This window comes from Ictidomys tridecemlineatus, chromosome 11 (assembly GCF_052094955.1).
Source record: "Ictidomys tridecemlineatus isolate mIctTri1 chromosome 11, mIctTri1.hap1, whole genome shotgun sequence".
Taxonomy (NCBI): domain Eukaryota; kingdom Metazoa; phylum Chordata; class Mammalia; order Rodentia; family Sciuridae; genus Ictidomys; species Ictidomys tridecemlineatus.
Genome location: NC_135487.1, coordinates 127,362,984 through 127,494,405, shown reverse-complemented (window position 1 = coordinate 127,494,405; position 131,422 = coordinate 127,362,984). Strand labels below are relative to the sequence as shown.

Here is a 131,422-nt window from a genome sequence, read left to right as displayed (position 1 = left end):
CTGGGTTCAATCCCCAGTATGGGGGAAAAAGCAGAGAGGAGCTCCACTCCACTTTCTCCCCTTCTCTGCCCTCCTAGCCCAGTCCTCAGCAAAAATGCCCGACAGAATATCTTGCTCCAAGAAAAAACAATGAGCGAAGGCTAAAGGCATTATTATTATTTGGGGGAAGTGGTGAGCTAAAACTGAAATAACTCAGTCCCTGGAGTCAATAAAACTGAATTTGAATCCTGGATTCGCCACTTAATTTGCAACCCCAGCAAATTTTGTTTTTAACTTTTCAGAGCCTCCCTTGCTTCATCTGTGAAGTGGAGAGGCAAATAACACTACACGGTACCTACCAAAGGTTATGATGATTAAATAAATTAATACAGGTACAGTGCCTGGCATATAATAAAAACTTATTGAATCCCTACTATTAGGGGTCCTTGTCCTCAATGAACAAAGATTGCCTTTGGAACCAGACACATACTGGGTATGTTTTTAAAGAAATCCCTTATCTGTGCGTCAATTTCTTTATTTATAAATTACCTCACAGCACTGTCATGAGAATAGGAAAAGTATACAGAAGGTGCCTTGGTAGTCACTGTTTCATTGGTGACTCTTGGAGAGACAGTCCTACAGCTAAGGGCTTTGCAGAAGTGGTCGCCTGTCTTTGGAGTGGGCGTGTGCAGACGGCTGTCTTAAGTGACGGTGGCAATCCTGCATCTTCTCCTGCTCCTCCTGCCCGGCCACCAGAGAAGCTGGGGTCCGAAGCCCACTCCAGCAGACCCACACGCTCCCCTGGGTCGCCGGACGCAGTGAGCTCCCTCTCCTCCTCCTCCCCTCCCCACAGACACCTGCTCTGCAGCGCCTCGGTCACGAAGTCCTTCCCGGATTTTCTCTTCCCGCTAAACAGCAGCACCAGTCGGGGGGCGCCTCCCTGCGGGGCCATGAGGCCACTCGGCTTTCCTATCCCTAACGCGGACCCATCGTACCCCTGAAATCGGGCCACTCCGCGCGAAATGGACGTGGCCACTGGGAGAGGCAAGGAGGAGGGATCCCCTCCCTCTCCATAGCTGTAAAGAGGACTGAGGTCCCTCCATCTTCCATATGTTTTAATCCATGACTAAACAAGTACGGAGAGAAGAAAAAAAGGAGAAAAATGTACATACACAAAAGAGGCTTATTTCCAGGGCAGCCTTCTCCCCTAAAGAAGCTCCCCCTCTAGAGCGCACTTGAGCCAGTCCAGCTCCGCCCAGAACCATACGTCACGGCCGCGCCTCCGAAACCGCCGGGCGGGGAGGAGTCGGACGCAACTACTTTTCTCAGAGGGGGGACAACAGCTTAAAATTTCAAGAGGTGGACCTCATCTTCCCCCCAGATAGCCTAAAACATGATGAAAAAAAATATTTTACCTAATAATGTGGAAGGATTTTTCTTGAATGCTTTTTTACTTGTGTTTTATGACCCATGTGATTAAACAAACTTGTATTTGCCCCACAGTGGAAATGGGTCTTTCTGGAGATGTAAAACACGGTAATGACCTGATAGGGCTGTGTCTCGTGACGTCATCCCGAGGGTGGCGCTTAGCCTCGCCGACGCTCTCTTATTGTGAAACCGGTTTTGTAAGTGTGGAGGCCGGTGGGATTTGACCCTTTTGACCCAACAAGAAATGGATCCCTTTTCTAGCCGCATCCTCCTCTCCAAAGGTTTTGGGAAGCTGGAAAGCTTGGAATGACGTGGCTTTGGATGAGATTAACCGGTTTTATCCGGAGACCATCTCCCGGCCAGGAGTTGAGAATTAGTGGTAGTTAAGTGTCCCTTCCTCCAGTGTCCAGTTCTGCCTCAGCCCGCTCCAGGACACCTCCTCCCAGTTAAGTAGGCACAGTTGTCTTTAGTCCTGAGTCTCTGTCTTGCATTTTTTCCGAGCTTGTCAAAACAGAGCCTGCAAACAGTTACTGCCTCCATATGATGGGTTATCAAATCATGTGAGAAGAGACTAAGTGAAGTGAGGAGACGTCCTTGAGATAAGCCCTGAATATTGAAAAAGTGGCACAAAAGAATGATAAGATACAAAGAGAATAGATTTCAGGAGGATTTTTTTAAAGCAACTCAAAATTTTAACTGTGCTCATCAAGGCACTTCAGACAGGGCAGAGTGGAAAGAGTTTTAATCCTAGTTTTGACACTTCATGGGAATGTGACCTTCATAACTTTTACCATCGACGATGCCCACCTCACAGGGTTGCAATAAGAGGGAAATAAAGAAAATATATGCTAAAATGCAATAAAACACCTCATAAATTCTAAAGTATCATCCAAATGTAAGGGATTGTTATTTGCTCTTAGCCCTCTGTGTTTTTATTATGGTTTATAATTCAACCCAGGATCGGATTTTCCAGTTCACCTTCTGTAAACATTTACGTGGGCCTCCACTGAAAGACCAGATCTCAGCTAGACCAGCAGAAGCTACAAGGAATAACTCCCTTCTCACTTTCCTGCTTTCTAATTACTAGAAAAAAGTCAGAATTTCCCCCAAGTGTCTCTTCCCTCACCAGACCCAATCTGCCCCTACTTCCCTCGAATGCTCTGAAATCAGACTCCCCTGAAATTTCCAGTCCCTCATCAGAAAACTTCCTGCATCCTACCCTCTCCTCCAGCTTCTCTGTCCCTGCCGGCTGCCCTCTCCCCAAGCCTTCAGTCTCAGCAAGGCCTCCCTCTCCCTCCGCTTCAGGTTCCAGTTCTTCACCAGCCTCTGGGAAAACTCCAGCTCCTCTAAGGTTCCTGCCACCTGGCTGGGCTACCCTTACCCTCCTCAGGACTAACTGCCACCCTTCACGGTGGCTCCTTTTTGTTCCCTGAGACTTAATCAATGGCTTCTGGGTTTTGGGGTTTTTTTTTGTTTTGTTTTCATTTTTGTTTTTATTTGTACCAGGGTTTGAACCCAAGGGCACTTACCCACTGAGCCACACTCCAGCCCTTTTTTATATTTTATTTAGAGACAGGGTCTCACTGAGTTGCTTAGGACCTCGCTGAATGGCTGAGGCTGGCTTTCAACTTGCAATCCTCCTGCCTCAGCCTCCTGAGCCACTGGGATCACACTCATGCCCCACCACACCCTGTGGCCCTGTCTCCTTTTCCTCCCAGTTCCTGTCATCATTCTCAGGGACTTCAGTCTCACTGACTACCCCTTCTGGCCAGTCCATTCAACAAGGAACTGCTGCTCAATTCCTTGGCCCGGGATGATCAAAGTTTTTTTTTCCATTTTTCCTCCAACATCTGCCCCTATGGACACACCCCCGACCTTGTCACCACCAGAAAGCCTCAATCTGCCAGTGCACACACTTATCCACCCAGCTCTTCAAGAATAGCCACTCAGCCAGGGCAGTGGCACACGCTTATAATCCTAGGTACTTGGGAGTTTGAGGCAGAAGGATCACAACTTGGAGACCAGCCGGGGAAACTTAGCAAGACTCTATCTCAAAATAAAAAATAATAAGAGACCCAGAATAGCCAAAGCAACCCTTAGCAAGAAGAATGAAGCAGGAGGCATCACAATACCAGACCTTAAACTATACTACAGAGCAATAGTAACAAAACAGCATGGTATTGGCACCAAAATAGGCTTGTAGCCCAATGGTACATAATAGAGGACACAGAGACCAACCCATATAAATACAGTTATCTCATACTAGACAAAGGCACCAAAAACATATATTGGAGAAAAGATAGCCTCTTCAACAAATGGTGCTGGGAAAACTGGAAATCCATATGCAACAAAATAAAATTAAATCTCTATCTCTTATGATGCACAAAACAACTCAAAGTGGATCAAGGAGCACGAGGAATTAGACCAGAGACCCTGCAACTAATAGAAGAAAAAATAGGCCCAAATCTTCATCGTGTTGGATTAGGCCCCAACTTCCTTAACAAGAGTACTAATCTCTAGAATATATAAGAACTCAAAAAACTTAACACACACACACACACACACACAAAAATAGATAACCCAATCAATAAATGGGCCAAGGAACTGAACTGAATAGACATTTCTCAGAAAATGATATACAATCAACCACCAAATATATGAAAAAATGTTCAACGTCTCTAACAGAGAAATGCAAATCAAAACTCCTCTAACATTTCATCTGACTCCAGTCAGAAAGGCAGCTATTAAGAATACAAACAGGGCTGGGGATGTGGCTCAAGCGGTAGCGCGCTCACCTGGCATGCGTGCGGCCCGGGTTCGATCCTCAGCACCACATACCAACAAAGATGTTGTGTCCGCCGAGAACTAAAAAAAAAATAAATATTAAAAATTCTCTCTATCTCTCTCTCTCCTCTCTCACTCTCTCTTTAAAAAAAAAAAAAGAATACAAACAATAAGCATTGGCAAGGATGTGGGGAAAAGGCACACTCATACAAGGCTGGTGGGAATGCAAATTGATGCAACCAATATGGAAATCCATGTGGAGATTCCCTGGAAAACTGGGAATGGGGCTGGGGATGTGGCTCAAGCGGTGACGCGGACGCCTGGCATGTGTGGGGCGCTGGGTTCGATCCTCAGCACCACATAAAAATAAATAAAGATGTTGTGTCCACCAAAAACTGAAAAATGAATATTAAAAAATTTTCTTTCTCTCTCTCTTAAAAAAAAAAAAAAAAAAAACTAGGAATGGAACCACCATTTGACCCAGCTTTCCCACTTCTTGGTTTATACCCAAAGGACTTTAAAAAACAGCATAGAACAGGGACACAGCCACATCAATGTTTATAGCAGCACAATTCACAATAGCTAAACTGTGGAAGCAAGCTAGATGTCCTTCAGTAGATGAATGGATAAAGAAACTGTGGTGTATATACACAATGGAACATTACTCAGCATTAAAAGAGAATAAATCATGGCATTTGCAGGTAAATGGATGGAGTTGGAGAAGATAATGCTAAGTGAAGTTAGCCAATCCCAAAAAACCAAAGGCCCAATGTTTTCTCTGATGTGTGAATGCTGATCCATTATGGGTGTGAGGGGGAGCATGGGAGGAATGGAGTGGCTTTATACAGAGCAAAGGGGAGGGGGGAAGGGAGGGGGCATGGGAGTAGGAAAGATGGTGGAATGAGATGGACATCATTACCCTAAGTACATGTATGAAGACACGAATGGTGTGACTCTACTTTGTGACAACCAGAGATATGTAAAGTTGTGCTCTACAAGTGTGCTATGAATTGAAGTGCATTCTGCAATCACGTACGACAAATTAGAATAAATAAATAAATTTTTAAAAATGGCTGGGGATGTAGCTCAGTGGTGGAGTGCCCACTGGCTCAAATACTCCCCAAGCCAGAACTTGCCTCCCAAGCCCCCCCCAGCCCATGAAATTCTCTGCTGTATAACATCTGCCTTTCCTTCCTTCCACAACCCAGAAGAATGTCGAGGTACCCCGTGCAAAGCCTTGGTGAGCTCAAGGGTTGCGCCTAGGGGCACTGCTCAGAGGCAGGTGCTGGTGAGTGGGGGCAGCCCCTGGGTAGAGCCTGCTGGGGAAGGGGTCGGCCAGAGTCCTTGACCACTCAGAGGGGAAGCCAGGTATGTCTGCCACCACTGCCCCATGGAGGTGAGGAGGAGGAGGCCTAGAGAGCACAGAGAGGTGTCTCCCCAGCTCAGGAACCTCTTCCCCCAGAAAGCCGACCACTTAAGGAGAGGTTTGAAACCAGGCGGGTGAGGTGGTGCGAGTCTGGAATCCCCGTCGCTCAAGAGTCTGGGGCAGGAGGACCCAGTTCCAGGTCAGCCTGGGAAACTCCGTGAGACCCTATCTCAAGAAAAAAATAAATAAAAAGGGATGGGATGTGGCTCAGTGGTAGACCACCCCTGGGGTCAATTCCCAGTGCCAAAGAAAAGAGAGAGATTTGCCTCACAGGCCAAAAGGACAGCCTGGACATCAACCGCAGGCCTGCCTTCTGTAGTCACCCGCCTAAAAACAGTGTGAGCCTGGGGGACCCGCCCACCCAGCACTGCAGAGCCTGGAAGAGGGTCGGCGCCCACACAGGCAAGCCTGTCCATCACAGGACGAGATGCCCTCTATCTGTGGCTCAGGGACATCCACTGTCCCTGCTGAACGTCATGCTTCTGATTCTGGTTTCTCCTCCCACGGCTGTTCCCAACTGACCCAGCCAATCCTCCACCCTGGCCAGTTCTTTCTTTTCTTTTTTAGTTGTAGGTGGACACAATACCTTTATTTTATTTATTTATTTTTATGTGATGCTGAGGATCAAACCCAAGGCCTTGCACTTGCTAGGTGAGCGCCCTACCACTGAGCCACAGCCCCAGCACCTCCCACCCCGCCCCGGCCAGTTCTTGTAACTGTAGATGTGGGCTGTGGACCAGCCCTTACGTGTGACATGACCATAGCTCTCCCTGAATCCCCCAGCCCATCCATCCATTCGTGTGTGTGTGTGTGTGTGTGTGTGTGTGTGTGTGTGTGTGTGTGTATGTTTCCAGGGATTGAGCTAAGGGGCACTTGTCAACCACTGAGCCACATCCTCAGCCCTATTTTGTATTTTATTTAGAAACAGGGTCTCATGATTGTTCAGTGCCTCACTTTTGCTGAGGCTGGCTTTGAACTGGCCATCCTCCTGCCTCAGCCTCCTGAGCTGCTGGGATTACATGCGTGCACCACTGTGTCCGGCTTTATTTTCTCTCTAACTTGCCTGGAACTTGAGATCTCCCTGCCTCAGCCTCCCAAGTTTCTGAGTTGCAGGCATGTGCCACCACACCCGCCTAGACACCCATTTTCTGTCTCTGATGCCCCCTGTATTTACCCACCTACGTGGTATAAATTTACTCTCATGTCTCTCCCCCAGAGTTAATACTTCTCATTTACTGAGCATTTACTAGGTGTCAGACCTTTTCTTACTCAATCAAAAGAGAGATTAGGAGACTGGTTTCCCAATCAGGAGCTCTAAAGAAAGAAACCAGATCTGTCCAGCTCCAAAGCCAGATGTTTTCTGGGCCAGGCAGGGCATCCTCCTGGGCATGCAAGCCAGCCTCTGCAGACAGCTAGCTCCTTCCCTCTTTTCCTCCAACAACAGCTGCTGGAAAATGTCTCAAACAGCACCAGCCCAGGGCCAGGCACAGGGTAAGAGCCCACAGACGACTAATGAACCAACAAGTGAAACAAGTGGATGAGTGCGGGTGGTCTTTGAAGGGGTAATTGGGAACCACACTCCCCGCTCCATGAGCCTATAGGAGCCCTTTGTGGGTGTCCCCAAGGCTGAGACCTCACACCCCCATACCCAGTTGCCCAGGTTTCCCTCCCTCCCTTCCCTCCCAGTCCTCTGCAGGCCCAACCTCCTGTCCCTCCCCCTGCTGCCCCCTTGTGGCGACGACCAGACATCTCTGCAGAGAGACCCTGGCGGGAGGTGGCTGCTGGGGACAAGATCAGGGAAACCCCACTGGTGGCGAGCAGCTCTGAATTCCTCGCCTCAGCCTGAATTCCATGCTCAGGAGGAAGGGAGGAGACCAGGAGAAGGGGCAGGGGGACCGTCAGCCGGAGGTCAGCAGCCCCGGGCTCCAGCCTTCGCTCCGTCCCTAGCAAGCTCTGTGAGCCCAGAGAAGTGGCTTCCCTCTTTGGTCCTCCTTTCCCACCTCTGAACAAGGCTCGTCCAGGGCTAGTCTTCTGCCCACAAGCTGGGGCCACCAAGGTGGCATCGGTGGCCAGAAAGGAAATGTCGCAGGGGCCTTGGGCCCAGGTAGCTGAAGCAGGTGGCAGGTGGCACACACAGGCTGGGGAGAGGAACCAGCCAGAGAAACGGACATGTTTCACAGGCCGCCTAGGGCCTTTGTCTTCCCGTGTCTAGTGACGATGGGACCTTGGGTAAGTCACCTGATCTCTCCCTCTCAGCAGCTTCCTCCTTCAAAGCCTGCGTTTCAGGGAGGCAGGGACGTTTGACTTGGAGCAGAAAGGTGCTCGGCTCCATGGCGGACCTACCCTAGGCCCCTATTCAGCAAAACCGGGCCAAGCACCTCCCCAAACCTGCCATCCCACAAAACCAGGCTTTGGCCTTTCCAAACTTGGGTGAGGGTGGAGTCATCCAACCTGTCCCAGCTGGGAGGCAGGGTGTGTCCCTGTCCCCTGACTCCTTCCTCTCTCCACCCAAGGCAGCTCTGTTTTTTGAGCTTCAACACTGAGACACTGAGCCATGCCTCAGCCCTCCCCTGCTGTTTTTTGAGTCAGGTCTGATGCCCAGGCTGGCCTCAAACTTGCAACCCCCTTGCCTCAGCCTCCCAGGCAGCTGGGAGTACAGGTGTGTGCCCCTGCTCCCAGACAGGGCCTGCCCATTCCAATTCACCATCCCTATTTCCCATAGCAAAGATCGTCTCCACAGGCAGGACTGTGGGAGAATTCGTACCTCAAAACCATCAGATCCCAGGCCACCCACACTTCCTTCATCTCACCCTCCCGCCTGAAAGCCCTTCTCCCATCACTGAACCCTTATTATCCTCCAAGATCCAGCTCAAAGGCCACCCCGCCTTCCTCTACATCCACTCTGCAGACTCCAGGCAGCACTAAGAGAGTGTGTTAGCCCAGGATATGGGTGCACGTCTGCAATCCCAGCACCTCAGGAGGCTGAGGCAGGAGGGTTGCAAGTTCAAGTCTAGCCTAGGCAACTTAGTGAGACCCTGTCTCAAAAAATAAAACAACTGGGGATGTGCCACCACAGTGGTACAGCACCCCTGGTACTGGAAAAAATAAAAAATCTGCTTTGTATTAAACTAATCCTGTTAACGTCACGGACAAGGATTGGGGCCCCAAATCTAGCCCCGGGTTGGAACTTGAATGTTAGTTACCCTCTTTCCCCTGCCAGCTCCTGTAACCTGATTTGGGAACAAGCATTCTCTTGTCCTACAGCAATAACCCTCAGTTTCCTCCTTAGACATGAAGTAAAATTAAAATATACCTCTACCGTACAGTTGGCCCTCTGTATCTGCAGATCCCACATCCCTGGATTCCATCAGCTGCAGATTGGAAATATCTGGGGGAAAGAATACATCCATTCTGAACATGTGCAGGCTTTTTTCTTAACATTAGTCCCTAAACAATGCAGTACAACAACTATTTACATAGCATTTCCGTTGTATTAGGTCCTATAAGTCCGCTAGAGATTATTTAAATAAAGTACATGGGAAGCCAGGCAACGTGGAGCATGCTTATAGTGACAGCTGGCTGGGAAGCTGAGGCAGGAGGATCACAAGTTGGAGGCCGGCCTTGGCAACTTCGCAAGACTCTGTCTAAAAATAAAAAATAAATAAAAAGGCTGAAGATGTAGCTCAGAGGTAGAAAGCTCCTGGGCTCAATCCCCATGAGCAGAAAAATAAATTAATAAGTAATAAAGTACAGGGGAGTCTGTGCTGTGCACAGGTAATATGCAAATTGAACCGGGAGGCGGGCCAGCGAGAAATGAGAGACGGAGACCAGGCAGAGATACACAGGAGACTTTATTTGTCAGAGGGGACAAAGGCTATCTCTCCATAGACAGAGAGAGGCAGAACAGGCTTGGGGTTCAAGACTTATGGGAGATGCTCAGGGTGAAACTGGGTAGGGCGGGTCCTAATGTGGGCAGTGAAGGGTGGGTTGATACCACCCAGGAGGCTAGGGGCGGGGCTGGTATGGGGGGTGCTGAGCCTTTCCCTTGGGCAGGAGAGCAAAATCTTTCTTAAAATTGCTTCTATGACTTAAGATGGCCCTCCAGATGCTTAGCAAGGACCTTACACAATACGATGTCATTTTATATAAGGGTCTGGAGCAGCCACGGGTTTCGGTACCCATAGGAGGTCCTGGAAGCAATGTCCCATGGAAACCAAAGGGCAGCGGGACTCGGCAGCTTGCAGACGCCTTTTCATGATCTTAAGGGGAATGTTTAACCCCAAAGCCGCCTGCGAGGGGGCCACTGCGGAGTCTGCTCAAATGAAGAGGCCGAGCTATAAGCCACAGGGGCATCTGGCCAGGCCCCGGGTGGGCACAGTGGGGACCTAACTCTGGCTTTTCTGACCCCAATCTTGCTCAGGCCAAATCTCTAATGAGAAGAGGCCCAGCTGGGCCGCAGCTGGCCTGGGATACAGCCGCAAGGTGAGTGGGAAGGGTCACTCCATGGGGGAGCGAGCAGGCAGCTAATCTGGAAGCCAAAGGCCACCAAAGAGTGGTGACCTTGAGAAAGGCCTGTGAGAAAAGGGACAGGAAACTCCGATAAGAGCCTGAGTGGGTGACAAGAGGCTTCTATGAATCAGGCAGTTTGGGGGGAAGAACCAGAGGAGAGATCCATGGCCCCACCCCACCCCACCCCACACTGTCCCTCCCAGACCCCTGCTGGGAACATGGGAAGGGCCTTTGCTCATCTGTGGACCAGAACAAGGCCAGATGAGGAGCTGTCCCTGGATCTGGGTGGCCCTGGGAGGTTCCCATGGCAACCGCCAGCCAGTCCCTGGTCAGTCCCGGGGTCCAGCAGAGAAGACTGGAAGCTTCTCTTGAAGAGAGTACACGCCCTGGTCCTCGAGGAGATACGGGGTGGTCAGGCATGGAGGACAGGCGGGAGGCTAAGGCCCTGGGGCAGGGACCAGGGGATCCCCAGAGGAGGGGACAGGAGGGGACAGACCAGAGGGGCCTGGGTGAGAGGAGCGGAGCTGGGAGCATGAAGGCCAAGGACAGGAGGAGCCTGGGAAAGAAGTGGGCCCAGGGGAGAGAGGTGAGGGCTGAGAAGGACGGCGGGGTGGAGAGGAGGGGCTCGGTTGGGACCCCCGGGGAGAACGGGGTTTGTTTGGTTTGACTGGGAACCAGGGACTGAACCAGGGCGCGTGACCGCCGACCATCATCCCCAGCCCTTCTCCTGTTTGAAGCTGGGTCTCACCTAGTTGTGAGGCTGGCTTTGAACTCACAATCCGCCTGCCTGCGCCTCCCAAGCTGCTGAGATGACTGTGCGCCTCCTGGCCTGGCTGGAAAAGTCGTTTGGGGGACTGGCAGACGACCCAGCAGGCTACCTTCCCTCCAGCGATGCCCCCAGGTACCCCAGAGCGATGCCCTTAGGGCAGAGGGCCTCTGCTTGAAAGAGCGAGTCAGTCAAGCACTGCCAACAGCAGGGGCGCACACTGCCAGGGCCCAGCCAAACCTGGCACACACAGCACTGTGCCCCCAGTGGCTCTACACACTGCCCGGCAGGAGTGGTACCCGAGCCACGTGGGGGTTTTGTCTGTCTGTCTGTGGGGCTGGGAACTGAACCCAGGGCACAAGCTGGGCAAGCACTCTGCCGCTGGGCGGCATCCCCAGCCATTCCCACTGCAGCGGGCTCCCGTCTCCACCCACTGGCCTCCAGGTCAGGAGAGCTGCCACGGCCGGGTCCTTCCTCTTCACCAACATGACTGATGGACGTGATGGAGGGAGGGGCCTCAACGCTGGGGGGGGGCGTAGGATCACCCCCCAAGAGCGCCCCGAGAGGGTGTCCTGGCACCCTGGCCTCCCGACACCCCTGGGGTTGATAGCTGTCTTTTTCTCCCTCACTCAGCAGCTGGAGAAACCCCAGCTCCTCGTATCTGCTCCCCGAGAGGCCAAGGAGAGGAGGGGGCCTGGGAGGACCTACCAGCCTCTGGGAGAGATCGCTATGCAAACAAAGGACGTGGGCCCTAGAAAGGGAACCAAGGCCAGCGTGGGAACCAGGGTCCCCTGGGAGCCCAGGGAGGTCCATGTGTATCTGCACCCAGGGCCCAGCACCTACCCCGGGTACCAACTCCTGCCCACCCTCCAGCCTCAGTGTCCCTCCGCAACCCGTTTGCCACTCAGCTGTTCCGGCTGCAGAAGGTGAAAAATGTGAACAGGGTGAAACCAGGCTTCCTCCTGAAGAACTGTGCTCCGTGGAGCCTAGTGCGAACCCCAAGCCTGGCCCTGGGGTCCCTGCTCCTTCCAACCTCCTCTCCAAAATTAGAATCCGACTCCTCCCTAACCCCCCCTCCCCCAGCTTGTATCACTGACCATTTTCTGGAGAGGCAATTCTGCCTTAGATCTAACTGCAGTTCCTCCTGCTGCACAGAGCAGCCACCACTGCACCAAAAGCTTCATTTATGTATTTATTTGGCACTGGGAATGGAACCCAGGGCTGCTTTACCACTGAAGCCAGTCCTTTGTATTTTTTGAGACAGGGTCTCACTAGGTTGCTGAGAGTTTTGCTAAATTGCTGAGGCTCATCTCCAACTTGGTGATGCTCCTGCCTCAGCCTCCCGAGTTGCTGGGATTACAGGTGTGCACCACCACGCCCAGCTTCTAAGGTACCTCTGCATTCCCAGGGATTCACTGTTCCTGGTACATATCAAATGTCTGCAGAATCAGTGGTCCTCACGCCAGCCCTCCTGCCCCCACCTGAGTTGACATACTTAAAGCCCTTAAGCAAGTCACAGTCACACTTGCTAAATAATACAGAAATCCATTATGGCCCTCCCCTCCTCCATTCTACCCCGGCCCTGGCTGGGAAATTCCCAAAGGCGGCCAGAAGCCCAGGGAGCTGCCAAAGTCATTGAGGTTAGATGTCAGGAAGGACCCTCCCAAGGGCCAAGGAGATTCTTGGGAAAAGCAGCCAGTGGAGCAGGACCCCTGGGTCAGCGGGGTGGGCCCTGAGACAGGGGTGATAAGTGGAGGGGGAGGCGAGGACTGGACAAATGTGGAGCCCGGATGCCACCTAGTGGCTCCCTCACCTCTGGCCCAGAGCCCTGGGGGGAAGGAAGATGGTGCCCTCTACCAAGGGCTCCAAAGGCCATCACTTTTCTTTCTTTCTTTCTTTTTGATGGTGGGTGGATGGGGTGGTGGAGACTTAACCCAGAGGCGTCTTACCACTGGGCCACATCTGCAGTTCTTTCAATATTTGGGGATGAGGTCTAAGTTGCCCAGGCTGTCCTCAAACCCAAGACACTCCTGCCTCGGCCTCCCCAGTCACGGCCGCCATCACACCTGTAGGAGGTCGTAACTCTGAGTGCCAGAACAGGACAGGCGTTTTAATTGTTTTATTCCATCTCATTCTCCCAGATTCGAGTCCACAAAAGTCCTCTCTGCTCTTTTCCCAGCTCTCCAGGGAGCTTGGAGCAGAAAGATGAATTTCCAGCCCCGAGGGCCTGGGGCTTTGTGGGGAGGGCACGGCCAGGAGGAAAGGCCACACAGGAGGTGGTGAGTACCAGGGCCTAGGATGTCACCCCCCACTCGGGTGGGCAGGTGCACGGTGGCCCCTGGGCTTAGAAACCACCCCTGGTGACAAGCGTCCCCACAGAAGTCTATAATTGACAGAAGTCTCTAGATCACACGGGGAGGTGAGGCCATGTGAGAAGCAGGGGGAGGAGACTTCACCCCTAGGGACGGCTGCTTCCAAATCTAACAAACCCCAGGGCAAGCGCTGGGCTGGGCAGCCAGCCAGTCAAGTCCCAGGGGGTGCCGGGTCAGCGTGGGGCTGGAGGCACACACAGGAGGGGACAGAAACAGGATGCCCTTCCCCACTGACAGCAGGCTCCTCTGGGTCCCCTTCCCGCTGGCCCAGCCCAACCGGCTGCCCAGCCCGCCCCGGGGCCCTGAGCATTTGCATATATTTGCATAGCCAGTCAGGTGGGTCCAGCTCAGGCCTTTTTGTAGGGAAAGTGACATCAGTGCAGGGCCGCTGAGTTCTGCTCCTCTGTGAAGGACGTCCAGGGACACCACACCTGGAGAGCCAGGGGCATGGCTGGGGCCTGGCCTCCAGGGGTCTGAGATGCTGGGGATCTTGGCTGGGCCATGCCCCAGGCAGGACTCAGCCCCTGGGGTGGGGCTGGGGGTGGGGGTGGGAGCGGTGGCTAGGCTCCTCCCGGGGCCCCACGTCTCTGGGGTTCCGCCAGTGCTTGTCCTTCTTCCCCGACCTGTAGGAGGACACGGTGGGATGTGGGAAGAAGAGGGCTTTAGGGGTGATAATGAGCTGAAGGGACCCCCGCTTCCTCCTAAGGAAGCTAACTTGGCACACGGGGTAGAGGTCGAGGCTCCAGCTGGGGAGGCTGGAAGGCTGGGCCTCCCCAACACCCCAGGCCTTGCAGGTACAGGGCAGAACCACCCAGGGAAGACCCCCAGCCCCAAAGGACACCGAGGACCCTGAGGTCCCTCGGGAAGGCAGGCAGTGGATCCGGCGGCTGGAGACAGCAGTGGGCAGAAGTCCTTAGACTGAAGCCCCCTCCCCAGGCCCAGGCCCCTCCATCCTTCCCAGCGGCCTCCCCTGTCCCCCCAAGGCCCCCACAGCCACCCACCTCCTCTTCAGAGCTCTTTCTCCAAAGAAGTGAGTAAAGATGAAGTCCTCGAAGTCATCCACCACGTCGTCATCGCCTGTCTGTCTCACCGCCGCCTCCTCCAGGCTGTCCTCCAAGGCATCCACGAAATCCCGGAAGCGGAGGCGATCATGCCGGAAGACGCCACCCTCGCCAAAGTAAGCGGGCAAGAGGGGCAGCTCCTTCATCAGCTGGCCAGCCCAGGGCAGCCGAGCCAGGTATGTCGTCAGCAGAGAGGCCAGCTCCTGCTGTCGCACAGGGGCCAGCTCCATGCCAAAGAAGGCCAGGCCCTCCTGGCGGGCACACTCGGTCACACCAGAGCAGCCCTGCGGGGCCCGGAACCTGCGCTTGGACAGCTCCTCCCAGGCGGGCAGGGGCGCGTGGCCATCTCCAGTCTCTTCCCTCCACCGCGGGTGCTTCTGCCTCTCCCCAGAGTGCGGGCTCCCGCCTCTCCTCGGGGCCTCCTTGGGGTCCTGTCTCTTGCCGTCCTTCTTGCCCCCTGACTGCGCCACCCCTGGCTTCCCCTCCTTCCACTTCCCTGCCGGCTCCCTGTCCTCCTTGTCCCCCCAGCTCTTCTTCCTCTCCCAGCCAGATTCCTCTCTCCTAGGTCTCCAGGGCTCAGCCTTCCGGTCCCTCTGCCCATCACGCCACTTTTCTTTTCCACTCCACTCCCTGGAATTCTGGAAATGGGGTTTCTGATGCCAGACCTCGGAGACGTTGGCAGAGACCACAGGGTCCTGGCCCCAGCTCTCCAGGCCCTGCAGTGTCTGGGCCAACCGGTGGCCCAGCTCGGCCAGGCCAGCGTGAGCGGGGGCCCCTCGGCCGGCGTCCTGCAGGCTCCGCTGCAGGTCCTGCTGCACAGACCCCAGCAGCCGCCGCTGCCTCTGCAGCTCCTGCCGCAGTGCCTGGGCCTCGGCCTCCAGCCGCTCCTTCTGCTCCAGGAAGCCAGGGTCCGGCTCCTGCCCCCGGTGGCCACGCTCCTTGGTGGCCTTGCCCGGCTGCGGTTCTCTGCCCCGGGGGAGGCACAGCCCGTCTGTGCCCCGGATGCAGCTGCCCTCCAGCCCTTGGAGCCGCGTCCTCAGCTGCTGCAGCTCCGACTCTAAGGCCCGCTGGGAGGCCTCACCCTGCTGCAGGGCCCCCCGGAGCCGGGCGTTTTCCTCCTCCAGCCCCCTGGGCTGCTGCAGCAGGCTCTGCAGCTCTTCTTTCTGGGCCTGGGATAGGGTCAAGGATGGAAGGAACCAGAGTCCTTGTCAGATTGGACCCAATACCTCCTACCCCAATTCCACTCCATTACCGCCGGCAGGGGCCCAAGCCCCTATGGACTGGGACACCCGAGGACTCGGCTCGTCCTCCCCATCCTTACCCTTAACCGGTACTTCTCAGATTCCCTTAGACGGCCAGTGCGTGGCCCTCGTGGCCCTACCCACCCCGTGCCTGGAGCAGACACTGTGAACTGATGCTAACCGCTGAGCCTGGCACATCCCCTCCACAGCAATCAGTCAGAGGGGGCATGCCACGTGAAACAGGGACGCAGCCTGGCCCAGGCCTCAGCAGGAGGCCCGTGGAGAGAGCTAGGAAGGTGCCCTGCACGTGGAGGCCCAGGGAGAGGCTCAAGGTGTGTGGAGAGTTGGAGGAAGGACACTAGGACAGACACCTGGCTAAGGTGGGCTAGCGAGCCAGCGCCGCCCTGGCCATGCTCACCTGCAGCTGGGCCTGTAGCAGGCGGATGTCCTGGTTCTCCTTGGCCAGCTTGTCCAGGAGAAGGCCCATGTGCTGCAGGCTGGGGGTGCTGTCAGCGGGCACCGCGGCCTGCAGCTGATCCCTTGGCCTCTCCTAGGGGCCGAAGAGCCGGTTTCCTCAAGCTCCCCAGGCTGTCCCAGGCTGTCCCAGCAGCCCCCCCACACCCCTCCACACAGACCTGCCCGTCCCCCGCAGCGTCCACCAACTCAGGCTCTGACCCAGGATCTGGCAAGACCTGAAGGTCAGCTTCCTCCGTGGACCCTGCAGGAAAGTGAGGTCCTGAGCCTGTGCCGAGGCCACTCCTCCCCACTGTCACCCACTCAGTCACCCTCCTGTCCTGGACAAACCCTATAGCAGGGGGTCCAGTGAGATAAAGGGCAAGAGTTACCCTGAACAGCTGGCAAGGTCAAAGCTGAGAAGTAACGTGCAACACCCTCCTCCCAACAGCCCCCCACAACACCCTCCTCCCAACACCCCCCCACAACACCCTCCTCCCAACACCTTCCTCCCAACACCCTCCTCCCAACACCTTCCTCCCAACACCCCCCCCACAACACCTTCCTCCCAACACCCTCCAACACCCCCCCACAACACCTCCCACACAACATCCTCCAACATCCCCCACACAACACTCCCTACACAACATCCCCTCACAACACCCTCCTCCCAACACCCGCCAATACCCCACACACAACACCTTCCTCCCAACACCCTCCAATACCCCACCACAACACCTCCCACACGACATCCTCCAACATCCCCCACACAACACTCCCTACACAACATCCCCTCACAACACCCCCCACAACACCCCCTCCCAACATCCTCCTCCCAACACACCCCACACAATACCCCTCTCCCAACATCCCCCTCCCAACACCCTCCAACACCCCCCACACAACACCCTCCTCCCAACACCCCCCACAACACCCTCCAACACCCCCCACACAACACAACACCCTCCTCCCAACACCCCCCACACAACACAACACCCCCCCACAACACCCTCCTCCCAACACCCCATACAACACCCCCCACACAACAGGCGTGCACACGTCGGGCTCCCCCCACTCACCAGTGTCCGACTCTAAGAGGCCACCTGGGGATGGAGATGCCAGTCTGGTGAGACCTCAGGGGAGGGATGGGGTCAGGGAAGGTGACGGGGGCAGGAGGACAGGGCCCAGGCAGGGGAAGTACCACTCACCAGAGAAGAGGAGGATCCCCAGGCCCAGCAGGACCAGGGCCCCCAGGAGGCACATGTTGAGGGAGAGGCCCAGCTCCCCGCCCGCGCTCTCGCCCCTGGCCTGGTCCTCCACGTCCAGCGGCGTCCCGGGCCGGGGCGGGCTGGGCTTCCGGCCCCGTCGCCTCCGCAGGCCCTCGACGTCCACATCCGTGTCGTCCTCACTGCTGGAGCAGCGGCCCTCCGCCCTGACCCAAACTGGAAGAAGGGACAGGGACAGGGCCGTGAGGGAACTGGAGAGACAGGACACGGGGACAGAGGGCAAGTGGCGGGTGGCCCAGAGAGGACATCTGAAAACCCTGCCCCCTTGTGCCCAGGCGTCCCCGACAGCGCCTGCCCAGTGTGGAGGCAGGAGACCTGTCAATCTACAGATGAAAAGAGCCACTTCCCTCTTAAACGCATCCTGCATCCTCCTTCCTCCAACGGTGGCTCACTTCCAGCTTCTGCGGCAGCCACCAGCCTCCCTTGACACTCTGCCCCTACAGCCTGCCCCCTGGGCTCTTCAGTCCTGTGGGTGGGGGTCTCCCTGGTCCTTCTCTGGTCCCCCAGGCACATGCCCAAACTCATTCCCCTCACTTCCCCTGAGGGGAACGAGTGTCCAACCCGCGGCCCCACCGTGGCCGCCCCAGAGCTCTGGCCCCTGGCCTCTGGTTGTCCTTCAGGAACCAATCATTCAACACACTGCCTCCAAACTGGTTCCTTCTGGTGTCCCCCAACTCGGGGGATGGCCGTGTTGCCGCTCATCCAGCTGAGCGAAGCTCTGAGGTCCAGCCTCTTCACGCCCCACTGCCCCAGCTCGGGTCTTGCTACCCACTGCAAGCTGCCCCCAGATGCAGCCGGGCCCCAGCTTCTCCCCCTTCCAGCACGTTTTGTTGTTGTTTTGTGGTTTTGTTTTGTGCGGTCTTGGGGTCGGAGACACAGCGCCAGCACCTTCTATTTTGAGACAGGATCTTGCTGAGTCACTGAGGCTGGTCTCGAACTCACACCCCTCCTGCCTGTCTCCTGAGTAGCTGGGATTAAGGGGTGTGCTGCTGCACCCTCCTGTTCAACAGAGAAGGACTCCTCACCCCCCCCCCCCGTCTCAGTCCTGGACACAGCCTCCTGCACACCAGAAAGGTGGTCCCACCCCGTGTGAACGCTTCAGCCTGGGCCTGGAATGTTCTCTTCCTCCTGCCCTCAGTTGGACTCCAGGTTCCAACCCCTCCCAAACGGCATCTCCACCCATCCTGACTCTCCCTTGCCCTCCACACGAGCCCTGTCTGAACCATCTCCAGTTCTTTGGGAGCCCCTTTAGTTGAACCTCCTTTCTGCACCCCTCGAGGTCTGACTTGCCGCTTGGCTCCGTCTGGCCTGCTTCTTACACCATCCCTGAGCCACCCTCCTTCCCTCCTCCTGGGCTGGGAGCCGGCACAAGAGGGGACTCTGGAAATGAGGGCTGAGTTTCAGAAGCCAGAAAGGAGGGGGTTCCATGGCACAGAGGAAAGAGTCAACCAGAAGTGAGCCCCGAGGTGTGACCTCGGTCAAGTCACTTGACCTCTCTGAGCCTCGATGGTAGAGAGCTGCTGAGTCCCAGGCCCGGAGCTGAGCACCTGCTCAGCAGCGAGGACTGCTCCCTCTCCTGAACCTTCTAGAAGAAGAGCAAAGGGGCTCTCACCTGCTTTGGGGGTCGTGGACAGGCTCTGCAGAGGGCCCTGGTCGCCCAGGTCCTGTGTGTCTGGTCCTGGGCTTGTGTCGGGAGTCTCCTGCGGGTCTTCCTGAACTGCCGCGTCTCCTGGGCCAGGAGGCTCCACATCACAGTCACCGCCTCCCAGAGGACCCTGAGGGGACACAGCCCTGAGCAGAGCCCACAGGGCCTGCCCACGTCCCCGCCCACTTCCTCCCTGACCCCAGTGGGGTCCTCACCTTGACCTCAGGCTCCCCTGGCAGAAGGCGGTCACACTGAGGACTTTCCGTCTCAAACAGGGTCCCTGTGGGGGAGAAAGGGCCACTTCCCCAGCTGAGCTTCCCAGTCACCTGTCCGGCTCCCACCCACCCTCCCCAGGTGGAGGGGCAGGAAAGAGCCGGGCGGGACCTGGGCGAGGGGTCTACCAACTGAGAGCAGACCCCCAGGACGGGAGGACAGCCACCGGGCCCTGCTCGGGACACTACCTTCTCCACCCTCAGCTACAGGCGACTCGTCACCGTCACCGTCGGCCTTCGGTGGGCTCCCAGGGGCCGGGAGGGCCCTCTCGGACTCGGGGTCCACCCTGGGTTCTGGGCCCAGAGTCTCCACAGGAAGGCTCTAGGGAGGAGAGGGGCGCGCACGGGGCTGCAGCAGGACGCCGTCAGGCGCAGGGGACCCCAAACCACATCTCAGACCCTCAGCTGAGAGCTGACCCAAGGGCTCTCCGCCCAGTCCCTCTCCACCCTCGTTCCAGAGGCCACGCTCCTGTTAAAACTAGCAGCACTGCTGCAGGAGGCAGGGACCCTGCACAGCCGGCAGCCCCTGGGGAAGGCCAGCCCGGGGCCCTCCCCCACATCAACAGGGCGACTCAGTTATTAGTTGGGGTAGGAACAAAGTCCTCACTGACTGCCCCTGGTGCCTAAAGGTCAGTGACGATCCCAGGTCTCCTCACACCTGCCCAACCCCTTTTCTTCCTCGCTGTCCTGGCCTTTCCCATTAGCCCACGGCTCCCACACAGGCCCAGTCTCCCGCAGGTGCTGACACAGACGCCCCGTCCCCGGTCACAGCCAGCCTGACTCCCTGGGTACCCACAGCCTCTCCTCCCTCTGGCCCACTGCGTGCCCACCCCACCCATGGCTCCTGCTACCACCCCAAGGATAATTCTTTTTTTTTTTTTTTTTCTTTTTAAGTTTTATTGGTACCAGGGAGGGAACCCAGGGGTGCTGAACCACTGAGCCACATTTAAGGTCTCATTTAAGGTTTTGCTTAGGGCCTCACTAAGTGGCTGAGGCTGACTTTGAACTTGCCACCCTCCTGCCTCAGCCTCCTGAGCTGCTGGGATGACAGGCGTGGGCCGAGAATAATTCTTGACCTTGGTCTGTTTCTTTGCAATTTTCAGATCATGTTTGACTCATAGTCACCTCATAAGGCTACAAGGCAAGAATCACAATCCTCATTTTTTAAGGGAGGACAGAGAGGGGACATGGCCTGCCCGGGGTGCAACAGTCAGCAATGATAACCCCACCCCAGGCCAGGGCTGATTGAGACCGCAGTGCCTGTCCTTCCCTAAACTGCCGCACCTCTGCCTGTGAGCCCTTGGCCTGTGTATCCTGCTCAGTGCCATTGCTGACGCCAACTCCTCCCTCCCAACAGGGCTCCTCCCAGCACCTCAAACTCAGTAAGTCGAAGCCAAGCTCCTCTCCCGCTTAGTGCTCCCCTCTTAGTGATTCTCACACATAAGGTGCCAAGGCTGGGAATTCTCCAGATCCTTTGTTGGTTTTGTTTCACAGTATTTGGGAGTGAATCCAGGGGCACTCTACCGAGTTACATCCCCAGCCCTTTTTATTATTTTAAGACACAGTCTCACTAAGTTGCCCAGGCTGGCCTCAAACTTTTGATCCTCCTGCCTCAGACTCCCACATTGATAGGATTACAGGCATGTTCCAACATGCCTGGCTCCGCATCCCTCTGACATCCTGTTTCCACCCTGTCTCCAGGCACTAATCCCCATCCTGCATCCCCTTTCTCCCTTCTCAGTGGTTCTAGGAGCACAGGGGTCCCAGGGGCTTCTATACCACCAGCTGTTATCTGGATGGCTACAGAAGCCCTCGTCCCTGGCTGGGTGCAGTGGAGTGGCACATATCTACAACCCCAGCTACTTAGGAGGCTGAGGCAGAGGACTGCAAGTTTGAGGCCTTCCTGGGTAACTTAGTGATCCCCTGTGCAAAAATGAAAATTAAAAAGGACTAGAAGTATAGCCCAGCGGTACAGCATCCCCGGGGTTAAATCCCCGGTACCAAAAGGAAACCAAAACAAAACCCCACTCTACTGTCCCACTGTCCCTGTTCTCACGCAGCCCACACAGTGGCTTCAATATCTGCCCAAAGCAATGAATGCTGGACACCCCCAGTCAAAGTCCTCCCTGACTGCCCATCAGGAGGAGGCTGGACTGCCTCACCAGGCCCTCTGGACCTCTTACAGGGTTCCCAGGCTCTACCCCAGCTTCATTTCCACCCCATCCAATGGCACCCCCGCCCGGTTCACCTGCACACGGCTCTCGGGCCTTTGCTCTTGCTGTTCTCCCTGCTCTTCTCAGCTCACCCAGCTGGTACCCTTCCTCCAGGTACAGTGAAAGCCAGCACCTGACCCTGGAGCCAGAGCTCCCTCTCCCTCCCCAGAGTTCCTCCAAGGCCAGCAAGAGGTGATACAGGTGACCACCAGGATCGAGGAAGGGGACACCCAGAAAGCAGCCCACCCCTTCAGCGTCCCCTCCCGCGTGGTCCCCAAGTCTGTTCTTCCTACCTCTGAGCCAGCAAGCACCCAGCTGTTATCCACATCTGGGCAGGTGGCCATAGTGGTGAGGTCTCTGCGGCTGCTGGGGCTGCCACCTGCAGAGAAAACCTCTTTTAAGGACCAGTTTCCTTCAGGAGCGGCAGGATGCAGAAAGCAGCCTTTTTTTTCTTTTAATATTTATGTTTTAGCTGTAGTTGGACACAGTAGCTTTATTTATTTGTCCTTATGTGGTGCTGAGGAGCAAACCCAGGGCCTCACACATGCCAGGCGAGTGCTCGACCGCTGAGCCCCGGCCACAGCCCCAGAAAGCAGCCTTGACAGGGTCCCAAGGATGAGGACTGGTCACCAGCCTCAGAGCCAGGCCAGTTCCAGGCCTTCGGATCCTGACACCTCAGCTCTTTGGGGCAGAATCTGCCTTGCAAATCCACACCTGCCCAAGTCAGAGAGAAGCTGCCTCCTCCAAGGACCCCCAGGGCCTTGGGAACCCGAACTGACCTTGAAAGGTCAAAGAATCCAGGGCTGGGAAGACCCAGGTGAACAGAGTCCAACTCCCTGAGGTCACACTCAGGGAAGAGGAAGTTTGGAAAGGTCAACTGACTTGCCTTGCCAAAGACCAACAGGTAATAAGAATGAGGACAACTTCCAACACCAGACACCTCCACAGTCACCACCCCCTCGGCAGGGCCTCCTCTGCTTACATCTCCCACCACCCACCCGCTGTGGGAACTCAAGGGCTCTGGACACCACTCACACACTAGCTCACTCTGATTCAGAGTGGGGGGGTGGGCCAGGCCCGGTTTGTTTGTTTTTAAACCTCTCAGAGGATTCTCACTTGCAGCCAAGGTTAAGAAGCACTGGCCCACCTCAGATCCACCTGGAGGAAGCACTTTTAGTCCAGCTCCATGCTCACTCTCCATCCTGAGTTCTGCCCCCCTTACTAGTTAGCGGCAGGGTCTGGTCTTAGGAAACTTGAAAGGTGACTGAGAAAAAGGGGCTGTGGCAACTACCATGTATAAAGCACTTTACAGTTTGCAAAACATAGGCAAGGGCTGGGGTTGTGGCTGGGGTTGTAGGGTGCTTGCCTAGCATGTGTGAGGCACTGCATAAAAATAAATAAAGTTAAAAAAAAAAATAGGCAAAAGTCAGGACTGTGGCCCTGTCCTCCGCTAATCTGCTCTGACTTGGCAGAGTGGGGGCTAGCACATTATTCCAGCCTCCAAAGCCAAGCGTAAAACAGGGTCACAAGGGAGGGACCTTAGCCAGGTGTAGGAGTGCACAGCTGTAATCCCAGCAACTCAGGAGGCTGAGGTAGAAGAATCACAAGTTTGAGGCCAGCCTCTGTAACTTAGTGAGACCCTGTCTGAAAATAAAAAATAAATAAAAAGGGCCAGGGATATAGCTCAGTAGTCAAGTGCCCCTGGGTACAGTCCCTAGTACAGCCAAAAAAAAAAAAAAAGAAAGAAAGAGGAGGAGAGGGAACGCCTTCATCCAAGTCCAACCCTGTGCCCTCGGGCGGGCTGCAACTGGGACCAGGCCTAAGGGTGAAGCGAAAGTTAAGCTGACCCCTCAGAGTCCTGGGCTGAGCTCCTTCAGAGGTAGATGAATGGGTGCTTCCCCAGGGGTGGGAAGGGCAGTAAACAAATAGGACTGTAAGGAAACACCGGGGAAAAGTGAGGCCAGCGGTGTCTGTAGTTCTGCCCTCAAACCCAGCGACTGCCTCATCTGTGGAGCTCGAAGTAAGCCCTGGCCAGTGTCCTGGTGACTTTGCCAGTCATGCTGCAAGTTCAGGATGGGGGAAGGACACCCACCCCTTCCCACATGGAGGCCAGAGCCAACAGGTCACCGGGGCATGGCTTTATGGCCATCTGTAGAGCCATAGCTGTTCAGCCTCGTGCTCAGTCCCTCCCCCACTGTTCTGTCATCTCTCCATCTCCAGTTGCTGCGTGTGACTGTTAACAGGTGGTGGCAGGAAGGAAGTGGCAGCAGCTTGGGCTGAAGTCCCTGTTTATCCCTGGCTGTGTACAGCCTGCTCAGGTCCTCCAGAACTAGGCACCATGGCAACCAGGGTGATGTCAGACCCACTGTCTCCATGGAAACCAGCAACGGGTATTTGGGTCAACAAGACAAACAAGAAGTCTGGAACTCCTGCACTCAGGGTCCCAAACCCTGACAGACCTCTCTCTTGCCTGTGTTCGCTCAAGATTCCAAAAGATACCCCTGTTCTCCCAGGCCAGCATCTCACTGCCTTATTAGGAAGTTCCTTCTGCTCTCTCATCTCCACCCTTTCTTGCTGCGTTTTCAGAGTTTTTCTTCTCAGTCCTCTCTGAAGAAAATCCACTCCCTCCCCACTATCCCCTTTCAGGAGGGATTCAATAAGAATCTCCTGTAAGAATTGTCACAAACTTCTGCTTTTATAAGAAAAAAGCCAAAGCGGGGGCTCTCCCACTCTGTACAAAGCTAGCAAATCTTGCCTCAGGCTAACTTTCAACCCAAGAGTTGTCCCCCAAACCTCTAAGCAAAGGACCTAGGGCCAGTTCCTCTTTTGAAAATGACCTTCCCCTGCCTTCCCCCAGTTCTAGGTTTTCGAAAGGCAGCTCTGTGGGTCCTCGGTGGTGCCCAGTCCTTCTAGAGCTCTACCCTCTTTTCCTTAGCTCCCATCTCCCGGGGCCCTTCCCCGCTGGAGCATTACCTGACCCAGCTCTGGCTTCGGGCTTCAGCTTAACTTGTTTCCCCAGGTTTCCAGCCCAGGGGAAGAGGGGAGGCACGTGACCCGGGGACGGGCCAATGGAGAATCGACTTCCCCAAGGGGGCGGAAACTTTTGGCCAATAAGAATTGAAATGGGAGTCGGGGAGGCCAGAGATCTCCCAGGCCCCCAACCTGGGATTGACCTCCTGACGGGCGAGCGAGGGCTCCCCAAAGGGAATTTTGCGTGGCCTTCCCCTCTTTCCTCGTGCCTAAAATTTCTGGAGGAAAGAGCCAAAACTGAAAGGTAAAGGGTGTTGTTCCCGAGATGACAAGGACAAGAAGCCAGGTTGGCCCAGGATAGACAGAGACAGCTGTAGGATGGGGGAAGGGAGAGGGAAGGGTGGCAGACAGCCCTCCTGCCACTCTTCCCACCGGCTCCAGCCACTGCTACTTTAAAAGCGGGTGGGGTCTGAAAAACATCCAAAAATGAAATCTGCTAGGATGTTGTGGGGCTCCCCCTCCCTCCCCCCACCCCGCGGGGGTAACGGGGCACTGACCACTGAACCACACCCCCAGCCCTATTTTGTGTTTAGGAGACAGGGACTCACTCACTGAATAGCTTAGTACCTTGCTGTTACTGAGGCTGGCTTTGAACTGGCGGTCCTCCTGCCTCAGCCTCCTGAGCTGATGGGATGATAGGATGGGGGGGCCCCCTCACTCTGAAAGCTACCCTTCACCCCAACACAAACGACTGAGAGGTGGAGAGGATGAGCCCTAAACCTAGAAGAGTTCAAGCGCTTGTGTCCCAGAGATCTTGGAGCCAACTGTCCTGCCTGGCTCCAGGCCCGGGCCAGGAATGTGCTCAGAAAGGAAAATGGGTTTCTCAGAGCAGGAACATGGGGAGGGGTGTGTCAACGCAAGGCCTCCTTGACTCAGCAGCTTGAAGCAGTGGATCCAAGGGGTTGGATCTTCCCGCCATTCCCACTTCCAGGGGCCCTGGGAAGTAAACATCTCCACCCACACCACCCCCTTACAAGTAGTGACAGTGGTTTCAACCTGCCCTTTTGCAGATAAACAACAATGTGTCCTTGCCTGGATTTTAAAGTCATTTTATTAACCCAACCGTACAAAAAAACCCCACGACCACATCTCTGCCACTCCACTTTCTTCCAAAAAGTAGTGACGTCTACACTCCCCAGGAGTGGTTTACAGCTGTGGAGAGGGAGGCATACAAAAGTAGCAACAGGGGAGAAGCAAACAGAACCACAAACACAACACAAAGCTGGGGTGCCACCTCCACTGTTTCGGTGTGGGGAACACCAGCTTAGAGAAGCCCGAGGCCCACCCTCTTCCTCATAGCTGCAAAGGCTGTGGGCTCCACCAGGCAGTATCTTCCCTCCAGGTGCAGGGAGCAGAGAGAAGTGGGAGTAGGGACCAGAAGGTAGCCTTTGCCACCACACCCTGAGGGCTAGAGACCACAGACCACACTCCCTTCCCCGCCCTTTTGAGGAATGCACACAGGAGCTGTTAAGGAACAAAAGCAGCCAAGAGGGGCTCCTGACCACGCCCCAAGATCAGGGCTGGCAGGCAGTGCTTTAAAAAGAAAACAAAAACAAGCCCAGTGCAGGACTTTTGGCTGAGACTAGTGAGGACTGCTAGATCACCAGGCCCAAGATGATACCTAATAGCAGGAAAGAGAGAAGCAAAAATTTCCAGGCTCTCCTTCCTTTTAGTACCGTGGCATTGAGAATCCTGCTGACTCCTCCTACCCCCAAGGCTGTGACAGGGCCTCACTAGGATGCTCCTATCCGGGAGGAAATGAGGTATAAGGTCTTGGTACCTTTCCAAGCTTTCCTCCAACCAAACCAGGGAGGCAGGGGTATGAGGGCGCAAAAAGCTGAAGAACAGCACTGGGCTCAATGTGCAACAGAGGGTGGGCCAGGGGTGCCAACAGAGTCCAGACTCCAGGACAACCCAGACTTCAATTATTCTGGTCCCTCAGACCACGTGTCCCAATTTTTTTTTTTTTAATTTTTGGCAAAAATATGGTCATTAAGAGAAAAGCATGGGAAGCTGAGACCAGTGACTTTGGTATGAGGAAGATATGTCCTGACAGCACCTCTTACCTACTGTCATGAAGCCCCAAATCACCAAGAAACTGCCCTAGCTGGGAACGAGATTCAAGCTGTTGGTGCTGAGGGAGGAGGAGCTGGACAGGTCTGAGAGAGGCAAAGGGGAAGGTAGAAAAAAGGAGGAATCCCCATTTATTCCCTAAAGAGGTCTCCCAGAGCCCATGAAATGGCTGTGGCAGGGATGGGAAGAGACCGGCTCCTCAAGCCAGAAACCTTCAATGCTCCACTCCAAAAACTAAGGCTAGAGCTGTGGGGCGAAACAGGGGTGTCAGGCACAGGTGTTAGTTATCCATCATAGGCAGACAGGACACTCTTGCCCTCCTGAATTTCCTGTCCCCTTTTCTCTTGCAGTCACATCCCTAGGCTTCCTAATAGCCACAAGAAAAGCTGGCTCTGCTCAGCAGGGCTTTGGTTTCCTGGATCTCCGTAGATCTTGATGTGTTGTTTCCAGAAAAGTGAGCAACCCAGGCTCTTCTGCCCCCAGGAACCATCAGGTTTCTGCTCCGTGAGGATGGGGAACCAGCGGACACGAGGGCCAGGAGCCAGACAATCACCCTGGAGGAGCAGGAAGGGACATGTGCACTTCCCTGGGACCACCTCGCCAGTGTCACCCATCATTAGCGGCCACCAGCTGCCCCATGCCCTCGCGGATGTAGACAGACTGGATCTCCTTGGTCTTGAGGCAGAGATCACAGGCCCAGACAGCAGAGGCCTCGGTGGTCAGCAGCCCATAGGCGCTCTCAGTCATGCCTGTGCACTCGCGATGGAACCACTTCTGGCAGGAGGCCTCACACAAGATAGCATCCTGGTCGTCATTCACCTCGCTCCGACAGGCACCACATGGGTACACCAGGCCTGGGGGAGGCTGGGGCCCTGAACCCCCACCTGCCTTGCCAGGGGGTGCTAGGCTGTTGGCATCCGGAGTGCCGCCACCCCGCCCACTGCTGTTTGGGGGGAAACTGGGCTGATTCCCATTAACAGCAGCAGCTGGCGAGCCCGAGTGGGGCTCCTGGGGAAAAGCAGTGGGAGCAGGTGGATTCAAGGGCTTCCCCCCATCCTCACCACCAGGGCCAGGAAAGCCAGGGTCTGGACCAGGGAAGGGACTTGTATTGGGGGGCAGGCTGGGGAGCCCCTGACCAGGTCTCTGTAGAGGAGAAGGGCCAAAAGGCACACCTGGCTGAGCAAAACGCTGGGGGAGAGAAGGAGGGCCCAGCTCCCCTCTGGGAGGCTGTCCCATGGTGGGTGAGATCATGGTGCCAAATCCCCCCACTGGCATCATCTGCCCACCTGGAGGGCTAAAGTTTTGACCCAGAGGCTGGCTGAAGGGTTGACTGGGAAAGTTCATGTTGCCTGGGGGTGGGTAGCCAGGGCCCTGGGGGGGCATGTTGAAAGCAGGTCCCATAGGATTAGGAGGAAAAGGGGGGGGTTGTCGGCGAAGTGTCTGGGGACCCCCTCCACCCCCAGTGCCATAGCCTGGGGGTACCTGGCCTGCCATGCCCCCTTGTACACGGAAGCTTCCAAAGGGCACAGGACTGCCGAGGAATGGAGGGGCTGCGCCCCCCACCTTAGGGGCTCCGAAGTCATCCTCAAAAGGGTTGGATGCAACCAGATGATCCACCATGGGAGTCGGGGGTGGTGCAAACTCCGTCAGATGTGAGTAAGCAGGACCCTAGTGGAGAACAGATGAGGAAGAGGGTCATGAAGGGACACACAGAGATAAACCAGGAGAGTCCTACCAACAAACAGAACACACACTTTGGAGATTGATACTGACCAGCTCAGGTCTAAAATAAAGATGCGTCTTAGCATGCAACTGAAAAACACAGGGTGGTGAGCAGAGCCATCACAGCACCGTGACTGCTTTGAAAGAGAGCAGAAATCCCAGCTTTGGCCCTGAAGTAGGTATTTAACTTTTTTTAAGCCTCAGATTTCTTATCTGTAAAAAAAAAAAGACAATGCCTACCTCCCCAAACAAAAAAATGTACTTCAGCACAATCCTGGCATTTAGAAAGACTGATAGTGATGGAATTTATGTTATCATCATCCAGGACAGGAAAAATGAGGGAGAGGAAGGTTGTGACCCTGTCCAATAAGACCTTTGATCAAATCATTCTTGGGGGAGAATATTTCCCATGGAGTTTATTATAAGGTTGAGAGAAAGGACTAGAAACAGAACAGACAGTTTTCTCTTCTCCCTGCACCTAACAGAAGACCAAACATGGAAACAGAATAGACACAGCACCCCAGGGGTTGCTGAAATTACCCACCAACAATGGTAATTCACCTGAGTATTTGACTTTCTTCGCTTCTTTTCTGGGCTCTTCATTTGCAGACCTGGAAGAGCAGCAAAAGAAGAGGCAAGCAAGTTTCCCTAAGGTTTTTCAAACTTTCTTCCTCCCAGGAACTGCTCTAATGTTAATTCAGCATATACTCGTTTATTTTAGCAAATATCAATGAGGAGTCATACGAAAAATGAATTCTATGACCATACTCTTGAAAGACATGCCAGGTCTTGATATCACCCTACTCCAAGACTCCTGATATCCCACGTGGCTCCAAACCCCAAAGTACATCCCCGACACCTGCCCCCATCCCCGGAGGGCTAAACCCGCTGATCCTCTGACCAGAGCCTCCCAGCAGGCCCCGAGGCCCGAGGCCCACCCACCACCACTGACCCTCCCCTCGAAGGTTCCCGAGTCCGGGCCTCCCGACCCCCGCCCCCTCAGCGCTCTCACCGGCCTTGCCCTGCTTCCTCCCGGTGCTGGGCGGCGCAGGGGGCGGTGCGGGGCCGCCACCTCCCTCCAGCTTGTCCGGTGGGGGCGGCGCCGAGGCGGCCATGGAGTGGGGGACTGGGGTCAGCGGCGGAGGGGGGCGGAGGCGCCCTCAGGCTGCACCATCGCCGGGAAGGGGCCTCGGACAGCGCTGGCCCCCGAGCTGCAGCAAGCCGAAGACGCGGCAAGGGAGAAGCGCCTTCCCGGAGCGCAAACTGCGCGCTCGCTCCAGATTCACCGCTCGCCGCCGGCGGCAGCAACCGGAACCGGAACTTGCCTCGGCCGCCACCACCTTGCGCGGCGGGGGGGGGGGAGCACTGACTGGCCGGGACCTTCCGCCCGGGAGCCCCGGCGGGAGGAGGTCGTACGCGCCACGACTCTAGCAGAGGGCGCTTTCCGTCGGAGGAGCAGCCCTGGCCAGCTCGCCCAGGGCCGGCAGCGCTCCTCGCCTGCCCCTGCTGCCGGGCCATACCATCCGGGCGGGGGCCGCCGAGGAGCACGGGCCGGCCCGGCCTCGGGGAGGCAGCGGAGGCGTCCGTCCGGCTGCCGCTCGCCGCGGCCGGCCCTGCGGGGACCCGCACCCTCCGCAGACACACCCCCGGCCGGCCGGCCGCGCCTCCCCGCCTGTCAACGCGGCAGAGCCCCGGCTTCCTGCACGCGGGCGTCGGACCGAGCACGGCCCGGCGAGGCCAGGTGGGGCTGCCCGCGACCCCGCGCCGCCCAGGCACCGCGGCAGACAATAGGCCTTCCGAGGCCGCAGACGCCGAGGTAGAAGAAATACGGACTTTAATGAAGACTTTCCCTTTGGTATAACTGAGACCCGTGGAAACATCCAAACAAAAAGAGGCGGCGGCCAGAATTTAACAGTGATCCTCCCGGATCCCCACGGCCTGGAGAGCCCGCAGGGCCGGCTTCCGTCCGTCTCTCCAGGTCGCGCCTAGAAGGTGCTCCACACCTGGAGGTTTTAAGCTACCGCTTCGTGACATTGTACCAATACTCAGCCACACTTCCCAGCCTCACGGTAAGGGACCCAAACTCAGTCCCAGGACTAAATCAGTTTCTGCTGCAGGTCTTACATTTAAAAAAAAAAAAAATGCTCCCAGTCCTAGTTACCTCTGAGAAAAATGCCAATTGTAAAAGGACTTGGAAAAGTCAAAGAGGTGATATATAAATGTAATCGATTATCATCATTTTGTGCTCAAAAGCCATGGAAATCAAGATTAGGAAAATAAATCTACAGCCCTAAAGTATATGCATATAAAGTAAAAACAGTTCCAAATCTACAGATAGTATTTGGGGATTGTCCAATGCCTTAGAGTCTTAATACCCCTGTTCCCGCCTCCACAAAACCCACCTGGGTCAGTTTACTGTATGTACAGGAGGCCCAAATTCAGCCACCCACACTGCCACAGCACTGCCACAGATGGGGAGGCAGGGTGGAGCTACAGGACGAAGGGCTACTTTGGCTGTAGAGTAAAACATGCATGCAACAGAGAAAAGGCGGAGCTTACGAAATGTATATACAGACCCCTTGTGGGAGGGGCCCGGCCAGGAGGCACTGAGCAGGGAGGGGTCCAACTACCCCCTGGCCGGTAGGGGGGTTCTGGAGCAATCTCTAAGGGTTTTGTATCCCCAGGGAGAGGGGACACAGCTGCCAGCCCTGCCTCTGTTCTCCCATCCCAAACTGGAGGGATGCTGAGCAAGAAGAGGGCAGGGTTCCAAAAGCCAAAAAGGTGTCAACACCCCTGTCCTTGAATTCAGGGGCCTCTTTGCATAAAATATCTTCAGACCTAGGAGATGGTCAAAGGCACAAAGTTTAAACACTAGGGCAGAGGGGGACTGAGAGGGGTCAGGGGTACCCTGAAGCCCAGGGTGGACCAGAGGTGTGATTTGTTTCCGCTTCCCCAGAAGGCTGATAGCTTCGCTGGGCTTATCACCACAGGGCGTGTTCCATTACAAGCACCTGCCTTCTTGAGGAAGGGAACATCAGATTGGCACAGGAAAGGCCCAGGCAAGGAGGCCACTCTGTACATTAATACTTTGGTGAGGTTTGGGGAGAAGCAGGGCTCTACCCCAGGCTCCTGACAAATCCTCCCTCAGCTGGATACTAAACCCAGAGTCCACACTACACCCAGCTCCTACCCAAGGCCAAGCCCCACAGAACACTCCCAAGTGAGTTCCTGAGAGTTGGGAAGGAAGGTGGAGGGGGTTGGAGAGCATCTTCTGGGAGAGAGGCTGGGAAGGATCACAGTTTCCGCTCCACAGGTTGCTGTAGACATAGTTCGCTGCCCGCAGAGATGATGGGCAAATGATTGTCCATGTGATAGCTGATGAGATGACTGACACTCTCAAAGCGGTGATCCTTTGTCCGAACCTGTGAAGGAAAAGGGTCAGTTCAATGAAGAGTCCAGGAGACCTCTGCCCACAAGGTTGTAGAAGATGGAACAGTCAACAGGTCTGAGAAAGGAGAAGATGGGGGGAGGGAGCAGAAAAGATGTCACCCCGAATCATTAAGGCTTTTCTACAAAGAAATGGATGGATGGGAATGCTTAGGTCAATTAATTGGGAAAAGGTGAAGGGGACACCACTCCACAAATCGTGAAGCTGAAGGACCTGGAGGAAGTTGGCATGTCTCAGAGGAGGATATACCATACAAAAAAAAAGCTGAGATTGCTGTAGAAAAGAAACCAAAGCTTTGAGGAGAAGGGGGACAATGGACTGAGCACTGAGTCCACAGGGAGCTGGGAAGGTCCCTAGCTCCTCTTACAAGAGGAAACTTGGCATCTAGCGTCTACCATCTAACACTGGACATCACAACCACTCCAGGGTGGTTTCCCTGCAGGGGCTGGGGGTATAGCTCTGTTGGCAGAATGCTTGCCTCACATACACAAGGCCCTGGGTTTGATCCCCACACCACAAAATAAAAAAGAAAAGAGGGGTGCAGATAAGTATTTTCTAGCTCTGACAGGCTTATGATCTGAGGATTTGAGGACTGGCCAAGACTGGAAGAACACAGCTCAGACTTAAGGACATGAGAAAGGACGGAACTCTAAGCCACAGGAGAGGGATGCCAGACACCTAGAGGAGCAGGGGAGGTCCACAGTGAGCTGCCAGCCGGGAAAGCACTAGAAAGCAATGAGGGAAGAAAGGAACAGGAATGCACGGAAGGACACTGTATCTCCCTTCTGCCCCACCCCGTACAATTCTGCCACACTCACCACACCCTCAGGATCCACCAGAAGCAGGTGCTTGGGCTGCCCATTCTGCAGGCCAGTGAGCACGTACTGGCCAGGTGTGGTCGTGCTCTCTCGCACCAGGAAGTCCCCGTTGAGCTGAAGCAGCGCCTCTGCCTCCCGCCGATTCAGCTTCCCATGGAACCAGGGCTCCCCTCGGAGTTGTTCAGCCATGGACATGGACTGGGGTTGGGGAGGTACCCGAAGGGCGTCTTCAAAGGGTTCTAGAGGATAGAGAGAGGGTTAGGGTAGGTGGCTAGCCCAGCACTCACCTGGACCTAGACTGTCAGGAAAGGAAGCAAGAAAGCAGAGAGTGGATTGGCAGAAGAGGAGCACTCCAGCAGGAAGGTAGGGGATACAAAAACAGATACACTCACTCATATCAAAGAGGTCCCGGGGTACACTGCCATTGACAGCAGGATTGGGGGGCCCAGCCCCACCCCCTGCTTGCCGGGCCTTGTCTAGGTTCTGCACATTGACATAGGAGGGATCATCGAAGAGCTCTCTACCTGCTGAGGAAAGGGAGGCTCAATGTGACCCTGCCCTGCTCTTACACCCTTGGCTCTGCCCTCCTCAACCCCCCCTTTGTACCTGGGCAGGGGGGTGGAAGTGGTATCTGTTTGCGGACTTCTGGGTCTCCCCCGGCAGACTGTCCGACAGGCTGCAGGGATAAAAATCAAGTGAGATCAGAGATCCTCACTCCTACTTGAGCCCAGGTGCCTCCATCCAAATAACTTACCAGTGTAGCTCCCAGGTGGCTAGAGGTCTGGACACTGGGTGGAGTGGGGCGAGCAACTCCTGAAGGGGCTCCTTCCCGAAGCCTCATGTCTACCACCCCCCCTAGAGGGGGCTCCTTCCCCGGAAAGTCATTATAGTACTGATGGTCGGGTGGCTCTTCCTCCTCCTCATCCCAGGCGGAGCCATCAAAACCAGCCATCCTGAGAGAGACAGGACAGAGTGAGGAGACGGGTGTAAATGTGTGGTGCCTGGGGAGCCACACTAGGATAACAGAACAGTGGCCACATATTGGGCATTTACTGTGGGTTGTGCCTAAGGTTGGGTGTTATAAACCCCATCATTTCATCCTCCTGGCAACCCTGTAACCTGATACATCTCCTTCCCTAACTCTGCAAAATGAGGAAAATGAGAATCAGAGGTGAAAAGATTTCCCTGAGGACTCACAACTAAGAGGGAGTACAGCAGAGATTTAAATTCTGATGTTTTTTAAATTATTATTTGTTTAAATTCAGGTTTGACTATAAAGCAAGTTTGAATATTAAGCTATGCCCTCGATTATTACAGTGTCTCCCAGGAGAGAGGGGAAGCACTGTGTAGCAGGGTGGGGCTGCTCCAAAATGGTTCAACCTCTCCAAAAACAACCTACTGGCCTCCTGCTAATCCCATGGAGCCTGATGCAGGAAAGGCAGGGATCTCAAAAAAGGAGAAAGAGCCTCCCAGTCCAAACTCTTTTTTTTTTTTTTTTTTTTTAAAGAGAGAGTGAGAGAGAGAGAGGGGGACAGAGAGACAGAGAATTTTAACATTTTATTTAGTTCTCGGCGGACACAACAACATCATTTGTATGTGGTGCTGAGGATCGAACCCGGGCCGCACGCACACTAGGCGAGCGCGCTACCGATTGAGCCACATCCCCAGCCCCCCAGTCCAAACTCTTGGTGGCTGTTAGAGGCAGAAAACAAAGGATGGAGAGGCAGGCAATGATGGGGATGGGCCAGAAGCAAGGAGACTGGAAAGAGAGAAGTCCACCACAGAGAAAGAGATGCCGTTGGGAGGAGCGGAAACGTAGCACCACCATGGGAAAGAGGAGGCAGACTGGTCTTACAGCAGCCAAGGCCTCAAAAGACTTTCCTGAGGGGCCACCAGAAACATAAGAATGGCAGGAAGTGCGAAGCAGGGGCCACAGGTTATTTCCTTCCCTGAACCTTTCAGAGCTCAAGTGTGGGAGGAGCAGACCCACTTTTCCATTCGCAGTCTGGGGCCCGCTGGCTCACCTGTCATGAGGGGTGACCAGCTTGGGTGGGTTCCTGAGGTATTGTTTGAAGCGCAACTCGAAGGCCTGGCCAATAGTGCTGATGACATCCTGGGCGAGCCCTTCTGGACACTCCAGTATGTGACAGGCTGGGGGCACGGCAGAGGCCATCAGTGAGCTCGAAGGAGGTGTGGACAGGGCCCCCATCCTCCCAGCAGAGCCCCTATCAGTTCCTCTTAGTCAGAGCACAAAAGGATAACCCCAGGTCCTGCTCACCTTCCTTACTGACAGCCGGCCCCACCCAGTGCTCCCCACCACGCCTCACCTCTCTGATTCACAGGGTCTTTGGCAACATAGGCGACATACTCGGCTGTGTCCTGGGGTGGACAGAGTCAGAAGAAGCTAGTTAGCTAAATGTTACAACTCCATCCTGGCCCTAAGATTCAGTCCTTTTCAGATATTCCCACAATTCTAGCACCCCACTTCTCGAGCCAATGCCTTCCCAATCCCTAGCCCTTTACTTTTCTCCCCCAACCTTTACTCTGTTCCCCAACTCACCGGATCCCCGCCGGACGCAAATGAGATAGACTGCATGTGGTGGTTGGCAATGATCTGAGGGTTAGGGCAGGGGACGGAGGAGGAAGGGAACGACGTGTCAGGCAGCCTCAGGACTCTCAGTGCCCGTACCCCTGGCCCAGAACCCTGGAGTCCAAGTCTCTTTCTCTTGGCTTCTTACCCCATGTCCTCCTAATTTCTTCCTTTCCTACAATCCTGCTGCCTCCACATCCTCTCACCTAGTTTTGGTCTCATCCCTAGATCTCCCTTGGCCCTCCCCTCAGTGTTTCTGGTCCCCCTGCTCCACATCACCAACCTGTTTGCAGTCTGCGGCCATGAGATTGAGGCTGCTGGTGGAGACGGTGAGAGTGATTGGCATTCCAGCAAATTTCAGGTTACTCCTCCCCAGGATAGAGCTGAGTGGGCGGCTGCAGGGCTAGGGAAGGGCCCAGAGTCTCAGAGGGCACCCACACCAGGAGAGCAAACTCCTGCCTCAGCCTTCTCCCACACGTTCTGCCCCTCCACGTCTCCCAGCCCCGCTGACCCCACATACCTTTCTCCTCCTTGTTGCCCCCTTAGCACCCGGCACAGCCTCACACACCAGACTGATGGCCTCCCTGGGGAAAGAGGGGTACTCAGACCCACAGCATGCCTCCCATCCAGCTGGGGCTGCCATGGGGCTGGGGGAGGGGAAAGCCAGGCCAGACTCCCAGGGCACTCCAGGCTCTTTGTCGTGGTGGATTGAATTAAGGGCCTTTAATATTTGATGACACTGAAGGCCGCTTCCTGGCTGATTGAGTTAGAACCTCAATGGGTATCACCCCACCTCTTCCCAGCTACCAAATGTCCCATTCCCTAGCCAAAGGCAGCAGCAACCTTCCATCAATTTCCATTTTCTACTTCAACTCAACCAACTGTTTCTGCCACCTTCCCCACAACCCCCAAGACTAGGTAGGTAAGGAGGTGCCATGCCAGAGTTGCCTCTTCGCATTCAGACTTAACTCCCCTAACTTTCCCTCAATCCTTTTCACCACCCGAAGCCACCACTAACACCACCACCAAGTGTCCCCCTTCCCGTGGCCTCACAATCCTAGGACTTCCACAATGCACGCCACTCCCCACTAACCTGGTGACCTGAGTCCGGGTATTGAAGTCAAGGGCACGCATCGACTGCAGGACCTCCACACAGCCCATGTACTAAGGGACGGAGGGGAGGACCACAGGTCAGCAGCCTCCCCACCCCCTTCCCACAGAGCCCTAAGGCTTTCCTACATAATCCTAAGGGAAGTGAGGCTGAAGTAGTCTGCCCACTACCTATGGTTACAACCCACCAAGCACAATCCACAGAAAACATGGAGAAAGAGAAAGGGCCAAGCTAGGAGGGCCTCATGCACTGGGGAATCCGGAGGGCAGTGACAGGACTGGGTGGGATGCTTTGACATCTCTAGAAAAGGAGAGGAGTCTGGAGAGGAGAATCAAGAAGTCACTCATTCCGACACTGAGAGCCTCTTGATGTGCCAGGCATTGTGCTAAGCAGGGTGGGGACAGTGGGGGGGGGCAGTGTCCAAAGAAGAAAGGGGACCCTGGCAGAAATTTTCCCAGATGGGAAGGGAAGGGGAAGAGAATCAGAGAAGGGGCAAGAAAGGTTTCCGAAACAGAGGGGGCTGGTGGAGAAGAGGAAGGGAGCCCAGCACAGCTGGAGTGAGCAGAGGAACCGCAGGGGGTATGGGAGGGAGTGGAAGGGAGGATGTTCACTCACCCGAACCAAGTAGGAAACCCCAGGTCCCATGACTTTGTCGTTGGGATGCAGCCAGCCCCTCGTGGGCTTATTGACAAAGCTCCCGTGGCGGGTCCACTCCTCGCCCCCCAGCTGGCCCCCTTCCACCCGAGTCCTGCGCCCGCCGCCTCCACTCAGCTTGTTCATGTCCTGGAGGAGGGGCAGGGGGCCTGAGTCTGGCATGGCTGCTCCTGTGATCCCCTCCCCATCCTCGGCTGCCCTTCCAGTCTCCCCCTTAGGCCCCAGGCGTCCCCCAGCCGGGTTGGCCAGCTTCAGGTTGCTCATCCGGGGAAAGAAGGAGCACAGGGTAGTGGGACTGTCGTCCCCAGGCAGAGGAGGCAGGATGGGCCCCAGAGACGAAGCTGATGGGGAAGGTAGCTCCTCCGGGGGGGTGGACCCTGAAGCCCCCTCCTCCAGCGATGACAGAGACTCATTCCGAAGTGGGTTGTACTTGGGCTTGGGGGGAAGGAGATCCATGGCTGGAGTTAGAGGGGGGCTGCTGCCCAGCCCGGCCCCCCTGCCAGTTCAGGCAAGGGGGCCAGGCAGGGGGCATTCCCAGGCCCTTAGCCTGGCTGAACCTCTATGGCCCAGGAGTCACAGGGGTCCTGGGGCAGGAGAAGGACAAGTGATTTCCATTCCCCCAGGTCAGACCCAGACGGTTTCGGGGCCCATCCCCACCAGCGTGGAACCTCTTCTCTGGCTAGGAGGAGAATAGGCTGGACCCGGAGCAGCCTGGCTCCTCCCCAGAGGCGGGGAACTAAGGAGAGAGACCAATCCCAAGGACAGTGCTGACTCACAGGCTCAGAGGGGCTGAGCTCCCCCAACCACCGCCCCAACCTAGAACTCCTGCTAGGGTAAAGCTAGCGACACCCTTCCCCTGCCCAGTGTAGGGCAGCAACTAGTAATCTGGAGAGGAGGAAAGTGGAGGTGGAAGGGAAAGATGGAGGAGTAGGGAGGAAAGGAAGGAGATAAGAGGAGGTCTGGATCAATCCAAACCGGACATGGGCAGGCAAAAGAGATCAGGAAAACAGGGGAGGCCAGCCGGGAATGAGGGAGGAAACAGACAGCTGGGGGTGGAAAGGGAGGGGATCCCGGGACTCAGCATTTCCCTTCCTGTCCAGGTTGAACACACACATTCCCCCATCCTCCAGCCCAGGCCACTTCCCACCACTACCATATACAGGGGGGTAGTGGCCCCGGGGAGCCTGGGCCATTAACATCCTTTGCAACAACAGCTGTGGACTGGGGAGAGGGAGAGGGAAACGGGGACAGGAAGGAAGTGGTCCCAGTGGATGCAGCATGGGCCTAGCGGGTGGGCAAGGCTGGTGAAGTAAGTGAAATAAAGTCCAACCTGGGTGGTGCCTCAGGGAGCTACAAGGCAAGAACTCCAACAAGAGGATATATTCAAGCCTCTTTCTCCATGCATGGCGCCTACCAACCAAGGAACAATGGCCCATTTCCAAGGGACCATTAGCAAAGTAAAATAATAAAGGTAAGAAAGGAGGATCAGAGCACTAAGAGTAAGGTAAACCCGTTGGGCCTGCCAGGTACACCCAGACCCCCCCTCTTGCAGGGCTTTCAACCTCACCAAAGTGTCCCTCACACTAGGGGAGAGGTCTGGCAAGGGAAGGTGGGAGAATGAAAGTTCCCAAAGAGAAATGCAGGCTACAGACCACTATAGATAGAGTGGTTGCAAGACAAATCTGTGTCAATAAGGACAGGAGAAAGGGGTGCCAAAAGATGAGCTGAGGCTGGACTCAAGGAACAGTCCCAAGCCTATTCCTGCCACCCACAACTTCCTGCCGCAGTTCTGCTTGAGGCCATAAAGGAAGTTGGAAAGTAACCAAAATACAAGTAGTAAAAGATACATCTTCCCCCAGGCTCATCTCAGCATAACCCTTAGGTTTGCTTCAGAGGATTAAAACAATCTATAAGAGTGAAATGATTAACACTAGCAGCACTTAAGGTATGTACCTTAACTCTCTCCACTTCCCTCAGTTCTCATCCCCGAGAGCCATGTCACTGCATTCCCCCATTCCTGAGAAGGAATTCTATTTGCTAAGGCCTCGGCTCTCAAACAGAGAATGAGGGAGGATTCTGCCATGGCTTCATGCTTCCAACACACACACAACCAGTATCCTCATCTTTAGAGATGAAGTGCTGTGTGAGACTGCAAGATCCAGAGATGGGAATGACCCAAAAGGTGTGGCCACTAGGAGGAAAAAAGGATGACTCCTGAAATTTGCACAGGGAGAAAGAAGATTGCCTGCTGGAGGTCCAGGCGATTGGGTATGTGAGGCAAAAAGCGCTTGTTGCTTCTCAGGCCAGCAGAGAGGAGGAAGGAGGGCGGGAAGTAGCAGGAAATGGCGAGGGCCTCTGGAATGTCTCCAGCTAGGAAGGCTGCAAACGGAGCCAGGATCAGAACCCGAATGCCCAGACCACAGCTTTGCCCAGGGGGAGGGGAAGACCCAGAGAAGGGGGACTGAGGGGTCCCTTAAAAACCACGAAATGGACACTAGTCGCTTCTCCGGGCTCCAAACCACCATTCCCGGGTGGAGGGAAACTTTGGCTCCCGTTGGCCCGAAAGGCCGCCACCAACAACCCGCCGCCCCACCCCGCCTCGGGCAGGAAGACCTCAGCGGTTTGCTGGTCCTAGGAAGGAAAATTCTGAGCAAGTGTCTCTCCCACTCTCCTACCAAACCCCAAGTTCAGCGCCCCTCCAGTGGACCCACACCTGGAGGTAATCTACTTGAAGGTAAGGGCAGAGAAGCCGGCCGCCTCTAGTCTCCCTCCCAGCCGGGATGGGGACTTCGACTTTCCACCTGGAGGAGCACGAGCGTCAGGAAACTGAGCCCGAGGCCCAGAGAGAGGAAGGACAGGGCAGTGTAAGCGGGAGACTGAGACAAGCTCTGCAGGCGACGACCTGGGTCCCCAGGGATCAATCTCTTAAGGGGGCGTGGGCCCCTAGACGCGCGCCTCGGACTTCCAGGCAGCCGAGCTTCGGGACGGTCGGACGTGGACTACGGAAGGGGCGGAGCCCCCGGAGGGGGCGGAACCCCCGAGTCACAGCTTCAGGAAGGTAATCCTTTGAGGAGCAAGCCTTTGCCCTCTCGGAACCTAGGCTTTGACAGACAGGACTTAGCGGAGAGTCGCTGTGAAGAGGCGGAGTTTTGGAGAAGTGGACGGACTAAAGAAGGGTTTCTTGTAGTAGGGCTTAGCAGCATGCCTGGGGGTGGGACTTCCAGGAAAGCTGGACGACAGGGTGGAGTCACGACAATAAAAGACAAGTCGGGGTTCGGGGAGACCCCAGAAGTTGGGAGGTGGGACTTCCGGGGAGGGGGTCTCAGGAGGCGGGGCTTACAAATGACGACCGGAAGTGGGGTCCCGGGAGAGGGGTTCCGGGGTGGAGGAGTGGGTCGCCTAACGAGTAAAAAAGTCAAGACTCACCAGGGCCTCATGGAGTCTCCGCACCGCACCGCGGGCCAGTCTGGTTGCGGATCACGCCACTGCCTGCTTAAGTCGCCGCTCTAACTTTCTCCCCTGCCCGGCCTCCCCGGAGAAACTTTATTACACTCACTTCCGGCCTCACTAACCCTTGACCCTCTACCTCACGGTCCCTCCTCACCCGTCCCACTTTCCCGAACCAGCCAATGGCAGCGCGAGAATGCTCATGGAGCAGTGATAGCCAATAAGATGCCTATTTTTGACCCAAGCTTGTTCTTCGGGAACGTGAGAATTGTACTCCAATAAGAACTCGAGGAGAAGCAAAATAAGCCAATAGGAGGCTTCAAGGTGGAGTTGTCCCGCCTTAAGCCAAACGGACCAATAGGAAGTGCGGGCGGTGTGTTTGAAAGCGAGGCCAAAGAGGGTGGGAGCGCGTGCTGCTGGGAGTTGTTTAGAGGTTGGCGGCGCGGTGTTGGAGGCCCGCAGGCAGAGCGATCATGTCGCACAAACAAATTTACTATTCGGACAAATACGACGACGAGGAATTCGAGTACCGGTTAGTGCCCGCGCGGGAGCCGTTAGCGAGGTCGTGAGCCTTGACAAATGAGGGCCCGAGGAGTTAGTCACTTACTGAGGCGACAAAATCGGCGCATGCGCGTGAGATTAACGGGATGGGTGTGCGATTGGAAGTGTAAGGCGCGTGCGCGAAGGGTGGGGGGCTATCCTACAACAATGAAGTGGAATTTGAAATCAGCCCTCTGTTAATTGCTAGCGTGGTTAGAGCGCTGACGGCCTTCACCTTCGGGGCTTCTGGGTCGTTCTCACGATTTTATTGGGCAAGTGGTTGTTAGACACCGTTCCTAATTGCACGTATCGCAGTCATTCCAAGTACCTAACGAGAGAAGCTGACAAAAGCGGAGCTGGAATTTCGTCCTCAGTGCTTGCGGAGTTATGAGAGAATTTGAGTGTTGTTTATTCACGGAAAAGGAAAGGGGTGTGGTTGTCTGGCTTGTGTTAGGAAGGGGACTTAGAAGAACTGAGGGGAACAAAAATGGGCGAAGAACACAGCAAGTACCTAGTATGGGCCTAGTAGATGCCCTTCACTTGAACAATTATGGAGCGCTTAAAGGTTTCAGGTGTGCTAAAGTGCAAGGGTAAGACATGGTCTCTGCTCACAAACCTAAAGATCTGGAGGCTACCGACAAACTCCATGCTGTGTTGGAGCTCCGGACAGGGTGTGGTGGTGGTGGTGGTGGTATACAGAACTTTCCAAGAAGAGGGAAGGCAGCTAACTGCCTTGGATGAGAATAGGAACGTAGAATTAGGAAAAGGAAAGTACCTCTTGACCGAAAGGCTTAGAAGATACTGGATATCCATCTGCCAAGGATGGTGAAGAAGATAGCCTTACATTGGATGCAGCATTTGGATTTGATAAAATCTAAGTCTATAATAATTCTGCATTGGAAAATGAAGAAAGACAAAGGATTCTACAAATGTTGGCATTATACCAATCTGTATTCATTGTAATACTTAAAACAACTTCCTCCACCAGTAGTGCACACCTGTAATCCCAGCTTCTTGGGAAGCTGAGGCAGGGGGCATTCACAGTTTACTGAGAAAGAAAATTCTGTAAATTAGTGAAATCTTGTCTCAAAAAATAAAAAGGACTGAGGATATTGCTCAGTGGTAAGGTGCCTCTGGGTTCAATCCCCAGTACAAAATAAATAAATACAACTTCCTAGTTTGTATCTTAGCCCCTTCTCAATTTTAGAGCAGAAAGTGAAAATCTGCTCTTTTCACCCAGCCTAGTTTAGGGCTTTGGACACTTGAGGAATTATGAGAGAGTTTGAGTGTTGTTTGGTATTTGTTGAAAAATACATAACCATCTTTATGCCCCCCCCCCAAAAAAAAAAATCTTGAACCCAGTTAACTTTGTCATTCTCAGCGCTTTCTACATCCGAACTATTAAATAAACTCTGTGCCAGGCATGGTGATACACACCCAAAATCCCAGTGATTAAGGAGAATGAAGCAGGAGGACTGCAAGTTCTAGCTCAGCCTGGGCAACTTAGCAAGATTCTGTCTCAAAATGAAAATAAAAAGGGCTGGGCATGTAGTTCAATGGTAAAGTATCCCTGGGTTCAATCCCCAGTATTACACACACACACACACACACACACACAAAAGGTTATAGCAAAATATTTGCACAGCTAGGAATAAATCACTAATTTCATCCCCCAAAAGATGTAACTCTTAGCAGCTTAGCTGTGGCATTTTGGTTTAAGTTTTTTTTGTCTATATAATCAATTGCTATACCATCTGAGCTACACCCTCAACCCTGCCTTTTGGGGGAAAAACTCTTATTAGTAGTACAGAGGGAGCACTTAGACTCAACATGCTTAATGAAAATGTGTTATCTAGTTTAATCTGATTCAGATCAGAATAATAAATTTCTTTGCATAAAGAGAGATACCTTTGGTCTGGAAAGCATGGAGTTCCCCAAATCTGATGGCATATCCCTTCAGAGTTAGGAAAATTAGTGTTTACATTTTATTCATTATGATGACTCTTCTACACAACACTTTATGACAGCCCTTTCTTCTCCACAAAGTAACTTCTGTCCCTTCCTTGCCAATCCTGCTTAAAACCCACCTGTAGCTATTAACACTGTACTCTTGTGGGACTCCCATTGTATTGTGGGTAATCAACAGAAGACTATAAGGACCGTGAAGGCAGAAAATACCTCTCAACAGTGCCTGGAAATTAGGTGCTTACAATGGTCTGTCCATCTACAACTAAAAAAAAAAAAAATACAAATTAAAAAAAATTATTTTCTTCCTTGTCTTTGTATACATGCACTTCTCTGACAAACTGTACCCAGTACTAACACTAATTCCCCATTTCCCCATATTTCTGTTACAGGCATGTCATGTTGCCCAAGGACATAGCCAAACTGGTCCCTAAAACCCATTTGATGTCTGAATCTGAATGGAGGAATCTTGGAGTTCAGCAGAGTCAGGGATGGGTTCATTATATGATCCATGAACCAGGTCAGTGCAATGGCTAAAAACAACTGCATAGAAGAACTTCTACAGTGAGAGAATGAAAGAATAAGATTGCATAACCCAAAGCAAATAGAGTAGAAGAGAATGATTTACTGAGTTCTTTCCCCTAACTATCTAAACAAACTTGAATGACCAAAAATAAGAGGAAGGGTAAAATATCTGAAAAGTTCAGAGATAACCTGCTACTGAAAAACCTTTAATTTAGTTAGCAGGTACTTTTTTTATTATTTTTAAAGACCACATATATCCTAGTTTTGGTCCTTGCTTGGTTCACCATCAGAAAGCAAATTCTTGGATGTGTTCCAAATAAGCAAAGGAAATTATATTTCTTGATAAGACACCAGACACCCAACTGCCAGGCAAAACTAATAAAGGACACCCCAGGGCTGTATAAACACAGCAAAAACTGATATTAACGGTTCTCGTTTTGGCAGTCAGGCCAGACTTCTGGGTCTGCTTCTAAGACCATATGCTTACATCTTAATTTAGTTATAAAGATCTGAGTGGGTGATAGCTAGCCGGTGGTGGGATGCAGTATAGGTTGTACATAGGATGGTGTGAGCTTTTCTCAGATTTCACTCACTCTTTCAGAACCTCACATCTTGCTGTTCCGAAGGCCACTACCCAAGAAGCCAAAGAAATGAAGCTGGCGAGCCACTTTGCAGCCTTGAGCTTTACCCAGCTGTCCTTACTTTCTGACATCTTTCTGATAATGTGATTATGTTGCCTTCTTGTTTTCCATTTTGATATTTAAAGGATATTCAATCCACTGTTTGAATGTGCTGGTGACTGCTTTGCTTGTGGAATAGAGCCACTGCTGCCCTGCATGAGTGCTCTGTGGACCACAGCCTTAGCTGGGTGTGTCCCCAGAAGCCACAGTGTGCTCTGTATCCAGCAGAACACACTTGGCAGATGGAGGGAGCATCTAAGAATCAGACCACGGCTGTTACAGGGATTGTGTGAACTTGCCGTTTTAGTTTTTTCCTGCTGGGTGTTGTATGTATGGTGACTTATGGATTTATGTTTCAATGTATTGGAAATTTTCCATTTTATTTGAGAAATCTGTTCAATGTTAAAAACCTTGATTAAAGAGGAAGTTTTTATAATCTAATTCTGTGATTGTAAGGCTTTTTTCCCCTATTCTTATGGTGACCATTATAAGTCAATATTGTGGTTATAATTATATGCCCTTGGGCTGGGGATGTGGCTCAAGCGGTAGCGCGCTCGCCTGGCATGCATGCGGCCCGGGTTCGATCCTCAGCACCACATACCAACAAAGATGTTGTGTCCCCCGAGAACTGAAAAATAAATGTTAAAAATTCTCTCTCTCTCTCTCACTCTCTCTCCTCTCTCACTCTCTCTTTAAAAAAAAAAAAAAAAAATTATATGCCCTTCAATTTGATAATGAAAATCGGCTCTGCAATAATGAGGTTTATTTGAGCATTCGGGTAATCTACTTTAAGCAGACTTGCTGTCAAACATCTGCTAAAATATATTTCATTCTAACTACAAGACTGAGACAGGTAGAAGTTATATAGGGACAGCCCCATCTCATCAAAACAAATAAGCTGTTTTGTACAGTGAGGGGTGCTTTCTTTAACATGGTCCCAATATTTGAAGGGCACACAGCAGGGTTAAGAGGCTGTCAACCAGAGACTACTTTGTGCTTTCATTCCTGCCTAAAACTGGCACACTTCTGACCTGTTCACTATGCCCATTGGTGGTTTTTTACTATTTCTCAAATTTGATTGAGCATAGAAATCATCTGGGTAACTGGTACCCACCTAAATTATCCTTAGAGACTGAATTAATTGGTCTGGAGTGTGTATTAGGTGATGCATTTCAAACAAAGTTGAGAAAACGGATGTAAACTGGCCATTTAAGAGAATATCACCAAATAAAAGCTCCACCCTCTAAAAGTAATAGTAGCATGTCTTCTATCCATTTAATCCTCAAATAGTTCTTCACAGTGCCAGCTTTGGATAAGCAGTATCAACATGGGGCTGGGGTTGTAGCTAGCAAAGTGGTAGAGTGCCTGCCTAGCATGTGTGAGGCATTGGGTTCAATTCTCAGTACCACTTGTGAATTAATAAAATAAAGGTTCATTGACAACTAAAAAATATTTTTTAAAATCCATCAACAACTAATAAGCTGGGCAAGGTGGAGCACACGTATAATCCCAAATGCTTCGGAGGCTGAGACAGGAGGATCGCAACTTTAAAGCCAGCCTCAGCAAAAACAAGGCGCTAAGCAACTCAATGAGTCCCTGTCACTATGTCTCACTAAGTAAAATACAGAATAGGGCTGGGGATGTGGCTCAGTGGTAAAGTGCCCTTGGGCTCAATCACCAGTACCAAAGGGGGGGGGACTAATAAAATAAATATATATATATATATATATATATTTTTTTTTTTTTTTTTTAAGAAAGAATTTTTTAATACTTATTTTTTAGTTTTCGGTGGACACAACATCTTTGTATGTGGTGCTGAGGATCGAACCCAGGCCGCACGCATGCCAGGCAAGCGCGCTACCACTTGAGCCACATCCCCAGCCCTATATATATATATTTTTTAAAAGGCATCAACATTATCTGAAAAGTTGTGAGAAATACAAATAATTGGGCTCCACCCTTGACCTATTGAATTCTAAGTTGAAAGTTGGGCCCAGCAATGTGTTAACAAATTCTCCTTGTGGTTCTAGTATTGTGCTTAAGCTTGGGAACTCACTACTAAATGACTGGAACAGTTTTTTAATTAAGGGTGATGTTTGTTTTTTGATACCAAGTATTGAACCCAGGAGCACTCAACCACTGAGCCACATTCCCAGCCCTTTTTTATATTTTATTTTGAGACAAGGTCTCACTGTTGCTTAGGGCCTCACTAAGTTGCTGAGGCTGACTTTGAACTTGGGATCCTCTTGCCTCAGCCTCCAATACACCTGGCCAGAGTTGATGTTTTTTGTTTTTGTTTTTTTTTTTTTTTTAATATTTATTTTTTAGTTCTCGGCGGACACAACATCTTTGTTGGTATGTGGTGCTGAGGATCGAACCCGGGCCGCACGCATGCCAGGCGAGCGCGCTACCGCTTGAGCCACATCCCCAGCCCCCAGAGTTGATGTTTTGAGACGGGGTCAAATGTCAAACCTTCATTACAACAAAAATATTTGATTGGGCTGGAGATATGGCTCAAGCGGTAGCTGTGCTTGCCTGGCCTGCAAGGGGCCTGGGTTCGATCCTCAGCACCACATTACAAATAAAGATGTTGTGTCCGCCGAAAACTAAAAAGAAAAATAAATAATAAAATTCTCTCTCTCTCTCTCTCTCTCTTAAAAAAAAAAAATTGGAGCATGTGACTTATGTCATTAGGCAAGTAAGTGGTGGTGTTTTTTTTAAAAACTGGAAAAAAATAACAAACCACAGGGTTTATTACTTAAGAATCTACGTATGTTTGGGTGGCTTCCCTTCACTTTTCTACTCCCGTAAACTGGGCTTGATATTTATCTTACACGATTTTAGAGTAAAATGAGGCCAGGTGTAGTTCAGCAGTTCTCCAAATAAATGTTAACTTTTACTAAAAACAGCCCAGAAACCAAAATGTGGTCAGCACATGGGAGCTGGAGAAACGCAAGTTTCTGGCCCACCCAAACCTGAATCATTATCTGCCAATTAAAACCATCCCCAGATGGTTCAAGTTATGAAGCACTTTTCTTTGCAACGGAAATGAGTAACCAGGCTGATGTAATTAAGACTCCAAAGTGAACACCTAAGGCATTCCCTCCCTATTTACTGTCTTTCCCTTCAGGACCGAAAACTGAGAGGTGACATTTGAACCAAGCATCCGGAACACCGTGGAGCAGGAGAGGCTTTTTACTTTTTCTTTTCTAAGAGATCTTAAGTAATTTTATCACTTATATTAAAGACAAATGAAGGTTCACACTAAAAGCTCCCCTACTCCAAGACTCCTATCCCACAGGCAATGATAGACATCCTATCTCCCTCAGCTTTCTTCTGTTACAAAATAAAATCCCAGCTGAACTCAATAGCATGCCCCTGTAGTTCCAGCTGCAGGGGAAGCTGAGTGCAGGAGGATTGCTTGAGGTTCGATTACATCTTCAAAAATAAAAATTCCAGGCCAGGCGCAGTGGCGCAGGCCTGTAATCCCAATGTCTCAGGAGGCTGAGACAGGAGGATCACGAGGTAAAGGCAGCCACAGCAACAGTGAGGCGCTAAGTTACTCAGTGAGAAGCTGTCTCTAAATATAAAATAGGGCTGGGGGTGTGGCTCAGTGGTTGAGTGCCCCTGAGTTCAACCCCTGGTATCCCCACACACACCCAAAAATAAAATAAAAATTCCGAGCCAGGCCGGGTGCTTTAGGCCTGTAATCCTAGTGATTCGAGAGGCTGAGGCAGGAGGATAGGAGTTCAAAGCCTGCTTCAGCAACTTAACCAGACCTTATCTCTAAGTAAAATATAAAGAGGGCTGGGGATGTGGCTCAGTGGATAAGTCCCCTTGGGTTCAATGCCCGGTACCAAATACATTAATAATAAAAAATGCTGGACACCAGCCCCTGACCCCTTCCCCTAGAATCAGAGTCATGGTTATTGAAAACAGCATATGCATAGAGTCTGGGAGATCAGAAAGCCTCCGCTTACTCCAGCACGACACCCCAAAGTACTGACAACACTTCCAACTGCAACTTTCGCGCCCCGAACTCCTAAGTCCCGCCTACCCACGCCCGCCCTGGACCGAAGCCGGCCCCCACGCTTCCGGCGAACGTGGTGGTTGCCAATAGCAACATGATATTGCCCGTGCCTGCTGGATAAAGCCTGAGAGCGACAGTCGGCTTTACCAATAGGACCATTGGGGAGCGTCTAAGTGACAGCCGGAGTAGCCAATCCGTACGGGGCAATGCAAGGCGGGACTTTGAGTGCGGAAGTTGACCCGGGACCTGAGGAAAGGAGCGAGGAAAAGACCCGGTAAAGGTACAAAATAGGCAGGTGAGAGCCTGGAAGAGCTCAGCAGTCAGAAGCGCGGTGGAAAGAGGGGATCCCGGACTAGAAAGGGTGCAGGAGGCTGCGGGGGAAGGCGACAGGGTTCTGGTCGCGGGTGGAGGGAGGGAGCGCATTTAAAGGAGCCAAGGCCCAGGATAAGGTAGAAATTTAAAGGGCCAGAAGCCCCGAAGACAAGAGACATTTAAAGGTGCAGATGCCCAAGATAGAACAAACTCTTGAGACGACCAGTTCCGCACACCGGAGACATTTAAAGTGCTAGGTTCTCGGGAGAGAAGGACATTTTAAGGAGACTAGAGCCAAGCATCGAAGTCATTTATATGAGCATGGGTTGGGATTTTAGAACACGTTTATTGAAGAGGCAGTAATAAGAGTCGGTTATGAAGGGTCTGGTTAGAGAAGACGGTAAGTCATATCCTAAGAAGGAACTGTGCTCCTCCTCTCCTCCATTGTCCTTTCTGGCTCCTCTAGGTTCTCTCCATCCCGGACCTTGTTCCCAGGCTATGGCCCCCAGTGCCCTGTAGACCTGGCAGTCCCCCGGTGTTTGCGGCCCCTACTTGGGGGTCTGGGTGGCTACCGGAGGGCCTTCCAAAGGGAAAGAGAAGGCAGGACCATGGCATCTAGGGCCTCTGAACTTCCCCAGGGGCGCAGCGTGACGGCGGGCATCATCATTGTTGGAGATGAGATCCTCAAGGTGTGTCTGGGACAGAAGAAGGGGAGGGTGCGGCTTTCTCCTGACCTTAAGAGCTTGCTCCCCATCCTGTTGAGGGAGGTGAACTAGGGTGGGAGTCCCCTTGCCTACCACAGTAGATTCCTGGAGTGAGTCCAACATATTGGATTCACTTTCTTTCAAATTACTCCACTAAAAAAAGTTGTAGCAATGTCCCCATTTTTCCAAGTAGTATAGTAGGGGACGTAGGGACTACCCGGCAGTGACAGGAAGCCTAGCAAGTAGAGGAGATAAAAATGCACATATTATATATTTAAGAGTTATATCCAGGCTGGTGGCACAGGCCTATAAGCCCATAGGCTCAGGAGGCTGAGGCAGGAAGATCACAAGTTCAAAGCCAGCCTCAGCAACTTAGCAAGGCCCTAGGCAGCTTATTGAGACCCAGTCTCAAAAAGTAAAAAGGGCTGGGGATGTGGCTCAGTAGTTAAGCATCCCTGGGTTCAATCCCTGGTACAAAAACAAATAAATAAAGTTTATATCCAGCCTATTTGGAAATGATTCAAGGCACTCAGCAAAGTGGATAAATGAGATAGAAGGAAGAGGAATTCCTTCTGAATGATCAAGGGTATTACTAGAGGACATGGCAGGGCATCAGGTTTGTAATAGTAAACACTATTTTTTGAGTGCTTAGTAGAGGCTAGCAGTATGCTTATTACATCACAAATGTGATTTTACTAAGCCTCACAACAATTCCATGAAGTTGGTGCTTTTATTGTGAATCTCAGTTAATAAATAGATTACGCAACTGAGGCTTAGAGAGGTTGAGAAACTTGCCTGAGATTACACACCTAGAAAGTAGTAGAAATGGAATTCTAGCATGACTCTTCCTTACTCCAGAACACACTCTTAACCTATATAGAGAGGTAGAAGGAGATGGGGCTGGAAAAGAGGATAGGATACACACCACAGACAGCCTTAAATACTTGCAAAAGAATTTGAACTTTATTCTGCATACAGTTGGAAACAACAAATGGCTCTTGAGCCCAAAAGTGATGCAATCACAGTGACGCATTAGGAAGGTTACTCAGAAGACACAGAGCAAAGCACCGTGGCTGGAGGCTGGGAGCTCGGCCAGGAGGCTGTTGCCATTGACCAGGTGAAAGGTGCCAAGGACCTGTTTGGTGACTGGGAACAGAGGAGAGCAGATGGGGAGACATTTCAGTAGAGTTGACAGAATAAAGAGTCTGACTGGCTGTAGACAGTGTCTGGGATGCCACTGACTGAAGTGACAATAGCCAGGGATACAGTGAGGCTGCCCAGTAAGCACTTGGAGTCAGGAGACTGAAACTGTCAGGACTGGTAAGGAGATGGACAAATCGCCCACAGAGAATTGATAACTGAGTCCATAAATATACGTAAGGTCAAGATCAAAGAGCAGAGGGCCCCAAGGTGAATCTCTTGATGACATTCCAGGGGATTTTCCCACCCAGCCCAGGCTCAGCAGCCTGAAGGGGTGACCTCAAAGAGCAGAGTACCCATCATCAGACAGATGTAGCTATAGTCCCCCTGCCTTTCATCCCCATGGTATTGACAGTCTCATCCTCCCCAACCCCCAGGGACACACTCAAGACACCAACACCTACTTTCTGTGCCGGACACTGCGCTCCCTGGGGGTCCAGGTGTGCCGAGTCTCTGTTGTGCCTGATGAAGTAGCCACCATTGCAGCCGAGGTCACCTCTTTCTCTAGCCGGTTTACCCATGTTCTCACTGCAGGGGGCATCGGCCCCACTCATGATGATGTGACCTTTGAGGCAGTTGCCCAGGCTTTCGGGGAGGAGCTGAAGCCACATCCTGAGCTGGAAGAGGCCATCAAAGCCCTAGGAGGGCAGGGCTGGGAGAAGCTGTCCCTGGTGCCCTCCTCTGCCCGCTTGCATTACGGCATAGATCCTCGCACTGGCCGCCCCTTCCGATTCCCGCTGGTCTCTGTCCGGAACGTCTACCTCTTCCCAGGCATTCCGGAGCTGCTGCGGCGGGTGCTGGAGGGGCTAAAGGGACTGTTCCAGAACACAGCTGTTCGTTTCCACTCCAAGGAGCTGTATGTGGCTGCTGCTGAAACCTCTATTGCCCCCATCCTTGCGGAGGCCCAGGCCCACTTTGGGCGGAGGCTTGGCCTGGGCTCCTACCCTGACTGGGGCAGCAACTACTATCAGGTGAAGCTGACTCTAGACTCTGAGGAAGAAGGACCACTGGAGGAATGCCTGGCCTACCTGACTGCCCGTCTGCCCCAGGGGTCGCTGGTCTCCTACATGCCCAACGCCGTGGAGCAAGCCAGTGAGGCTGTATACAAACTCGCTCAATCAGGTAGGGGCCTTCCTCGGGGAAGGGCAGCATGTACCGGCCTTTGGTGCCATCCAAGATTTAGAAACGCAGGACCTGTTGGCGGGGGGCTTCCCACAATTCTGAGAGAAAGTAGAAAATAGTATTGATTAATTCCTTCTAAGAAATATTGATTGAGTGCCCATTCTCACCAGCACCGTGCTGGACAACATGGACAAATGTATGCTCTGCTCTTCTGGATCAGTGGTTTAACCAGAGGGGTGGATGTGAAGCAGGGGACCATACATGAGGTGTGAACGAAGAGGATTCCACATTTGGGAGATCAGCCTTGATCTAGGGTCAGAGACAGCTTTTCTGACCCAGTAACAAAAGAGCTGAGTGATAAGGAGCATTTGATTGGACCAGGGGGTGGGCCAAGAGCAAAGAGAATGGAAGTAGACCTGGAGGAACAGCTTGGGGTTTAGGGGAATGGAAGTAAGGGCAGGTGGCTGAATGGCAGGCAGGGGACAGACTGCAAAGGCCAGGGGACAGCATGAAGGAGTTTAGACTTAATCCTAAGAACACGGGAAGAGGTTAAAGGGCTTTAAGCAAGGGCAACATGCCCCATTCAACAGCTATATATTCCTGATGCCCACTTCCCTGCCTGCCTGGCAGGGTCTTCTCTGGGGAAAAAGGTAGCAGGTGCCCTACAGACCATTGAGACTGCCCTGGCTCGGTACCATCTCAACCAGCTCTGTGTGGGCTTCAACGGGGGCAAGGACTGCACCGCCCTCCTGCACCTCTTCCACGCAGCTGTGCAGAGGTGAGCCCACCTCAGGACACCTAATCCCTCTAGTTCCCCATCCCAGGAAGCGGAGAGGAGGCCAGGACATAGGGGCTAGGAAGGGAGGTAGCCCCAGTGACCTCTCTGTTCCATTCTCCCACCCTGTGTATCAAGCATCTGGCGCATGCCTGGCCCTGGATATAGAGGTGCAGGCCACCATCCCCGAGCACAAGTGGGTCACAGTCACATTGGGGAGGTGATATTTACCAGAAATATCAATCCATACATAGGGACGCTCAGGTTCAAGAAGTGAGCAATTGGAGTGGGCTTCCCATAGGAAGTGGGTCGGCTAGATTAAAAAAAATGAGGGAGAAAGGGAGGGTGTCCATCCCATGCAACAAAGAGAGAGTGTGCTCTCCAGAGAGCCAAGTTCCCTGTCTATGCCAGCAACCTGATGAATCCTTCCCCTTCCCCAGGAAATTTCCTGATGTCCCCAAGCCCCTGCAGATCCTGTATATCCGCAGCATCTCCCCTTTTCCTGAGCTGGAACAGTTTCTACAGGACACTATCAAGAGGTACTAGAGGCCGGAGGTTTGGGCTCCAAGAGGAGCTTGGCAGGTCCCCCTCTGACCTCCACCTCTCTCTTCCTAAGGTATAATCTGCATGTGTTGGAGGCTGAGGGTGACATGAAGCAGGCCCTGTGTGAGCTGCAGACACAGCACCCCCAGTTGGAGGCTGTCCTGATGGGCACTCGCCGGACGGATCCCTATTCCTGTAGCCTCTGCCCTTTCAGTCCCACCGACCCCGGCTGGCCTTCCTTCATGCGCATCAACCCACTGCTGGTAATGCCTTCTGTCTCCTGGGCCCTGTCAGTCATGGCACCCCAGCTCCCCTGGGGAAGGAGGCCAGGGCCTGACTCGTGGATGAAGGGGCCCCACCATCCAAGGGAGGCAGTGCTGTTTGTTCATTCATCTCTTCAACAGATATTTATTGAGCATTGTACTTTTTACTGTGGACCAGTGACCTGTGCTCTCCAATATGACAGCCATTAGCTATTTATTCATACTTAGGTTATAACTGAAGTTAAATACAAGTTACTAAAATACTTTCACAGGATGAAGAAGATGACATGTGAATTATTTTAGCTCAAAAATATTTTTTGGTTCTGGGAATTGAACCCAGGGGCATGCTGACCACTGAGCTACACCCCCAGGCCTTTTTATTTTTTATTTTGAAACAAATCTCACAAAGTTGCCCAGTGGCCTCAAACCCGAGCCCCCCAAGCGGCTGGGATTATAGGCATGAGTTACTATGCCTGGCTTATATCTCAATTTTAAAAATTAAGAACAATTTAAAATTCATTTCTTCAATTATAGTAGCCATGTTTCGAGTCACTGCCGTAAGACGCACAGATATGTCCGTCCTGGCAGACAGCCGAGCCTGGCAGCACCGACTGAGACACACAGTCCTTCCATGTTGGGGATGTGACACGTCAGTGAGAGTGGCTCGAGAATGGAGAGGGTAGAGGACGGAGGCCTCCTGTCTCGCTGCTTAGTCTGCACAGAGCAAGGTGCACCACAGAACCAGACAGCAAGCCTCCCTCCCTCAGAGCCAAGGGGCAGGGGAGAGAATGTGACTGTTCTATGACTCTGACCTCCCAGGACTGGACCTATAGAAACATCTGGGACTTTCTGCGTCAGCTGTTTGTCCCATATTGTATCCTGTATGACCGAGGGTAAGTTTAGGGGAGCAGAATGGGTGTGGGGGTGTGAAGGTGTTGGGATAGGGGAGCCCCCCAGAGAGCCTACCGTCACTCACTGGCCTTCCGTTTCCGCTCTCCAGGTACACGTCTCTGGGGAGTCGAGAGAACACAGTACAGAACCCAGCCCTGAAGTGCCTAGGCCCAGGAGGACACCCCACCTACCGTCCAGCCTACCTCCTGGAGAATGAAGACGAGGAGCGGAACTCCCGCATGTGACCTCCCTTGTGGAGGGGGGAGGGGAGTGCCTGTCAATAAACCAGCCTCTCACTGTGCTGTGGCTCTGGCTGTGTCTTTGTGCTCCGAGGGATGAGGGACAGAAGTGGCCAGACCTGCGAGCTCGAAGCTGGTCATGCCCACCCTGAGGAACCAGGGGTAGGATGGGACAGACGGAAGGGAGCACTCCTGGACGATTCTCAACGCCAGCCGCATCCAGAGCCCACCAAGGTGGGAGGAGTTGTGCTGACCACGGAGAAAGGGGCAACCAGACAGGCCCACCCAAGCTGGAGGAAGGGACGCTGAGGTGGCCTGGCTGTGGAGATGGAGTGCCCAGGCCCTCCCCCACTAACCCCACCCCATCCCTGTCCAGAGGGGCTGACTCAGCCTTTTCCCAGGCCCAGAATGTTCCTTTGCTAGGCCCTGGGGCCTTTGTGTCTAGTCATGAGGCCTGAAGGGGGTGGGGACAGTTGATAAAAGGCACCAAAGGCAGCTCCCACACCCTTCCTCAGCACCGCTGCCCACATGCAGCCCAGGACACAGCCCCTAACCCAGGCCTTACCCTTCTCCCTTGGAGGGGTCCTGCGAGACGCTGGGCTCCGTGTGCCTGTCATTAAGATGGGCACAGGGTGGGAGGGCCTGCAGCGAACCCTGAAGGAAGTGGCCTACATACTGCTCTGCTGCTGGTGTATCAAGGAGCTGCTGGACTGATGACGCCAGGGAGCGGCGTCCTCTACCGCTGACAGCATGGCTGGCACCGCTCAGGTGGGCCCAGGGTCAGACGGGGGTGTGGCTGCGGCCTGTGTAGCCCAGCCTGCCTCTCAGCTCCCCTATTCTCTTCTGTAGCCCCATCAAGACTCCTGGGGCCGGCTGTGCCTGACCAAGGACAGGTGGGCCACAAACGACGACTGAAGAGTGAAGTGTGGATCCTGCTTTGAGCTGTGCCATCTGCCAGACTAGCCTCGTCTCTGGACCTCAGTCCCCAGCCTCTGCCTCTGTCGAACCTCTGGTGAGCGGGAGTCTGGCCTGCTGGCCGGCGCTCCAGTAAGACTACCGCAGGACCTGGCACACCTCTACGCCTGGCACAGTGAGCCCGCCAGCCCAGATGGGTGATCTCACCGTGCTCTTAGTACCAGGCATGGGCTGTGCCCTAAGATCTCTGAGAATCGCTGAACTATACGTATAATAAAAAGGCTTTGAGGCCAAAAGTTCCAAATGTCTAAGGGGGAAGGAGACCAAAGTCAGCACTGAAGGAGTCTTCGAGCCAGAGTGCAGACCAAGGAGGGAAGGACGTTGTCCGGGACAGAAGTGACATTGAAATCCAGGTTTCCTGACTCACTCGTACCTGGGTGGGGAGAGTGGAGGGGAGAAAGGCCAGGATCCTCCCACCTATGTATAGCAAGGGGTCCAGCTTGGTGTGTTCTGTGAGGCCAGGGTATTAGAAGGGCCACCCGAGGGACTCAACCCTTCCCCAGATAGAGGACCTGGTGTAGGAGCTCCCTGCCTCTGAGGAGCTTAGGGAAGCACCAGGCTATTCCCAGTTTGTGGAGGAAGTGGGCCCCATGAGCTACCAGGCTTATCAGGGCACGACTCCTATCAGGACACCAACCGTTTCAGTGAGTAGAATTGACTCCTCGCTTCCCCTTGGAAGCCAATAACAGGATTTCCCAAAAGACTCCCAGCGGTAGGTACCTGTGCCCATCATCTTGCTCACGCTTACTCACACGCCCCCCCCACGGCCTCCCACAACCGCAAGGCCAGCAACAGGGCTTGTTCAGTGTCCCGCTGGGATCGCCATTCAGAGTTCCGGACCTCCGTGGGCCCAAGTGTTGCTCATCCCCCTTTCTCATCTGGGACACTGGCCTGATCCGGTATATGGGGCCCTCTTGCTCCCTCTCTGGGATGAGCTCTTCTTCACCCTTCTTAGTTAACTCCTTTCTCTCTGGGTTTTTTCCTTTTTGTAAAGGTAGTATATGCCTAAAGTAAGGAATTCTCTTTTCTTTTTTGCAGTTCTAGGGAGTGAAGTGAACCCACAGGCGTTCTTTACTCCTAGTCTTTTTTTTTTTTTAGTTGTAGATAGACACAATACCTTTATTTTATTTATTTACTTTTATAGGATGCTGAGGATCGAACCCAGTGCCACACAGATGTGAGCCAAGCGCTCTGTCACTTAGCTACAACCACAGCCTTCTCCCCAGTCATTTTTAACTTTTGAGATAGGGTCTTGCAAAGTTGCTGAGGATGGCCTTGAACTTGCTCAGCTTCCTCGGATCACTGGGATTACAGGTCTGTCCCACCGCACCCCACTTAAAGAACTCTAGTAGTAAAAATTAAGTCTCCTACACCTATCCCCCAGCCTCCCTGCCTGCCTCCCTTGAAGATAACCACAGTAGACAACTTCTTGAAGAACATTCCAGAGATAGTTATGCAGGTCTGGATCTTCATTCATTCATTCAACAAATATAATTGACTGTCTGCTGTATGTAAGTCTGGGTGTTTTGGATACAGCAATAAACAAAGCAGATCCCTGTACTTGTGAAGTTTACATTCCAGTGGGTGACAACAGAAGATAAACTATAGACTTTTTAAAGTATGTTGATATAATTGGGATAGATACTATGGGGAAAAAATTAAAAGTTGGACCAGAGATGAGAGTGGGTGGGTGAAGGACAGCCCAAATAAGAACTATTTTAGTTTACTTTTATTTTTGGTACCTGAGATTGAACCCAGGGACACTTAAAAACTGAGCAACATACCAGCCTTTTTGTTTTTTATTTTGAGATAGTGTCTCACTAAATGGCTTAGGTCATCGTTAAATTGCTGATACTGGTCTTGAACTTGCAATTCTACTGCCTCAGCCTCCCAAGCTGCTGGGATTATAGGCAAGTGCCACTGCACTGGGTAAGATATGTTTTTTAAACTGGGTAGTGGTAGTGCATGCCTGTAACCGCAGCTAACAAAGAGGCTGAGGCAAAAGGATCACAAGTTTGAGGCCAGACCCTGTCTCAAAATAGAAAAAAAAATTGGTTCTAGAAATTGAACCTAAAGATACTTTACCACTAAACTACATCCGCAGCCCTTTTTATTTTTTGACAAGATCTCACTAAATTGTTAAGAGCCTCACTAAATTGCTGAGGCTGGCCTTGAACTTTCGATCCTCCTGCCTCAGTCTCCCCAGTGGTTGAGATCACAGGTATATACCATGGAACCCAACTCAAAATTTAAAAAGAAAAAAAAAATTAAAGGGCTGGGGGTATAGCTTAGTGGTAGCGCACCCCTGGGTTCAAACCCCAGTACTGTAAAAAAAAAAAAAAAAAACTTGAGCTTTTATACACACACACACAGTATCTTTATTTTTTATGTGGTGCTGAGGATCAAACCCAGTGCCTCACGCATGCCAGGCGAGCGCTCACTCAACCACTGAGCTACAACCCCAGCCCCAAACTTGAGCTTTTATGCTGAGTGAATGAGGAACTTGCCTGGTATCAAACATGAACTAAGTTTTTACGTAAAAGGTTCATACTGGCTGCTATGCTGAGAATAGACTTTAGAAAATAAGGGTAGACTGTTCAAGACCTTTAGGAGGTAAGAAGCCCAGCACAGATGGACACCTTGGCAGGTCAGGTCAGACTAGAGCAACAGCGTGCCGAGAGTGGCTAGATTCCAAATATGCCTATTCTTTTTTTTTGTACCAGGGATTGAACCCAGGAGCCCTACCTCGGAGCCACATCCCCAGTCCTTTTTCATATTTTATTTGGAGACAAGGTCTTGCTGAGTTGCTTAGGGCCTCCATATGCTGCTGAGGATGGCTTTGGACTTGTGATCCTCCAGCCTCCCAAGCTGCTGGGATGACAAGTTACAGGTGTGCACCACGGCCTCCAGCAAAATGTTCACTCCTCACAGTCCTCTGCACCCTGCTCTCTGTCTCTTGGTTTTTTTTTTGTTGTCATTTGTCTGTTTTCAGTCCTGGGGGTTGAACCCAGGGCCTCGTGCACACCGAGCACCCCACCACCAAGCAACATCCCCACCCTGTACCTTGATTTCTCTTCCTTCGTGCACTTTGTGTAGGATCCAAACACCACTGCAGTATATTTAGAGCTTGCCTGTCTTTGTTTATGGCAGTCTAGTACTTGACCTCAAGACTGTTTCTTATCCCTCACAGCCCAGTACTCCCATTTATTTATATACTTACTTATATATATACTTACTTATTTGGCACTAGGGATTGAACCCAGGGGAGCTTAACCACGGAGGTACAACCCCAGCCCTTTTTATTTGTCATTTTGAGAAAGAATCTCACTAAAATGCTTAGAGCCTTGATCAGTTGCTGAGGCTGGCTTTGAACTTGTGATCATCCTGCTTCAGCCTCCACCCAGTCAGGAGGCTGAGGCAGGAGGATCACAAAGTTTGAGGTCAGCCTCAGCAACTTAGTGAGACCCTGACTCAAAATTAAAAATAAAAGTTTCGGGTATGTGGCTCAGTGGTTAAGTACCACTAGGTTCAATCCCTGGTACCAAAGAAGAAGAAGAAAGGAGAAGAAAGAAAAGAAAAAGGTTTGTAGATATAGCTTAGTGGTAAAACATGCTAGAGTTCGACCCCAAACCACAATTTAAAAAGATATATATATGGCATGACAAGGATAATTATCCCATGTTAAAAACTAGCCCAGAAGTGGAGGTCAGACGGCATTCTGCAGTAGAACAATCATTTAGTGAACCCAGATTTTTAGATCTCAAATTCAGGGCTAGTCAAGTGCAGTGGTAGACACCTGGAGTCCCTGTTAGTCGCCAGGCTGAAGTGGGAGGATTTCTTTTCTTTTTTTTTTTTTTTTTAATATTTATTTTTTAGTTCTCGGCGGACACAACATCTTTGTTTGTATGTGGTGCTGAGGATTGAACCCGGGCCGCACGCATGCCAGGCAAGCGCGCTACCGCTTGAGCCACATCCCCAGCCCCAATGGGAGGATTTCTTGAGCCCAGTATTTGGAGACTAGCCTTGTCAACATAGTGAGATTCCTGTCCTCAAAAAATAAATAAGTAAATAAATAAATAAAAACAAATTTAGGGCTCCTCCTCATCAGCCTGTCCACCTCTTCTGAGCTGGTGTTGGTGTGGAAGATGGCCAAGTCTCCTGGGAGGCCAAGCCAGGCAGGCCAGTGTAGGCTGCCCGCCCCCCACCCCCAGTCTGCACCTGCTTCCCACCTCAACCCTGAACTCCTCTTGACGCCTCTGGATCTTGGCTTGTGAGCTCAGTGAGGCATCCCAACAACCAGCTTTTCACCTAATTCACCCAGGACAGATCTTTCCATTCTTCTAGAGGGGAAAAAGAAATGCTCCAGTGTTCTCTCCCCCAAATAGAGCAACTCAGGTTCTGAGCATGCCGACTACCACCCCAGGAACTGAGATGGGAACAGGGTGTGCAGGGGAGCAGGATGCCATAGGGAGGGCTGGATAAGATTGCATCTGCCTCTCGGTGCCCACAAGGGGTTGGGGAACCGGTGGGGAAGGAGGGAAGAGACAAGAGGGATGAATAGGCACTGACCCCCCCCAAGTACCACAGAAAGGCAAGAAGCCTGTAATCCAGGATTCCCTGCAGATTACATGGGATAGATAGTCCTCAATGGTGAAATAAGAAGCAAGCAGGGGAGAGTGGTCACCACCAAGAGGTCTGGGTAGGGGCACTTAATACACTGGATATCATAGCAATGATTGGGGGGGGGGGCCTCCATCTTTTCCCAACTACACCAGGAAGCATGCAGAAAAGGAGGGATTTGCATGCATGTAATCCCAGCGACTTGGGAGGCTGAGGCAGGAGGATTGCAAGCTCAAGTCCAACTTCAGGAGGATCTCGAGTTCAAAGCCAGATTCAGCAATTTAGCAAGGCACTAAGCAACTCTGGAAGACTCTGTCTGTAAATAAAATACAAAAGAGGGGGTGGGGATGTGGCTCAGTGATTAAGTGCCCCTGAGTTCAATCCTCAGTATCAAAAACAAAACAATAGCCTCAGCAATTTAACGGAGGCCCTAAGCAATTTAGTGAGACCCTCCCTGCCTCAATAAGCAAACAAACAAATAAATAAACAAATAAATAGGGCTAGGGACCTGGCTCAGTTCAATCACCAGTACTTAAAAAAAAAAAATACACACGACTATAATCCAAGCGGCTGGGGAGGCTGAGGCAGGAGGATCTGTTCAAAGCCAGATGTGCTAAGTAACTCAGTGAGATCCTGTCTCTAAATAAAATACAAAATAGGGCTGGGGATGGTTGAATGTCCTTGAGTTTAATCCTGGGTACCAAAAAATGAAATCAAAAAAATAAAAAAGAAAAGTGTGGCAAACATTGCTGGCACCCTGTAGCGCAGACCCCAAGGGCCTAGGCTCTTATTTGCATTTCGTTTACATGTGTTATTTCCCTCTCAACACACGTTAAGTCCCCACTCCCTTTTTCAGTGGTTCTCAGACTGCAGATTTGGAGGCCTCGGAGCATACCCATATCTCCTGCCAATGACTAGTCCGGCACCCAGTAACTTTCCAGAGCGCACGCGTCTCTATGCTTTACCTACCCCAGGATCAAAGCAGCGACCCTAACTCCTAGCAGGCTGGGTTCCGGACCCGGAGATCTGCGCCCCCTAGTGGCTCGCCGGAGGGAGGCTGAGCGCAGAGGGGTTCTGTTTCGCCTTCTCTGGGACGTGGAGTTTTGGAAAATGTTCCCCGGAGCTTCCTGAAGCTAAATTTACCTCCCCTGGCCCTGGGGGGCGCAGAGATCCCGGCGGCGATTAGCACAGCTCGGCAGCCGGCTCCAGCCGAGAGGCCCGGAATAGGCGCGGAGTTATAAATAGTGCTGCCCGCAGGTGTGGGGGGAGTCGGCGGGAGGGGGGTACCCCTGGCAGCCACGGCCCCTTCAGGTGGGTTGGGCGGTCGCGGTGGGGGAGATGGGGGATGGTGGGTGGGGGGACTGCGGTCTGAGCGCCCCCAGCGGTTTCCTGGGCGGCGGGTTTTTCGAGGGAAGCGGAGGCAGCCAGGGGAAGGGGGGTGGGGTAGTGGGGAAGAGGTGGGCGCCAGGCGCAGGCTGACTCTCCGCTCCAGCTCAGCCCCTCACATTCCGAAACAGGCCCCCAGACCCACTGGCTTTAGACCCCGCCCGGCAGAGCCTCGCCCCTCCAGCCGCCGAAGCCTCTTTCCCCCCAGGCTCTGCAAGCGTCTAACTTTTCTGCTTCTACTCTTCTGCGCACGTGGCCCAGCCAGTCCAGGCAACTGGCCACCACTCTGAAGTCGCTGTCCCCGGCCCCAGGTCCTCCCAGCTGGGACTTCCATCCTTTTCAGGGCAGGAACCTCACTCTCTAGGTACTGACCCACCTCCTGCTACTTTGCCTGAAATATTAAGGTCTAGCTGGTCTCCTGAAGATTGAAACCTGAACGTGCGGATCTGAGGCGCTCCCCTGTCTTCAGGAGGCCCCGGCAGGCTCCACACTTGCCCTCCGGCTCCCAGTTCCAGGCCCTGGGCCGGGGTTGGGGGGTGGGACCGCCGGGATTCCACGGGAGGGGGCGGGCCCCCAGGCAGCGTTCCTCTACTGCGGCGGTCTCAGGTTTGGCGCGGTAAGAGTCCAGAGTTGGGGGGATAGGTGGGAATTGAATTCAAGTTGGGGTTCCCGCCTCTGAGAGAGGGAGCTGTTTGTACCAGAAGAGAGAGCAAGCGCTGGGGATGTAGCCCAGTGGTGGAGCGCTTGCCTCGCTGCGCAGGGCCCTGGGTTCAATCACCAGCCCTGGAAAAGAGAGAAATATGGGAGGGAGGGTCGGTCACTCCAGAACTAACAGCAAGTTCAGAGGCTGCTCAGACCCAAGTGGGGAGTGGCAATCTAGCCGCAGAAAGATTCGGGTGGTGTCCTGCCAGACGCGACCCCCGGAGGTGGGGGGCGGGCAGGGGTGAGCCTTTCGCATCTTTGCTCCCTAGTGCTGGTGCCAAGGCGCCCGCCTTTCTATTGCCTCTGGAGGCCCTGAGCCAATCTTTTCCTCCCAACCCCCCTCCCCGCACCATCCTTTTCCTCGGCCGTGCAACCTCCGCCCCGAAGCAGACCCCTCTCGGTTTCACTTGTGCTTCTGGCACCAACGCCTTGCCCTTGTCACGGCCCTTCCCCTGGCTAGCGCGACCCCGACGGCAGAAGAAGGAAGGGAAACCCCAGGCCTGGACCCCACCCGCTCCCGGCCCTAAGGACCAGAATCTGTCCGGCGGGGCCGAGATGAAAACCCGGAGCACTGACCGGCCTCGGGACCCAGGGGGGACAGGGACCATAGGAAAACCTGGAGCGGATTATTCGAGCCGGAGCGCCCCACGCCTGCTGTTAACCCCTCCCTCCTATAGCCCCCCTAATTCTCCAGTGAGATAATGTCTAGGGTGGGGGGCTGTTTGGTTTGGCCTGGGCCCTCAGGGGCGCCTCACACTTTCCGCCCCTGGCTAGGGCGCAGGGCAGCGGCCCCGAGGCTGAGTCACGGCCGGAGAGAGAAGGAGCAAGAGGGAGGGAGGGACCCGGACTCCGCCCCTCCCCCTGCGCGGGGATCCCGGGTCAGCCCGGGTGAGGGCCAGGGCCCCCCTGGCGCCGCCCATTGTGGTCCAACAGGTTGAGCTGGTGTCCCGCGGAGCCACCTGCTGGAAAGGGAGGGAGGCCCCCTGCGGAGGGGGTTAGGGAAGAGAAAGCGAGTCCGGCCCGGTTCGGCCTGGCCGGCTGCTGCGAAGCCGAACCTAGCCCGAGGGAGCCGGATTTGATTCCGTTTGACACTGGTGGGAGGGGCCCTTTGGGGTACGCAGCGCCGCAGGCCCAGCTGGAAAACTCCCAGACAGGCTACCTTTCGGGGACCGAAGTACCCACGCCCGTCCCCCCCCGCGCCGCGCAAGCCACACACACAAACATCCTGACACCCAGGCCCCCTCGCCACCTGGGTCTCTGAGCGAAGCCGTGTCCAGAAGTCCCTCGGTCGTGGAGACTCAGTTTCTCCACTTAGGGATCCGGCAGAATGGAGGCGGAGAGCAGGAGCGTGAGCGCACCTCCCCCTCCTCCTGGAGGACACGGCCCCTCCCCTCTGACAATGCCAAGGCCGCAGCGGGCACCGGCTGGAGCGCAGAGGCTTCTTGCCCCCAGGCGGCGTTCCCTCCCCGCGGGGCGCCATCACGCGTGGGGAGGGACATAGGGTGCCCGCAGCCTCAACTCCCCCGCTCCTTCTGTGGGGGGTGGGGCGCAGGGGCCGAAGCTGAAGGCCGAGTGTCCCCCCTCCCCCGCCCTCCTGGGGCCCTGACCTGATTATAGCCCCTCTCGGGACCCCCTCCCTCAAGACCCTAGGTCTTCACCCGCACCCAGCCTATCCTTAACCTCTCATACCCTTCCCTCTCGAGGTGCTGACCCTAAGGAAGCCCCTCTTGGAGAAGAGGGAGCCCCTAAGGGGGGGTGCTCCATTCCCAGGCCGCTGCGGACACTGCCCCCTCCCCCTCCCCTTCAGGTTTCAGACCGGCCCCTCGGCCCCGCCCCCTCCCTGGTTTCATGCAAGGCGGGACCCACTTGGGATGGGCGGGTGTTCAGGCCAATGGGCGGGCCGGGCGGTGGAGTGCAGGGGGCGGGGCGAAGCAGCGGCAGAGGGCTGGACCGGGGTCCGGGGCGGAGCTCGAGTTAAGGTGGACTGGGAGAGATAGGGGTTGGAAAGGAGAGAGAGCGAGCGCGGGGGAGAGGGACCGTGGCAGGTGAAGGGAGATAGAGAGAAGGAAAGAAAGAGGGAAAGGAGGTGGGTGGGAAAGGCTCCGAGAGCAAAGTAAGAGCTTGGAGGAAGGTAGTGAAAAAGGAGGGAGGGACCCTCTGAGCCTTGCTGGGACTGGCTGGACGAAGGGGTTGAAGTTTATGTCCTTATTGGGCGGAGGGAGGGGGGCCGGGGGGGCGGGTGAAAAACCAGGAAGTGACAGAGGGTGTTGCTAAGGGTTGGGGGGGGAGTTTAGGGGGTGGCCGGGGGCGGGGGGAGGGGGGAGGGATGGGGGGAAAGCAAGCTGGAGGACAGGTGAGACAGCAGGACAGGTGAGGCGGGCCCTGAGGGGGGGGCGGGTGGGAGCCAGGTGAATGTACGGCTCTTGGCGGCCGAGGGGGGGCGGGCGGCAGGAGGAGGCAGAGGGCGGCGGAGGAGGAGCCCCCCAGCAGCGAGCGGCGAGCGACTGACCGCGGCCTTCTGACCAGGACCGGAGCAGGGCCCCAAGCCCCCGGGCCTGGCGGGGGACGCGCTTCTCCCCACACCCTGTGCCTCAGCAGCTCCAGCCAGCGGACCCGACGGCCAAGAGGTGAGTGTACCCCACTTTTGTCTCCAGGCTTGGGGTCCACTAGACTCGAGACTACTGCAGTGTCCTTCGTCCGTCCTGTAAGTGGGACCCCCTTACATACACACACGCTCGTGCAGACCAGATTCCCACCAGTCCGCTTCTCTTTGCTTTCCCGGATCTTTGGGATTGGTTTGAACCGGGAGGCAAGGTAGAGAAGAAACCACGGCCGCCCCCCAACCCCGGGCAGAGGGTCCCCAGAAACTTTCTCTGCACTTCTCCTAAGACCAGACAGACTGTCGGCTCCGGGATGGAGAGGGGGTACGGCGGCGCCGAGCGTGCCTCCAGTCTCCTTGGGACTTTACCCGGAGACCCCAGACCCGGCCGACTTGAGGGAGTGGAAACGCTGACGGACTCTAACTAGGACAACGCGCCCCCCCTTGCCCCCTGGCGCGGTGGCTTGGACCCGGGCCAGTTGCATGGGGGGTGGGGGATCGAGGAGCCGCAGCTTGGGGGAAAGTTACCGGCTGGACTATTCGGTTTCTTGCGCTCTCCGAGCCGGGCTCTTTCCCCAGTAGTAGTGCGGCTCTGCCACCGCCTCCGAACGACCCCTTTCCCCCCCGCGGCCCTCAATCCCACTCCTTTCCTCCAGGTTCTAGTCCCGCCGCCACCTTTCCAAAGCCTAGAGGAGGGTGGGTGACTAGGAAGAATTCGCCTACCTACCTCTGGTTCCCACCGGCGCCGGCGCACCTGCCCCTACTCAGAATGGGGGTCGCTACTATGTTGTTGTGGAACCTAATGTGCGCTGCTGGCCGAGGGCTGCCATTCAAAGGGGTGGGGGGCTTCGCTTTCAATTTCCAGCTTTCTATCCCCTCCCTCCCACCCCACCCCAAGTAAGAGAGCGACGTGTCCCGGCCAGAGGGGGGGGGCGAGAGTGGGGGGGCCAGCGTGGGCAGCGGGTTGTGCCCGGACACGTGCCTGCCCAGGCGCCCCGGCCCTGCTAGTGTTTGGAGAGAGGGCGGGTCCCCTGCCCACCCCCCGTGCCCCGTACAACCCCCATGTATCAAAGGGCGGCTGAGACGTGGTGAGACCTCGGGGCGCCCTGGGGGGCAGGGGGGGCGGGGAGCCTGGGTCCGGAGCAGGGGAGGGGCAGAGGCGCCGGTGCTAGCTGACCCACAGGAAACGAGCGCTGCTGACCTAGTTTGGGACACCGGAAGTGGGTGCTGGGGAGAGGGGGAGACCGGCAGGCTATCCTGGCTTCCGGGCCAGGTGGAGGGCGTTCTTGAATTGACCCCCGCCCGAATGCCTTGGAGACCCCTAGCTGCAGCTGAGAATGGAAATGAGTCAGCGCAGCTATTCCCCCTTCCCCCAACTTATTCCTGGAGGAGGGAGAACGTGTATCAGGGGTGAGGGGAGCCAGATTGGGCAGAGAGGGGTTAAACCAGGATGGGAACTCTCTGTTCCCTGGGGGAGTGTGTGTAGTGTGTGTGTTGGGGGTGAGGGGCTGAGGCCTGGAGGATTATGGGGTTACCTCCTGCTGCCCTACACACACCAACTGGTTTGGTCACCCCTGTACCCTCCTGGCACTGCTGGTAAAGCTGGCATGAAGTGGGCATCAGGTTGGGAGGAGATATTGGGCATAAGGAGTGCTGTGCTGCCCTGGAGAAGGCCATATTTGTGACTAGGTTTGGGTGGCAGTGTTCCTCCTTAGTGGTAACTGGGGAGAAAGGCAGGGGGCTCCCCCTGGAGCAGCTGATGAAACAAGGAGAAATCTCTGTCAGTGCCTCCTGTCCCTGGCCCCCGGGACCCCAGCTCCCCCAGCGTGCCTCTGTTACATGGTTGCTGTGGGCACAACGCTGCTTGCTGGCACCCCCAGACACTGTCCCTTCCCTTGGGTACCACACCCCCAGCCTTGGCACAGGGGCTAGGAAGGGGTTAATGCCACCAGAAAGGGGCTCTAGGGAAGAAAGAAGGCAGTGCCCACTAGGCTCAGGTGTCAAGGAGACAGGCCTGCTCCAACGGGCCCTCTGATCACGGCTCAGCCCTGGCTTATATGGACCCCAGTGTCTGGGAGACAGGTGCTTTCCTCTTCCCCTTTCCCCATGGTGCCCCCTGGCACCCAGGGCCCCCAGCTCCTCCTTGGCCTAGTGCCCGCCCTGGGAGGGCGCGGCGGGCAGCGGGGGCTGGGCTAACAATGCACCATCGGGCCCTTTGTGTGCTTGCACTTGGCACCCTGGGGAAGGGTGGGGGAGGGGGACCCAGCGGGCATGGGGGGCGGAGCGCCTCTAGGGTGGGGACAGTGAAGGCTGGGGGGAGAAGCAGAGAATGAAAGCAGGTGGGGAGGAAAGGGAAGTAGGTCAGATAGGGTGCTGGCCCCCCATTCCAAGCCAAGGCTGAGAGAACTAGCCTCGGATCCTATGGCTGCCTAGATGGCATCATGCTGGGGCCTGAGGTACAGCCTAGGACTGGGCATTTAGGGTCAGAAGTCACTGCCCAGGCGACGGTTCAGATGGAAGAGGCCTGGCTTGGTATTGCCCCCTTCTTGATGGTTGAGAGACCCAGTTCTCCTGGCCAAAGGCCAAAGCCCCAAGATGGGGAGTGAATGGGCTCCAGGCAGGGCATTGCTCTCCGATAGAAGCCTCTGGGCCTGCTTCAGGGCTTCCTGCCTCTGGACAGCTTGGTTCCCTGACCTTCCTGAGAGTTAAGACTGCCCTGCCACCAGGCCTTGGGGCCTATGCCTGTTTTGGCCTAGGGCTGAAGAGGAGGGTGGGGGAGGAAGGTGGGGACAGGCAGACGGATAGGACCCTGGCATGGGGTGTGCCCGCTCTGGCCTCTTCCCCCTCCTTCTGCTGAGTAAACTCGTGAGTGAACTTGACGTTTTGCCCGGACAGTTTGAAGTTGCCTCGCCCCCCCCCCCCCCAGTCCTGCCAACACACAAGCGGCCAGGCGCCAAGGCGGGACTGGGGGACTGGGGGGAAGGGGATAGAGCTACTGTCAGGGGCTTGGTGAGAACCTAGAAAGACCCCCCCACCCAGCAGGGCTCAGTTCTTGGCAAGAATCTTGGCTGGAGTCTATCAGCATCTGTCCTGTAGCCTTGGGGAGCCCAGAAAAAGTATTCTCAAGGAAGATCCTTTTCTCACTTCTGACCTCTGTCCCCACTAGGAAGAGATACCCAATTGCCATCTGGCCCCCTGAGATGCCATCTTTAATGTTCTAGCCTAGGAGAAAAGCTAGATTTAGAAAATCTTCAGGGAGGCCAGAGAAGGCTGCCCTCTTCATTTTGTCCCACAGCCTAGGGTGGATGGGAGGTAGGCATTGACATCTTAGCTTCTCTTCTCTGAGGCCTCTGAGCAGCTACGGTCCCTGCCCTTCCCCTCTCTTGGCCTCACACCTGGGCTGGACCTCACACATACCCCCACTTACTTGACTATCATGCCTGGCCTTCCCCGAAGCCTTGCTCTGCCTTCTAGCTTTCCCAGAACCAGGTCAGCCATCAGAGCCCCGCCAGCAAATACCTGTGTCAGGTCCAGGGATGGGGATGCACCTGGTAAAGGGGGCTGATGGCAAGCAAATGGAGCCAGAGACCCCCACAGGTGCACCAGTTTGCTACCCTTGACATCACCAATTCCTCTTACACCTCCCCAGGGCACCAGAATAGTAGGGGAAATGCCTTCCCAGTCCCTGCCAGGCCTCAGAGTGGGGCTCCCCCAAACCCTTGCTTTCGACCTCATGTCTCTGGCTTCAGTTTCCTTCCTGTTTCCACCGCCCCCCCAACTCCTCCCCACTCATATGCCCCTTTCAACAGACATCCTCTCCTCCTTCCTTCCTCCTACTTTGCCTGGGAGCAGAGGTCCTTTCCCCCTCCATGGACCCTCTAGCCTCTTATGTCTCCTTAAAAAAACAGTCCTTTACAACCAAGTCCTCTACCCTCCCCACCCAATCAGCTGGGCTCCTGGAAAGAGGAGAACCCAAGGTTTCTGAAGGGAACTACAACTCCCAAGGTATACTCAAGGTAATTATGGTGCATACTGGGAGTTGTAGTCCTCCTTGAGCCAGCTCTCAGTTTGGCTGAGTCTGGAAGTGTTTCTGGGGGAGGGTAAAAGCCAAGGCTAGAGAGTTGCAAAATGGGTACCCTCTGCATCCCCTCACTTTGTTTTTGCCATCCCATTCCCACATGACACCATGTATCCATGACTGACATCCATCTTCCTTGCTGAGACTTGCAACCCATCTTCACTTTAGGGCCCCACCCAAGAGATGCCCACACCCTGCCCTGCTGCCCCTGGCAAGGGTGGAATGAGGGGCCCCATGAACTCTCTCCCTGCCCCCTGCCCTCCAGGCCGGTTCCCTCCCTTTATGGGGATCAAAGGGCAGGGAGCAGCCCCACCCCACTCCCTCGCAAGCTGCAGGCACTAGACCAGGGCTCTCAGAACTGCAGGGACTTTGGTGCCCAAGCATTTGCTTGGGCCAGGGAAATGCCAGGAGGTTGGTACCTGTGGCAGGGAGAGACATGAGCCCTAGCCCTGCGGAGCAGATCCTTCAGTGACTGCTCGTGGGGCTGTCCTTAGCCTCCTAGCATTCCCATGTGGTGCTGCCTCTTGAGGACTCGGTTTCAGAACAGGGTCTTGGACCTTATCTGTAGGGCCTAGGGGCCTGGCCCCGCCTGGCTGGCACCAAGGTACAGGGGTGACCCTCCCCCACCTCAGGCCCACAGTTGGCATGGGGTGCTGGGAGCAGGGGGGTAGGAGGGAGAGGAGGGCAGGACTGCCAGCATCCTGGTGGGTAGGTGCCAACCGGGCCGGGAGCTGGTGAGGGGCAGCAGGCCAGCGGCATTGAGCCAGCAGCTGTTGGGGGGAAAAGGGAGGGGGTGCTTTAGGGGACATTTCTGTAGTCCCCCCAAGACTAGCATGATTTGGGATGGCCTAATGTCTGGAGGACACTTGGGTACCCCTTATTCCAAGAATAAGGGACCCCAGGAGTTGTTTAAGAGAAATTTTGTGGCCCACCCATCTCTGGGCTCAGAGCCCTCCTGAGTTGCCCCTCAGGCCCAGGCGGGTCCCACCCAACCGGCCAGGGTGGCAGCAGCTTGCGCAAGGGGTGGGGCTAGGCGCTTCCCAGCAGATGCCCCCTCCCAGCTCCTTCCTCTTTCCGTGCCCACAGCTCCCCCCATCTGACTGTCCCCCTCAGGCCATCTCTGTCCCCCTGGCCACTGGGGGCTGGCATGAGTGCTGCCCCCTGGCCTGGTTGGCAGGGGCTGGTGACCGGGCAAGGAACTGTGGTATGTGAGTGGGTTTGGGGTGAGGCTATGGGGAGGGCGGGGTGCTGCCTTGCCCAGCCCCTGAAGGCCCCAGCCCAGTACAGGGTGGGGAGAACCTGGCCAGTTCCCAGTGGGTCTGAGGGGCCCACTGGTATCTGGAGGGCCTCTCTGTGGCCCCTTAATCCCACATGCCCTGAGGGGCTAGGACCTGGGCACCTGTCTCCCCTGGCACTGACTGTCTAGGGTTCCCCTCCTCCCTCTTTGGCCACTGCTACCTCCTGTCCCCTCCCCTCTCTCTTCCTTCTCCTGGTCCCACCTCCAGCAGCCTCTCCCATTGCTCCTCCTCACCTCTGTCCTCCTGGACTGTCCCAGTCCTACCTTCCTACCCCTCACCTTTTTCCCTTTCAGGACTGAGTGAGGACAGGCGGGGGTGGGGACAGCTGGGGCTTAGGGCACTGCAAGCGAAGACTCTGGGCCCTCTCCCACGCTGCCAGCCCTCTGTAACCCCTCCCTCCAGGTTGGGGGGGGAGGGGGACAGCACCCAGAGGGTTAAGGCTCTAGGGGGGAGGGGCTGGGCCAGGTCGTGGGCGGCCCCTTTGAAGGAGGGAGCTGGAGCAGGGGAACAGCCACCCAACCTCCCCCCCACAGCCTGGCCCTCCCCTTGCCCCTCCCAACCTGCTGCCCCCAGGGGCCAGGAGGAGTTGCCGGTGAGGCCCCTCAGCGTTCAGGTGAGTAGGCCCTGCTCTGGCTTGGGAGGTCAGGCCCCAGGGGAGGCTCGAGGCCTAGAATTGGCCAAGGGTCAGAGAAGGACTGAAAAACAGGTTGGGAAGAGGGCTCCCAGACGTCCCTGGGGGCTCAGGGGGCTGAGGGTCCGAAGAGCTGGTGTGTGGGGAGACCTCAGAATCCAAGGGACCCAGAGGACCAGAAGAGGGGCCTACTGGAGCTGAGTGATTGCTGGGCCAGGCAGGAGGTTGGACAGGCTGGCAGGGAGCCGGGCTCTGGGGATCGGGCTGGGGTGTCCTCTGGGGCTGGGGGGCTCAGGTTTCTGCCGGCGGCTTGGCGGGTGTGGGGTTACCAGTCAGCTCGGTTACCCAGCCTGAGACACTAGACTGGGGGGAGGGGGGGACAGGGCAGACCCTGGTACCTTGAGCCTTCTCCTCGGGCCCTGAGGGAGCTCGCACTGCTTACGCAGACCCTGCTGAGAACCGATGACCAGGGTCTGTCTGAGTGGACAGCTGCCCAGCCCAGGGTGGGCACCCTCTGGGGAAAGTCCAGCAGCTCCAGTCCTGGAAACTCTGACAGCAGAGAGGCACCCATTGTCCCCCTCACCCCACATCCGCTCTCGCTGTACAGCGCCCCCCCGCCATTTATTCTCTCTAACTGGCCCCCAAATTTTGGTCTCCTGCTTCATTCAGAAGGCGAGTGTGGATACTCTAAATACAACCATGTCTTGGCAGGACCAGGCCAGGCCCCAGAGGGCAGGTCCTGGTCCTGAATTCCTCTGTCCTCTCCTCCCCGCGCATGGCTGGAGAGGACAGAGAGATGCCTGGAGCAGGGGCCAGTGGAAATGTGGGAGAGGCCTGAGGAGCGGGGTCAGGGAAGGGGAAGGAAGGAGAGGCCAGGAGGGTGTTCAGCAGGAGGCCCGGGGACAGGTGTGGAGAGGTGAGGAGCCAGGAGCCGCCAGGGCTGAAGCCAGGAAATCAAAGGACGAATCTTTTGGAGGGAAGACGAATCTTTTGGAGGGAAGACGAGGGTCAGAAAAGGTAGCAAAGAGACAGAAAGTGGAGTCCAAGAAGAGGGCCAAGAGCGAGGGGTGGCCGATGGTGGAGCATCCAAGAGCGGAGGGTGAAGGTGGGAAGATGCCCCCATTCCATCCTCCGCCATCTTTATCCCCTCCTGTTTCCCTCGATGCGCCCCGGGCTGTCGGCTAGAGCTGGTGTCGTTGGCAGAAGACATGGAAGGGCACTGAGGTCTCCCTCACCCCGAGCCCCTGTACCAGAACGGGGGACTTAACCCCCAGGGCGCCGGGAAGCGGCCAGCTCCCCTTGCCTCCTTCCCCCTTCGTGGCTTGCGGTCTCTCTTCCCCGCCTCGGCCCCCAGGAAGTGTGAGTGCTGGGGGTGGTGAGGTTAGGAGGGGGAAGCTTCCCATGGGGGATGGGGAAGGCATGCAGAAAATTCGAGGGGCTGGGCGGGGGGCGCAACTCCATAGATGCCTGGGACATCCCTGGTCAGAGGACCTGTCCTTCGAAGCCCTGCCCATCCTCCAGTGACATGTGGCTTCAGCTCCTTCACCCTGTCTTCCCAACTGGGCAATCCAGATGGCCACGGCCGCTGGCCCCCAGAGGCCCTGGAAAGGGGTGGGGGAGGCTAGGGAACAAGGATTCCTGGGTCCCCAAGGACTTTGGACTGGTTGTCTCATGTCCCCAGCCGCTGGTCCAAGCCACAGGCCAAAGCCCTGGCTTCGTGCGAGAACTTAGCTCCAAAAAACAGGAAGAGAACCTGAGGCTGGAGTTGGGGTGGGGGGTGGGGGGTGGGGGTAGAAAAGAGAAAGAAGTAAGGGGGAGGGGTGACCAGCCAAGGCGCCAGGAGTATTGGGAAGAGCCTTCGGTCTCTCCATCACCCATAGCAGGAAAGTGCCCCAGCCCGGTCCTTCTCCTTCCTCACCCCACGCTGCTGCTCCAGGAGAAGCCCAGCCAGGCCCCGCTCGCTCCGGCAGAGCCTTGGATAGGGGCTTGAGGCCTGTGCTGGGGGGGCTCCATGTGCCCGTGTCTCAGGCCCATATCTATTTTCTCCGCCGCTAATCCTGGTTCCGCCTGCTGCCCCCCACACTAAGCCTCACTCCCCTAATCCCCAGGGTGGGGGGAAGGGGGGCCAGCTTTATTCAGCTGCCCTGTTCAGGGCCTCCTATCCTGCCCTTCAGCTAGCTCAAGCCAGCAGTGTTGGCCCTGGTGCCCCCAGCCCTGTGCTGGACACTGCCTGAGGTCAGCTCCTGGGAAGAGCTCTGGTCTCCTTCTTCCTAAGACAAGATCAGTGCCCTCTACCTTTTGGTTTCTTGGTGGTGGACACACCCTGGCAGGTGCCCTTGGGCACTGAGGGATAGGTGATAGGGGCTCTCACCTTTGTCCCCCTCCTACCTTTCTCACCCGTAAGTCTTCCCCCAACCAAAGATGGGGCAGGCTTGACTCAGGGCCCAGTTTCAAGAGAGCTGCCCACCGGCTTGGCCGGTCTAGCAGGCCTGACAGTGAGGGGAGCCTGGGGGGGTGGCGGGAAAGAGGGGAGCAATGGGGCGGGGCCCTTGGTTCTTCCCCCTACCAGGCAAACAGACCTTGCCTGGTTCCCTGGCACAGCTACCCCCCCAACACCACACACACCCATGCCCACAAGGTCTTAGCAAGAGGGGGCATGCCAGGCTGGGTGGGGATCGGCCGCTTTCATGGGTTGTCAGGGGACTAGCCCTCTGGGATGCAGAGGTGGGAAGGGTGCCCAAGGTGGGGTGGGCACCAGTACCTCACTCTGGCAGAAAGAAGGGGGAGGCCTCCAACCTACGCATCCCTCCCAGATGATGGGCCCAGGAGTGCCCCCTTGGCCTGGTTGGCACCAACATTGTTCCAGGTGGCACTTCTGTTGGCAATGGTGCCAGAGCCCTGGATAAGGGCTGGGGGAGTTTCCCAGAAGCTGGAGGTATGGACACCCTCTCCTGGCCACGTGTGTCCTCTGCTTCTCTTTCCTTGCTACCTCTTGGTCATGGGCATTAGATTTGGGCCTAAGGGGTTAAACACCCACCCTTGCCCAAGCTCAGTGTGAGCTGCATGGTAAACCAGCCTGAGCCTGTGACCTGACAGCTGGGTCAGCCAATGAGCACCCCTGCCACACCACGTTGCTAAGGAGACCAGCCCTGGGGTGGGAGAAAGGAGGCGGTCTTAGCAGCGGGAATGGGTGGGGTGGGTAGAGAAGGAGGGCGAGGGATGGGGTAAGCCACGTGCCTGCTGGTGCCCAGCTCTCAGCCAATGGACAGCCAGAAGAGCCCCACCCATTCCTCTTTAGAAGGGACGGGATCCACTTGGGTCCAGGGGGGTGCCCACTACTGCTTAAGTGGCTTCCACTATTGCTACCCACTTAGTTTTTGTTCCTAAGTCTTGGGGCCATGTGCCACTTGTACCATTTGTAAGGGGGCAGCAAGAGAACCAAAGGAAGCAGGGACAAGTCCAAGACCGATGGTCCCCAGAGAAGGAGGTGATTTAGGGAAGGTGGCCTCTCTAAGGGTACCTAGACATGTGGGTGCTGCTCGCTCAAGCCTCTGTGCAGGAGTCTGGCTGGCGCTGCAGTGAAGGTGGCAGGCATGGAGGCAGGCAGACACGGTGCAGTTCTTTGTCCTGAAGAGGAAATCTGTGGCTCTTGATTCTCCTATACACCACCCCCCCCCCCAAAAAAAAAAAAGCCTTTCCCCATCAATGGCCAGAGTGAACAGTTGCTAGAGTGTCAGGTCACTAACAAAATGACAAAATATAAGTTTCCTCGGGATCATCTGAGCTAGCCTTTAATATTACAGATGAAGAATAGGACTCCTTTGGAAAGGAAGTGACTTGTCCAAGGTCAGGTGGCTCCTTAGTAGCCCTGCTCCCTCAGGCTAACTTGAGGGAGGGCAGACCCGGCTCCTCTGGCCTCCTCTGGCCTCCTCTGGAGGTGGTTTCTTGGCACGGCCTGTCTGTGTAAGTCAGGGCGCCACTGATGGAGTCAAGCTTTAGGCCACACTTGGTCTCATTTACCTCTCCCCACAACCCCAGGGTGAGCTGGAATTCTCCCATATTATAGATGAGGAAAGAGGCTCAGAGATTAAATCATTTGCTTAAGGTCACAAAGCTAATCACCAGCAGAGTAAGGACTCAAACTCAAGCCTGGCTGATTCCAGAGCCCAGCTCTTTCCAGGCCCCACTCTGTCCCCAATTGCTCCAGACCCACAAAATGTCAGGGCTGCAGGGCTGAGCCCTTGGGGCCTCCACTCCTACCCTTTCCTTAGACAGTTCTGGAAAGTGGAACACCGAGAGAAATAACTTGCCCAAGGTCATTCAGGAATTGAAGCCAGTCTCCCCACTTGAGGGCCAGACTCGAGCCTCAGCTGCTGTCCCCAGCCCTGCCTGCCTGAACCGGAGACTCGTTTCTGTGCTCCTGTGATTAGACCAGAGGGAGGATGAGGGTGGAACCTCTACCCTCCAGAGGGGGGGCTCTCCTGGAATGAGGAGGGGGGTGGGGAGCTAGTGGAGGAGGAGGAGGAGGAGGGGAGGGGTGGGACTGGAACTTGGCCTCATGGCGGTGGGGGAGGGGCAGGGGCGATGCTTATCTGTGCGGGGCAGGAAGCACCCTCGCCAGTGTCACCCCAGCAAAGGGTGGCTGCTCCTTGGCCCCATGGGGGAGGGGAGGATGTGGGTGGGGGGGTGGGACCTGTTTCCCATTTGACCCCTAGAAGTGGGAATCTGGGAAGAGGAGATGAACTTTTGTTGGCTGGGGGAGGGGCAGGGAGATGCGGTGCTTGGAAGCCCTCCTCTTATTTGCATAGTGGCTTCTAGGGTACCACATGCTTTAGAGAGGCGCTGGCCATGCCTGGTGTCCAGTGGGAATCTGAACTCCCTCATGGGCTTCTCCCAGGGCTATGAAGAGGCCCCATCACGAAGGCTGTTACCCATTTTCCCAATGACTGAGGCCAGGCCACCAAAGCCCTCCAACCAATTCTCCTAACCCAGGACCCAGCATCCTGTCAGTCCAGTACTTGCGAAGGGATGGGCAATGGACAGATGGACATCTAGGAAAGAGCCAGAAAGGCAGGGTTCCTGCACTCCCAGAGCAGAACAGAGTGACAGTGATTATGAGCGTGGACTCTGGGCCACCCGAGGAATCTGACCCTGTCCTGCACCCGGCCAGTCACTCCACCTGTCTGACTCCCAGCTCCTTATCTGTGATGGGTGATGACCATACTCCAGAGGGTATGAAAGATTAAATGGGCGTCGAGTACTTAGAAAGTGGCATGTAGCCATCCCTCAGCGGGTGTCAGCCTGCGTTGGTGCCCCTCCCTGGACCCCTTAAAGGCTAAGCACTTACCCCGCCCTCTGTTGACCCTACAGGAGAAGATGGGGAGCCCTGAGGATGACCTGATTGGAATTCCATTTCCGGACCACAGCAGCGAGCTCCTGAGCTGCCTGAATGAGCAGCGCCAGCTGGGCCACCTGTGTGACCTCACCATCCGGACGCAGGGCCTCGAGTACCGCACCCACAGGGCTGTGCTGGCTGCCTGCAGCCACTACTTCAAGAAGCTCTTCACTGAGGGCGGTGGTGGGGCCGTCATGGGGGCCGGGGGCGGTGGGACAGCGGCTGGGGGAGCAGGGGCCGGCGTGTGTGAGCTGGACTTTGTAGGACCAGAGGCACTGGGTGCCCTGCTCGAATTTGCCTATACGGCCACACTGACCACCAGCAGCGCCAACATGCCTGCTGTGCTCCAGGCCGCCCGGCTGCTGGAGATCCCCTGCGTCATCGCCGCCTGCATGGAGATTCTGCAAGTCAGTGGCCTGGAAGCCCCCAGCCCAGACGAGGATGACTGTGAGCGAGCCCGACAGTACCTGGAGGCTTTTGCCACCTCCACGACCTCAGGCGTTCCCAATGGTGAGGACAGCCCTCCACAGGGGCCACTCCTGCCACCGCCACCGCCACCACCTCGGCCCGCTGCCCGCCGCAGCCGCAAGCCCCGAAAAGCTTTCCTGCAAACCAAGGGGGCCCGAGCAAACCACCTAGTACCCGAGGCGCCCACAGTGCCCACCCATCCCTTGACCTACGAAGAGGAAGAGGCGCCGGGTAGAGGGGGCAGCAGTGGAGGCAGTGGGCTGGCGGACAGCTACAGCCCTCCCACAGGAGTCGCCTCACCTACGGAGGGTCCCCTGAGCTATGACACCTATGAGGGTGAAGAGGAGGAGGAGGAGCTGGTGTATCCCCCAGTCTACGGGCCAGCGCAGAGCGGCGGGCCCCCTCTCTCCCCGGAGGAGCTGGGCTCAGACGAAGATGCCATCGATCCTGACCTGATGGTCTACCTAAGTTCCCTGCACCAGGACGCCCTGGCACCAGGCCTGGATGGCCAAGATAAGCTGGTTCGAAAACGCCGCTCCCAGATGCCCCAGGAGTGCCCCGTCTGCCACAAGATAATCCATGGGGCAGGCAAGCTACCACGCCACATGAGGACCCATACTGGCGAGAAGCCCTTCGCCTGTGAGGTCTGCGGTGTTCGCTTCACCAGGTGAGCCTCAGGGGGAGCTGGGGGTGGAGGGGATGCCATCCGAGTGGAGGCGGTCCCAGAGAGGTGAGGGCATGTGTAGGTTCCTGGATTATAGGAGAGGCCAGAAGAAAGCCAAGGAGGTGGGCATGGGGAAGGCAGAGTGGGTGACAGCCCTAAAGAGCATCCTGGGACAGTGGAGGGTGGCAGTGATAGGAGTGAGCCAAGGCCTGGGGTCCCATCCTGAATGCTTCCCTCGCCCCTTCCCCCCTGCCTGTCCCAGGAACGACAAGCTCAAGATCCACATGCGGAAGCACACGGGAGAGCGGCCCTACTCGTGCCCGCACTGCCCAGCCCGCTTCCTGCACAGCTACGACCTCAAGAACCACATGCACCTGCACACGGGGGACCGACCCTATGAGTGCCACCTGTGCCACAAGGCTTTCGCCAAGGAGGACCACCTGCAGCGCCACCTCAAGGGCCAGAACTGCCTGGAGGTCCGCACCCGGAGGCGCCGCAAGGATGACGCACCACCACACTATCCACCACCTTCCACCGCCAGCCCATCCCCTGCTGGCCTCGACCTCTCCAATGGCCACCTGGACACCTTCCGCCTCTCTTTGGCTCGATTCTGGGAGCAGTCGGCCCCCACCGGGCCCCCAGTCTCCACCCCAGGGCCTCCTGATGACGAGGAGGAGGAGGGGGCACCCACCACGCCCCAGGCTGAAGGTGCCATGGAGTCCTCTTAAAGAGGAATGAGTGGCCAGGCTGGAGCAGCACAAGGGCGGGGATCCCCATGCCAAGCAGTGGGAGCAGGCAGGACAGGCGCAGCTGGGGTCAGGGGCACGGAGCCTTACTGCGCGGCAGATTCAGCCCCTTCCTCTGGGTTCCCTCATTCCAGTTCCAAGCTGAGAAGGTTTGGGGGCAGAGGCTCCCCAGATTGGGGTGATCCCCCAAGAAGTGATACATATGATATTATGTATATATTTACAGCTCTATTGTAAAGGTGGGGTCCCTGTCCCCAGCTGCTCCTGGGGAGTAGAAGCAATAATGTATTTGATTTGTGGGGTCCCACTTCGGCTATGCGGGTTTCTAGGGGGCGGGGGCTTGGGACCAAAGCCTTGCCCCCCTCCCATGCCCCTTTGGGGGTTTTGGCTGTGTAAGGGGGTGAAGGACTGCCCCTCCCTTCTGAGACCCCTCCTTCCTGGTTTCTGTTCCCTTTTCCTGGCAGAGAATTATGCAAAGGGGGTTGGCAAAGGAAGGGTAGGTGGGGGAAAGCAAGGTGGGAACTTGAAAGATTGGGGGGACTGGGCCTGTAAGGAAGGAGCCATCCCAGTCCCCCTCCGCCCTGCTGCGGCGCTGAGTCATGGGGTCCTGGAGAAGAAGGGGCGGGTGGCCTGATTGGCTCGCCCGCCCCTGGGGGCAGCGGGCGGGCCCCGCCCAGCTCGGGAGCGCAGCTCCCTCCCCTCCCGCGTCCCCGGGCAGGGAATGTCTTGTTCCCGCCGCTCCCTCCCTGGGGCCAGAGGGCAGGGCGGGCCGGGCGGCGTCGTACCCTCTCCTCCCCACCTCCTCCCCGCCCAGGTGCGAGCCGGAGCCGCCACCGCTGCCGCCCCTGACTCACGCCGCCCCCGGGCTGGCGGGACGCAGGGTGTGGGACCCGGTGAGGGGCTGGGGGAGCCGCGGCCGCGCTGGCGCCACCTGGCGGCCGTGCCCTGCGCGGGCCGCGGTCCTAGCTCCCTGGCGCCCCGGCTGGCGAGCGTGCGCCCCTTGCCAAGGCGCCGCGCTCGCAGCTCGGCGGGCGGCTGGGAAGGTGGGCTGCGGTGCTGCGGGGAGGGCATCCCTTTCCCAGACCCTTGCCAGCCGGGCTTCCCAGCGGGCAGAGAATGACCCCACTCCTCTAGGATTGAGCCCACCCACCGCCCCTGTACATAGCCTCGTCTGTTGGTCTCGTGGAAATCTAGTTTCAGATTTTTAACTACCCAATTCCGCTGGGGCGGGGCACCTACCCCCTTTCCTCGCTGGGTGCTGGACCCCCTTGCGGCCTGGGCTCTGCCTTGCACTATTTCCCCTCCCTGGCCTGGCGGCCCCTCCCCCTCCTTAACGGGGCAGGTTCAGGGGCCCGGTGCTCTCCCTCCCTCCCGTGCACCCCCATGCCCATTTGCACAGCTGCCCAGGTACCCCCAACAGTGGGGAGGGGTTACAGGGAGGGGTAGCGGGACCAGTCCCTGTATCTATTTAAAAGTGATGATGTAATATATTGGGGTGGGAGGGGAGGTCGGGTGCCCTGGGCCTCATCTTAGCATTTCAGGTGATGGGGGGAGCCCAGGGCTGGGGAGACCTGGGGCCCAGCCCCAGAGAGTGGGGACAATATGGCCTCCCTTCTCCCTACTTGCGGCTTTCCCGGTCAGTGCCTTAGGGGGGGAGGCATCCCCCCCTCTCCTGTTCCCTTTCCCCTACCCCCCCACCTCGGGTGTAAGCGACAGGAAGAAATAATAATAATTTAAGATTCACACTTGTGTCCACTTTTGGTTCCTTTATTTTTGGGGCGGGTGGGAGGGATCAGGAGGAGAGGGAGAGGGGAGCCTCTTTGGGAATAAAGAATTTCCCAGGTGGTCAGTGGGGCCCAGCGGGCATGGGAGTGCCCACAGGCTGATGGGCTTCAGGCAGGAGCTTCTGAGCCCGATTTTCTGCTGAGGGCTCCTCCTCATCCAGGTCACTAGGGAGGAGAGCCGCAGGGCAGCCCTGTCACCCGTGTCCTGTTTTCACAGGTGACAGATACCCTGCCCCGTCTGTCCAGAGCCTTCTCCCGTTGTTCACCAGCCACCCCTGTGCCCATGAGGCACACTAGCCCATGGCTTAGACATCTGACTTTAGGCTGGTGCCCAGGGACAGGTGGACAGTGATCTGGCAGAGGCCACCTGGCTAGTAAGGGTGGAACCACTGGTGACCTCAGGATCACCCCTGCTCAAGGCCCAGCTGCCCCCTTGCTGATCCAGCTCTTCACTTTCCGGGGACCTCTGAAAGGAAGCTTTGCCTCCCCTTCAGCTGTGGCTTCTCGCGACCTCCAGCCACCATCCGCGCTGGAATGTGCCCACAGGACACTTTTCTTTGCATTCCACCCAAGTGGGGGCAGCTTAGCCTTCTCAAACCCAGCTGGCCCACAGTGTTTTTTGTAAAGCCCCTGGCTGTCACAGCAGCTCTGTCACTGGCTCTGTGACAGCCAGGCCTCCCAGTCACCTCCAGCATGCATCCGGAAGGCCAGCACTGCCCTTGGGCTGAGTCTGTGGTCCAGCAGACCATAGGAGGACCCAATCCTGTGACTTTCCATCCTGAATCTCCTTGGCCTTGACAGCCTTCGCCTCTGCTCTCCGGCAGTCCTCCCCAGCCTTGACCACTCACTAGGTAGGTCCAGAGTTCTGCCTGGTTCTCGGGCCACTCTGAGCGCTCCGGTCCAGCCAGCTCTCCCCCTCCCCCTGCCCTGCTCTAGCATCTCCCCAAGACGGAGCTCCTCACCTTCCCCAAGGTCAGTTGCCAGACACTAAAAAAGCCCCAGTTCCCATCTTGTTCTTCCCCTAACCTGCCCAGAGGCAGCCCTCAACCCTTGAATCCACATTTGTCAGAGAAAACTCATGACTAAGAACACGGCCTGGTTTTCAGGATCACCTGGAAATCCCTGGGCCTCGGGGTCACCTCTTTGCATACTCCCCATAGCAGATACTTCAGCCTCCACCGCCCCCTCCTTGAACCCTCTCCTCCACTCTCAGCCACCTCGTTGCTCCCAGCAGCTGCCCTTGCCTCCTGCTCCCCAGAGAAGAGCAAGGCCCCCGGGCCGGAGCAGGCTCAGTTCTGCTCAGAGGGACTTCCGCTCCTCACTCCTGTCCAAGGCCACATCCTCCACCTGGCCTAAACCCCACCCCTCCTCTTCCATGCTCTCTCTCTTCCACTTCCTAAACGTTCTCTTTAGTCCCCTCCAGTACTGGAATTGACTCTGGGATCGCAGGACACATCCCGGTCCTTTCTCCTTTTGCACTTTCTGTTGGTTTTGAGACAGCGTCTTGCTAAGTGGCCAAGGCTGGCCTCACACTTTCCATCTTCCTGCCTCAGCCTCCCAAGTACCTGGATGACAGGTGTGTGCCATCTTGCCCAGCAGGCCTCCTGCTTCTAACAACATTTGTGTGAAAGGAATCATTTGACTTCTGGCAGATGTGAGGCAGGAGGCACACACCTGCCTCTGAGTCCTTTCTGTCGGTCACCCCTCAGTCCATCATGATCTATTTGGCCTTCCCAACTCGGGGGGGGGGGGGGGGGGAGTGTTCCCGCCAGGTCAGGGGATGTGGTCCGAGGTGGGGGCTTGCCTGGTACGTGTGAGGCCCTGGGTCCAATCCCCAGGACTGGGAGGGGGGTCCCACCCGCCACACTAGTGGTTTCTCAACTGTCTTTCCGTGGCCAGTGCTCGCCCTCCTGGGTCACCTCAGGGCCTTCGCTCTCCTGCTTTCTTGAGCACCTCCCTCTTAGGTCTGTGATTGAGCCCTTTAGGATTCTGTCCCAGTCCCTCGGTCCCTGTCTCCTGCCGTGCCTTGTGGATAATCTAACTCCTTCTCTCTTAGTCTCTAAATCAACAAGCCCAGGGGAAGCGCCCCCAGCCCAGAGCCCTGCCCCTTTGGGCACCCCCAGCTGCGTGCCCTACAGACACCTCACAGATCTCAAACTGGGCCAGTCCTCTTTCCCCAGATCCTATTCCTCCTGCCCTAAAACCTGCCCTGTCCCCAGCATAGCTCCTGGTCACTCTCAGCACCTTTGGTCCTTAGGCCATCAGCAGCTTCTGGACTGAGTCAGCCTCCTCCCAGACTCCGCTCTGCCTGCCTGGTTTATGGTCTCAAAGGACAAATAGGAACCCTTCATTTTCTAACCTCTTTGTTTTTTTTTTTGGCACTGAGGATTGACCCCAGGGGCACTGAGCCACGCCCTCAGCCTTTCTTTGTATTTTATTTAGAGACAGGGTCTTGCTGAGTTGCTGGGCTGGCTTTGAACTGGAGATCCTCCTGCCTCGGCCTCCCAAGCTGCTGGGGTGTTGGGCTCAGGCCACCGTACCCTGCCCAACTTAAGGTCTTTAGGTGGCTAGTGAGGCCCTTGGCCATGTGGCCACACCTGGTGGACTCCCATTCTTGTTCTCTGATGTCTGCAGCCAGACCCCCCCCTTCCCGCCCCATGAAGCCTGGATTAACATGTCCCCGTTCCAGTAGAGTGTCACTGCTTTATCAGGTGCTGTCCCACAGGAGTGCTGACCCCAGCAGGCACCCAGGGAACCCGAATTCCTCTTCTCCCCTCATCTCCCCTCCAGCCCAGCAGAGTGCAGGCACCCAGGAAGCCCCGTGTCAATGTGACCGCCCTGCTTCGGCGTCCTGTCACCAGGTGCCGGTCCTGCCCCCGGCTCACCTGGACTCCGAGGTGGACTCGTCTAAGAAGTCCTCGCCCAGCACCTCCGGGACCTGTGGCTGCACCGTGGGCTTCTGCTCCAGGGCCCTTCCACGGGCGGCAGCCTGCCACAGCCGGGGGCTCTCCTCGTCACTGGAGTCCCTGGAAAAGCCCCCCATGTCCCACCGACGTTCTGGGGGGCGGGTGGCTCCTCCCAGTGCTGCACAGACCCCGGCCCCCACCCCTGAAAGACTCACAGCTCCAAGTCCAGGCCCTCCTGGGCGGAGAGCGGGGCCGCGCACACCGAGCAGGTGTTGCTCAGGAGACGGAAGCAGGTGCGGCAGTAGAGACCTGGGGGGGGGACTTGAACTTGCCCCCTCCCCCCCCCCGCTCCCCGATTCCAGCCCCTGCCTCCCCTGCCCCACTCCAGAGGGACTGTCCTCGTCAAGTGTACACAACTGCGGCCCAGGACTCCTGTTCCTACGGGGGAGCGAGGAGGACATGAGCCAGCCAGGCTCTATGTAAATGAGCTTATGTAAATGAGCTCATGCATAGTCATGAGGGGGGTACACACGGCGAGGGTCCAGAGAAGTCCACGAAAAAGGACCAGAGTTGATTGTCACAGGCAAATCCGGGAGGTCCCACCCAGCAGGGGGCGGCACACTATCCAGGGGTCTCACCTTTACAGCCCGGGGTACCGCAGTGCACAAAGTTCTCCGTGTCCCCTTCATCCTGGGTCTGCCCACAGCCCAGGCAGCGGGCCTCAGGCCTCTGAAACTGGCTGACGAAAACACTCAGCCACGGGCACCTGAGAGGCCAGGGACAGTGGACCAGCCAGCCTAGCCCTCCCGCACCAGGACTGACCTCCAGGCGATGGGGAGGATTTCCTGGAGTCTAACCTTCATCCCTCCAACTGCAGGGACAACTCCTCTACTGCCCTCTTCTTCCTCCCTTCACTCCCCACTCCTGGAAATCCTCGCGCCTCATTGTCCCTCTTCAACCAAACCTCTGGCTACCGGGGGAGGACAGTGATCCATTCTGACCTCTGGCTCTTTCTCTGTTCCCTCTCGGCACATCCCGGTAGGGAAGCAGGGGGCGCTTACCGGATGGCCAGCACCTGGAGGACACTCATGTGGCCCTGGTCCGCTGCCCGCCGCCTCACCGCTCGTTGCAGGGCAACCAACAGGTTGGTTCGGCGATTCAGAAGTATGTGATAGAGGTAGGTGATTCTTTCCTGACGGTGGAGGTCAGGGAGGGATTCCCGTCTGGTCTTGTTTCGTCTGCTTGGCGCGCCCTCGCACCCATTCCCACTCCCCGTCTTTCTTTTCCTTTTGTCCCACTCCTACAAATTCCTCTGGGCTCCGGTCAAGTAAATGCCTCTTCCTCTGAGAAGCCCCCTGGACTTCCCCACAGCTCTCTGTTCATTTCCTAATAAAGGTTCTTTTTAAGTCATAGAGTCTAGAGAAGCCGGCCTGGCCTGCCCCGACGCTGGTTCCAACCTTGTAGCCCACACAGTGCCTGGCACACAGTAGATGCTCAGTAAATAACTAATAAACTCGTAGACAGATGGCAAGATTCCATCCAAACCTCAACATGCCAACACTCTTCCCATCTCCCACCAATTTTGGTTGTTTTGTTTTCTGTACTAGATATGGAACTCAGGGCCTCTCCACCCTACCTCCTCAGCCCTTTGATTTTTAAATCTTAATTTGAGACAGTGTCTTGCTAAGTTGCTGAGGCTGGCCTTACATGTGTGATCCTCCTACCTCAGCCTCCTAAGTAGCTGGGGTTACAGGTGTGCGCCTGCGCTAGCTGTTTTTGTTTTTGTCTTCTGCAGTACTGGGTTTTGAACCCAGGGGTGTTCTGCCACTGAGCTGCACCTACAGCCCTGGATATTTTTTACTGTGACCCAGGGTCTTGCTCGATTGACCAGGTGGCCTCTAACTTGCAATCCTCCTCGCCCCGCCTCCCAAGTCACTGGGATTACAGGCATGTGCCACCACGGCCAACCCCCCCCCCATGGTTTTAGCAAAACTTTGGAGGCGAGCTCTGCCTGGGGAAGCCCTGCCCCAGGAGGCAGCATCTCCCCAGCCCCGTCTGGGGTCCAGAGACCTTCAGTCCAGCCATTCATTGGCTTTGGGGTTCAGCCAGAGGGAAGAGGACCCCAACACCAGGGCAGCCGCTGGCTTAGCACCCCGAGGAGGGAACAGGGCCTGGCCTCCGCTGTGGGCCTCACCTGCTCCCGGGAGGGGTAGTAGGAGGCGCAGATGACCCTCCGCAGCCGGCTGACGTAGCTACCAAACAGGGTGACAAAAAAGCACAGGCCGTACGCGGCACCTGGGGGCACAGCGGGGTGGACGGCCGCTGTGGCACCAGGCTCCGGCCACACCCTGCCCCCTCCCTGGGGAGCGCTGGGTACCGATGACCAGATAGCCGGTGCTGTCCGGTTCCGAGGGCCGCAGGAGGCAGCGCCGCGACAGGAGGCTGACGTTGCCCTGTTGAAGGACGTCGAACGCCGACACCAGGTCGCGGTAGATGCTCCCCGCATAGCCAGTCCCCTCCACGGTTATAGACACTAACACAGGGCCTGGCACAGAGGCACCCACCGTGTGAGGGCCACTCCTGCACGGGCTGTCTACTGGGTGGAGAGGGTGCGACTGTGAACCCCTGCAGCCTGCCGCTCAGGCCTGGCCTGAACCCTCAGCCGGGGCCTTTCTTCTTTTCCCTGCTTTTCCCAGGAATTGATGTGCATGGGTGCCTGGCTACTGAGCTGCGTCCCCGGACCTTTCTATCTTTTATGTTGAGTCTGGGTCTCACTAAGTTGCTGAGGCTGGCCTCCAATTTGGGATCCTCCTGCCTCAGCCTCCTGAGCCCCTGGGATGACAGGCCTGGGCCACCTCTGCAGCTGGTACGGTCTCAGTCAGTGGCCTTGTAGGCGGTCAGCGTAGGCACGGTGGGTCTCATGTCCTACTTCAGTGACCCAGAGAGCCACTGTCATTCCATTAATCAGATGAAGCTCTGAGAGCTTCAGCAATCTGTGTGAAGCCACCGCCTCAAAACGGGACGGGGCTGGGATCTGAACCCAGGCCAGGGTGACGTGGGGCTTGGGTCTCTAGCTGCTCTGTCGTGCTATGACCTCAGCCTGGATACAGGGGTCACCGGGCAGAGGCTGGCCTGAAGGAGCGTGAGGAGCACTGACACGGGGACAGAGAGTGAGCCGGGGGAGAAGGTCCGAGGAGGAGCAGGAGGCCTCCCAGGGCGTCGTGGGAGGGCGGGGGCTCACTGCGGGCCACGATGTCCCCTTGCAGCTGGTACCGCGCCAGGTCGAGCACCCAGAAGACGGCGTAGTCCAGGGAGACCAGCAGCAGCACCAGGAGCAGGTGGCGGGTGAGGTTCAGCATCTCCAGGACGTAGAACACGCGCTCCCACCGCGACAGGAAGACGGAGCCTGCGGCGGGGCAGAGGAGGATCCCTGGACCCCCCCCAGACCCCCGCCCTGACCCGAGGTCCAGGCACAGGCGGGGCGTGGGCTGGGCGTGGGAGGGGACCTAACGGAGGGGACACCACTCAGGGTCTAATTTCAGACGGAGAGGGACAGGCGCTTGCCCTCGGGGACCCCCAGGCTGAGAGGGAAAGGTGGCCACCCTGGAGGACGCCATGGAGAGGGAAAGCGGGTGCTTCTGGGCGCAGGGAGGCAAGGAGGCTGGTCAGGGAGCGAGCAGGTCCTGCCCAGGGGACCTTCCTGCGAGGTGAGCCTCCCTGAGTCCTGGCCTCCCTCAGCCCTGGCCTCCCTGAGTCCTGGCCTCAGCCCTGGCCTCCCTCTCTCCCGTCCTCACCTGGCTGGATGTAGCGGGTGGCCTCGTGGGCGCTGAGCGGGAGCACCGTGGGCAGCCCCGCCACGGCGCGGGCAGCCTCCATGCGCAGAAAGCGGCGGGTGATGTAGACATTGTCGAAATCGTCCCAGTTCAGGTATGCGTAGCGGTAAAACAGGGCTCTGGCGGAGGCCGGGAAGCCCCTCAGCGCCCTGGGCGGCCCTGCTCCCGCCCCCTGGCCCCCAGCCCTCGCCGGGCCTCACTGGAGGTAGAGCAGCACCAGCAGCAGGGGCAGGGTGTAGCCCATCAGGGCCAGCACCTCCCGGGCGCGGAGCAGCTTGATGCTCACGGCCTCCTGGAGGTCCAGGGCCACCTGGGCCAGACTCCGAGAGGCGTTGAGGTCCACGGAGAAGTGGTGGGTGGCCGTCACGTTGAACTCAAACTCCTGACGCACGCGGTCGATCATCTTCTTCACCGCTGGGCCCAGGACCAGGGAGGGGTCAGCGGGGACAGGTGGGGGAGGCAGAGCCCTGGTCCAGGGCCCAGAGAGCAGCCAGAACCTCGGGGGCTGGGCCTCCAGGGCGCAGAGCCTCTACTCAGGTGCGCGGAGCAGTCGGCACCCTGCAGTCAGCTCCATCACCAATGATCCCGTGGCCTGAGCTGGGGGCAGGTGACCCTGACCCTGTCCCAGCCCCTGCTCCCACAGACCCCCCTTCCCTGGGCCTCAGGGTCTCAACCTGGGCAGCGTGGACAGTGGCCTGGGTGACCTCTCCAGGGCCTTTCCTGCTCTTGCATTTTCGATTATGGACTGGGAGATGGGACCGGAAGTGGCCACACCTGGAAGAGGAGGGCGCCGGGGGTCACTCACGGGTGCCGATGGTCTTGCGCAGGAAGGGCTGGATGTAGTTGGGGAGGACGCAGAACACCTGGACCACTGGGGGGCGGGGTGGCTGAGCATCAAGAGGAGGGGCAGAGGCACCTGCCCACCAGCCTGCAGGGACCCCCCCCTCACAGGGCCCTTGGGCTTCCCCTTCTACTGATCAGCCTCCACACTTGTTCAAACCCTGTAGCCTCGCCCCGTGGTCCCCTGCCCTAATGTTGGTCCTCTATCAAGCCCAGTATTTTTTTTGGTACCGGGGATTGAACCCAGGATGCTTAACCCCTGAGCCACATCCCCAGCCTTTTTATATTTTATTTAGAGACAGGGTCTCCCTGATTTCTTGGGGCCTTGCTACGTTGCTGAGGCTGGCTTTGAACTCAAGATCCTCTGGCCTCAGCCTCCCGAGCTGCTGCAATGTGCCACGGTGCCCAGCATCTTATTGGTTCTATATTCCTTCCCCACTACTGGTCGTCCTAGGCCACCTTCCTCCTGGACCTTGGAGTTCCCCCCCAGCCCCACCCATGTTCCCTCTTCCCCGGGGAGCCCTGTTCCTCACGGCTGGCCAGGCCACAGAGCACCAGTTTGAAGGGCGTGAGCACGTAGCACAGGTGGTAGGCCTGTGGTATGGCCTTCATGCAGTTGTCCTTCCCTTGGTCAAACACGCGCGCACACTTCTGGTAAGGGTTGCCCAGCTCCGAGTTGCACACGTCCCCGATGTGGAGGAGCCAATACCACACGTTCCGCAGGGCCCTGGCTGGGGGCAGTGTGGGGCTGGCACCAGGCGGGACAAAGCCACCAAGCAGCACCCAAAGTTGGAGAGGCCTGCGTTCAGGGGCCTGGCTGTGCTGTGTCCAGTCAGCAGTAGCCAGCACCCAGGGGCCCAGGCAGGTCTGGACAGGCTGGGAGTGCAGAGTCTAGGTGCACTTTGACCTCCACAGCCAGGTCTGCCCAAGCGCTCACCTACGTGTTTCACACCGTCCATGATCGCCCGGAAAAACTTGCGGACCCGGTCGGCCACCACTTTGGCCCTCTGGGCTATAGCTTTAATCTTGCCTAGAGCACCTGAGGGACAAAGGACGAGAGCACTGCGGGGTCACCTCCTCCTGCAGGGACTGGTTCTCGCCATTCCCCAGGGACAGGGAGGAGACAGGGGCCTGGGAGGGTTCAGGGAGACCCCTGTCCGGGCCCATCTAGCTCTAAGGCCAGACCACTGTCTCAGCAGGGAGCTGAGGGGACCCTAGGGCGAGCTGGGGGACCAGGCCGCGAGGCGGGCGGGGCTTACTGACGAGGGGCTGCTTGGCCCGCTCCAGCACTTGCGCAGTCTGGTTCAGGGCCAGCTCTGCCCCGCAGGCCACCGCCTCGCTGGCCCTGGTGAAGTTGCGCAGCGTGTTGGCACAAGGGCCCTGGAGCACCAGCCCGAAGGCGGCCAGCAACAGCAGCGTCTGTCCCTGTTCTGGGGACAAAGCGCCATCACAGCCAGGACCCTACCCGAGGCGAGGGAAGTCCCCTCCCAAGGCCTCAGGATACCCGGGCCCCCTCCCTGTCCCCTCCCAGCTGACCCCTCCTGGCTGACCTTCAGCCTGCCCCCCTCCTGGCTGTCCCCTCTGGGCTGTCCCCTCAGCCTGCCCCCCCTCCCAGCTGTCCCTTCTGCCTGTCCCCTCGGCCTGCCCCCCTCCTGGCTGTCCCCTCTGGGCTGTCCCCTCAGCCTGACCCTTCCCGGCTGTCCCCTTGGCCTGCCCCCCTCCTTGCTGTCCCCTCCTGGCTGTCCCCTGGACCTGTCCCCCTCTCTGCTGTCCCCCCAGCCTGCCCCCTCCCGGCTGTCCCCCTCCCGGCTGTCCCCTCGGCCTGCCCCCTCCCGGCTGTCCCCCCGCCCGCCCGGCGCGGGCTCACTGGAGAAGGCCTGGGGCAGCATCAGGAGGACAGTGGTGCGGACCTGGCGCGAGAAGCCCATGCCCAGGCCCAGGAAGGCGGCCAAAGTGACGGTGCCCACCAGGCAGCCCCAGGGGCTGTGCCCCTCCACCAGGAGCTCCAGGAGCCCGTAGGCCGTGGCCAAGGACAAGCCCAGGGCGAAGGCCCCAAGGCTTCGGACCAGAGCCCGCGCCCTGCCAGGCTCCTCGGCCCCCAGGGGCAGCGCGGCGTCCTCCATGTCTTGGGCTGTGTCCGGGCTCGGCCCCAGGTTCCAGGCCTGTTCTAAGGTTCTGGAGCCTGTGTCCGGAACCCCTCCCAGTTCCAGTGACAGGCGGGGGAGCGAGGCCTGTGACCTTCCCCACAGACGGGGACGCGGCTGTGCTGAGGCAGGAGGCAGGGCCTCTCCCTCTCGCGGGGAGTCTGAGGAGGTCGGAGGCGACTTCTGGGATGGGGTTCGGGGTCCCCCAGAGCCGACTGATGACCATGAAACACCAGCCAAAGGGAGCAGAAGGACAGGGGACACTGCCCCATACCAGTGAGCCGGTCACCTCCGCCTTCCCAGCACCCAGCCGGCCTCACCCCGTCCCCGGGGGCTCCTCCATGTCCCCACCCCCCCACCCAGGCCCCAGCCCTGGCCTCCTCCCTTCCCTCCTGCCCCTTTTCTCCAGGGTCCCTATACACCTCCAGTGTCCCCCCAGCTCCCCCAGCCTCTCCCCTGCAAGCCCCGCCCCAGGAAGCCCTCCCAGGTCGGGGGAGCTGAGGGCTGCACCCCGCCCTCCCAGCTGTGCACCGGCTGCTGAGCTGGGGGCTGCCCGCCCCCTGTCACCAGTTCCTGTGGCGCCTGCCCGGCCAGTTTCCGGTCACTGCTTTCCTGCTGGGAGCAGGCACTGGGGGACTCCTGGCCATAGGTGAGGGTGGAGGCAGGAGGTCAGGGGGCGGACAGCACTGGACGGACCTGTCGGCTGACCTTGGACTTGACCCACGCCCTAGGCCTCTTCCAGCTCCTGGTGAACCCCATGGACATCTACGAGGAACAGAAGATGGTGGCCATCTACGGCTTGGTGGGTCAGTGCTGACCACGGGCGGGGGCGCTTGCGGCCGCCCAGTCTCGGTGGCTGGGAAGGAATCAGAGCTTGGTTTCCTGGGTGCTCAGCCTCCTCTTGGCCTCCGGGGGGGAGGCCCGGAGGGAAGAGGCCCAACCTAAGAAGGCTCCGTCCTGTCCTGGGCCTTCGCGGGTCCCCACAGCGGGAGGGACCCCCGACTGCCCACCCCATCTCCCTCCTCACCCCCTCTCTTCTGAGCTCCTGGCCTCTCCTTCTCCTCCTGAGAAGGGAGATGGTCCCTGCGTTCATTCAGCATCACTGAGCGTCTGCGGGGCTGAGCCGCGGCAGGACAGGCGCCCACTGGTTCCAGGGGAGAGAGTGACAGTCAGAAGGGCACTCCTGGGGGGGGTCGAGCTTGTGCAGAGCCTCAGCCTAAGGTGAGCCAAGCCCTGGGTTCAGTCCTAGGACGGCAAACAGGAGAGGAGGAAAGAAATCAAAAGAAAGAAAGAAAGAAAGAGAGCATTTCTGATGGTGACAAATGGCATGAAGATGTGAGCTGGGGAATGTGACAGAAAGGGGCTGAAGGGCCCTTAGGGAAGGCAAGTCAGAGAGGGTGACCCCTGACACACAGTGAGGCCAGGAGAGAGGGAGGCAGAGGGTCACACGCGCCAGGCAGCTCTCTGGCCCCCGAGCCACACCCCCAGCCCTGAAGTGACATCGGAATGCCGGACTGCAAGAACCGAAAACCCACCTAAAAGTGGTCTAACCATAGAGGAAGTTTATTATCGCACTTCACGAAGAGGTTCGAGGTACGGTGGTTTTGGAGCGTGCATAATTAAACAGCTCAGCAACCCCATCAAAGAGCCAGGTTCCTGGGCTGGGGATGTGGCTCAGGGGTCGAATGCTAGCCTAGCATGCATCGAGGCCCGGGTTCAATCCCCAGTACCACAGACAGCAACAGAAACAGACCCGGGGTCCTTCTCTCTTTTCTCTGTTGATCTTAATCCATCCATCACTCCACTTCAGGTTACAAAATGGCTGCAGCAACTCCAGGCATCACATTGCCATACGAAAGACCAGAAAAGAGAGGAAGGAATTTCCCTTTCTTACATCCCTTTTATGGAAGTAGGAAAATTTCCCTTTAACTTCCCTGGCAGGCTTTCTCTCACATCTCTTTGAGCAGTACAAGGCACACCCTTTCCTGAACCTGTCCTAGGCAAGAGGAATGGAGTTAGCAGTGCCACCAATTTATTGAAAGAATAAACTAGAATCTTTGGTCAGAAGGCCAAGACCAAGACCACAGAACAAATCACTACATTGTGTGTGTGTGTGTGTGTGTGTGTGTCTGTGTGTGTGTGTTACCAGGGATTGAACCCAGGGGCCCTCAACCACTGCACCACATCCCCAGCCCTTTTTATTTTTTATTTTGAGACAGCGACTCACTAAGCTGTTTATGGCCTCACTAAGTTGCTGAGGCTGGCCTCCAAGTTGCCATCCTCCCGTCTCAGCCTTCCAAGTCCCTAGGATGACAGGCTTGCGCCCCTGTGGGCTGACCTTGGGCCCACTTTTCCGCTGACCACCGTGTCCACACATGTTCAGACCCTTAGCTTTCCAGGTACTTTCTTGGGGAAGACCCAGTCCTGCTCCAACATTCAGGCTTCATTTTTAGGGATGAAGCAGTCCAGGATTTCAAGGTCACACCCATCCTCCAGTGCCCCTCCCCCTCAGCCTGGCCCCGCTGCGGGTGGGGGGCTGCGGTGAGGAGGGGCTGGGCCGCTCTTTCACTTTTTCCTCCACTTCCTTCCCTTGCTGGCTCTTCTGATGTCAGAAGGGGGATTAGAAGAATCAGAGGAAAGGGGACAAAGTCTGAAGTCACCAGGGCTGATACAATTCCGCCACCAGGGCCCTCGAGTGGCAGGCAGCCCCGGCTTCCCTGGGCCCATTTATGGTCTCCTTGGAGGCTCTGTGTCGGCCCAGTTTCCGGCAGAGGGCGGTTCTATCTGGATAAGCTCCAAGGAAGCCCCTTGGCCCTCTTCCTTGGGGGTCCCCCCCAGGCTGCCTCCTGCTCGCAGGGCCACACGGGTGGCTCCGGGCTGCCGTCTTCCAACCCCCTGGCCTGCGGAACGAGACAGCGGGCACCATGTCTGCCCTCTCCCTGCCCTGGACTCTCCACTGAGGCCCATGTGACTCCCCTTCTCTCCGTAAATGACTCCTGCCCGTGCCAACCACTCTACTCCTTGAGAAAACTCACGTTTCTGGTCTTTTTATATAAATTAGCTGGTGGGGGAAGGAAAGACTCATCTTGCTCTTTATTTTGGTACTAGGGGTTGAACCTAGGGCTGGTTAACCACTGAGCCACATCCCCAGCCCTGTTTTTTACACCTTTATTTTTATTTGTTTATTTCTCTGTGGTGCTGGGGATCGAACCCAGGGTCTCACGCGTGCTAGGCTGCCGGGCGAGCGCTCTGCCCCTGAGCCACGACACCGCCACCCCAGCCCTTTTTTATATTTAATTTAGAGACAGGCTCTTTCTGTGTTGCTTAGGGCCTTGCTAAATTGCTGAGGCTGGCTTTGAACTTGTGATCCTCCTGCCTCAGCCTCCCAGCCCCTGGCATGAGGTGGGCGTCACGGTGCCCTGCCTTGGTTTTTCTCTTTTGATAAACCTAAAAAAGATACCAAAAAGCTCCGTGGGGCTTTTTGTTGTTGAAACACAGGGCAATTATTTGTCAACTATTGTCCTCGGCTGGCGTCTCTGGCCGCAAGACCAGGAGCACAGGACAAGTCCCTTTCGATGTCCCGTAATACCATGATTGGTTGAGACAGGTCCAGACTTACCCGCCAGGGGCCAGGGCAGGACCAGGCCGCTGCCCTTGAACAAAACCCAAGCTGTGTTAGCAAGAGAGAAGGCAGGAAAAGTGCAGGGTGGCACCCGCCGGGCTTTGCCACAAACCTGTATGACCAGGTGGGGCCGGCGCTGGGGAAGAGGGGAGGGGCAGCCAGGGCACCTGAGAGGAGCCATGGCAGCCGGGTGGGTGGACACGGCGGGCGACGGCCGGGGAGCGTGAGATCACTTCCGAAGGTGGGCAGGGGCCCGAGTGCCAGGATCTAGGGGCCTTCCCTGTCCAAGAGTCTGGGCTTGACCCACCAGCAGGGAAGAAAATCACGCATGATTCCAGGCTGGGACGGTTAGGATCCGACTTATGCTTTTTTTTAAAAAAAAGGTAGAGCACCTGGTCCGGGAAGTTCCAGGTCCTGGGTTTGATCCCTGGCGCCACCACAACCAGGAAGTTTCTGGTCCCTGTGAGACGTCTCGGGGACCCCGAGAGGACAGTGGAGATGGAACAAGGACGTCGAAGGGCTTGGGCTTTGCTTTGACCGCCACGGAGCACACCCTGCCCAGGGCACAGGACCCTTCTAGGCTCCTTGACCAGCGTGAGCTGGGCCTGGGACAGCACTGACTCATCTCCAGGCCCAGCTGACGCGTCCCCTCCTTTGTCCACCCCGCCCTCCTCGGCTCCTGGCTCAGAGCCTGGGAGTCACTTGTTGACGTGAGGTCTGCTCCCTGGGTCATGAGCTTCGGCAGCTCACTGTCTCCCCGAGGCCACGGTGAGACGCAGGGGACACTGCTGAAGCCCACCAGGACGGGCAGGGCCCGGGCAGGAGGGCTCCCGCAGGGCAGAGACCGAGTGCTGTAGGTGACGAGAAGGGGAGAGCTGCCCTCTCTCCATCACTGAGCACGAGGGCCTTTTCCAGAATTTTCCCCTTGTCTTCTCTGCTCTTTCGTCACTTAGAGTAAGTGTGACTCCAGTGTCGCCCTCCCTGGCACGCACAGGCATGCCCATACACACGCGCGCCCGTCAGCGACCATGACGCTTCTGTCTCTAGCCCCCTCTCCCTGCCCCTCCGGAGACGGGCTCTCTGTAAATGGCTGTTGAATGGACGAGTGGCCCAGAAGGGCCACCCGAGCCAGTGGGGACGGTCCAGCAGGGAGTGGGGACAGGTGGGGGCTCTGGTAAACGTGGCGGGCGAGGCGGCTTCCTCCCCTGCCTCAGCATCCCCTGGGCTCTCCTGACAGGCTTGGGAGCCATCGGCTGGGGGACGTCCCCTCACATCCGCTGTGCCAGCCTCCTGCTGGTGCCCAAGATGCTGGGCAAAGAGGGCAGGCTGTTCATCCTAGGATACGCCTTGGCTGCCATCTACGCAGGTGAGGGGTGTTGCTGAGCCCCAGTGAGTGACACTGGGGGGAACGTCCGATGGGGACCGGGCCTGGTGACATCTGAGCTGTGGCAGCTCACAGGGTGCCCCTCACCCCCCGCCCCCCACCTCCCTAGTTTACCAGGAGAAAGAGTCCAGGCTTCTGGGCCCGTCACGGCGCAGTGCTAGGAGGGGCTGCTCCTGGCAGAGGAGCTGGGGATGCGTTTGAGAAAGTGCCGGCCCCACAGGGAAGTGACCGACGGGGGCCTCTTCCTCCAGGGCCGGTGGCCAATCTGCAGCACAACCTCCACGAAGTGATAGCATCTCTGGGCTGCACCGTGGAGCACCAGATCAAGAACGCCCGCGCCGCCTGGCGCGTCTCCACCGCCCCCCTGCGAGCAGTGTTCAAGGACCTGCTGGTCAGGACGAGGCCTGGGGGTCCCTTTCCCTGTGGCCTGGGTTTGCAGTTTCCTAGTGGGGATACGCCTAGTTTCTGGGGTTTTGTTTGTTGTGTTTTTTTATTTTTTTTCAGAACTGTCCCCAAACACTGCAGAACATGCCCAGACCTGCTGAGTGCCATGACACCCCCCTGTCATCCCAGAAACTCAGGAGGCTGAGGCAGGAGGAACACAAGCCTGAGCTCTACCTGGGCAGCTTAGCGAGACCCTGTCTCAAAATTTTTAAAAAAGTGAAAGGGCTGGGGACGTAGCTCAGTGACAAGCACCCGGGTTCAGCCCCAGCCTCATGCCCCGTCCTGGGGCACTGAGTTCCAGGAAACCCCTGCCCCTGGTTAGGACAGGCCCCACGTATCTTTCCAAATACCTGAGTGGGCCGAGCTCCGAGTGGATGAGCCAGAATGTTGGGAATGGCGCTTGGCCTTGGAAGAGCGGGCTTTGAAGTGCTGAAGAGATGGGATGTCGGGGAGACGGGACCCCAGGGACTGGGGAGGTGGGGATTCAGGTGGCATGATGATCCGAGAGGTCGGTGCTGAGGGGTGAAGCCCAAGGGCCCGTAAGGATGTGGAACGAGAAGCCTGAGAGGGACCGGAGGCCTGGGAGGTCAGTGGGCAGCTGGGGAGAGGGGAGGCCTCCCGGCGCCGTGAGCCGTGGGCCGCTGGGAGGAGAGGCCGAGCCGTGGGCGAGCTCCCTGAAGGCGGGAGCATGACCCGGTGAGGGAAGGCTGGGGAGCAGAAGGACCGGACCCCACGCCTCCTGCTCTCCTCCCTCCAACCCCAGAGCAGCAGAGCATCGTTGAGAGCAGAGATGAAGAACATTTCCACCTCCTTTGAGGACCTGGATGCCCAGGTGAACAGTGAGGCTGGCTTCGTTCCTGAGGACGCAGCTCAAGGTGTCCAGGCCCGCGGGGCCCCCCGCTCCAGACTCCACCTCTCCACCCAGAAGATGTACGAGCTCAAGACCAAGCTGCGCTGCTCCTGTGAGGGGGCCCCGGGGAGCACAGGGAGGGGCAGCCACAGCGCTGAGGGCCAGGTCAGGGCGTGGGGACCTCAGACACCGCCACCCCTTCCTGCAGATGTGGTGAACCGGGCCATACTCAGCTGCCGCCGCTGGTTTGACCAAAAGCATAAGGAGTGCATGCGGCGAATCTCGGTCCCGCTCTTCAACCACTTGCTGTGCCTGCCCATGAAGTTCAAGTTCTTCTGTGACATCGCCAAGGGTCAGCACGTGAGAGCAGGGTGGGAAGCCGAGTCCTAGGGGACCTCCGTAGGGGTGAGGCAGGAAAGCAGTCATGCGGAGAGGGACCCACCCAGCTCTGTGACCCCAGTGACTTACAGCCAAACCCCGCTCTGCCTCTTCATCTGAAGGATCCGCCTCAGAGTGCTCACTGTTTTTGTCCCAGGTGCTTAACCCCTGAGCCACATCCCCAGCCCTTTACCGTATTTTATTTAGAGACAGAGTCTCTCTGAGCTGCTTCGGGCTCAGTTGCCGAGGCTGACTTTGAATTTGCCATCCTCCTGCCTCAGCCTCTCAGGCTGCTGGGATTACAGGTGTGCGCCACCTGGCTTTTTTAGGGGTTTTTGAGGACGTAAGGATATAATGCACCTGGAGCAGGTAACAGAGCTGGTACGGAGGGGAATCCTCATCAGTATCTGGCAAGGTTAGGAACAGGTGAAAATGGCAGTGGGGGAATCAGACCTTGTTTCCGGAAGGAAAAATCCAAAGGTGGGGAGGAGGAAATCAGTGTGGTAGATCGTCACGGACAGAGAGACGGAAAAATCTAAAAATCAGGCTGAAGCGGCTCACAGGAGGGTGGGCAGGCCAGCCAGGCCCAGGCCTGCAGGGCTCAAGAGGAGACACTGACCTGGTCCCACCGTCCGTCAGTGATGGAGGTTTGGTGTCGCAGTCGCATCCCAGTGGAAGGCAACTTTGGGCAGACCTACGACTCCCTCAACCAATCCATTCATGGTCTGGATGAGGAATTTTCAGCCAATATTGACATCAAGGTAGGAGACGGGGATGTGGGTGGATGTGTGGGGACAAACAGGGAGAAGGGGGTCAGCGTTAGAGAGGAAAGACAGAGAGGCCCACGGAAGAGGTGCCTGGGGTGAGAGGGGAACAGGAGGGAGGGACGATGGCATGTGTGGGGCCATCACGCGGAGACCGTGGTGGGCATGGACCTGGCTTGGAAATGGTCAGCCAGGTAGAGACGGTGTGGGCTAATACAGGTGCAGAGGAGCAAGACTGTCATAGAGCAAGGTGAGCAGATAAAGGGACAAGTCCTGAAGGTCCTCAAGGCTCCTGGGCATGCATGGAAGAGGCTGGCGTGGCCGGGCTGCAGGAGGCTGCTCTGCACGTGTCCCCGCAGGAGGAGAGGCAGGCCGCGGTGCTGGGCGTCAACCTGAGCTGGCAGCACGTGAGCACGGAGGTGCGGGACTACGTGCAACGGCAAGAAGCCCGGCTGGAGTGGGCCCTGGGGCTGCTGCACGTGCTGATGTCCTGCGCCTTCCTGCTGGTCCTCCACTCGTGAGCCGCCCCTTCCTCCGCCGGGCGGGAGCCCCATGCTGAGGGAGGCTGTCTAGGGGGAAGGACAGAGCCCATTCCCGGCTCCGAGCCCCAGTGCCATTTGCCTCTGGTTTTGCCTTTTGTATGATCCCGGGTTGTTGTTTACAGAAAGTCAAAGGATGGGTGGCATTTTTGCAGGAGGAAGCGTTACCCAGGTTCCCACCATCTTAAAAGGGCAACGGCCTTCATTTATCTACCTCCTTCCAGCCTTTATCCCAATACTGACTTTTTTCTTTAACATTTAGCTCTGACTTTTGATTTTTCTCTTGCCCTTCATATTCCCTTGGCTCTGACTTTGTGCCATTTTTATCGTCCAATTTTGCTTTCATTCTCTCCTGCCTGCTGCGTTGGCGGCCACGGTCCCTCCGTCTAGAACAAAGTCCTCCACCCCACCCAGCCTGGCGTCCAGCGGGGCTGCCCTGGGCCTCTCTCTGCTCCGGTTTCCCTGCCGACTTCTGGACCCTCTATTTCCGGTCTCCACCCCCAAATGCCTGAGATGGGCAGAGGCTGGGCAAGGGCAGCCATGGGGGCCCTTGCCCTCTGTCCCCGTTCACGAGGCTCAAGGGACGGAAAAGTGAATGGTTCCGTGTGCACCCAGGGCCTGGGGGAGGACAAAGGTGAATGAGCCATGTTCCTGCCCTCCAGATACTCCTGGCCTAGTTCTGTGGTGAAAGCCCGGAAGGCCGAGATGGCTCTGAGGGCCAGACCAGGAACTGGCTATTGGGACAGGTGTGAGACCTGAGGAGGTGCCTCTGGAAGGGCCAAAACTGGGTTCCAAAAGGCAGCATGTGAGGGGCCACGGTCAAGGAAAGGAAGGGTGAGGTCTTGAACAGGCTCTTGGTTATCTGCAGGGTGTAGAGGGCAGAGACGGGGGTGGAGGACTGGGACAAATGTGGAAAGCCCTGCAGGAGGGCCCTGATCTGGGGGTGGTTGCAAGATGGCAGCCTGGGAGCCGGGAAGCCAGCCTGAGTGAGAAGTGAGGGAGCCGGCCTGGGGGTGGAGTTGGCAGGGCAGGAAGTTGGCCTGCGATGGAAGGAGGAAGGACAAGTGCACAGCAGTTCTCAGAGCTAGCTTGGGGAGGGAAGGAAGGAGGCACAGAGTCAAAAGCCATTTCCAGGCTTTCTACCTGGGTGAGGTCATGCACCAAAGGGACAGGAAGCCCCAGCAGGGTAACAGTAGGTCTCTCCACCAGGGGGCGCTCCTACTCTGCCTTTGCGTTCATAGTATTTCTAACAGGCAAAGATGGGACATTTACAGGGTCCCAGGACCAACCGCGTTGGAATTTATGTTTCACACTTCACCGAGTTTATTCAATGGACTTTCACAGTTGAGAATACATTCCCAACAACTAACATTTTTCCCTTAGGGAACTGAAGCATTGTGTGGGATTGGGGGAGACACATAAAGGATGGCTACACATGCCCCCAAGCCCACACCACGGTGGAACTCGGGGGGAGCCAGGCAAGGGCGAGAGTGCATGAATGAGCCAGGGAAAAGGAAAGTGGTAGCTTTGGATGAGTTTTGCTTGAGGTAGGAGACGTGCTGTGGGCAAAACCGAGAGGCAGGGACTTGGGGAGAGAACGCGGGAGTCACGGTGTGCGATTCCCGCCACCTGGAGGAGTGTCTCTGTGCCTCGCATGATATTCGTCCTGCCAGATGCCCGCAGCCCCGACCTCACACGTGCACACCCACCTCTGTCCAAGCCACCCCTCCCCTCCTCAAGCCCCTGTGGCTCAGCAGTCACGAGGGTGGACAGCTGGAAGGCAGGGCCAGAGCCTCTTCCCTCGTCATGACCAGCACTTAGCACAGAGCCCAGAACCTGCGGGTGCTCAGGGAACCCTGGTTGGTGGGCGGCTCAGTGTCTGGTCGGGTGGTGAGGAACCCTGGAGCATGGCACATCCCGAGCCACCCGTCGACAGGTGCTTCTCCTACATGGACAGCTATAACGGGGACATTCGCTTTGACAACATCTACATCAGCACCTACTTCTGCCAGATCGACGAGCGCAGGAGGAAGCTGGTGCGCACTAAGCCCTGCCTTGCCGTGTGTCCCCGTGGGCTTCAGCTCCAGGAGGGCGGAGGGGAGAGGGCAAAGGCCCCGGGGTTCCTCTGTCGGCTCTTTTCCAGGGTAAACAGACTCTGCTGCCCCTCCGCAAGGCGGAGGAGAAAACTGTGGTCTTCCCCTTCAAGCCCACCATCCAGGCCCAAGAAATGAAGAACCTGGTGAGGACAGCGAGGGCGCAGGACTGGGGGCGCAGCCACAGGGTGTTGAGGGTGGGGAGCAAAGGGCACCCGAGGGTGCTCCCTACCAGGGAAGGTGGTGGCCCAGCCCTACCCTGGGCTCCTTGCGCAGGGGAAGGAGCTCCTGGGCACGCTGCCCATTGCGCTGCTGCTGCTGCTGCTGTGCGGGCTGGACTGGGCGCTCTACTCGGTCTTTGACACCATCCGCCAGCACTCCTTCCAGCAGTACTCCTTCCGCAGTGAGCCTGCCACCCCCACCCAGGCTCTGCAGAGTCCCTGGGGAACTCCCACCCACCCACTCACCTCCTCCTGCTTCTTTTGCTCTGCTTCCTGTGGCTCCTTGTCCTCCCAAGGTCAAATGTCAGCCCTGCCAACTGACCGCTGTCACCATGGGCCTCAGCCAACCCCGTACACTTACAATAGGAAGGAGTTAGGATTCCCTGAAGTCCTAAACCAGGCAAGGCCGAGCATGCCTGCAATCCCAGAGACTCAGGAGGCTGATGCAGGAGGCTCCCAAGTTAGAGCCCAGGCTGGGCAACTTCAAATAAAAAGGGCTAAGGACGGTGGCTCAGTGGGAGGGCACTCCTGGGTTCCACCAAAGGAAACTTCTAGTATGGACTCCTCCCTCACCTCCAGTCCCCGCCTGCCCACCTCTCTACCCACTTAACCCCACTCTTTCCTGACCCCCTCATCTGGCCTCAGGCAGTCATAAACTGGAGGTGAAGGTAGGGGGAGACTCCATGCTTGCCCGGCTTCTTCGGAAAACCATTGGGGCCCTGAACACCTCCTCAGACACAGTTGTGGAATCAAACAACCTGCGTGAGTGATGCCGGAAGTCTGGATCAGACGAATGGGGGGGGGGAACGTTGCTGAAAGCTGGGTTCCTGTGCCCCATAGCAATGATGAGGACATGATTTTGAGAAAAAGGAAAAAGAAGGTTTGCTTTGCTAGCAAATGAGAAACACAGGGGACTCCTGTCCCAAAAGCTGTGATTCTGCCCATCAGCAGGAAGAGGGAGCTTTTTAAAGAGGTGACTCCAAGTCTACATTCCACGTGTTCTCCACGGAGGGTAACTCACTGGCTAATTTGGGAGATAGTTATTTCTGAGATCTTCTGTTACCCTCCCCAAAGTCTGGATGACTTCGTTCCTATGGTGGGTGTGTACTGGGGACAGATAACTCTGCCAAGGATGGGGAACAAAGGTAATCCTGTTTCCCCTGAGATTAGGGAGGGGAGGGATTAGGGAGGGGCAGGGAGAGAGGAGGAGAAAGAAATGTCCATTTTAAAAATAGGTTGCAGTGGCAGAGCAGCAAGGGCTGTATTCAGCATAAAGTGGACACTGTTACTGGGTCAAAAGATCCAAGGTAAAGAGCTGAGGGACTGGGCTGGGGACGGAGCTCAGATGGTAGAGAGCCTGCCTTGCATGCACAAGGCCCTGGGTTCCATCCTCAGCACCAAAAAAAGAGAGTTGAGGGACTGACTGGGCCTGGGGTGGAGAGATGGGGCTGGCATGCTTGAGCTGGAGGAATCGGCACATCCTCAAGGACAGCTTGGTCAGAAAAGTCCAGTCTGGGGTCTAGTGTCTTGGGGCCACAGGACCCAGCCCTCTACAGCGGTGCTGTCCAACAGAAGTTTCTGCCGTGATGTGGATTTTCAGGAGGGGTATCACGTCAAGCAAACAGCCCGATGGTCTAGTAGCTTCCACATTGGGCAGGGGAATCCAGTCCTGCCCTGCGCCTCCCACAGGGCTAGGGAGTCAACCAGGCCCTGACCTGCTGACAGGCCTCCCCCCTTCCTAGCCTGCCTGCCCCAGCCCGTGTGCATGGACGCCAGGGCCTACTGGAGGGCCTCACTGCCCATTGTCCTGCTGGTGTGTCTCTGCCTAGCCCAGGCTTTCGGCTACCGGCTCCGGAGGGTCATTGCAGCCTTCTACTTCCCCAAGGTATGACCCTCCCCAGACCTTTCCAGGCCCACACGCACACGTGCACGCACACACGCACACAGCTCCCTACAACGCCATTTCCCCCCTCCACACTGCTACCGTCGTTGAACTCCTCTCCCTCCCCTAGCGAGAGAAGAAGCGGGTCCTGTTCCTCTACAATGATCTATTGAGGAAGAGAGCGGCTTTCACCAAACTGAGGAGGGCTCTCATCATAAGGCGAGCTCAACAGCAGAGGGGCCCAGTAAGTCCAACCCTGTGCGCCCCGCGGCTGTGCCTGGCACCGAGGACTGTGGGACAAGGGCCATCCCCCTCCAGTCCACTAAGCTCCCACCAGAGGCCCTAGGCCTACAGGAACTGAGGGTCACGATTCATGCTAGAGCAGTGTCCATCCCCAGACCCAGGACTAGCCCAGTGTGAGATGGTCCGTGGGCCATCTGGAAGCAGGAAGAGAGCGGATCAGAATCTGGGTGCAGTGGTGTACACCCCTAATCCCAGTTACTCAGGACGCTGAGGCAGGATTCTACGACTGAGGGCAGCCCGGGCCATTCAGCAAGGCCTTGACTCAAAATTAAACAGACAAAAATATAAAAGGGCCGGGGATGAGGCTTAGTGGTAGAGCACCCAGGTTCAGTCCCCAGCACTGAAAAGCAAAGACCTGATGCAGCCAGGCACAAGGAAAGCAAGAGGGATTCATCAGAAAGAGGGGACCAAGGCACAGCACTGGTTCTGCTGAGGGGACTTCAACTAGTTCAGTGTCGTTCAGGGGAGGGGAAGGGGGGGTCAGGAAGGCCTGCGACAGGCTCGTGTGGTGTATGGGCACAGCGCCGAGTCTGGAGTCTGGAGGACCAGGTTCTAGTGGACGTGTCCTTGTTAAGGAGCCCTAAGCTGGGCACGGGGGTGCGTGCTGTCAACCCAGCACTCCAGGAGGCTGAGGCCCGAGGATCACAAGTTTGAGACCTGTCTTGACAAACTCAGCAAGACCCCCAGCAACTTAGTGAGAACCTGTCAAAAACCAAAATGGGCCGGGACTTGGCTCAGAGGTAAAGAATTCCTGGTTCAATCCCTAGTGCCCAGGGAAAAAGTTGTATGACCTTGGCCAAGGTCCTCATTAGGCCTCATTTTCTTGCTCTGAAGAACGGGGAAGCCCTCTCACTAGAGATCAGAGTGGCCGGCAGATACCAAAAGGTCTGGATTTGAGCCCTAGCTCTTCCCAGTACTAGTATCACCACTGTGTGATCTGGGGCACCTTGTTTAACTGCTGTGCCTTGGTTTTTCCCTTCAGTGAAATGTGGTTAACGACTCCATCTGGTTTTATTTTTTTGGTACCAGGGATTGAACCCAGAGTGTTTAACCATGGAGCCACATCCCCAGCCCTTTTTATATTCCGTTTAGTTGCTTAGGGCCTCACTAAGTTGCTGAGGCTGACTTTCAACTCATGATCCTCCTGCCTCAGCCTCCTAAATACAGGTGTGCACCACCACGCCTGGCTTTCATCTGGCTGTTGTAAGGGTTACATGACATGGTTCTGGATGAGTGTTTGCTGTCATTGCCTACCTCTGGGCAAATGAACAACTCTCCAAGCATCAATTTTCTCACCTGAAACAGAAATGATGGTGATAACAATATCTGCCATACATGGTTTGTGTGTGTGTGTGTGTGTGTGTAGCATGCTGGGAATGGAAGGGGTCTCACAAGAGGCATCCTCTGTCTCTGAGCCATCCCCCCAGCCTATAAAGTTGCTTTTTGAATTGAGTTAATTTACTCCAGCCTTTCAGCGCAGGGCCCAGCATTATAAACAGAACAATGAATGGCAGCCACAGTGGTTTAGTCAACCCTCACAAAGTTCACAGAGATGAGAAAGCTCATAAGCCTTTTCCTCCAGTGCCTAAACCTCCCTGTCCCCCGTGACACACAATAGAGACCAAATGAATGTCTGATGGAAAAATGACTGTCCTGGGATTCCATGACCTTGTCCTGAAGGAAACTGGAAAGTGGTGAAGCACTTGTGTAGCCTGCACAGGCTCTGGGTTCCATCCCCAGCAACACACACACACACACACACACACACACACACACACACATACTGTAAGGGACATGCAAAGACCCAGACCTCAAGGGAGTGCCCAGTGCCATGGGCTGGGCTAAGGAGAAGGCGGACAGAAGAGGCAGTCTTCAGGGAGGTAGGACAGAGGCTACAGAGGGACAGATTATGGAAGCCTCTGAAGGCCAAACCCAGGAGAACTCCTGTAGTCTGGCAGGCAGAGAGGCAAAGAGGTACCTGAGAAAATGGCCTGTAGAGGAAACCCTGCAATTGTGGGGGGAAAGGGTGTGTGGGGGTGGGGAACCTAAAGATAACAAAGCTTGTCCTTTGGAATCAGGGGACCTGGATGGGGCCAGGTTTGATTTACTGTCCTCATGCCTTTAGAAGAGTCACTTCATCTTTCCAGAGAGTCACCTTTCTCACCTGTAAAGTGGGGATAATAATAGTCAGTCTGTCTGTCCTACCCACTTCTCAGCCTCACCGAGGGAACAAAATGAGATGATTCACAAATGCAAATGACAGTTGTTCTGACATATCCCTACGGTGGCCCTGGAGACCACAGCCTGCCCGAGCTCCATCCTGAAGTCGGGACCTACTGCCATAGGGCCTTCTTTGCCCAACCCAGTCCCCTCCAACACGTGGGCACCGTTAGTCCTCGGGACCTCAGACAGGCCTGTCCAGAGCCCCTGGCCATCCCTTTTTCCTTCCTCTCACTTCCCGACTGGCACTGACCACCGCCACCTCCTAACAGCGCCACCACCTGGTGGACACCCTGCACCACCGCTGCCCGCTCCTACGCCGCTGGCTGCGCCGGCGATGCGTAGTGTGCCAGGCGCCCGAGACACCCGAGTCCTACGTGTGCCCGACGCCAGAATGCGAAGCCGTGTACTGCCAGTCGTGCTGGAAGGACATGAAGAAGCTGTGCCCGGTCTGCACACCCCGCGAGGAGCTCTCCTCCTCTGCTTACAGCGACAGCAACGACGACCTGAAGTACGCCGAGTGAGGGGCGTACCTCTGGCTTCCGCCCACCTCCCCGTTTAATAAAACGTTTGCTGGCTCCTGCCGCCCGCGCTTCGCTGGGGTCTGGGATCGGGGACGCTGCCTAGCGGGCAGTCGGGAGAGCTACCCTCTTGACCCCCACGGGGCCGGGCCACGGACCTGAGGCGAAGCTCCTAAGGGGGCGCCGGGCGCCAGCCCGAGCGCGGGAGGGCAGCGCGCACCAGACCCGGCTCCCGGCACAGGCTCAGCTGAGCGCCGGGGGCGGAGCCGTCGCCGGGGGCGGGGCCGGGCTTCAGTGGGACCCCGCGAGACGGGGGCGGGGCCTCGCGGAGGGCGGGGCCTCGGGCGGAGCCTGGCTCGCGGCCCGGAGGGAGGGGGCGAGGCGGGGCCTGGTGGCCGTGCGGCTCGTGTGGGCGCAGCGAGCAGACCCGGCCGCCGCGGTCCCTCCGCGCGCGGTCCCGCACCTGCTGCCCTCGCCGGGCCCGGGGCGCCGCTGCCATGCGGCTGGCGCTGCTCTGGGCCCTGGGGCTCCTGGGCGCCGGCAGCCCTCTGCCTTCCTGGCCGCTCCCAAATATAGGTGAGTCCTCCACCAGGAATAGGTCGGGGGGCGGTCGGGGAAGAGGTTCAGGGGAATCTGGAGGCTTCCGAGTGCTAGGGTCAGGCGCAAAGACCAGCCCGAGAGCGGCCTGCCTGGTTGGCTGTCCCGGGCCTAGGGCCCCGTGACTTGGCGATGGAGGGCAGAGAGGAGGAGTGATGCTGGGGTCCCCCGCCCGGTCGTCCTTGGCGATGTCCCGATGTCCCGGCGAACACTTTCAGACTCAGATGCAGGCACCGAGGGGCCGTCCCAGTGCCCCCCTGGGGATCATGGAAAAGGGTCGCTCCTCCCCAGGACTGACGTCGTCGCTCTTCTGGGGCCTAGCTGACAGTTCCACCCAGTGCCGGGCTGACGAGTGGGCACGGTGCGTGGGGTTTAGTAAAGAGGATCCTTACCAGTCCCTCATCCCAGGCCTGGGCTTCAGGCACCCGTCACCCTGGTGCTGTGGCCACCAGAAGCCAGTCTGAGCGGGAGGGGCCGGGAGGAGCCAGGAGAGGGGAGCACTGGCCAGGAAAGAGGCTGGACACCAACTCCTCCTTGGAACTTTCACTTCCCACTGCTGTCTTGGGCCGGGGGCCGAGAGGGCAGGCGGGGGTGGAGTGTCCGGAGGACAGAGGGCCATTGGGAGGGGGGATGCTGCGGGAGGAAGCGGAGGCTGTGGGGAGCGGGTGTGTCAGACTGGACATGAGGGGTGTTCAGGGAGGCGAGGGTGTTTGCACTGCTCACCCAGAAATGGGCGTTCCCGACATTGCCCATGTGAAGGAAGGGGAGGGCGAGTGGGCATCCTGCCACAAGGCTTCGCCTAGTCCAAAGAGGGCGTTCTGGACGGCAGTGGTGTGTGGCGGGGGTAGGGGAAGAAGTGGGAACAGGGGAGGGTCCCTGGGAGAACCAGGGATTGGCCAGAGGGGGACAAGGAGGGGCCACAGGCTGGACAGGCTGAACTTCTTTCTCTGGGACTGGTGTATGGGTTGGTGGGTGGCAAGCGCTCATCTGGAGAGGAGGTGCCCTCCCCCCCACTATTTTCCTCTAAGTTCCGCTGTGCAGTGCGACAGCCCTTCGGACGCAGAGGGCCTTGGTGTGCTGGGAGCTGGTGGGTCTGGGTAAGGACTCCCTCAGCCCTCTCCTGGGAAACCCTGCAGGTTTCATGGAGGAACAGCAGGCCAGACCAGAGAGGGCCCCGAGTGGGCCCTGGGAGCCCCAGATCCTTCAGGACAAGGCCCCTATTGGCCTAGCAGAGGTGTTTCAGGTGAGCATCCTCTAACAAACATACACCCCATCCGACCCCAGCATCATCAGGTGTCTCAGGACCAAAGCTTGGCTGGGGAGCCAGTAAGTGACCTCATTGTAGCAGGTCCACTGCAGGTCCCACTCCCTCCCCCACCACACCCCAACACCTGGCTTCACTTATCTCCTTTTTCCCTCTATGCACATCTGTCTGCCTCAGCTCCACCCAATGCAACCGTCTCCTGAGGGAATTTCTGAAGCCAAACTTGCTTATTTTGTCTCATGTTGTCAGTTTTCTCAGTGGGGGGATTTGGAAAGGGTAAGGGCTTCACCCCCCCTCCCCTCCATTCTAAAGCTGAGTCAGAGGAAGGGCTGAGGCCTGTGCTGGGTCCTCTGTGATGCTTCCTCTCTGGGCAGGAAGCCGAGAAGGGGCGGCTTAGATACCTTCCTTGACCTCCCCACGCAACCCCCCAGAACAATGCCCCAGGCCAGGCAGGGCTTCCTGGCCCCTCCCTTGGGATCCCCCCACCAGTGACCTAATCATTGGGGCTCTCCTGAGGGCTTGAGGTTTTCTGGCTAGAGATGGTAGGCGTCTTGGGAAGGGCTAAGACGACGACATGTTTTCTGGTACCCACAGACTGGTCTGTCTAAGTCCATGAAGATCAAAGTGGAGCTGGACGGTGACAGTTACATCCTGGAGCTGCTGCAGAACAGGTAAACCGGCAGGATGATAATAATCACACGGAACTACTTGTGCAGCATTTACCATGTGCCAGACACTAAGTGTCTGCACACGTGGGTCCTCAAAACCACCCTGTATTGTCCTCATTTTACACATGAGGAAGTCAAAGCACAGAGAGGTTAAATAACTTGCCTAAGCCGGGCATGGTGGCACAAGCCTATAATCCCAGCGGCTCAGGAAGCTGAAGCAGGAGGATCACGAGTTCAAAGTGAGCCTCAGCAACTTAGCAGGGCGCTAAGCAACTCAGTGTAACCCTATCTCTAAATAAAATATAAAAAAGGACTCAGTGGTTAAGAGTCCCTGAGTTCAATCCCTGGTACCTAATAATAACAACAACAACAACAACAACAACAACTTGCCTAAGATCATGCAGCTAGTATGTGTCAAAAACTAGATTGGGACTGACAACAGTGGTACACGACTATAATCCTAGCAGTTCGGGAGGCAGTGGCAGGAGGATTGCAAGTTCAAAACCAGCCTCAGCAACTTATCGAGGCCCTAAGCAACTCAGTAAGACCCTGTCTCTAAATAAAAATATCAAAAAGTTCTGGGGATGTGGCTCAGGGGTTAAGTGTCCTGGGTTTGATCCCTGGTACCAAAACAAACAAACTAGAGAGGAACCCAGATACCCTGAGAGAATCAGGGGGCCAGCCCCTATACTCTGCTCCCTCAGGGAAGGGGGACTGCCTGGCCCTCCAGTCCCCACTCTACTGCCTTAGGCCTCCGCTTGTCACTGTACCATCCTGTGAGTCACCTTGGACACTGCCATCATTTTTCTTCACTCCACAGGGATTTAGTCCCAGGTCGCCCAACCCTGGCATGGTATCAGCCCGATGGCACTCGGGTAGTCAGTGAGGGACACACTCTGGTGAGTCAGGTCCTCCTGTGCCCTGTTTCTGGCCTGGATGAGGAAGAGGGGGAAGCACTGGAGGGTGGCAGCCTGGACATCTTGGTTAATAAGTCAAGACCTCTGTGTTCCGTGCTGTCCTCCCTGAGAGTGGCACCGATGTGTCTCTGCTGCAGGAGAACTGCTGCTATCAGGGCAGAGTACAAGGCCATACCAGCTCCTGGGTCTCCATGTGCGCCTGCTCCGGCCTCAGGTACCGTGGCTGGAGTCCCTGACAGGAAAGAGGACACCAGGCCTGGAGCTCAAAGTTTCTCTCACTTCTGTTTCATTTCTTAGGGGCTTGGTGCTCCTGTCCCCAGAGAGAAGTTATGTCTTGGAGCTGGGGCCTGGGGACATTCAGGGTCCTCCCATTATCTCCCGGATCCAAGACCTTCGCTTGCCAGGCCACGTCTGTGCCCTGAGCCGGAATGCCCCTGTGCCCACTCAGGCTCCACCAGGGCAGCCCCTGGGACAACGCCATATTCGCCGGGTAAGGAGGAATGGCAGAGGGCTTGGGCTTCGGGTATCTTCAGGGCTGACCCCAGCCTCCCAGAGTTCTGTTCCAGGCAGCTCTACTGATGGAGCCCTTTCCACATGCCAGGCACTTTGTGAACAGTGCTTCACTTACTCTTCCCAGCAACTTTAGGAGGTCGCAAGAGCTCTACTGTAAAGGAGGAAACTGGTTCAGAGGGGTTAGGTGATTGCCCAAGGCCTCACCACTAAGAAATGGTCTCACCAGGATCCAGAAGCAGGTGTTCAACTCAAACTTCCCACTCGTTACGATTCCATTTATAGAGAGCTCTCACTTGGGTATAGAAAATACACAGTTACCCACCAGACAGCAGTAAAACATAAAACAGGTCCTGACATGTTTGCTTTATAGAGTTGTTGTGAAGATTAAATGAATCTGTCTATCATCCATCTCCATATATATGTATAGCTTAGCACCATGCTTGGCAAATGGTATTACCACACAGTCGGTATTTATAGCATTTATAGTGCCAGCATGTATGTATTTATGTGGTACTGGGGATTGAGCCCAGAGACACTTTACCACTGAGCCACATCCCCAATCCTTTTTGGCTTTTATTTAGATACAGGGTCTCCCTAAATTGCTTAGGGCCTTGCTAAGTTGCTGAGGCTGGCCTTGAACTTACAATCCTCCTGCCTCAGCCTCCTGAGTAGCTGGGATTACAGGCATATGCTACTGCATCTGGCTAATATTTGTTTTTTAATAATGTCTTTTTGAAAAAAAACACCGAGTTTAGAGCTACAAAAGCAGGGCTGTACTCCCATCTTCCTAATCGACTTCTTGGTCTACTTTAGGCAAGTCTCTGTCCTCCGTGGCTCTGCGGGGTTCTTTGCCCCCTTCAGTGGAACCACAAGATGGGAGTGGGCACAGCTTGGTTGGCCCTGGGGCTACCGGTAGATTGACCCGAGGCACCCTCCTTTCTGTCCACAGCACAAGCGGGACGTGGTAACAGAGACCAAGATTGTCGAGCTGGTGATTGTGGCCGACCATTCAGAGGTGAGCCTGCCGGCCTCTGCGGTCTGCCCTGCCCTCCGGCCACCTGCCGTCTTTCACGGTAATTTCTCGTGGCCACAGGTCAGGAGGTATCCCGACTTCCAGCGCCTGCTGAACCGCACACTGGACGTGGCCCTCCTGCTGGACATGGTGAGTCCGGGGCTGGCCAGGAGCGCCCAGCCCCCGACGGTGGCACACCTCCTCTGAGCCTCAGTTCTTCTCCAGTTCTTCCGGCCCCTGAACGTCCGGGTGGTACTGGTGGGCCTGGAGGCCTGGAGCCAGCGCGACCTCATAGAGATGAGCCCAAACCCAGCTGTCACTCTGGAAAACTTCCTCCACTGGCGCCGGACAGACTTGCTGCCTCGACTGCCCCATGACAGTGCCCAGCTAGTGACGTAAGCCCCCATGCTCAGTGTGTACCTGGCCAAAGTCACACCCTTTAGCTTGACACCTCAGGTCCTGCAGCTCTGACCCCCATGGTTTCTGTCTCTGATTATTTTTTTGGTGGGGGGTGGGTACCGGGGATTGAACTCAGGGGCACTCGACCACGGAGCCACATCCCAGCCCTATTTTGTATTTTATTTAGAGACAGGGTCTCACTGAGTTGCTTAATGCCTTGCTGTTGCTGAGGCTGGCTTTGAACTCGCGACCCTCCCGTCTCAGCCTCCTGAGCCGTTGGGATTGCAGGCGTGCACCACTGTGCCTGGCATCGCCTCTGACCCTTGACCTCTTGCTTCCACAGTGATATTTCTTTCTCTGGGCCCATGGTGGGCATGGCCATTCAGAACTCCATCTGTTCTCCCGACTTCTCAGGAGGTGTGAACATGGTGAGTTATTTACAAGTCTCTTCTGCTTTCCCAATTTAGTTTTTCCCAAATACGAAACCATTTTTCACTGAAATAATAATGAACCATTATTCACTGAGACCCCCTTACAAAGTTGGCCAACCTCAAAGTCATGGAGGATGAAGCCTCTGCTTGTCAGGAAAGCAGCCCCTCACCTGTGGCCAGTACTTCAAGGCACAGCCCACACCTATGAGGTCTTCCCATTTCTAGGGGGAAGGCCAAGGGATTGTTGGGCCCCAAAGAACAGAGGTGACCTCCAGGGGGGCAGAGCTGAACCCCAGTTTCCGGTCACCCATGCCTGAACTTCAGAAGAATTAAGGAGGGGGACAGGGGGACCATGCCCACTGAGTGCCCAAGAGGCCCATGCAGCGAGGACGGAGCAGTCAGGGCGGGCTGGGCACTGTGTGGGAGCCAGGCTAGGGCTGGACCTGGGGTGCCCCCTTCCCACTGGCAGGACCACTCCATAAGCATCCTGGGAGTCGCCTCCTCCATAGCCCATGAGTTGGGCCACAGCCTGGGCCTGGGCCACGATTCACCTGGGAGCAGCTGCCCCTGTCCAGGTCCAGCCCCAGCAAAGAGCTGCATCATGGAGGCCTCCACCGAGTGAGTGGCCACAGGATGCGGAGGGGGAGGGGGAGGGGGAGGCCGGGAGGGTCCTCCGCCCCAACCTTCCTTGCCCCTCCCCAGCTTCCTGCCAGGCCTGAACTTCAGCAACTGCAGCCGGCAGGCCCTGGAGAAAGCCCTCCTGCAGGGGATGGGCAGCTGCCTCTTTGAACGGCTGCCCAGCCTGCCCCCTATGGCCCCCTTCTGCGGAAATATGTTTGTGGACCCTGGCGAGCAGTGTGACTGTGGCTTCCCGGATGTGAGCCCCTCACCCAAAGCCTTGCCCACTCACTTCTGCGCCCTCGCCCTGGCTCCTTAGCCCTCTCCCTGCCTTCTGAGTTCCTCTGTGGTTCTGAAGGGACTTCCCTGTCTGCAGGATCAGGCCTTGGGTCGCGGGTAGCTCTCCTGCTGGTGGTTAGGGCAGGCTGCTGGGTGTGCTGTCTGGGAGATGGTGGGGGTAGGCTCTCAGGCTCAGCCTGCTGTGATGCTTGGTCCCTCTGTACCCTCGCCCAGGACTGCACAGATCCCTGTTGTGATTACTTCACCTGCCAGCTGAGGCCAGGGGCACAGTGTGCCTCTGACGGACTCTGTTGTCAGAACTGCCAGGTAAGCCGGACACAGTGGCACATGCCTACAATCCCAGCCACTCGGGAGGCTCAGGCAGGAGGATCACGAGTTCAAAGTCAGCCTCTGCAACTTAGAGAGGCCCCGTTTCCAAATAAGACATAAAAAGGGCTGGGGATGTGGCTCGGTGGTAAAGCACCTCTGGGTGAAATCTCCAGTACTAAAAAATAAAAGAACTGCCAGGTGTAGACTGGCTACCCAGAGCTCACCTGCAGGGGGCAGGTAAAAGGGTCCTTCTGATCCCCAGGCCTGGCTGGATTTGTCCAGTTGCACTGATGCTCACCCGCCCTCCACAGCTGCGCCCCGCCGGCTCGCAGTGCCGTCCTAGCAGAGGAGACTGTGACTTGCCCGAGTTCTGCCCAGGAGACAGCTCCCAGTGCCCCCCGGACATCAGCCTGGGGGACGGCGAGCCCTGTGCTGGTGGCCAGGCTGTGTGTGTCCACGGGCGCTGTGCCTCCTATGCCCAGCAGTGCCAGTCACTCTGGGGACCTGGGGCCCAGCCCGCTGCGCCACTTTGCCTCCAAACAGCCAATACTCGGGGCAACGTTTATGGGAGCTGTGGCCGAAGCGCCAATGGCAGCTACATACCCTGCACCCCTCAGTAAGTGGGGAAACCTGGCCCCTGCTCTGGGTTTGTGGGTGCCTTCGCCCCACTCCCTGACCTGGCTTGCCTTTCTCCCACCCTCAGAGACGCCGTTTGTGGGCAGCTTCAGTGCCAGGGGGGCAGGACGCAGCCTCTCCTGGGCTTAGCCCAAGAGCTGCACTGGGAGACGCTGGAGGCCAACGGGACTCAACTGAACTGCAGCTGGGTACACCTGGACCTGGGCAACGACGTGGCCCAACCCCTCCTGACTCTGCCGGGCACCGCCTGTGGCCCTGGCCTGGTGAGCAGCCTGGGTGGGCAAGATCGGTCAGAAGGGACAAGCAGTGTCTGGGCTTCACTGTCCACCAGTGTAAAAGGCACCGACTGCACAGAAACCACATTCTTACTGTGGGTTGAGCAAGTCTTGTCTTCCTGCCGAGCCTCAGTTTCTCCATTTGTAAAAGAAGGTGTTGGCCTCAGCCTGGCTGGGCCCGGGCCTCGTCAAGCTTTGTGAGAAGTGTGATCTTTGCTCTTCTCCACCTCTGGGGCAGGTGTGTCTAGACCACCGATGCCAGCCTGTGGATCTCCTAGGAGCACAAGAGTGTCGAAGCAGATGCCATGGACATGGGGTAGGCTGGCTAAAGGGGAGAAGGGAGCCTCCAGGGGGGAGAATGAGGGCTCTGGAAACAGACATCTACGCTGGGCACAGTGGCACACAGCTGTAGCCAGCAACCTGGGAGGCTGAGTCAGGAGAATCGCTAGTTTGAGGATAGCCTCAGCAACTTAGTGAAACCTTGTCTCAAAATAAAAAAGAAAAGGACTGGCATGTAGCTAATGGTAGAGCAGCCCTGGGTTTGATCCCCAGGACCAACACACACACACACACACACACACACACACACACACACACACACACATACACACATACTCTCTAAAAAACGAGGGACAGGAATGATTTACTAGGTTCCAATCTTTGCTCTGCCACTTTCTAGCTTTGTGACTGGGGCAGGTTATTGACCTCTCTGAGCTCAATTTCCTATTCATCAACTAGGCATAATAAGCCAGGCGTGGTGGCACATGCCTATAATCCCAGAGGCTTGGGAGACTGAGACAGGAGGATCGCAAGTTCAAAGCCAACCTCAGCAACGGCGAGGTGCTAAGCAGCTCAGTGAGACCCTGTCTCTAAATCAAATACAAACAAGGGCTGGGGATGTGGCTCAGTAGTTGAGTGCCCCTGAGTTCATTCCCCAGTACCAGATAAATAAATCAGTAGGCATAGTAATCATGCACAATTCCTGGGCACTGTTACCCGGCGTGACGGGTATGCAAGCCTCCAGCACGGTGCCTAGCATACTGAACATGCCCCACAGTGTTCATTTGACCCCATTTCCTCTGCCATGGATAAAGATTCCCTCTCCTGGGCGCTGGCTCTCTCTTCCCATCATCCCCAGCACACCTTCCAGTGGGAAAGTCTGAAAAACTGAAGGAGGGAAATGGTCCCAGAACGCAGAGCCCGTCATCGCTCACCCTGTCCTTCTAGGTCTGTGACAGCAACAGGCACTGCCACTGCGAGGAGGGCTGGGCACCCCCGGACTGCACCACACAGCTCCGAGGTAGCTTGGGAGAGAGCAAGTGGGAGGGCAGAGGGGCTCGTCCCTTCCAGTGCCCTCTGCCTGGCCCTTTGCCTTCTCTGACCTCTTCTCTCCACTCCTTGGCCCTGCTCCCTCCTACATCTAAACCCCGCCTCCCCCCACAGCAACCAGCTCCCTGACCACGGGGCTGCTCCTCAGCCTCCTGCTGTTGCTGGTCCTAGTGCTACTTGGTGCCAGTTACTGGCACCGTGCCCGCCTGCGCCAGCGACTTTGCCAGCTCAAGGGATCCAGCTGCCAATACAGGTACAAGCCTCGCTTCCCTGCTAACCACGTCCTTCAGCTGGGGAGATTTCTGAAGCCTGCCCTACCTGCCACTGCTTCTGAGCCCCAGTCCCTGAACTTGCTGATCACCACCTTCCTTACATGCACCCTATGACTCTTGGCCTCTCAGGTGGACCCCCCGTGGGACAGCTGGGGTGCTGGGACCATTTCTCCCAGGGCTCCAGGGCGGGGTCAGGGGTCCCTCCCTCAGGCTGGCCAGCTTCTCCCCCACACAAAGCTGCTCTCCAAAAGGGCTACTCAGGGCTAACCTCCCCCAGGGGTGGCTGATGGGTGGCCAGCAGGGTCTGAGATGGGGTCCTCACCCCTCTGCCTTTCCTCATGCTCAGGGCAGCCCAATCCAGTCCCCCTGAACGGCCAGGACCCCCCCAGAGGGCCCAGGTGTTGCCAGGCACTAAGGTGAGTCCTGGATGCCCCAGGAAGAGGGGCCGGCCTTGCCTGGCGTCCAGTTTGGGCAAAGTGGCTGATGGTCGGGAGACAGAGCTTCGAAGGGTCTAGACCCAGGGAAAGGCTAGCGTTGCCCAGAGTCAAGAGTCAGGCCGGCCTTCCCCTCTGCCCTCACCCTGGCTGCCAGCCGAGAGCCGCGTAAGCCTGGAGTGGGGAGCGCCGTCACCTAGCTGATGGCTTTGGGAGGTGAATCTGTTGAAGCCCCTCACAGTGACCGGTGTAGGGCACAAGGGGGATGGTGCCCTGAAGGGCCTTCAGTGTGCCAGGAGCTGACAAGCCCCAGTCACCTGTGTAGAAGGGCTGGTGAGTGCCTCTGGTCTGAGCCCTCTGGCTCTGACGACAGGAACCTGTGTGTGGAGGTGACCTGCATGCCCACTTCACCCCTCTGCATGCAGCTGAGTAACTGCATGCCAGCTCCCGTGCCCCTGGGGCCCTGGCTGCCCCTGCCTGGACACTAACCCTCTCTGCCCTCATCTGTCTTTCCGCCCCTCCTCCCCACTCTGTGCCTGTCACTCCTCTGGCCTCTCAGCAGGTTAGTGCTCTCGGCTTTCCGGCCCCCCCCTCCAGGCCGCTGCCGCCTGACCCTGTGCCCAAGACACTCCAGGTAAATCTGGGCCGGGCCCCGCCCTGGCCCAGAACAGGTGGGAGGCTTGGTCCCCAACTGCAGTGCTCATCCCTGCTCCCTGCCAGTGGTGCTCTCCGTTAGGTGACCAAGGTGTCACTCGGCCTTCCCAGGCTGAGCCCCAGAAGCCGCAAAGGGTGAGCCTCCTGCCTTGGTTTCTACCACCATCTGGTGGTGAGTGGCGGGACTGCAGTCAGTCAGGGATTCCGTGGCTGACTCACACCTTGCTCAGGCTGAAGCATGTATCTGCTGGCATGCACCCAAGCCCTCTGCATGCCCCATTCTCCCCTGCCCGCGGCTGCCTTTGCATGTTTTTCTGAACTCCTCTGGGGAACTTGTGCATGCCCACTGCCCCTGGCTGTACTTAGCCACTGCCCTCTCTCTGTCCAGGCTGAGCTGGCTGACCGACCCAATCCCCCCACGCGCCCTCTGCCCGCTGACCCAGTGGTGAGGCGCCCGAAGGTAACAGTGGGGGGAGAGAAGGGCACAGCCTCTTCCCCCACCTAGGGCTGTGGTGCTGGTGGCCGTGGCGAGATGCCCCCCTCTGTGCCTGAGGGCACATGTCCCCGTGGCTCCTTTAATGGTGACAGGTTTGTTTGGAGACAAGGGTGATTTCTGGTGCTGCCCCCAAGCTGGTGCTCCCCAGCACCAGTGCGATGGGGGTGGGCAACACGACGCGCACCAAGCCAGCTCATGCCTTCCCTCTCTCAGTCTCAGAGGCCTACCAAGCCCCCACCCCCCAGGAAGCCACTGCCTGCGGACCCCCAGGGCAGGCGCCCTTCGGGTGACTTGCCTGGCCCAGGGCCTGGAATCATGCCTTCAGTGGTCCCCTCCAGGTAAGTGAGGAGGGGGTTGCTGAGGATGGGTGGACAAGGTGAATGATCTGGGAAAGGGGGCAACCTTTTTTTCTCCCGGATTCCAGGCCAGCACCACCGCCTCCAGCAGCATCCTCGCTCTACCTCTGACCTCTCCTGAGGTCCCGCTGCCTCCAACTCGGATTTAGGACTTAAAGAAGCGGAACCCCTTTGGGGTCCCCCACAATGACTGGAGAAGCCCGAGCGTGGACACTGTCATGCCCAGCCTTAGGGAACCCAGACCGTCGGCGCTGTGAAGCAGCACCCTGATGACTCGCCGGTATAGCGGCAGCCGGGGGCTAGTGGGGGACTGGGGCTGGATGGGGCTGCGGGAGGTGCACCCAGCCTGTCTCTGTTCTGCTGCAATAAAGAGAGATCTTGACCGCGTGTCTCAGGGTTCCTTCTGGGAAGCCGGGTCGCCCCTCCTGCGTTTCCAGGTCTGGCCGCCAGGAGACGCTGCCTCCTCAGACCAGGGCTTGCTGGGCGGGCGGGAGTCCCAGCCGCGGTCTACCAGCCTGTGTCCCGCGGAGGCTCCCGACTTGTTTCTGCCCAGTCTGGGGTGACTCTCAGCGTGATCCTGTACCACGGGGAGCTGTTCGCCCGTTGCCACCCCTAGTCTCCCAGTCCTCGCATCCCATGCTGCCCGGTCCCCGGAGACGGCTGTCGATCTACAAGCCAGCCAAGCTGTGGGACCACGTCCCCACCCTCCACCAGTGGCTGGGAAAAGTGACTCTAACTGGTATTCTCAGCGCCCGGAGCCGGGGCGGAGCGGGCGGCGGCTCCCACGATCCCAAGGCCGCGCACCTGCCTCCCGCCCCTCCCCCGCCCCCACCTGAGGGCTCGGGAACAAAGGTGCTTTGTACCGGCCGCAACCACTTCATCACTTCGTCCTCGGGATGGGGCCGCGTGGGCCCCCTGCCCAGAACGAGGGTGTGGGACGGAAAGGGACAGGCGCCAACCCCAAAGTGGGCATCTAGCACACCCCCTAAGGCTCTGTGGGGACAGGTGTGTCCCAGAGAAGGCTCTTTGTCCCTTCTCGTCTCAGTGGCCCTAGATGTGCTGAGAAAGGGGGGTGGCTGAACATGAAGGTGGCTGGACAGACTTGGTGGATCCCTGCTGTGCCTCACTTTCCCCATCTGGGTGAAGGGTGTATGCTCGCTCGTTTAAAATCTCCCAAACTTCCTTCCTTCCTTCCTTCTCTCTTTAGACCGGGTCTTGCTAAACTGCCCAGGCTGCCTCAAACCCCAGGGCTCCAGCGAGCCTCCTCTGCAGGAGCTAGGACTACAGGTGCCGGCCACCGCGCCCAGTCTCCCAAGTTTCTAATAAGGCTTTCTACCTCAAAACGAGACAAGAAAGACAAGACTTCCCCTTCATCATTCTTAGTGGAGTTTTTAAGTGCCACCTCCTTCTCGCCCGGTGGCAGTGCGGCGCGGCCTCGGTAGAACCTTTGGCTAACCTGGCGCGCGACGCGGTGCACAAAGGGTTAAACAAAGTTGGCTCCGAGCGCAGAGGCGGAGACAGGTTTTCATTGGTGGAAAGTTACCCGGGGGCGTGGCCCGGGAGTCTCCGCACCACCCCCCCTTTCCACAACCCCCCCTCTCCACTTTGTACCTTTCTCGCTCAGACTGCGAAGCGGGCCGGGACCCGCCGGACCCGACCAGACCGGACCCTGGGGGCGATGCGGCTGCTGCCCCTGCTGCGGACTGTCCTCTGGGCCGCGCTCCTCGGCTCCCCTCTGCGGGGGGCCTCCAGCCTCCGCCACCCCATCTACTGGAACTCCAGTAACCCCAGGTAGCCGGGCCGAACCAGGCGAAAGCCGAGTCGGGCCCGCGCGCTCCCGGGCCATGCGCGCGCCCGCCACTCGCTCTTTTGCGGCGCGCCGGGGCTCCTTTGTTTGAGCCGGCGGGGGAGGGGTGGGGGAGGGGCAAGGCGCGCCCTGGGTCTCCCCCCTCCCGCACGTGTTGGGGGGCGGGCGCAGGACCCCAACCCTGGCCGAGGTCAGTGGAGCCTGGGAGCGTGGAGCTGGGGGTCCTCGGCCTGTATTCCGGGCCCCGCCCCCCTCGCTTCTCTCGTGATCCCCAGCCTCTGGCCTGCCTGAGCTGCGGTGGACCGAGAATGAGGGAGGGGGGCTTTACTTTTATGCAAGAGCATGGGTTACTCTCAGGCTCTCTGGGCCTCCCCTCTGGCTTTCTCTGGCTCCTGATCTCATTCAGTATCTCTCCTTCCATCTGGATCATTTATCTGTCCTGTTTCTGTCCTGTCTCGACCCTGCCCTACTAGCTTAATCACCTTTGGGCAGGTTGTTTGACCTCCCCAACCTCAGTTATGTCACCTGCAAAATGGGCTAATAATACCTAGTACCCTGGGAAGTCAGGCCGGCTAACTGAGGTCATGCATGTGAAAAATGGTGCAAGCTGTACAGATACAAACGATTATTTCTTTCTCTCTCCTGAGCTGTCTTTCTTTGAACCTTGATATTTTTTGCTGTTTCCATCCTCCCCAATTCTCCCTGCTTCTCTGCCTTCCCCATCTGTCTTCCTTTCTGATTTTCTACTTCAGACAATCTGTGGCTGTTTATTTATTCACTAACATTTCATAAGCGCATACTGTGTGCCTGGACCTGTGCTAGGTTGCTGGGGATTAGCTCAATGAATAAACGAAGACCCTGTGCTGTGGGAGTGCTCAGGTCCAAGAGAGGGCAGGGTTAAAGTCACTGCAATTCTAGTAACAAGTGATAAAGGCCATTGTCCTCAGAATGAATTCCTCTATGTCTGTTCCAGAACAGGACCTGGGAACCACTTGAGGACCTGTTAGGATTTTATGTTCTAGCCCCCACCCCTGAGCTTTCAGGCTCATTTGTGCAATCCTCAAATATTCGCTGAGCCGTCCTTGTGCAAGGCACTTTGCCAGGCACTGGGGATGGGACAGAACAAAGCATGCGAAAACCTTGTCCTTGCTCAACTTACGTTCTAGTAGGTTGAGCTTAGGAATGTCCCCTATCACTGACCTGGAGAGTGAATCCAGGGGTACTCTACCACTGAGTGTCAGCCCTTTTGTAAAATTTTTATTTTGAGACAGGGTCTTGCTAAATTGGCCCCACTTGTGATCCTCCTGCCTCGGCCTCCTGAGTCAATGGGATTACAAGCCTGGGTCACTGCTCCTGGCAGGAATCTTCCTTTCCAATTGGACCTCTTAAGGCAGGTGGTCTTTGGACCACCCGTTGAGCGACTCTTGGAGGCCTTTCATAAATCAAGTTTCACTGTGTGTGTAGGGGTCAGGGCCATGGTGCATTCAGAATTTGGTTCTGTTGGAGGGTGGCCTGTCCAGCCTTCCCACCTCTATTAGCTCCCTCAGGCAGCTAGCTCCTAAGAGGTGAGGAAGGGGGTCTGGAGAAGGCTGAAAATGGGGTAGTTTGTGGAGGGGGCTTCTCTACATGCCTGGCACTTCCTTGTTCCGGTCAAAAAAGAAAATCGAGGCACCTAATACCTTCTCCCTCACTCTTCTTATCACGACATTCCTTTACAATTGGGCTGGGGTCTAAAGGGACTCAGGGTCCTCATATTGCCCGCCTTCAGCCCTGCCTGTACCTGCGCTGTGTGCCCAGCACCCCGCCCCCACCCCAGCATCCTCATAGACTCCGTCCACCTAACACTTACCAAGCAAGACATGGTGCCAGGCTGCGGGAAGGGCATCAGGGCTAGAGAGGGGGTTGGCAGCTCCTCCCTGAAAGGTAGGCTAGTGGCTGGCTCCCCCCACAGAAGGAAGCCGTGTGCTGTGGGCGCTGAGAGCTCTTGACCTCTCTGAACTGTGATGAGCCCAGCTGTCCCTTGCGCTCTTCGGCGAGATTTACCACTCTGGGGCACTCAGGCCTCCCCATGCTCCTCCATCTCCAGTGGGTGGGAGAGAGGCTGGAAGGGACCTTCGAGGAGGTACACCCCGACCTTCACGCCCCAAGTTGTGCTGTGCCGTCACCCCTCAGCCCATGCCACCCTGTGCCCACAGGCTGCTTCGAGGAGACGCTGTGGTGGAGCTGGGTCTCAACGATTACCTAGACATCTTCTGCCCACACTATGAGAGCCCAGGGCCCCCGGAGGGGCCCGAGACCTTTGCTTTGTACATGGTGGACTGGCCCGGCTACAAGGCCTGCCGTGCAGAGGGGCCGAACGCCTTCCAGCGCTGGAAGTGCTCGCTGCCCTTTGCTCCCTTTGGCCCCGTTCGGTTCTCAGAGAAGATTCAGCGCTTCACACCCTTCTCCTTGGGCTTCGAGTTCCAGCCTGGAGAGACTTACTACTACATCTGTGAGTGACCAGGGGCACGCCGCGCACCTATTGGGAAAGCTGGGGAGAGGCCTGGGCTCCCCGCCTCTGCTGCGGCCCAGGGGGAGGAAGTCCTGCTGCCCAGGACTGAGCAGGGGGATAGAGTGCGTCTGTAGCAAAGAGGAGAGACTTATTAGAGGAGCCAGGAAAGAACAGGGTGCTAGGGAAATGCAAAATGGCATGGGTGGGGCTGCCACCTGAGTTTGGCACCAATGGAAGTGAAAGGTTTCCTGGGGCAGGAGAGAGGGAGGCTGGAGGGTCGACAGCAGCCTAGGGCATAGGAAGGGCGGTTCCCCGTGCTAACTCCTTTCCTCCAATTTCCCCCCAGCCGTGCCAACTCCCGAGAGTCCTGGCCAGTGCTTGAGGCTGCAGGTGTCTGTGTGCTGCAAGGAGGGCAGTAAGTGGGTGTGGGGGTGGGGAGCAACCTTCCGGCGAGGAGGGAAGGAGGGGGGAGAATCTAGGAGCATCAGGCTCTCAGGGATCCAGGTCCAGCTTCAAGTTGGGACTTTTCTCCCATGTTTAGTACTGTGGGAGCTTCTGCTGTACCCCCTTTTTTTTTTAGTCGTAGGTGGGCATAATACCTTTATTTTATTTATTTATGTGGTGCTGAGGATCGAGGGCCTCATGCATGTGGGACAAGTGGTCTACCACTGAGCCACAGCCCAGCCCTGCTGTACCCCTCTTTAAGCTGGGCTGCGGGAATGGGATCTGCTAGGCAAGGCCGAGGCTGGACCGGCTGTCTTTAGTGGAGGAGACTTGGAAGGTGGAGAGACTACTGGTTGTCTTATTTGGGGGACACTTGGATGTTGGGATTAGGAAGGATGAGGTGGTGAGTGGCTCATTGGGGGGCAGCAACTGGTTTGGAAGACTCTAGTGAACAGGTAATGGAAAGGCCAGAAGAGAGGCTGCTGAACAAGTGGGCCGGCCCATCAGTGCCATCCCCCCTCCTTACAGAGTCGGAGCCAGCCCATCCAGTTGGGAGCCCTGGAGAGAGTGGCACGTCAGGGTGGCGAGGGGGACATGCTCCCAGCCCCCTCTGTCTCTTGCTGCTGTTGCTGCTCCCCATCCTCCGTCTCCTTCGAGTTCTGTGAGCCCCGTGGAGCCAGAGCCCTACCAAGGCCCTTGGGGGCGGGTCCCTGCCACCTGCACTGGGGATGCCAAGCCAGACAGACACAATGGAGCATTGATGGAGAAAGTCAGAGGGTCTGAGGTGACCCCTGTGGGAGCCTTGCCCACTCGTCACAGCTGGAGAAGAGCTGCGAAGGAGCTGCAGACAGCCTGGGCACCCCAGAGGAGAGCTGGGAAAACAGCCTCGTCCGCTGCCTGATGATTCTCTCCCTCCACAGAAGATTGGGGTTTAGTGGGATGGAACCCTTGAGCCACCAGGGCCAAGGCAGAAGACCTGGGGACAGGTGGACTGCCGGCCCAGGGCAGAGGAAGAGCCCTGCGCTCCGTGCCCCTTAGGCTTCTTCCCTGGGGCAGCACCTTGCTGTCCCCAGGGGGTCACTCACTTGTCTTCCGTGAAGACGGACTTGTCATGAGGTTGAATTTCATGCCAGTTTGTATTTTTATAAAGTGTCTGGACCAAGCCTTCAATAAAGCAAGCACCCATCTTTCTGTTGCCCTCCCTAACCTGCTGCCCTCTGGCTCCTTCCCTGACCCCAAGACTCCCTGCAGCATGTACTCTCAGCCTGGCTTGGCCTGACCTCCATGCCAGCTGTGCCCAGGCCATCTATGCCAGGCCTCAGTGGGCACCCCTCTGGGCAGTGTGGGTGGGTGCCAGCAGCAGCTGTGGAGCTTGGCACCCTCTTCTACCTCCCTAGCCACTTCCTGGACTGAGGGGGCAGTGCTTCTGGAAGCCCACCCGCTTGGGGCACTACCCAAGCACTGGCAGCCCCTAACAGGGTGCCGGGGCAAAAGCAAGGGGCAGTGAAAAGACAGCCCCTGGGTTCCAGGAGGCCTGGGTCCCTGCGAGCTGGGCGTCCCTCCCCCTCCCCAAGGGCACTCTGGGCGGTGCCTGGCCTAGAACTGGAAGGTGGGGTCAGATCAAAGCCTCCTTCCCCGGCGGCCTCTTTGTTCTTGGCTTTTATAAGGAGGAGGGGGTGGGGCTGAGGAGGGAGGGCCCCCTTTGCTCTCAGCCAACACGGTCTCTTCCCACCTCTGGCGGGCGAGGCTACGAACCCCCAGCCCAGCCGGGCCCCTCTCTCTGAGCAGTGCCCTGGGTGGAGACAGGGGAAGGGGTGCCTTTCCCCTGCAGCTGTGCCGTACCTGCCCAGTGCCCCGCAGCCTCCCCTGGCGAGGTGCCGGCCCGCCTGGCACCCAGCCCGCGATCGATAGGTGGATGTTGTGCTGATTAGCTCGGCCCGGGCTGCGGCAGGCAGCGAGAGGCGGCGTGTGAACACGGGGAGGAGGGAGCGGGAGGGCGCCGGGTCCGGACGCCCAGATGCTGAGATGGCCCACCTCTCCCCCGCCCTCTGGCGCTCCTGGGTCACACCTCGGTCCCCCTCTGGAAAGGGGCAGGGCCCTCTCCCCACCGCCTGGAGCCCGACTTTGCCAGTCCCCGTCACGTTCATTCCAGGGCTCGGTCTCAGGCCGGGGTGGGGGGCAGCGCCGCCGACGGAGGCGACTCAGTCAACCCCGCCCCGCCTTCGAGGCCACTTTCAGAAAATGCTGCGTCTGTGGGTGCGTGTCCCTGCGTGGTTCTGTTATGGCCCTCACCCCAAACCTTGATCCCTAGCGGGGGCTGAGGCGCAGAGGAGAGAGGATGTAGCTGAGCTGAAGGAGCTGTGGCCGGATCTTCTGGTTCTGGGTTCGAGTTCCTCTCTACCGTCATGCGCGAAGGTGTCAGTATGTCGCCATGGAAACCGACTATACTGATGCCCCCCCCGCCCCTCACCAGAGAAACCAGCCCGTGCAGACCAGGGAGGACCGGGCAGCAGCGCGCACCCTGGTTCAAGACGGCGGGGGGGGGGGTCTCGGACCGCTCCCTGCGGCCCCAGACACCCCGTCTTCGCGGATGGAGGCGCGCGCGCTCCCGAGTCGGGCTGGCGCGCGGATCCGCCACTGATAAGAACGCATGTGCGAAAGACTCGGGGCCCAGTCGCCTTCGCCTGCACCCAGACACACGCCCTCCGTCAGTCGGACGCGCACACTTGACACAGGCACACGCCCTCGCCGGCCGCCCGCTCTCTGCAGGTGCGAGGGCGGGTCCTGGGCGACCGCAGGAGCCGGGCTGGGGGCTCTCAAACCCAGCCTCCTGCTGCGGGCGCTCGGGCCACGCCGGCCTCCTTCCATTCGCTCTCCTCTGAGTCCCGACCCTGCGTGGACGGCTGTCTCGGGCCGGCGCCCTCGCTCATGGGGCTCCTGGCTCATGGGGCCGAGACTGGCTGAAGGCGCTGGGCACCGCGCCCTACCCACCAGAAATCCTCGAGGCGTGTTCCAGGGCGCGGTTCCAGGAGTCTAGGCAGGCCTGCAAGTTTTGGGGCGTCGCCCATCTCCCCTAAACTCAACGGCGTTAGACAGCTGAGGGTGGGGCCTTCAAATTGCTGGGCCTGCCCGAGTCTCTCGGAACAAGACTCAAAGACTCTACTCAGCCTCACCTCGCCCTGTCTCCCTGGCCTGAGGCCTGCGAGCTGGGGTCGCTGCGACCTGGATCCTGCGCCACACTTTCCGGGGTCACAATTCGCCCCTTCCCTCTCAAGAGCAACCCTCTCCTTCTTCTGTAACCCCTCCTATTTTATTTCCGTCTTTGCCCATGAGTGCCCTCGGCACATTGTAAGTTCGTGGCCCGCCTTTCTTTCAGCCAGCCTGGCTAGCTGGGGTCGTCGGGGGATCCCCAGCTGTGACGCAGTGGCAAAGGATGCGCTTGATATTCCAAATAGCCAATAGAATCCCAGGGCCTGGGGCATGAGGTCACCAGGCGTAGTGCCCATTGGTTCAGGCCTAGAAGCGAAGAGGGGGTCCCCATAGCAACCGACGGTGCGTCCGAGCGCATAACCTGGAGAGTGGTGGTTGCCCCAGCTGCTTCCTCAGCTTAGGTGGGTGGTTGGGTTGGGGCCAGGAAGCCGGGGTGGAGCGCAGCTTCCCAGGCCCAGCAGCCCAGCCCAACCAAGCACTTATAGAGACCTTTTTTTTTTTTTTTTTAGAAGTAATGGTCAGCGCCACTTAACCCAGAAAGGTTAGGAGAGGGTTACTGGCGGCAGCGTTGGGGTCCTGGGTGCCGAGCCGCTGCCACCACCGCTGCCACCAGGAATGTCAGTTCCGAAATCCTTGTGTTCGTCTGCATATCGTCTGCATCTCATTTGCATTCTCTTCATTTAAGGTCAAATTGGGCAGACATCTCCACATCCCCAGCCCTGTCGCTTGTCTCTTCCTGGAATCTATCCCTCGGTAGCTCTCTAATCTATTCCTCAGTTGTCTCACGCCATGCCCCACCCCTCCTCCCACTCTCCAATGTCTCCTAGAGGTGGGAGGGGGCAAAGCCTAGCTAAAGGAGAAAGGATAAGGAGCCTGCCTCCCCCTCTGGATGTTTGGTGACAGATGGGGAGTGTTGGTCTGTACTGCCTGCAGAGGAAATTGGCAAAGCAAGTGGTGGGGGGAGGTGCCCCAGCTGGGTTGAGGGTCTCCAGGGCCAAATCACCAACAGGCCTGGTGGGGTGCTGAAGCCAGGGATGCCTGGTTCCAGCAAGGGGCAGGCCTGCCCACCTGTCTGGTGCCAGAGCAGCTTCCTTCCTCCAATTAAACACTAATGAGGTGTTATTAACCCTTACCTTGCCTACCAGCCCTCAGGTGGGACTCAGATTCATAGATTCATAATTTCACACTGAGGGAAGAAGGGGGGAAAGAGGACCTTTGGAAAAGCTGAGAAACAGTGAGGTCAGGCACCTGGAGTCAGGAAGGCAGGGCCAGAGGCATGGATCCCATCCGCTGGTTATCCTCTGGGGGCTTCTGGGGATTCGAGGAAAGAATGTCCGTTCTCCAAATTCATTTATTCTTTTGTTCACTGGCTCACAATTACTTAGTAAACACCTCACCTACTAACTAAATACCAGGTGGCATGTTAGATGTTGGAGATACACACTTGCGTGAGACAAGATCCCTTCCCTTAAGTAATCTTCAGAGACAAACTGGCCAATGAATACTTCTAATGCCAAACACAAATGCTGATAGAGAGCCACATACTATGGGGACACAGGGGAATGGGCCATCAGAGAAGGCTGTGATTTTGAAGGATGAAATCATGGCAGGGAGATGTGTGCAGCTAATCATATTTGTGAAATTGACACAGCATGGGTCCATGTGGACATGAGTTTTCAGGACTGTGGTGCCTACTTCGGCCGAGCTGTATGCTTTGCATCTGCATGTCTGTTTCTGAGTGGGTATGTGCCTTCCCTGCATCTCTCTGTGTCTGGAATCCCTTCTCCTGAACACATATTGTGGTTTTGTTACAGATCAATGTGTGCTGTGAAGCTCTTGTGTAGATTGGCCTGAACCTGCCCAGCCCAGGGGAGGGGAAGTGGAAAACTGATGTTGGCTTCTTGGGAAGGGGTGGGCAGAAATATGTTCACACCTGGGGACCCAGACTCCTAGCTCTCCAAGTGGCAGCAGGCTGGCCAAGCAAGAGGCAAAACACGGGGCCTCAGGCCGCAGTGTGGTGAGTCTGGGTCACAGACCCCTCTGCCCTGACTCCCCAGAGGAGAGATGAGGGTTACAGATACCAATCCCCACCAGGATCCCAGGCCCCCTCCCCCACCGGCTCCTGTCTGTGGAGGAGCAGGCCGGCTCAGACCTGTCTGCTGGCTCTCTCCTCCAGGGAGCGGATCCTTTCCAGGGGACACCGAGGGCTGGGGAATGCTAGGCCCTCTTGGGAAGATTCCAGATACTCCACCCCAGCCCTCCAAGGCTGTCTCCAGCCTGGATTCTCCCCACCCACTCTGGGATGCCACCTTTCTGGGCTTTGCCCAGACATAGTCACCTTTGCTGGGGAAGCCCTTGACAGCCGGGGAGAAGACCAGGCCCGAAGACCAGCTGGGGTGGCTCTGGTTTGGCTCAAAGACCTCTACGCCATTTCCCTCTTTCTCCTTAATAGCCACTTTCTAGAAAGTGAAATTCTGGATCTAGGGAGAGTTTCAGGGGTAAGGAAGAGGCTCTGGGTTCTGAGAAGGTAAAGGACCCCTTCTTCCACACTGTCAAGGAGGGGTCTTGGTTTTTTTTTCATAGTAACTTCCTTTTCCCCTCAGTCCATACAATCTTTTTCTACTTCCCAAGCGCTAAGTCCCTCTCCTCCTGTGGTAGCTGTTAAGGAAGCTTGGAAATGAAGGGGAACCAATGGAAGAGAGAGTCTGTGACAGGTCCAGGTAGGCAGAGCTAGGAGATAACTCTTTTTAGAAGAGGGTGCTGGGGACTGGACCCAGGAGCACTCTACCCCTGAGCCACATCCCCAGCCCTTTTCATTTTTTATTTTGAGACAGGGTCTTGCTAAGTTGCTGAGGCTGGCCTCGAACTTGTGATCCTCCTGCTTCAGCCTCCCAATTTGCTGGGATGACAGGCATGCCATTACACAGGGCAGGAGTTAACTTTGTGTGTGTGGTTTGGGGGATTGAACTCAAGGTCCTGCATGTGCGAGGCCAGTGCTCTACCACTGAGCTACATCCGCAGGCTTAGGAGATAACTTTTTTTGGTAATTGTAGATGGACAGAATGCCTTTATTTATTTTATTTCATTTATTTTTATGTGGTGCTAAGGATCGAACCCAGTGCCTCATACGTGCTAGGCAAGCACTCTGCCCCTGAGCTACAGCCCCAGCCCCAGGAAACAATTCTTAATAAGAATGATGATGGTATAGCTCAGAAGTAGAGCACTTGCCTGACATCAGGAAGCCCTGGTTCCATCACCAGCATGAGGGAAAGAAAGAAGAAAAGGCTTCCGCTAATCAAGCCCCCTCTGGGCCCTAAACACTGTGCTCAGTGCTTGTCAGATATTGTAGATCTTAACGTAGCAACCACTCCTCAAACAGATGAAATGCTGTTATCCCCAGTGAATGGATGAGAAAATAATCCCAGAGAAGTTAGTGATCAGCGGCTGGAGAGGGGTGGAATAGCACTGAAGCCCAAGCCCGTGTTTCCGTGAGGCATGCTGCCTCCCACCGAGCTTGTCTCCAAGTGGATGCAGAAGACTCACACACTCCTCTAATGTAGCACCCCAAAAGTGCCACCCCGCTCAGGCTCAGGCCTTTTGGCTTGCTGAACTCCTTGGGGGAATCAGGGCAAGACTAGAATCCAAGGTCATTGCTCCTTGACCCTACCAGGCAAGCCTTGCCTCCTAATTTCCTGTGTCTTGGACCATGGTGCACTGTGTCCCCTGCTGTCAGCCATGTGGGTGGTACCATGTCAACTCAAGGAGGGTAGCACACCACAGAGTCATGCTGACACACACACGTGGAAATCAAGAGACATGTGTATCACCCTCTCTGTTGGCACCCCCGGGTTGGGATGGCACCAACAGCCCGCGGTGCTGGGGCACACACATGGGCCCTGGGCAAGGTGCAGAACCTGTGAATATTTCATGCCTGGAGCTGGCGGCTGCTTCTGCTCACACGCGTGCCCGATCTTCCATCTCACAGGCTCCTTGTTTATTTGTTTAATGAATTATTTATCCGTGCCCCCCCTTCCCTCCGACCTCCCCCTCCCCCAGGCCCTAGCCTCCATGATTTATTGAACACAGCTCAGCTCTGTGGTTGCCACCCGCTGTCCCGGAGCTGCCTTGGGCCACACAGCCTGAGATCTCCCTCTGCCCCAGACCTGCTCAGCTCCCTGCTTCCTTGTGCCCTGGGGATGGGGGAGAGTGAGGCACCCTGTCAGAGAGCTCCCAGGGGGCCTGGGCTCTGTGTTCCTGGAGACCTCATGGCAGCCAGTAGTGTTCTGGCAAGCTCCAGGGATGGAGGGAGATGAAGGCAGAGCCTGTAGGTAAGGAGAAAAGAGGCTAGAGGCCCTAGAGAGAGGACTAGTCCTACAGGGACAACCCCAGCCTTGCAGAGGCCCTCAGTGCACAGAGATCAGCTGGGTCTTCTGCACCAGTGTTTCATGCCATAGGCTGCAACCCACTGGGGGAGGTGCAGTCAAGAAATTAATTTTATGATTCTCTACCAGCTTTTCACTATTATTATCATTATTTTCATTTTAAGAATACAGCAGAAACCAGATGCAGTAGCACACACCTGTAATCCCAGCGACTCAGGAGGCTGAGGCAGGAGGATCACAAATTCAAAGCCAGCCTCAGCAACTTAGAAAGACTGTGTCTACAAATAAAAAAATAAAAAGGACTGGGGATGTGGGTCAGTGGTTAAGTACCCCTGGGTTCAATCCCTGCTACCAAAAAAAGAATAGAGCAGAAGAAAAAATATAAAAGAGCATCCTCTAGACTAAGGTTAGGTATTGCTTCATAAAACTCGCTGTGTGTGCACACACACAAACAAGGGCACACTGGATTGCAAGTCAGATATGCATCCTACTGTGAATCATAGTCAAGAGTGATTCAAATCACAGACATAAATCAAGGCCTAGACCCCACTGATAGGGGACTGGGATCCTTCCATGACCCACATGCCAGAGAGAGGCCTGGACCTTCAGATCAGGTCCCAGGCCTGGACAGTGGCCAAAATCTTATAACAGGGACCTGTTCTCCAGAAAAGCCCAGTCCCCGTCAGTAGAGGCCTATAGACAGGCCTAGGCATTACAGGTGGAGGTGCACATTCTACAGACGGGACTTCCACACCCACAGTTGTACAGTTTGTAGACAGCACAAAGGAGCCACACAAGGGACAAGAGGAGGCGAACATCACCCCAGCTCCCTCACTAAGTCAGGGAGACACAGAGGGCCACCTCCCACTGAAGGAAGCAACACCTTTGTTTTTGCACAAAGGGACCATTTGCCAAGAGATGCGCCCTCAGGACGGAGTCTGCATAGAGGGGTGCTTCTTCTAATCCACATAAAAGGCCCCAATCAGTCAGCAGCCCCAGGAACAGAGGCCTAGGTAGACAGAGCGTCAGGTCCCATGGACACAGGCACAGGCCCACAGGGAATACCTCCACTCAAAACCCAGGCTTAAACCCCATAAAGAAAGTTGCTTAAATCCTACGAAGAGGGTTCCAGATTCAAGGGGAAGGGCTCAGTTTTTATTGGAGGGAGGATGTGGGTGTGCTAGATTCTAAAGAGGAGTATCTGGGCCTTACAGAAAAGGGCCCAAATCTTTAAGCAGGACCCAAATTCTATAAGCAGGGAGTTAAGGTTTCAAAAATGGAATCGAAAGTCCTGGACCAAAGCAGCAAGCTCCCACTCACTGTGAATACGGGCAGCCTCTCTGCCAACTGTGGGCCCAACAGAAAGAAGCCTACCTTTGTGGATCAGGGGACAGGGATAGGGACTGGGATTTGTGGCCCCTGGAGAAGGCAGGTTAGCATCATTTGGGTGAAACAAGTCTCCCGGGGATGAGGAGTCTGGGGGCAGGAGAGCTGTTGGCAGAGTCCCCCACTCCCATCCCAAGGGGCCTAATTTATTTTCTGGCTCATGAGAAGAGAGATCTCCTGGGGGGGGGGGAGCCTGGAGAGGATAGAGGCTGCTCTTGCCTGGTAGCCCTCATGAGCCCCTTCTGGATGGCATTTCCCCTCCCCCAAACCCCGCACCTGAGACTATCTTGTGGTCAGGACCCTGTGCTGACAAGGATAAGCAGATGGGAGGTGCCCCTGTATCCTCTCTCCTAAAGCACAGTAGCAAAATAGCATCATGCCGGCCTCCCTGGCCACAGGTGGTTGGAGTGGGTCTTGGGAACCCAGTCAAACCTGGTTCTGCCCAGTCCCTCTTGGTCTTAGCCTCTCCAAAGAGAAGTGATAGGGGATAGACAATTGAGATCTGTATTCAGGATCCTTCCCCTGGATTCCTACTTCCTGGGAAAAGAAGTGTGTCTGTTTCAGAGGGGGCATGTGGGTTTGCGTGGGTGTCCTTTCTGTGTGTGTACGAGTTTGGGTGTGTGCTTCTAGTCTCTGTGTCTACAGGCCTGTGTTCCTTCAGAACTCTAGTGGACAGTAGACACAGTAGACACACTTTACCTATGTGTGTCTGTGCATCAGGTGACTGTGTGTCTATGTTCTCTGCCTCTGGGTGTCTGTGACTTTTTCCTGAATGTGTGCGTCTGTGAGCTGTGTGTGCTGGGGTGTCCCTGTGAGGACAATGGCTGAGGTGAGAGCTGAAACACAAGGTAATCTACTTTCTGCCCTCAGAGTCAGCACCTCTGGGAGTAGGAGTGGGAGTGCCTGAGGACACAGAATGGCCCACCTGGAAGCAGCCTGCCTGAGAGCAAATGAGGGTCTCTTTGTAAACGTCCAGGAAACCCTGCTCAGCTTCAGCTGGCTCTTGCCCAGATCCACACCTGGGCCTTGGGCCCTGGACTGCCAAAGACCCTGCTTATACCCACTACTGACATTCTTGGGGGCTGGGATCCACTCCACCTCCAATGAAAACAAGCCTCAGGCTCAGCTGGGGGCTCCAGGTCCAGCTGTCAGGTCCTTGGTCCTCAGATACACCTGAGGGCTCTACTACTCTTCTGTGTCCACCTGACTCATGCACAAAGGAAAAGTGGCATGGAGGGAGCAGAGGGTCCAATTCTTCAGACAGGAAGGAGGTCTAGTCCTAATTATTCTTCTCAAGACTCCTTCGCTCCATCCTAGAAATGAGTAGGCCCACAATCCCAAATCCTTGTCTTGTGGATTCCAGCCTGGAAGGAGCAAAGCACCGGGGACCAGCCGCAGCACCCAACCTAGGTGTGCGCTGGTCCTTTCGAAGGGGCAGCACGCCCCCGCTTCCCACGCGCCGCACGCTCCCGGCTCCAGCGGGGAGGGGCCTGGCGGGAGCGCGCCGGGGGCCGGGCTTCGGGGCGCGCCCAGGAGGGCGGAGGGTAGCGCTGTGGGCGTGGCCTAAAGCTGGGGGCCGGCGGCGGCGGCAGCGGGGAGCTGGGAAGCTGAGAAGCCGGGAGCGCGGGGCTCAGTCGGGGGGCGGCGGCGGCGGCGGCTCCGGGGATGGCGGCGGCTCCGCTGCTGCTGCTGCTGCTGCTCGTGCCCGTGCCGCTGCTGCCGCTGCTGGCCCAGGGGCCCGGGGGGGCGCTGGGGAACCGGCATGCGGTGTACTGGAACAGCTCCAACCAGCAGTGAGTCGGGGGCCCGGGAAGT

The 131,422-nt window shown here is 56.6% G+C and overlaps 13 protein-coding genes and 3 long non-coding RNA genes across 49 annotated transcripts in view; 8 read left to right on the top strand and 8 right to left on the bottom strand.

Annotated features, from left to right (window-relative positions):
- Pmvk (phosphomevalonate kinase) overlaps nt 1-1,173 on the bottom strand; it is a 9,033-nt gene extending 7,860 nt beyond the window's left edge. For 2 of the 4 annotated variants that reach the window (XM_040287646.2, XM_040287648.2), the window contains exon 1: nt 1,152-1,173. Coding sequence is in view for 1 of the 4 variants with exons in the window: in XM_005331310.5 (XP_005331367.1) it covers nt 837-931 (95 nt within the window). In the remaining 3 variants the exon portion in view is untranslated. Of the gene's footprint in view, nt 1-836; nt 1,018-1,151 lie in introns of those variants that run through there. The other 2 variants (XM_005331310.5, XM_040287647.2) reach the window with 2 other exon arrangements.
- An 11,823-nt stretch (nt 1,174-12,996) lies between these two features.
- Pbxip1 (PBX homeobox interacting protein 1) lies at nt 12,997-24,545 on the bottom strand. 3 transcript variants are annotated; one of them, XM_078027459.1, is made up of 11 exons: nt 24,409-24,545; nt 21,729-21,814; nt 19,412-19,544; nt 19,166-19,230; nt 18,918-19,080; nt 17,228-17,461; nt 17,099-17,122; nt 16,202-16,284; nt 15,985-16,116; nt 14,266-15,494; nt 12,997-13,887 (listed from the first exon to the last, which is right to left on the bottom strand). In XM_078027459.1, the coding sequence occupies exons 2-11, from the start codon at nt 21,777-21,779 to the stop codon at nt 13,782-13,784; spliced, it is 2,220 nt and encodes a 739-aa protein (XP_077883585.1). In that variant the 5' UTR covers nt 21,780-21,814; nt 24,409-24,545; the 3' UTR covers nt 12,997-13,781. The 3 variants fall into 3 exon arrangements, with proteins under 3 accessions (XP_077883585.1, XP_077883587.1, XP_077883586.1); XM_078027461.1 differs by having other exon boundaries at nt 19,445-19,544; XM_078027460.1 differs by lacking the exon at nt 17,099-17,122.
- A 953-nt stretch (nt 24,546-25,498) lies between these two features.
- Pygo2 (pygopus family PHD finger 2) lies at nt 25,499-29,939 on the bottom strand. 4 transcript variants are annotated; one of them, XM_078027464.1, is made up of 4 exons: nt 29,273-29,939; nt 28,822-28,871; nt 28,312-28,350; nt 25,499-28,206 (listed from the first exon to the last, which is right to left on the bottom strand). In XM_078027464.1, the coding sequence occupies exons 1-4, from the start codon at nt 29,373-29,375 to the stop codon at nt 27,145-27,147; spliced, it is 1,254 nt and encodes a 417-aa protein (XP_077883590.1). In that variant the 5' UTR covers nt 29,376-29,939; the 3' UTR covers nt 25,499-27,144. The 4 variants fall into 4 exon arrangements, with proteins under 4 accessions (XP_077883590.1, XP_013216663.1, XP_005331368.1 ...); XM_013361209.4 differs by having other exon boundaries at nt 28,312-28,473; nt 29,273-29,362; XM_005331311.5 differs by lacking the exon at nt 28,312-28,350.
- A 138-nt stretch (nt 29,940-30,077) lies between these two features.
- Nucleotides 30,078-40,473, bottom strand: Shc1 (SHC adaptor protein 1). Of its 5 annotated transcripts, none has more exons than XM_005331314.5 (13): nt 40,308-40,471; nt 36,843-37,010; nt 36,210-36,280; nt 35,637-35,700; nt 35,400-35,519; nt 35,087-35,140; nt 34,854-34,905; nt 34,551-34,677; nt 33,281-33,479; nt 33,133-33,202; nt 32,919-33,053; nt 32,527-32,765; nt 30,078-31,682 (listed from the first exon to the last, which is right to left on the bottom strand). In XM_005331314.5, exons 2-13 carry the CDS (start codon nt 37,005-37,007, stop codon nt 31,554-31,556), a joined length of 1,425 nt encoding a protein of 474 aa, XP_005331371.2. In that variant the 5' UTR covers nt 37,008-37,010; nt 40,308-40,471; the 3' UTR covers nt 30,078-31,553. The 5 variants fall into 5 exon arrangements, with proteins under 5 accessions (XP_005331371.2, XP_013216602.2, XP_077883589.1 ...); XM_013361148.4 differs by lacking the exon at nt 40,308-40,471 and adding an exon at nt 39,595-40,290; XM_078027463.1 differs by lacking the exon at nt 32,919-33,053 and having other exon boundaries at nt 40,308-40,473.
- A 201-nt stretch (nt 40,474-40,674) lies between these two features.
- On the top strand, nt 40,675-44,690 carry Cks1b (CDC28 protein kinase regulatory subunit 1B). The gene is made up of 3 exons (XM_078027466.1): nt 40,675-40,860; nt 43,226-43,353; nt 43,960-44,690. Exons 1-3 carry the CDS (start codon nt 40,802-40,804, stop codon nt 44,010-44,012), a joined length of 240 nt encoding a protein of 79 aa, XP_077883592.1. The 5' UTR covers nt 40,675-40,801; the 3' UTR covers nt 44,013-44,690.
- Nucleotides 44,691-48,211: 3,521 nt separating this feature from the next.
- On the top strand, nt 48,212-54,178 carry Flad1 (flavin adenine dinucleotide synthetase 1). 4 transcript variants are annotated; one of them, XM_005331315.4, is made up of 8 exons: nt 48,212-48,363; nt 48,847-49,069; nt 50,662-51,406; nt 52,037-52,184; nt 52,622-52,720; nt 52,798-52,987; nt 53,807-53,880; nt 53,988-54,178. In XM_005331315.4, exons 2-8 carry the CDS (start codon nt 48,989-48,991, stop codon nt 54,121-54,123), a joined length of 1,473 nt encoding a protein of 490 aa, XP_005331372.1. In that variant the 5' UTR covers nt 48,212-48,363; nt 48,847-48,988; the 3' UTR covers nt 54,124-54,178. The 4 variants fall into 4 exon arrangements, with proteins under 4 accessions (XP_005331372.1, XP_077883581.1, XP_021586189.1 ...); XM_013361150.4 differs by having other exon boundaries at nt 48,280-48,348; XM_078027455.1 differs by lacking the exons at nt 53,807-53,880; nt 53,988-54,178 and adding an exon at nt 53,522-53,659.
- Nucleotides 50,026-63,988, bottom strand: LOC110598742 (uncharacterized). 4 transcript variants are annotated; one of them, XR_013428246.1, is made up of 5 exons: nt 63,490-63,988; nt 63,050-63,332; nt 52,413-61,881; nt 50,689-51,504; nt 50,026-50,230 (listed from the first exon to the last, which is right to left on the bottom strand). It is a non-coding gene; the product is annotated as an uncharacterized LOC110598742 (long non-coding RNA). The 4 variants fall into 4 exon arrangements; XR_013428247.1 differs by lacking the exon at nt 63,490-63,988 and having other exon boundaries at nt 52,413-52,494; nt 53,954-61,881; nt 63,050-63,430; XR_013428245.1 differs by lacking the exon at nt 63,490-63,988 and having other exon boundaries at nt 63,050-63,432.
- Lenep (lens epithelial protein) lies at nt 54,646-56,652 on the top strand. Its single transcript, XM_021730515.3, has 2 exons — nt 54,646-54,885; nt 54,967-56,652. The coding sequence occupies exon 1, from the start codon at nt 54,646-54,648 to the stop codon at nt 54,829-54,831; it is 186 nt and encodes a 61-aa protein (XP_021586190.1). The 3' UTR covers nt 54,832-54,885; nt 54,967-56,652.
- Nucleotides 63,989-64,110: 122 nt separating the features above from the next.
- Nucleotides 64,111-79,422, top strand: Zbtb7b (zinc finger and BTB domain containing 7B). Of its 2 annotated transcripts, none has more exons than XM_078027453.1 (4): nt 64,111-64,170; nt 64,327-64,427; nt 75,777-76,936; nt 77,196-79,422. In XM_078027453.1, the coding sequence occupies exons 3-4, from the start codon at nt 75,783-75,785 to the stop codon at nt 77,659-77,661; spliced, it is 1,620 nt and encodes a 539-aa protein (XP_077883579.1). In that variant the 5' UTR covers nt 64,111-64,170; nt 64,327-64,427; nt 75,777-75,782; the 3' UTR covers nt 77,662-79,422. The 2 variants fall into 2 exon arrangements, with proteins under 2 accessions (XP_077883579.1, XP_077883580.1); XM_078027454.1 differs by having other exon boundaries at nt 64,135-64,153.
- A 3-nt stretch (nt 79,423-79,425) lies between these two features.
- On the bottom strand, nt 79,426-89,525 carry Dcst2 (DC-STAMP domain containing 2). 4 transcript variants are annotated; one of them, XM_078027450.1, is made up of 15 exons: nt 88,910-89,525; nt 88,306-88,472; nt 87,980-88,081; nt 87,576-87,773; nt 87,008-87,073; nt 86,403-86,616; nt 86,164-86,321; nt 85,611-85,775; nt 84,747-84,914; nt 84,564-84,664; nt 83,431-83,561; nt 83,008-83,135; nt 82,585-82,678; nt 82,349-82,489; nt 79,426-79,628 (listed from the first exon to the last, which is right to left on the bottom strand). In XM_078027450.1, the coding sequence occupies exons 1-15, from the start codon at nt 89,410-89,412 to the stop codon at nt 79,526-79,528; spliced, it is 2,439 nt and encodes an 812-aa protein (XP_077883576.1). In that variant the 5' UTR covers nt 89,413-89,525; the 3' UTR covers nt 79,426-79,525. The 4 variants fall into 4 exon arrangements, with proteins under 4 accessions (XP_077883576.1, XP_077883577.1, XP_077883578.1 ...); XM_078027451.1 differs by having other exon boundaries at nt 83,008-83,108; XM_078027452.1 differs by having other exon boundaries at nt 88,302-88,387.
- A 289-nt stretch (nt 89,526-89,814) lies between these two features.
- LOC144368485 (uncharacterized) lies at nt 89,815-117,635 on the bottom strand. Its single transcript, XR_013428249.1, has 3 exons — nt 117,499-117,635; nt 90,214-90,431; nt 89,815-89,951 (listed from the first exon to the last, which is right to left on the bottom strand). It is a non-coding gene; the product is annotated as an uncharacterized LOC144368485 (long non-coding RNA).
- Nucleotides 93,880-104,470, top strand: Dcst1 (DC-STAMP domain containing 1). The gene is made up of 13 exons (XM_040287653.2): nt 93,880-94,174; nt 94,444-94,583; nt 95,400-95,598; nt 95,695-95,838; nt 96,504-96,625; nt 96,988-97,145; nt 99,104-99,203; nt 99,311-99,406; nt 99,537-99,663; nt 100,127-100,243; nt 101,224-101,366; nt 101,494-101,607; nt 104,159-104,470. Exons 1-13 carry the CDS (start codon nt 93,895-93,897, stop codon nt 104,408-104,410), a joined length of 1,992 nt encoding a protein of 663 aa, XP_040143587.2. The 5' UTR covers nt 93,880-93,894; the 3' UTR covers nt 104,411-104,470.
- LOC144368486 (uncharacterized) lies at nt 100,510-104,799 on the bottom strand. Its single transcript, XR_013428250.1, has 2 exons — nt 104,566-104,799; nt 100,510-103,830 (listed from the first exon to the last, which is right to left on the bottom strand). It is a non-coding gene; the product is annotated as an uncharacterized LOC144368486 (long non-coding RNA).
- Adam15 (ADAM metallopeptidase domain 15) lies at nt 104,845-116,269 on the top strand. Of its 10 annotated transcripts, none has more exons than XM_078027441.1 (24): nt 104,845-104,983; nt 106,141-106,247; nt 106,863-106,939; nt 107,757-107,835; nt 107,991-108,067; nt 108,151-108,343; nt 109,316-109,381; nt 109,460-109,528; nt 109,604-109,773; nt 110,121-110,205; nt 110,678-110,826; nt 110,911-111,085; nt 111,340-111,432; nt 111,747-112,051; nt 112,139-112,334; nt 112,585-112,662; nt 113,574-113,646; nt 113,790-113,928; nt 114,294-114,363; nt 114,944-115,015; nt 115,102-115,170; nt 115,424-115,495; nt 115,745-115,869; nt 115,956-116,269. In XM_078027441.1, the coding sequence occupies exons 1-24, from the start codon at nt 104,905-104,907 to the stop codon at nt 115,996-115,998; spliced, it is 2,661 nt and encodes an 886-aa protein (XP_077883567.1). In that variant the 5' UTR covers nt 104,845-104,904; the 3' UTR covers nt 115,999-116,269. The 10 variants fall into 10 exon arrangements, with proteins under 10 accessions (XP_077883567.1, XP_077883566.1, XP_077883569.1 ...); XM_078027440.1 differs by having other exon boundaries at nt 114,941-115,015; XM_078027443.1 differs by lacking the exon at nt 115,102-115,170.
- Nucleotides 116,306-121,430, top strand: Efna4 (ephrin A4). 2 transcript variants are annotated; one of them, XM_040287658.2, is made up of 5 exons: nt 116,306-117,174; nt 117,512-117,678; nt 119,890-120,185; nt 120,532-120,600; nt 121,158-121,430. In XM_040287658.2, exons 2-5 carry the CDS (start codon nt 117,566-117,568, stop codon nt 121,292-121,294), a joined length of 615 nt encoding a protein of 204 aa, XP_040143592.1. In that variant the 5' UTR covers nt 116,306-117,174; nt 117,512-117,565; the 3' UTR covers nt 121,295-121,430. The 2 variants fall into 2 exon arrangements, with proteins under 2 accessions (XP_040143592.1, XP_040143593.1); XM_040287659.2 differs by lacking the exon at nt 116,306-117,174 and adding an exon at nt 117,181-117,408.
- A 9,733-nt stretch (nt 121,431-131,163) lies between these two features.
- Efna3 (ephrin A3) overlaps nt 131,164-131,422 on the top strand; it is an 8,481-nt gene continuing 8,222 nt past the window's right edge. The window contains exon 1 of one of the 2 annotated variants that reach the window (XM_078027456.1): nt 131,164-131,400. In XM_078027456.1, coding sequence (XP_077883582.1) covers nt 131,273-131,400 — 128 coding nt within the window. In that variant the 5' untranslated portion in view covers nt 131,164-131,272. The remainder of the gene's footprint in view (nt 131,401-131,422) is intronic. The other variant, XM_005331451.4, reaches the window with a different exon arrangement.

Bases quoted from the DNA above. Each gene is read 5' to 3' on its own strand.
- Shc1 (XM_005331312.5), bottom strand. From the start codon at position 37,337: ATGGATCTCCTTCCCCCCAAGCCCAAGTACAACCCACTTCGGAATGAG. The intron at 34,906-35,086 runs GTGAGTTGGGGA...TGTCCACCCCAG, and splicing joins TTGCGTCCGGCGGGGATCCG to GACACAGCCGAGTATGTCGC. The intron at 31,683-32,526 runs GTGAGTGTGGCA...TTTCCTTCACAG, and splicing joins TGGTGGATCCTGAGGGTGTG to GTTCGGACAAAGGATCACCG.
- Dcst2 (XM_078027450.1), bottom strand. From the start codon at position 89,412: ATGGTCATCAGTCGGCTCTGGGGGACCCCGAACCCCATCCCAGAAGTC. The intron at 87,774-87,979 runs GTGAGCGCTTGG...CACTGCCCCCAG, and splicing joins GGACGGTGTGAAACACGTAG to CCAGGGCCCTGCGGAACGTG. The intron at 85,776-86,163 runs GTGAGGACGGGA...GCCCCGCCGCAG, and splicing joins CACCCGCTACATCCAGCCAG to GCTCCGTCTTCCTGTCGCGG.
- Pygo2 (XM_078027464.1), bottom strand. From the start codon at position 29,375: ATGGCCGCCTCGGCGCCGCCCCCACCGGACAAGCTGGAGGGAGGTGGC. The intron at 28,872-29,272 runs GTGAGAGCGCTG...CTGCTCTTCCAG, and splicing joins GAGGAAGCAGGGCAAGGCCG to GTCTGCAAATGAAGAGCCCA. The intron at 28,207-28,311 runs GTCAGTATCAAT...GTTCTCCACTAG, and splicing joins TTTATTTTAGACCTGAGCTG to GGTCCTGCTTACTCACATCT.
- Adam15 (XM_078027440.1), top strand. From the start codon at position 104,905: ATGCGGCTGGCGCTGCTCTGGGCCCTGGGGCTCCTGGGCGCCGGCAGC. The intron at 115,016-115,101 runs GTAAATCTGGGC...GCTCCCTGCCAG, and splicing joins CTGTGCCCAAGACACTCCAG to TGGTGCTCTCCGTTAGGTGA. The intron at 115,171-115,423 runs GTGAGCCTCCTG...CTCTCTGTCCAG, and splicing joins AGCCCCAGAAGCCGCAAAGG to GCTGAGCTGGCTGACCGACC.
- Efna4 (XM_040287658.2), top strand. From the start codon at position 117,566: ATGCGGCTGCTGCCCCTGCTGCGGACTGTCCTCTGGGCCGCGCTCCTC. The intron at 117,679-119,889 runs GTAGCCGGGCCG...CTGTGCCCACAG, and splicing joins TGGAACTCCAGTAACCCCAG to GCTGCTTCGAGGAGACGCTG. The intron at 120,186-120,531 runs GTGAGTGACCAG...ATTTCCCCCCAG, and splicing joins AGAGACTTACTACTACATCT to CCGTGCCAACTCCCGAGAGT.
- Zbtb7b (XM_078027453.1), top strand. From the start codon at position 75,783: ATGGGGAGCCCTGAGGATGACCTGATTGGAATTCCATTTCCGGACCAC. The intron at 76,937-77,195 runs GTGAGCCTCAGG...TGCCTGTCCCAG, and splicing joins TGCGGTGTTCGCTTCACCAG to GAACGACAAGCTCAAGATCC.
- Cks1b (XM_078027466.1), top strand. From the start codon at position 40,802: ATGTCGCACAAACAAATTTACTATTCGGACAAATACGACGACGAGGAA. The intron at 40,861-43,225 runs GTTAGTGCCCGC...TTTCTGTTACAG, and splicing joins GACGAGGAATTCGAGTACCG to GCATGTCATGTTGCCCAAGG. The intron at 43,354-43,959 runs GTCAGTGCAATG...TCACTCTTTCAG, and splicing joins TTATATGATCCATGAACCAG to AACCTCACATCTTGCTGTTC.
- Flad1 (XM_005331315.4), top strand. From the start codon at position 48,989: ATGGCATCTAGGGCCTCTGAACTTCCCCAGGGGCGCAGCGTGACGGCG. The intron at 51,407-52,036 runs GTAGGGGCCTTC...CCTGCCTGGCAG, and splicing joins ATACAAACTCGCTCAATCAG to GGTCTTCTCTGGGGAAAAAG. The intron at 53,881-53,987 runs GTAAGTTTAGGG...TCCGCTCTCCAG, and splicing joins TGTATCCTGTATGACCGAGG to GTACACGTCTCTGGGGAGTC.
- Dcst1 (XM_040287653.2), top strand. From the start codon at position 93,895: ATGGCTGTTGAATGGACGAGTGGCCCAGAAGGGCCACCCGAGCCAGTG. The intron at 94,175-94,443 runs GTGAGGGGTGTT...CTCTTCCTCCAG, and splicing joins CTTGGCTGCCATCTACGCAG to GGCCGGTGGCCAATCTGCAG. The intron at 99,204-99,310 runs GTGCGCACTAAG...GCTCTTTTCCAG, and splicing joins ACGAGCGCAGGAGGAAGCTG to GGTAAACAGACTCTGCTGCC.
- Pbxip1 (XM_078027459.1), bottom strand. From the start codon at position 21,779: ATGGCCACCTGCCCAGATGTGGATAACAGCTGGGTGCTTGCTGGCTCA. The intron at 19,081-19,165 runs GTGAGGACCCCA...GTGTCCCCTCAG, and splicing joins CAGGGGAGCCTGAGGTCAAG to GGTCCTCTGGGAGGCGGTGA. The intron at 16,117-16,201 runs GTCTGTGTGGAG...TTCGGCCCCTAG, and splicing joins ACGCTGCGGGGGACGGGCAG to GAGAGGCCAAGGGATCAGCT.
- Lenep (XM_021730515.3), top strand. From the start codon at position 54,646: ATGCAGCCCAGGACACAGCCCCTAACCCAGGCCTTACCCTTCTCCCTT.